The sequence below is a fragment of the Eriocheir sinensis genome, unplaced genomic scaffold (genome assembly GCF_024679095.1).
Source record: "Eriocheir sinensis breed Jianghai 21 unplaced genomic scaffold, ASM2467909v1 Scaffold78, whole genome shotgun sequence".
NCBI classification, from domain to species: Eukaryota; Metazoa; Arthropoda; class Malacostraca; order Decapoda; family Varunidae; genus Eriocheir; species Eriocheir sinensis.
Genome location: NW_026112142.1, coordinates 786778 through 904277, shown reverse-complemented (window position 1 = coordinate 904277; position 117500 = coordinate 786778). Strand labels below are relative to the sequence as shown.

General features: G+C 43.4%; 1 protein-coding gene, 1 long non-coding RNA gene and 1 pseudogene across 2 annotated transcripts; 2 read left to right on the top strand and 1 right to left on the bottom strand.

Moving 5' to 3' along the window:
* The first annotated feature begins 7849 nt into the window (after positions 1-7849).
* Positions 7850-11245, top strand: LOC126994352 (uncharacterized). Its single transcript, XR_007749044.1, has 3 exons — positions 7850-8664; positions 9950-10120; positions 11189-11245. It is a non-coding gene; the product is annotated as an uncharacterized LOC126994352 (long non-coding RNA).
* A 23029-nt stretch (positions 11246-34274) lies between these two features.
* On the top strand, positions 34275-69455 carry LOC126994360 (fat-like cadherin-related tumor suppressor homolog; annotated as a pseudogene).
* A 9315-nt stretch (positions 69456-78770) lies between these two features.
* On the bottom strand, positions 78771-113287 carry LOC126994359 (putative protein TPRXL). The gene is made up of 6 exons (XM_050853680.1): positions 113148-113287; positions 110282-110361; positions 108792-108973; positions 102261-102640; positions 101691-101812; positions 78771-78844 (listed from the first exon to the last, which is right to left on the bottom strand). The coding sequence occupies exons 3-6, from the start codon at positions 108822-108824 to the stop codon at positions 78771-78773; spliced, it is 609 nt and encodes a 202-aa protein (XP_050709637.1). The 5' UTR covers positions 108825-108973; positions 110282-110361; positions 113148-113287.
* Positions 113288-117500: the final 4213 nt, after the last annotated feature.

Sequence of the window (117500 nt, the reverse complement as noted above, 5' to 3'; positions counted from 1 at the left end):
CTCACCTGTAAACAGGTCTCAGGAACAGCTTGTCTACTATAATAATTTCATACTGCAGAAACCCAGATGGATTGTGATCTGACGTGACAAACACCTGGCACATGACAGGTCAGGTTCGAGTGAGACAAGCAGGGAGTGGAGGGAGGCAGGGAATGGAGGGAGGCAGGGAGTGGAGGAAATAGACCTCCCCATTCCCTACCTCTCTCTCTCTCTCTCTCTCTCTCTCTCTCTCTCTCTCTCTCTCTCTCTCTCTCTCTCTCTCTCTCTCTCTCTCTCGTTAATGACATTGAGGCAAAAACAAACTAAATAAATCACCGAGTTTGTATACTACAACAATGAAGGCAAGCAAGGTCTGAGTGTGTGTGTGTGTGTGTGTGTGTGTGTGTGTGTGTGTGTGTGTGTGTGTGTGTGTGTGTGTGTGTGTTGCATTTACCTTCAAACCAACTTGGACAGAGTATAATTGTACAATTTTATGAGGTAAGCGAGGATAAAGGCTATTGAAGCAATGTAGATATTTAAAGGTTTAATACAATGAAAAAGAACATGTATACAAAACAATAAATGGAACATGACACATTTACATAAAACGACGGCTTGGGTGTTCGGGTGTGTTGAGCTCGCTGCTGTTCCTGTATTGGTTCCTGTGGTCGGGCTGCCGTAGCGATTGATGATCCATGATTTCTGTCAAACCAGACAGATTCAACCCCCCATAAGGGGTCCATGTAACTCCCTGCCAGGAAGTTGTAGGCCACCGTGGTTGTGGTGTTCCTGGGTAATACGTCGTCATAGGGGGGTGTTGTGGTCGTACTGGCGGATGTGGCTGCTACTGCTGCTGTGGTTGAGGCTGGACAGGTTGCTGTAGGGCGTTCCTTTCGAAGCATTGCAGGAGAAGCGTCATGGCCTCCTTCATGAAAAGCCTCCACGATGTTTCACTCAGCCCTTTAGCCTCGATGCCCAACCAATGGCAAAAGGCTGCCCTGGAGTTGGCACTCAAGTTCAGGGCCGAGTCCAACGTGTGTGCCATGTCCGGGCTGGCGGACATTCTGGTTGCCACCTTGAGAAGGGCCTCGTCCAGACGCCTTGCAATACTCACTGACTGGAGCTGACGCATTCAGGAGCTGGTGGAAGCCGGGCTGGGGGGGCGTTCAACACCAGCACTGCAGTCACTGTCGCTGTTCTTCTCAGGTGGTTCCTCCGTCGATATAATCCTTCCAAGTTGGCGACTTTCCACTCTCACGCCGACGTGAGACTCGTCGTCGTCAGGGTTGATTTCTTCGTGTTGGGAGACAATATGATCTTCTAAGTCCTCTTGCTCATCCGCATCCATCTCCTGGGCACCATCTAGGAGGGAACAATCTTCCACTTCCTCTTGAGGCTGCAGTTGACGTGCCCTCTTCATTGTTGACAGTAGGTATGCGAGTGGCAGAAGCCGTTGCGGTGGGCAGATGGAGGCAGGAGGTGTTGAGAGAGGCTGGTCACTGGTAGTCGGATGCTGGGGCGAATGCTGAACTTCGACTGGAGCGCCGTCCTTTTATTACGATCGCTCCGCCTACAATGACCTGACTTTGTCTAGTCTCCTCCAGTCGTTGAGAGCGGTGGCGGTCCGCCCTCAGCCCAGACACAAGCAGCAGCCAGTAGGACGGGGAGGAGGCGCCAACCATGCGGCCAGTAGACCGCCACTAGATAGCCACCGTGCGGCGATTGGACGGCGTCCATTTGCCGTCCAGCCTACCACCGGTCGCCGCACAACTCGCCGTGTGGTGGGAGACCGGACGCCGACCACGGCCAATAACAAATGCAAAGTGGACGCCGAACATCGGCGACCACCTACTACCTGACGGCAACCAGACGGCGTCCGCTCGCCATCCGGTCGCCGTTCACCAGTTAACCACCATCTGTTGGCCACCGATGGCAGTCCGCTTGCTGTCTAGACGCAGTCCATTCGGCCACCGGACGGCAACCTTTTTTTCATCTTACACCACAGCATATTAACAGTACATTATCGAGATCAAGCGACAAGACATATCAGTGCGCATGTAATACTGAGCCATTGGCATCTCCCTCCTTCACACAGATCATGTGTACACAGAGCCACCACTCGTCCGTGTATCTCAGAATGCATGGTGCTTAAAGCATTCGAGAACTTTTTGTGGAGAGTGTACATCTCAGGAAGGAAAATTTAAGGGCAAACAAATATAAAACAAGGAAATAAAAAGCCCGCAAAACATCACCGAAGGGAACCAATTACCTCGCTCCAAGATACACGCGCAGACAGGCAAGGAAGGAGCAACCTCTTTATTTCTATGTACCACAACTCAGGAAGGAAAAGTTAAGGGCAAACAAATATAAATCAATGGAAAATGAAGACCGCAAAACCTCACCGAAGGAAACCAATTGCCTCGCTTCAAGATACTTCCCCAGACAGGTAAGGAAGGGCCAACCTGTCAAAATCTATGTAACCACACCGGAGGAAAGAAAAGTTAAGGGCAAACAAATTAAAAACAAGGGAAGATGAAGACCGCAAAACCTCACCGAAGGGAACCAACCACCTCGCTTCAAAGATACACCCGCAGACAGGCAAAGAAGTAGCAGAATGTTCATTTCTGTGTACATCTGAGGAAGAAAAAGTTAAGGGAAAATAAATATAAAACAAGGAAAAAAAAAGCCCGCAAACCTACTGCTCCCAAGAATGTGATTGAGAGTTCCAAAAGGTTTCTCAGGAGGGGTTGAAGAGGTGTCTTGATACTCTCCTGTCAAAGAGTTCAAGTCATTCTAGACACTCGTGTATTGCTGCTGAGTCTGTGTGTGTGTGTGTGTGTGTGTGTGTGTGTGTGTGTGTGTGTGTGTCATCTATAGGTGTTGACCGCTGCATTTCTCATTATTAGTTCTTATGAGTGAAGTAATGAATAATGACTCGAATTGTGTTATAACCGTCAACTAATTATCTCTCAGAGTGTAAAGCCATCACAGTAAGTACCTTTCATGTAGTAATAATAATGTAATTTCTTGTATAGTAGAGCGTGGACTCTCACAAACCTGCCGTAATAGTGTCAGTAAATTAGTAGTTTTTACCTCACTCGTACTAACATTCACAGCGAGGAAAAAAAGCTTCAAAGGGATCCATAATTACCGCGGCATTCTCTTTGTAAACAAGGCTAATGTGTGCTGCTCGGCGGGGGTGGGACACAAAAACCAACAGGCGTATTATTAGAAGAGCCATGAATTGTAGTATTGCATCACGCGTCGCTTTGAATAATGACAAAAAACTCTAAATACATATACGGTAAGTCTATCTTGTTGGCGGAAAAGAAAACCCTACTTCACAAAAACCTACACGCATATTATAAGAGCCAAGAATTTAGTATTGCATCACGCGCCGCTCTGAATAATGACAAAAAGATCTAAATATTACCGCGGCATCTCTTTATGAACAAGGCTAATATGTGCTACGTGGTGTGTGTTGGGAAACCAAACTCTTCAACCCTATTTAAAAAGAGACAGGAATTGTAGTATTGCATCACGCGACGCTCTGAATAATGACAAACAGAAGATCTTAGCCTATTCATCATCATTAGTAGTAGTAGTAGTAGTAGTATCCCACACACCATTTATTCTTATTATTACCATTTGTAGTGTTAGTAGTAGTAGCAGTAGTAGTAGTAGTAGTAGTAGTAGTAGTTGTAGTTGTTGTTGTAGTAGTAGTAGTAGTAGTAGTAGTAGTAGAAGTAGTAGTAGTAGTAGTAATAGTAGTAGTAGTATCATTACACACACACACACACACACACACACACACACACACACACACACACACACACACACACACACACGATAACTTGGCCCCCTCGCCTTCCCCGCCACTAACACTCACACCCTCTCCCCCAGGCGCCCTCACAACCCTGGTGCCGCTGGACAGGGAGGAACAGGCGGAGTACGAGCTGTGGGTGCGGGTGAGCGACAGCCAGCTGTCCTCCGTCACCCCGGTCTTCATCACCGTGAGCGACGTCAACGACAACCCGCCCGAGTTCCTGGAGCCGCTCTACCGCGTCACCGTCCCCGCCCGCAGCAAGACCAAGAAACGGGAGGCGCTCTTCAGGGTAAGTGGCCCCCTGCTTGAAGGCTTACACGCTCTTTATCTCTCATCATAAACAGTCTCAAAGTAAATGTGGGGAAGTATTTAGAGCCCGCATTCTTATACTTTCTCTTCTCTCATCTCAAACAGTCTCTCACGCCATTGTGGGAGTTTGAAAGTAAACGTAGGGAAGTATTTAGGTAAGTGGTCCCCTGCTTGAAGGCTTACACGCTCTTCTCTTATCATAATAGAGTCTCACCTCCGACTTCAGGAGTTTGAAAGTGAATGTGGGGGCACCGTTGCCAGATTATCGTACTCAGAGACTCGTATATACCGGTTTCTGAGCCATAGCTATTGCCAAAAAACACCAATATAATTAACCATATTAACGATAACTATATATGAAGGCAGTTGTTAGGGTCGAGGAGGCAGTTTTCTGGGTCGGAAATCGGCAAACATAGGAGGCTGAGTACGACAATCTGGCAAAAGTGAATATGGGGAAGTATTTTGGGTCCAGATTCTCACATGTTCACTTTCTTTCGTTACAAACAGTCTCCTACGCCATCTTTGGGAGTTTGAAATTGAATGTGAAGTATGGTCAGATTCTGAGTCTATATATCAATCACATAACAAAACAATCAAATCACAAGCTCCCAATCAACGTAGCTATACTTAACAAAACCCGAGATTCACAAAGCCACGAAAAACCTCTAGAAAAGACCACAGCCACAACACTATAGTCTGTTCACTTAAGTCCGACCCAAGCTGACAACATAAACCTAAGCGTGTTTGCAAGCTGAGTGCTGATTGGCCACTGCTATGGCTTCTAAGTTTTCTTTAACCTCTGTTTGTGTTTATCTCACGCAGCACTTTATGATAATCTGCACTGTGCTTACGAACACGCTTAGGCTTATGTTGTCAGCTTGGGTCAGACTTAAGCGAACAGACTATACCTGGCTGGCTACGAGGGCTCCGTTAGTTGAAGGTCCAAATTCCTAAACGTATCGGGCTCCCATTGCCACTATTTCCCAAGGCCACAGAGAAGATTAACCGGGTCTTCATGAGTGTTTTTGGAGGTCTGGTAGTTAAAGGTCCAAATTCCTAAACGCATCGGGCCACCATTACCACTATTTCCCAAGGCCACAGAAAAGTATAGCCGGGTTTTCATGAGTGTTTTTGAAGGTCTCCGGTAGTTAAAGGTCCAAATCCACCTATCCACTATCCTATCCACTCGACACAATCCTCCAAACAACTATCCCCTATTCTTTGCAAACACTCAGCTATCACCTTCTTCAACACTAAACATTCTCGGTCTATCCTTAACTCAAAATCTTAACTGGAAACTTCATATATCATCTCTTACTAAATCAGCTTCCTCTAAGCTGGGCGTTCTGTACCGTCTCCGCCAGTTCTTCTCCCCCGCACAGTTGCTATCCACTTACAGGAGCCTTGTCCGCCCTCGTATGGAGTATGCATCTCATGTGTGTGTGAGGGGGGGGCCCACTCACAAAGCTCTCCTTGACAGAGTGGAGTCAAAGGCCCTTCGTCTCATCAGCTCCCCTCCTCATACTGATAGTCTTCTACCTCTCAAATTCCGCCGCCATGTTGCCTCTCTTTCTATCTTCTATCGATGTTTTCATGCTGACTGCTCTTCTGAACTTGCTAACTGCATGCCTCCCCTCCTCCCGCGGCCCCGATCGACACGACTTTCTACTCATGCTCATCCCCATACTGTCCAAGCCCCTTATGCAAGAGTCAACCAGCATCTTCACTCTTTCATCCCTCACGCTGGTAAACTCTGGAACAATCTTCCTTCATCTGTATTTCCTCCTGCCTACGACTTGAACTCTTTCAGGAGGAGGGTATCAGGACACCTCTCCTCCCGAAATTGACCTCTCTTTTTGGACACTCCATTGACCTCTATTCAGGAGCAGTGAGTAGCGGTCTTTCTTTTTTTTTTTTTTTTGCGCCCTTGAGCTGTCTCGTTACTGTAAAAAAAAAAAAAAAATCCTAAAAGTATCGGGCTCCCATTGCCACTATTTCCCAAGGCCACAGAGAAGATTAACCGGGTTTTCATGAGTGAATTTCGAGGTTTCCGGTAGTTGAAGGTCCATATTCCTAAACGCATCGGGCTACCATTGTGACTATTTCCCAAGGCCACAGAGAAGGTTAACCGGGTTTTGATGTGTTTTTTGAAGGTCTCCGGTAGTTAAGGTCCATATTCCTAAACGCATCGGGATCCCATTGCAACTATTTCCCAAGGCCACAGAGAAGGTTAACCGGGTTTTGATGTGTTTTTTGAAGGTCTCCGGTAGTTAAGGTCCATATTCCTAAACGCATCAGGATCCCATTGCAACTATTTCCCAAGGCCACAGAGAAGGTTAACCTTGGTTTTCATGCAGCGTTGCCAACTCAACTGGAAACTTCACATCTCCTCTCTCGCTAAATCAGTTTCCTCGAGGTTGGGCGTTCTGTATCATCTCTGCCAGTTCTTTTCCCCTGCGCAGTTGCTATCCAAGTACAGGGGCCTTGTCCGCCCTCGTATGGAGTATGCATCTCACGTGTGGGGGGGCTCCACTCTCACAGCCCTTCTGGACAGAGTGGAGTCTAAGGCTCTTCGTATCATCAGCTCTCCTCCTCGTACTGGTAGTCTTCTACCTCTTAAATTCCGCCGCGATGTTGCCTCTCTTTCTATCTTCTATCGATATTTCCATGCTGACTGCTCTTCTGAACTTGCTAACTGCATGCCTCCCCCCCTCCCGCGGCCCCGTTGCACACGACTTTCTACTCATGCTCATCCCTATACTGTCCAAACCCCTTATGCAAGAGTTAACCAGCGTCTTCACTCTTTCATCCCTCACGCTGGTAAACTCTGGAACAATCTTCCTTCATCTGTATTTCCTCCTGCCTACGACTTGAACTCTTTCAAGAGAAGGGTATCTGGACACCTCTCCTCCCGAAAATGACCTCTCTTTCGGCCACCTCTTTTAATTCTTTTTTATGAGCAGCGAGTAGTGGGCTTTTTTTATATTATTGTTTCCTTTTGTGTGCCCTTGAGCTTCCTCCTTTGTTGTATAAAAAAAATTTATCGCATTGTATTTTCGTAATTTCGGACCGATAAATGTGGCAAATAGGAAAAAAAAGAGCATCAATAAATTACAGCTTTAACGCAAGCTATAATTTTATATCGGTATTTGTGCAGGTACGAGAGTTTGAGGCTTAAAAATGGTAAATACAATGTGGTGAATACGATAATCTGGCAACGCTGTTTCCATGAGTGTTTCTCCCGTTCAAGGTCCAGAAGGCATGTCAAACCATCACCGCCAGCACCAAAACAGTCCACGAAAAACCCAGCGTCGGTGTTCTCAGACGCTTCCGCCTCTCACATCAACTATTTCCAAGGGCCGAAAGGGAGATTAATCGCTATCTAATGAGTGTTTATGTGGACTCACGGCACAAAAGAATAATCAACCTACCAGAAGGGTTATGAAACTACCTCTGCAAACTCCTCAAACACCTACGAAAGCTTTATCAAATCCGTGGACTTGGGCGCCGAAATGTTTAAGAATATGGCCCCTGGCAGCTTCTACGAGAGGCTTTTCAAACAGGCAATCTGAAGCGCCCATACGTTTAAGAATACTAAAGAAACATATCCGGGCTCGAGGGAACGGAGGAAGCACAAAAGAGGTTATCAAAGGCGAGGCACGGGAGGCCCACTCTTGAAGCTCTCCTCGCTGGCCTGATGTGTCTGTGGGGTGACTAGATTGACTGTAGCGCTGCGCCTCAACCAAGGAGACTATAGAACAGGAGAGGGGGCCTCTATGGGAGACCGTGGGCGGGTGTTGGTGTATGTCGGTTGCAACAGATGGCGCAGGAGCAGCTTTGTTTACATTCAGGCGCCTCCCCCCCTCCAGACCCACCCCCAACCCCTAGAACCAATCAGCAGTGTTGCTACATGGGATCAAGCAGCAAATGTTGCTACTTTTTTTCTTCAGTCTGGTTATTTCCCATTTTAAATAAAAAAAAATAAAGGTAGATAAATATTAAAATGAACAGTAGGAACTATATATACTGTATATATTTACTAGGTAGATATAGCCTGACTGCATGTCATGAGTAATGCTATTATTGTTATATTATTATACCGCAATTATATTACTTTCTCTGCATGTGTGGTTAGATGTGTTTTATGTGTTTAACCTTTCTGTATACGTACTAGAATGAAACAAGGAATTGTAGCCCTACTGCCGTTCTTTAAAACTATGTGATCATGTTTTTTCTTCCAAACTCATTGTTTTAGCACGCACGCTGACTTCCATCAGTAATGATGATATATATACACTGAGTCATTGGTTTGTAGGGGGAAAGAGTGGGTGAATATAATTATCTCGGTCTAACTTATACTGTTTATTATACGGCTATTCGCAGCAATATCTTTCTCTGCTCCGATGGCAACGCTGCCTCGTTCAAAAATCATAACACCGCCGCGGCCGCCACGTTTACCAGCCGGAGCCTCAAATCATGTCCCTTTGTGGTGATAAAGAGGACACAGCCTGGTGTGAAGCTACATTTATTACGGAAGGATGCCAGCCGGGGTAAGTGATATATAAATAAATAATGATAATGTGGAAATTCTAATCATTTTCACGCTGACAGTTGTTCTGAACTTGCTAACTGCATGCCTCCCCTCCTCCCGCGGCAAGAGGCCGAATGGCCTACACACGGCAGCTCCAGATTCCTCCCCATTACCACCTGTCAGCCTCGTCCATGTAGCTATCCAGTCTACTCTTAAAACAAGCTATCGTCCCTGCACTCACTATGTGATTGCTGAATCAATTCCATTCCCCCACCACCCTATTACTAAACCAATGCCTGCCCATTTCCCTCCTAAATCTATACTTTTCTAATTTAAGTCAATTACTGCATGTTCTATCTTGCCAAACATCTTATGCAAAAGTTAACCAGCATCTCCACTCTTTCATCCCTTACACTGATAAACTCTGGAACAACCTTCCATTGTCCGCATTTCCTCCTGCCTATAATTTGACCTTCAAGAAGAGTGTATCAAGACTCTACTTTTGTCTGTTTGGGAGTGGCGAGTAGTGGGGCTTTTTTTTCTAGTACGCTTTGTTGCTCTTGAGCTGTCTCCTTTGTTTAAAGAAAATAATAGTTAAATAAATGGAAGTTAGCCGCCAATGCTTCCAACACATTTTGGTGCCATATCTACAAGTGGCTGGTGACTGTAAGCATCTCAGCAACCTGCATGCATATATGCCATTCCTATCATGGTGCATGGAGCAAGCTTCACATAACACTCAGACAGAGACAGTTTAATTATGGTTACATATCAGACTCAGTTTATTGCTCAGTCTATTAGATGCAGTGCTGTTAATATTGTTAGTGGTAGGATTAGTACAATTAATGTATTTATTTTAATTAATTTATCAATATTTATTTATTATATTCTTAGTGTTTGAAAATTCCAATACTAGCATTAAGATAAACAAAAATATCAGAAATATATTTACACTCATTAATTATTATTGCTTTTCTTATTATTACTTCCTTCAATGTCCTGGCACTTTGACATCTAGTGTTTTTCTGTCTAGCAGCCAAAATTGTGGTCTTTCTGAATGTGTATGTCCTAAGTCTTCATTGGTGTATCTAGCTATATAACAAAAATCTGCATCTCTCTCCCTTCTCACCCAGTTGTCCCCGTACATCCTTTCAGTATCCAAAGAATTTCAATTTACATCTTGTAATCACTCAACTAATACAGTGCAATCCTCATCTCTGTATTTTACCGTGTGGACATACTCTTTCATTCCATGTTCCACCGTCGTATGTTATTCCACATCTAACACAACCACATCCCAACAGATCCGAACACGTCCGATATCATCCAAGAGAATGTGGCAGCTGAAGGGGGAGAGGCCAAGGGTGAAGACATTTAGCCACCCCCCCTGAAGTACATGGCATCATTCAACCCTCTTGGTGAGCTGCAGGAATGTGCTTCCCATTGCAGTGCACCAGCTCCATGTACTGATTTTGGTATGAATACTTCATCTAGTGTTTGTTGATTGTTGTGTTATTAATCTAATTATGACTTCACAAAATAGACTGTGCAAGTCACTTAACACATGCCCTGCTCAACATCACTTTTAAGTTGTAGAATTCCTTCATATGGATGCTGATTTATGTATCCTGAAATGACTGGATATTGATTGTCTTAACATTTTTTTTTGTCCATGATCACTGAACCATGTTACGGTATGTCTTTGGGTGTAGATCCAGGAAATGAGTTTTTGGGAGGACGTCAGACTTTTTGCGGGTGGAAGGAGCATTAGCATTACCGATTAGCCATTCTAGGCAGTCCTGGTCCTGAAAAACTGGTGAAGTGACCTAAATCAATGGGTATAACGGCCTGGACTTTGTGCCAAAGCATTGTTTTAGCCGCAGCGCGCTTTTGAGCTAGTTTTCCTGTATCACTCAGGAACATTGGGGGGGCCTGGGCCCCCCTTTGGATCCACCAATGTAGCTATGTCTTATAATATATCTATCATTTACAGTCTGATGGTGCATCCTTCTAGGTTGTCAAGTTTTAGTAGCTACTCATGAGAAGTATTCCTTATAATAATCATTGATTTCCAGATGGTTTGCACTAAAAAAAGTGTCGTGTAACCTGCCGCAAATAATAATCAGCTGTAGTCAACCCTTGCTTTAAAGAACCAATATGGAGGAAGGGGGTGATGTTATATCCAAAAATCTTTTACATCTGAAGTATCCAACCTTTTGTGTATAATAAACTTTGTTTGTTACATGAACTTAAAAGTTCACAATTTCCATACATGATTCTTTTTCCTTGTATTTGATGATTAATCCTGACATGTATTTCCATTATCAGTAGGTAATATATAGTAACAAGACAATAATACACATTATAACAATGTATATATTATAGCCCAATGAGTGCACAAGATCATTTACCTCATCAGTGACGCCAAGTCCAGGAGTCCTTCCCTAAATTCTTTGCCCAAATTTGTGACACCAAGTATAATAACTAGTTTTAGTGACCATTTGCATCCATTTTCACTTTGATTAAAAATTGCCTCTCAACAGGTGTGAACTTGATGGGGTTGGTGGAAACTCGACTCGGCCATCAAGCTCACCACAATAGTAAAAGGAACCTCTTGTTCTCAGTGATAATTTATCCTCTTTAGTTACTATTCCATGTTGCTTTAATCACAACTAATGTGTTGGAAACATTACAGCTTAATAACATACTTCACATCTCTGCATACAAATTGAGTTCAATATTCAACTGTTACACCAGTAGGCTTCATATCTCAAAAAAAAAATGTAAAAAGGTTGAAATTTTGAATGATATATTTAAACTCTTTATTATGTTTCTATGGCTGTAGTACCGTTACGATTAGTCGAGTGATCAGCATATGGGTCTTATGTTTTTGATAGCATAGGTTCAAATTTTGCCATAGGCTGGCATTTGATAGTAACAGTAATGTCCACAGATATCTACCTGTTTCTTGTTTATCCTGTTCCACTTTAAACCATCACTGGCCAATCTTTGAAGAGGTAGCATAACCTTGAAGTGCCACTAACAAACCTTTGTCCATTCTTCTGATGTGATTTTTTTTTTTTTTTTTTTTTCCCACCTGCCTATAGCGCCGGTAGGTTTTCTTCAGGCGCCTGGCGGTCGGCCCAGGCCCGTCATGATGCAGGCTTTTTTTTTATAGTGGTGCCATTTAGTATTGGCTCATGCTGCCACCCGGAACTCATTCTTGATTCACTTGGATGGTTTAGCAGGGCTTAGGTATGACTAACATTGCGGAAACAGGGAATTTTTATATTTTTAGTGTGGCAACACATTGACAAATGTTTTAGTATGGACTGAACATCAAAGATATATATGGTAAATGGGTGCTTGTAGATCTTGACATTATATCTGTCAAGAGTCTCCAGTTGTATCCTCTCCCCCATCTCTCCTGAAAATATTACTCTTGTCAGGCAATCTAAGTGAAGCCTTCCATCGATGCTGGCGTGCAGACATAATGTCAATGCTTAGATTCACTGTCCTTATAGCACTGAAAATAATGCAATTACATGCACATATTTTATTATTTAGAATTGTGATTAATTGTGATTAAATATTTTTTCATGTATTTTCAGACATGAAAAGTGAAAATTGCTGCACACAACAGTCTGTCGTCTGCACCGGGAGGCAAGGCAGCTCAAAGCCCAGGCTGTTACAACTCCTGGGCAGTTTTTGCGCAGAGCCAGCAATTTTTTAGATCCAATAGGGATGGATTTTTTCTGAGGTCAGGTTCAACATGCTGCAAGATGCCAAGATCTAAGCCTAGTAGGAGATATGGGCTACAAGAGAGGAGGTTTGCTCTGGCCTTATACTATCAAAGTCCAAATGCTAATAGATTTCTGAGCACAGTATTTCACTTGTCTTCAGTTTCAACACTTCAATCATGACTCAGGGGTATTTCAGTACATGTTGGCTGGAGCAAACAGACTCTGACAGCCCTGCAGCAAAGAGCACAGGCTTTGTCAAAAGAAGAGAAACTTCATGGGATTTGCCATTATTTAGTATTACTCTTGTTACGCCAAGAATTTTTTTCCATATACTTTGCCAAATATTGCAAGTAATGCACCATTGTTGGGCTTGCTTGTTATAAATCAGATCTTGTTCAATTAACAAGCTTTGGGTGTCTGCCACTTTCCAGTTGTAATGCAAGGAATCATTTATCTTCCCTGGTAGATATCACACGTAATGCACCATTGTTGGTTTTGCCTGTTATAAATCAGATCTTGTTCAGTTAAAAAGCTTTAGGTGTCTGCCACTTTCCAATTGTAATGCAAGGAATCCCCTGCCAGATATCGCATGTAATGCACCATTGTTGGTTTTGCCTATTATAAATCAGATCTTGTTCAGTTCACAAGCTTTGAATATCTGCCATTGTTTATTTCAGGTGTACTGCTTGGAAGCATTTGTTCTCTTCCCTACCCAACAGTATGCAATGCTTTATTGTGGATTTTGCCTGTTATGTTTAATCTTGTTCAGGTAACAAGCTTTTGGTGTCTGCCTTACCTAATATGTCCTGCAGTGACACTTGGCTTGGTTTCATAATGTGAAATACAGCATGTAATTTCATCACACTAAGTGTCTATCATCACGTGTCTGGCATCATTAATGTGGCTTCCAGGAGTAATCTTGTTTGTATTACAGCTTGCAAATTTTTTTCTGCTTTATATGATATACATAATCACATAGGTATGATTTACAAAATGTAATGGCAGTTGATATTCTTGACTAATGACTCATAAACCTTGTGAAAAATAATGCTTTTTTGAATGGGGGGGGGGGACAGAGTGGTTTGTTTGGTTGGCCAGTTCAAGGAGTTTCATATCAAATGATTTTATTACATCCAACTTTAATGTGTGCAAAAAACATATATTTTATTACATCCAACTTTAATGTGTGCATAAGACATATATTTTATTACATCCAACTTTAATGTGTGCCTCCTGCAATAAATGCTACATGTTTACTGATGTAGCCTATGAAATACATATCACTCTCTGCCCTGTAATTTGGTGTGTCACATACTGCAGCATAACTTTCCTGCTATTTTCTTACACTATGAGTTGCCTTATTTTGTCTCATTTGCTTTTATCATATGTGCCTCCGCTGCATAGTTGTGCCTGCTGAGCTTAATATCTTCATGACCCTGACACCAGGGTCAGAGCTTGTGAGATCATACCGTGTCCTACATTCCATTTTCACCTCCAGGCTCGCCTGTCTCCCAGGACCACCAAGTTATAGGATTCCATTTAAGACAACTCATGTGTTACCTTCTTAATGTCCTCCATCATGTATTTCAGCATGTTTTATGATGCTTTGCTCTTATATTGATGTGCCTTGCAACATTTTTATACAGTTTTCATTGTATATAACGCACCATTGTTGGTTTTGCCTGTTATAAATTGGGTCATGTTCAGTTAACAATCTTTGAGTGTCTCCCATTGCTTATTTCAGTTGTAATGCTTAGAAGCTTTTGTTCTCTGCCCTGTCAAGCAGTATGCAATGCTTGCCATTATCTGGCACTTGTACAGTTAGTATGATATTTTTACTCAGCTAAGAGCATTTTGCAAAAGGTAAAGGTAAGGCTGGGGGCATACGCTGTAGCAGCACGTGGCCTCGGTGCTCATCTCTGTAACATTAGCCCATGCTCGAGCCTGTGGTGTTAGGGAACCCATTACCCTGGGACACAGGACCAGTGTGACATCCGGGTTACCACAGTTGCAAAGGCATTATATTAATTTAGCATGCATAGAATGTTGTATGCTTTGCTTGTATTAAGCACTGGATATGTTTGCTACACACACACACACACACACACATATATATATATATATATATATATATATATATATATATATATATATATATATATATATATATATATATATATATATATATATATATATATATATATATATATATATTAGCAAATGCTTTCAACATCATATTTTTCCTAAAAAAACAAATTGATATAGTGTAGATAATACCTAATAAAACATAAGAACAAATATATTTTTCTTTACCCCATTAGTAAATCATGTTACAATGAAAAAAAATAAGTGAAGGCTGGATAGGGTGCTGTGGCAGGTACTTCAAAAATAGTTAAGCTACCCCTGAAAAGTGACGTTTTTGGTGGGCTGCAATAGATGGCGCTACTTCCGCACGCCCGAGGAATTACTACATACCACTATCTCTTCGTATATAGTCTCTTTGGCCTCAACCCAGGTACTCACTCCGCCCTACACAGCCTCGAGGGACGTGCCTGGCTTGGTCGGCTTGGAGAGAGAGAGAGAGAGAGAGAGAGAGAGAGAGAGAGAGAGAGAGAGAGAGAGAGAGAGAGAGAGAGAGAGAGAGAGAAACAGTGAGACAAACACACAGACAGAAATACAAACACACACACACACACACACACACACACACACACACACACACACACACACACACACACACAAACAAAGAGAGAGAGAGAGAGAGAGAGAGAGAGAGAGAAACTACTGCCACCATGCCTCACGAGCTCATATTCCTCTTTCGATGTTTCAGAAAAGAGAATGTATTACAGAGGGTGAATTATTAATGGCGAATGATGGAAGGGTTGAATGGAAAGTGCAGCGTGGCCCAGAGTGTGTTAGACGGGAACTGTTAATAGATTTTACATGAGAAAGCGTTCCTACCACCTCCTCCAACCCCCTCCAACACCCCCCCCCCCTCCCCCTCACACCATACCACTCTCAGATTGCAACACTGAATTAGAATATCAGCTTAAATGTAGGTTTGGGATTTCGCATATAGGATTTTTTTTTATAGTGAAGGAAGCAGCTCAAGGGCGAAAAAAATATATAATAACAAATCCCGCTAAGCACTGCCACTGAATGAGAATATCCTTTTAAATGTTGGTTTGGGATTTCGCATATAGGATTTTTTTTATATAGTAAAGGAAGCAGCTCAAGGGCGAAAAATATATGAAAATAAAAAAATCCCTCCAAGCACTGCGTTTATAAAAGTAAAGAATGGTCAAAAGAAAGGTTAAAATGGAGGTTATGTTACATGCTTGCTTTTGTTTCAGTTCATGTCTTTTTTTCCAATATCTGAATCATGAGTGTTTGTCGAGGTGTCCGGGAGTTAAAGGTTCATATCCTTAAACCTATCGGGCTCCCATTGCAACTATTTCCCAAGACCACAGAGAAGATAAGCCTGGCACCTGTTTGGGAGAGGATAGGGAGAGATGTCTGGACCCTTTTTTACAGTTAAAGAAGCAGCACAAAGGAAAAAAAATTGTGGAAAAAAAGGCCGCTAATCACCGCCCTTATGAAAGAGTGCATCGGTGAGTGGACAAAAGAGAGGTCAATATCGGGCGGAGAGATGTCTTGATACTCTCGCAAGCGTTCATAAATTCACAGAGTGGCAAGAAAAAAAAATAATTGAGGAAAAAAAAGCCCGCTAATTACCGCCCTTATGAAAGAGTGCATCATCGTTTTTCTCATATAAGCATCGATAACACAGGAAAATATAGGTTCGTGTGGCTACAGAATCCATGAGTGTGTTAGCTACATCGTCGGTTTATTTATATAAGTAATGATAACACGGGAAAATATAGGTTCGTGTGGCTACAGAATCCATGAGTGTGTTAGCTACATCATCGGTTTAATTATATAAGTAATGATAGCACGGGAAAATATAGGTTCGTGTGACCACAGAATCCATGAATAAAGAAGACAAAAAAGATGAATATAAAAATCTAAAAAAATAAACAGAAACGTCTTACCTAACCAAACCCCAGACAGAGTGCGTGCATCGGAGAGTCAGTCATCTTGTGGAGCATTTGAGTATAATAATAAATCCAAGTTGGCGTGTGGCTACAAAATCCATGAGTGTGTTAATTATCTTTCACACCAGTGAAGAAAAAGAAACAAGAACTCCCAACCAAAGCACAGGCAGAGTGGGTCCATTGGAGAGTCACCTTGTGGGGCATTTGTCTAGAATTCATCCACGCCATCTCGGTACTCAAAGAACGGCGGCGGGGGACACTTGCACCGCCAAGGCGTGAACTAATTGCTCGCGAAGTGGCACGAGACGAGACTTAATTACGGGAGAGAGTGGCGTGCGGTGAGGGGGGGGGGGGGGGTGAGGTGAAGGAAAAGGAAGGGAAGGGAAGGGAGATGAGACGAAGGGAGTGGAAGTAAAGGGAGGGAAAGGAAAGGGAAGGGAAAGATGGGGAGGGGAGAGGAGATATAGTATGGTGAAGGAAAAGGAAGGGAGTTGAGGGGAAGGGAAAGGAAGGGAGGGAAGATGAGACGAAGGGAGTGGAAGTAAAGGGAGGGAAAGGAAAGGGAAGGGAAGTAAGGTGAGGTGAGAGGACGTGAGAGGGAGTGAAGAGGAAATATGATGAATGGAAATAATAAGAAAATAAATGGAAAAAAAGTTAATTATGTCGTCAAGTGGATCAATGGGGAGGGTTGTGCCGAGGCTGTTCTGACGTCACGGCGATAATCATGTTTTTTTATTCTATTTATATATATATATATATATATATATATATATATATATATATATATATATATATATATATATATATATATATATATATATATATATATATATATATATATTTTTTCACCAAGAGTGTTCTGTTACAACCTTAAGTCAGTGCTGTGTTATGATCACATTCCTTTCTTAACACAAATTGCTAAACTCTATATAGTTAGCCTTCCTCTCGCCATGCATAACACTAACAATAAATAACATAATAATAATAATAATAATAATAATAATAATAATAATAATAATAATAATAATAATAATAATAATAATAATAATAATAATAATAATAATAATAATAATAATAATAATAATAATAAAAATGATAGGTCGAATAAATCTTCACTCCACGTTTACTCATAACTCAATAATGATAACAATAATAATAATAATAATAATAATAATAATAATAATAATAATAATAATAATAATAATAATAATAATAATTGTCTATGCTGTTTGAGAGCACACCGTTATTAACAAAAATGCTAATAACACCTATAATAACAATAATAATAATAATAATAATAATAATAATAATAATAATAATAATAATAATAATAATAATGATGATGATGACTATTTTAAGATAAGTGTGTGTATGTGTGTGTGTGTGTGTGTGTGTGTGTGTGTGTGTGTGTGTGTGTGTGTTTCTTCCAGACACGGTCACGGTAATGGCCGCCGCTGTTCACATCAAAGTCTTGTCTTAATGAAGTGTCGTTGTCTGCCGCTGACACACAAAGGCTCTTCATTTTTAGGCTTAAGGAAAGGTTCATTCATCCTTACCCCTAGACTAAGTAAACTATAAGCTATGACTTGATGAGAGTAGCAGATAACTAAGGTAACACACAAAGGCCCTTCATCTTTAGGCTTAAGGAAAGGTTCATTCATCCTTACCCCTAGACTAAGTAAACTATAAGTTATGACTTGATGAGAGAAGCAGAGAACTAAGGTAACACACAAAGGCCCTTCATCTTTAGGCTTAAGGAAAGGTTCATTCATCCTTACCTCTAGATTAAGTAAACTATAAGCTACGACTTGATGAGAGAACTATGATTACATTTAAGTACATACACACACTAGCTTCAATACTGTGGGGAGTGTAGAACGTCAGCTTTTGTATCAGGAAGCTATTTGAAACGAACTAGATAGAGTGGAACCTTTCAAAACAGTGAGTAGAGTTGCCTTTTCCAAGTGCTCGGGGTGTAAGTGGTGGGGGCATTGCTCGGGATGTAAGTGGTGAGGGCATTGCTCGGGGTATGAGTCTTGAGCATAACACTTGTTGGCCACACTGTCATGTCCGTAACTGGCTGAGGTGTGTAACTGTTCCTGAAGACATGTCCTTAACCTCTGCGCCTGGTGCTGTGCCGCACTGCCTCCCCTACCACACCACACCTTGGTCAGACCACCTCCGTTAGCTTGTCCGCCTTCTGTAAATACACCTTTGCTTTCCTGTCCTCGGCGCTGTGAATGTGGTGGTGGTGGTGGTGATGGTGGTGATGGTGGTGCCGTGGTGCAGCCCGAGCCAGAGGACGCGTGGGGGGACTGGGTCACTTTCTCGCCCTCACAGATCACCGCCCACGACGACGCCTTGTTCAGGGTAAGGAGGGCACGTACGACACGGGAACCTGTGAGATGGTTTCCGTGTGCACGCTCAGCATGGGAGGCATCGCTACCTTTGTGCTACTCACGTACTTGACTGTAAAAAGACATTGATTGACGTATTTGCAAGTCCGTTATAACTAGCCGCTGCAGCGTGGCGAGGTGGGGGTGTCTCCCAGCCACGCTCCTCCACGCTGCACGCACCGCATTGCAAGTGTAAAGTCTGCAGTGATGTGATTGGCACAGGTACACAGTTTTTAGTGGGTTCGTATTTCACCATTAGCTTGAGTACTTCACCGATTGGTTCATTTTACGTTTCGTCAGTATTTTCAGTTGCCATGTCTGACTAGCCTGGCCCAGCGACCGAACTGACAACAGCCTCAAAGCGACGAGCCGGGTTTTGATCTGTCGTGGTGGCGGAGCGTCTCAGAGCATCTCAACGCGCGTGTTTCCCCCGGCCAGTGACCTAAAACAAAGTACCGCCCAGTTGTCAACATAACCCAAGGGTGTAGAAACCCATTCATAGGAGCCTCAAGAGTGTTCAAGCCCGCGCCGCACAGGGACCACCACACAGCTTCCTCGCGCCACATCGGACATCTGAGTGTCTCGTGGCCAGGCATGAACATTGAACAGCTAGCACACAAGGCTCCACGCGTCCCTTTACCGCATTGTCGGCCCCGAAGACTGTGGCGTGGTATCCTTAGCCTCCGAGGAAACACGCAATGCTGAGACACGTTCATGCCTCCCTAGTGCATATAGTAAAGAGGGACACGTAATATATCTGCGTTCCTATCTATATCAGTGCAGGACTCACGAGCTGGAAGTCAACTTGTCCTGACGGTCGCCTCTTTGTCGTGTTCCGAGTCTTCGTTGTCCAGCGAAGTTTATTGTTACTAAATATTGACGTTGTTGTGGCCAGTGAGTGCCCTGTTTTCTGCTGGACTTTCTGTAACTGCAACGTTTGTTATTAGATATACATGTGAAAGGTGATACAATCCTAATGATTAGCTCACCAACGCCACTGCACCCAAGCTTTTCTCGTTAATGGAAGCGGTAAAGGCTGAATAATCGTTCTCAGTCGTAAACGGTTTGTCTGCGGTTGTTCAACGACCATGTATAACGACGGGCTGATAAATCTGACAAAGAAGAAGAAGAAGAAGAAGAAGAAGAAGATGAAAAAAAAGGTCTGCGGGTGTTCATCAACGTGTTTACCGCCTTACTAACCTATCACAGCCACCTTTAGTACTGATAATGGTTATATAGACGAGTGGCGGCGCTGTTTGCTAATAATGGTTACGTAGACGAGTGGCGGCGCTGTTTACTAATAATGGTTACGTAGACGAGTGGCGGCGCTGTTTGCTAATAATGGTTACGCAGACGAGTGGCGGCGCTGTTTACTAATAATGGTTACGTAGACGAGTGGCGGCGCTGTTTGCTAATAATGGTTACGCAGACGAGTGGCGGCGCTGTTTACTAATAATGGTTACGTAGACGAGTGGCGGCGCTGTTTGCTAATAATGGTTACGCAGACGAGTGGCGGCGCTGTTTGCTAATAATGGTTACGCAGACGAGTGGCGGCGCTGTTTACTAATAATGGTTACGTAGACGAGTGGCGGCGCTGTTTGCTAATAATGGTTACGCAGACGAGTGGCGGCGCTGTTTCCTAATAATGGTTACGCAGACGAGTGGCGGCGCTGTTTGCTAATAATGGTTACGTAGACGAGTGGCGGCGCTGTTTGCTAATAATGGTTACGCAGACGAGTGGCGGCGCTGTTTACTAATAATGGTTACGCAGACGAGTGGCGGCGCTGTTTGCTAATAATGGTTACGCAGACGAGTGGCGGCGCTGTTTGCTAATAATGGTTATGCAGACGAGTGGCGGCGCTGTTTGCTAATAATGGTTACGCAGACGAGTGGCGGCGCTGTTTACTAATAATGGCTACGTAGACGAGTGCCGGTGTGGTGTCATCTGTCATCCGGTATCGTAAGACATCCCATCCTTAACTTCGCATCGTGGAACCCAATCTTTGCTATCACAAAGTAACTAAGTGAAGCATCAAGTGTAATAAGTACCAAGGAGGACCTAAAAAGCGATGCAAAGCGGAACAGGTCACAAGAAGAAGAAGAAGAAGAAGAAGAAGAAGAGTGAGTGTTGATATCCTAGTTATATACACACACACGTCATCATTTGCTTTCATAATAATATAAATAAACTTGGGTGGGACAGATCCCGACAAGCAGTCGACAAAAGACACGGTACCGTGTCGAAATTCATGGATGTATTCAGGATGGGATGTCTCACGATCTTGGGATGTCTCATGACACCACAGCGGCGCTGTTCACCCCGCGGGGCGCACCACACCGGCGGCGGCAGAGGACCCGTGTCAGTGTCATCGTCGGCATGGCTCGGCTCCCTGTGGTGTCACGTCGGCGCATGCAGGCGGTGTAAATTGCAAGTGTGTCTAGATGTACTTTTGTTTTACTTTTATGATTTGGTTCCGCGTCTCCGTCACTGGCGGTGTTCAGAGGGCATGTTGAACCCCCTTGTGACTGTTTTGTTTTACTTTTATGATTTGGTTCCGCGTCTCCGTCACTGGCGGTGTCCAGAGGGCATGTTGAACCCCTTGTGACTGTTTTGTTTCATAGCAGGACACGGAGCAGGTGTTCTCTGGGACGGACGCCTCCTGATGTCCTAGAAGATGTGCCCCTGACAGTTTGTGCTGCACGCATTGTGTTATAATATTTATGTTCTGTTCTGTGTTAGCCCGGGAACACGAGCCACGGGGCAGGACACACACACGCCCCCTGAGGCCGTCTGTGCATGTGCGGGGCGTTGTCGTGGCTCAGTGTTCCGTTCATCCTTCTGTTCCGTGTAGTCTTGGGGAGCATGGTGACATTATCTTGTTGTTCGTACTGCAGTAGACGTAATGACTTCGTTTTCTGGAATATGTTTGTTAGCATTAACTCAATAACACCACTAACATGTTTATTTGTAAGTCGTTTCAAACTCCACTCACTAAACCTTTCTCTGGGAAAGGAAACTTAAAATGTATGATCACATATAAAACCTATTTACCTCTTAAACATACTTGGGGTTTTGATCCTATATCTGCATGTTTTTGACGTCCATACAAAGCCGTGAGATACATTCCTTTAGGGGAGGTTGACTTAAATGATCACCAACACTCGAGCAACGTTCCCCTATAACACATCGGTTGTCCCAAGGAAGTGCAAGCAGACGGAGCATTGCCTTCACGGGCCTTGTAGCCACGTGGACCTCCCTGCTCGGTGCCGCCTCTCAGTACCTTCCCCTATTCCCCTGAAGGTGTTCGCCAGAGATGCGGACGTGGGCATGAACGGTGACCTGGACTACAGCATCAGGACCGGCAAGGGCAAGAAGGGCCGCTTCAAGATCCACCCGAAGACTGGCCAAGTGTACACCAACAAGGCCTTTCCCCCGAGCAAGACCTTCGATTTGATGGTGAGTGCTGACATGCCTTTTTTTTTACAGCTAAAGAAACAGCTCAAGGGCAACAAAAAAAGGTGTAATAAAAAAAGCCCGCTAATCGCTGCTCCTACAGAGACAAAAGTGATGAGCGGCCAAAAGAGGAGAGGTGTCTTGATACGGTCCTCTTGAAAGAATTCAAGTCAGAGGCAGGAAGAAATATAGACGAAGAAAGGCTGTTCCAGAGTTTACCAGGGTAAGGGATGAAAGAATGAAGATGCTGAACACACTTCTTCTCAGTGTGGCAGATTTTAAGGAGGCCCAAGACAGTCAGCTATTTTCAAGTTTTCATATTGTTCTCCCACCATCTCCCCTTGTAAGGCACTGATAGGTAGGCAGCATGTAGTATAATAACCAACACCAGCAAAGCCCTCAAGTAGCCCAGTCAGCCACAAACACCCAGACCTTACCTAGGCATTATAGCAGGAAATGAGCACTATCTTTGGAACATACTACAACATTGCAATACCTATCATATATCCTATTCCTACCAAACTGTGCCATACAACCTCACTGTCTGTTTATACTCCTTAGGTTTAATCGCACTCTCTACGGAGCTTACCTGGAGGGAAATTCTTCTCAACCTTCTGATCAACCATTGGAACACACTACATTGCACTACCTACCAAGCAGTGCCGCACAACCTCAGTGTCTGTTTATACTCCTCAGGTTTAATCGCACTCTTTACAAATCTTACATGGCGGAAAACTCTTCTCCTTAACCTTCACATCAACCATTGGAACAAACTACATTGCACTACCTACCAAGCAGTGCTGTACAACCTCAGTGTCTGTTTATACTCCTCTGGTTTAATCGCACTCTTTACAAATCTTACATGGCGGAAAAGTCTTCTCCTTAACCTTCTTATCAACCATTGGAACACACTACATTGCACTACCTACCACACATCCCACCAAGCAGTGCCGTACAACGTCAGTGTCTGTTTATACTCCTCAGGTTTAATTGCACTCTTTACAAATCTTACATGGCGGAAAACTCTTCTCCTCAACCTCCTCATCAACCATTGGAACACACTACATCGCACTGCCTACCACACATCCTACCAAGCAGTGCCGTACAACCTCAGTGTCCGTATATCCTCCTCGGGTTTAATCACACTATGAAGAATACATGGAGAAAAACTCTTCTCCTCAACCATATGAACACACTTCATCGCACTACCGTTTACACATCCTATCTAGCGATCCCATACAACTTCAGTATCTGTTAATGCTCCTTGGGTTTAATCACACTCTTTAAGATGCCTACATGGAGGAAAACTCTTCTCATCAACCTTCTCATCAACCATTGGAACACACTACATTGCACTAGCTATCATACATCATACAACCTCAGTGTCTGTTTATATTCCTCAGGTTTAATCGCACTCTATATGAAGCTTACGTGGAGGAAAATTCATCTCCTGGCCAGCTAGTCATCAACCTGGTGGCCACGGACCTTGATGCCTCGGACCTGGGCAAGCTGCAGTACACCATCCTGCACCAGACTTCACCAGACTTCAGAGGGAGCCTTCACCGTGGACAAAGAAGGTAGAGAGAGACATTGGTATTCTTAGACAATTTCATTTCTCACATCAACTATTTCCTAAAGGTCAAAGAGGGGATCAATCAGGTTCTAATGAGTGTTTCTTTAGGTTCATGGTACAGAAGAAGGGTCAAACTAACACCGGGGTCATAAAACTACCCCTAGAAATGCGCAAAACTCCGACGAAAGCCTTGTCAAATATGTGAACTTGGGAGACAAAATGTTTAGCAATACGGTCCTTTGAATTTGCTTGTACTATACTTTTGAACTTTAGGTTCCTGCAGTAAGATATTTCATTTGAAGGTTTGATGTATGAATGTTGTTGTTCATAGTATTAGTAGGAGTAGTCGTAGGAGGAGAAGTAGTAGTAGTCATAGTAGTAACAGTAATGGTAGCAATAAAAGGTTAAGGAGAAAAAAAAAAAAGGAAAATATGCTGCTCTTCCAGTCATATTTTATTGAAGTTTTCCCTGAGACAGCATTACAATAGCTTGTATATTTACCTACATTTTAAACCTGAAGGAACCACATCACTAGAGCATACTGTTGTGAGGCTTTGAATGAAAGATACCCTAAACTTACCCTAACCTAACAAAACGCCGACGATTACCAAACAAGTACCATATGTCTTGACTCGGAAAAATCACATATGCGTCCTTACTAATGAGACTTTCTATGTAACCCGAAATTGGCCTCTCTTTTGGCCACTCTTTACTTTTATATTTTTTTAGGAGCAGCATTTAGCGGGCTTTTTTGCTATTCTTTTCTTTTATGCTCTTCAGCTGCTTCCTTTCCTGTAAAAAAAAAAAAAAAAAGTGACATCTTTGTAATTTATACCATACATACTTCACCCCTTCCCAGGCAACCTATACACTGAGGCACCTCTGGATCGCGAGTCCCTGCCCATGCACAGCCTCAAGGTGTCTGTGATGGACGAGGGGGGCCGGGCCAGCTTCACGGCGGTGCGTGTGACGGTCCGTGACAAGAACGACAACCCACCAGTCTTCACGTTGCCGGAGTATCAGGCGAACATCAACACTGACGTGGCTCCCAGGACAACCATTCTCAAGGTGGGGAACACTGGGCAGGGAGGATTTAGGCCCCGTTCACATTGTGGCGACTCTGGACCATGACAACCGAGTGACTTTTAGGCCCCGTTCACACTGTGCCGACTCTGGACCATGACAACTGAGTGACTTTTAGGCCCCGTTCACACTGTGCCGACTCTGGACCATGACAACTGAGTGACTTTTAGGCCCCGCTCACACTGTGCCGACTCTGGACCATGACAACTGAGTGACTTTTAAGCCCCGCTCACACTGTGCCGACTCTGGACCATGACAACTGAGTGACTTTTAGGCCCCGTTCACACTGTGCCGTCTCAACATCTGGCGATCGTTCCTAGACCTCTCCATCACAGTTAGAGAGGCCAGTGACGCAGATGAGGGAGTTAACAGTGAAGAATAGTTTGAGAATACATGCAGTGGTTCCAGATTACCCTTACCTAGCTATAGATCTTGTTTATTATACTTTCTCCATGCTTGCCATCACAATTTGGGGCCAGTGACGCAGGTGAACAAGTAAACAGTGGAAAATGCTCTGAGAATACGGGCAGTGGTTCCATGTTACCCTTACCCAGCTATAGATTTCAGTTGTTATACTTTCTCCCTGCCCACCATCACAGTTAGAGAGACCAGTGACGCAGATGAAGAAGTAAACAATGAAAAATAGTCTGAGAATACGGGCAGTGGCTGCATATGTTACCCTTACCTAACTACAGATTTCAGTTGTTATACTTTCTCCCTGCCCACCATCACAGTTAGAGAGGCCAGTGACACAGATGAAGGAGTTAACAGTGAAGAATAGTTTGAGAATACATGCAGTGGTTCCAGATTACCCTTACCTAGCTATAGATCTCGTTTGTTATACTTTCTCCCTGCTCACTTCTTTAGTTAGAGAGGCCAGTGATGCAGGTGAAGGAGTTAATAGTGAAGAATAGTTTGAGAATACATGCAGTGGTTCCAGATTACCTTACCTAGCTATGGATCTCGTTTGTTATACTTTCCCCATGCTCACCATCACAGGTCAAGGCCAGTGACGCAGATGAAGGGGCAAACAGTGAAGTGAGGTACCGCATGTATGAAGCCAACAGTTCTGAGGCGCTGGAGCTCTTCTCAGTCAACCCCACCACCGGTGAGGTCACCGTGGCGCAGACCATCCACAACCGAGGTAATTCATCCACTTACTCACGGTCATGGGTGAAGAGTCACAGTCGAGTCGCCAGAGTCGAACCTGAGTCTTAATATTTCCCTAACATGTTCATTTTCCATTTCTATTTTCTCAGTCATCATTTTTCTTTGTAACAGTTTGTATTTTAGTCTTCTGAGTCTTATTATTTCTCTAACTTGTTCATTTTCTATCTCCATTCCCTCTGTGTTATCAGTTTCCTTTGCAACATTTAGTATTTCCTGCTGCCTCAAAACATTTCCTCCAACAACCTAAGGACCATATTTTTACACATTTCAGTGCCCAAGCTCACATACTTGACTAGGCTTTCGTAGGATTCCTAGGTGTTTCCATGGACACTAGTGGTAGATTGATGAAGCTTTTATAACTTGGACCTACAAAGCTACTCATTAGAATCCAATTAACCCGTCCGCTGCAATTGGCACGGATTTGGCTTTCACTGGTAGCCTGGTAGCATATACCCCCTGTGGGTTGTAGAGTGTTTGTTTCCCATGTGGTATTGGTATGCTGGATATCCCCTCCCAAGGTGCATGACTTTACATTTTTCTTCATTGAATTGTAGCAACCACTTTTTGTTCCATTCCTGTAGCTTGGTGATGTCTTCTGGTAGGAAATCTGCAGTCAAGGGGTTAACCTGGTAGGAGCGACGGGCCAAATTTGTGCCATGATATAAACCCCCTCAAAATAGATGATACATAAACTGATCACAAATGCGTTGATATATATTATGAAATGGTTTGTGTGAGAGATGATTTTTTCTCAATTTTCTCGCTAAGAGGGACCAATAAGATACATGATCCCCGCTGCTTCCCGGGTTAATCTTTCTCAGACTTTGGAAATACCTGATGTGAGAGTCAGAAGTGTATAATACTGATCTAAGGCGCCTTACACTTCCTGCTGTCTGCTAATGCTCCACCAGGCTGTGTCATCTTCGTGCACAAGTACTACATCTACCTCTCCAAAATCACACATGCTTTCTTTATATTCTTTACTGATGCGGGTCCGGAGCGTGTCTGGGTTAGGATAGATACTACAGCGAGCATTTTTATATCTTGAGCCGTCTGCTTTACTGTAAAAAAAATTGAGCTTGGATGCACAAGTGAGTAGCGGGCTTTTTTTTGTTTTTTTTTTTAGCTGTCTCCTTTACTCAAAAAAGTGTGAGTTTGGATGCACAAGTGATTATCGTATATAGAGAGACTGTTCCATTAGTTCCATAAGTAGCAGTGAACTCCCAAATGTTACAGAAAATGAGGTGTACCAGTTTTTCATCCGTGGCGAGGACAGCGGCTCCCCCCAGCACCACTCCGACGTGCCCGTCACCATCTTCCTGCTGCCCCCTCATGAGAACCCCCCGTACTGCGCCAGGAAGTATGCACAGTTCTTCATCAGGGAGGACGCCCCCATCGGTGAGCACCCACAGCTATCAGTAATATGACACACACACACACACATAAAAAAATAAGATAAAATTAAAGTCACTGGTAAAATGCATATTATTTAAGAAAATACAAGGAAGGAAACAATATGCACATCACTTGGCACACACACACACACACACACACACACACACACACACACACACACACACACACACACAGGCATTTGATAAGAGACTAATGTGGAAATTAGAAAATAGAGGAGGATTCGGAGAAAAATGACTATGGATGAAAAATTACCTGACAAACAAAGAAATGAGAACCGTGTTGAAAGGTGAGATATCAGAATGGAGAACGGTCACAAGTGACGTTCCACAAGGGTCAGTGTTAGCGAATATTATGTTTTTAATATTTATAGATGATATGCCAGAAAAAGTAAAGAGTTACAAGGGTATGTTTGCATATGACGCCAAACTGCTTAGAAAAATAAGAGATGATGATGATGATTGTAATAAACTACAGGAAGATTCCAATGAGATACATGAATGGAGTAAAAAATGGGAAATGAAGTTCAATGAAAAGAATTGTCACACAATGAAAATGGGCAAGAGTAAAAATAGAGCAAGTGGAGTGTGTAGGATGGGAGGGACAATCATCGATACAGTGAAGGAAGAAAAAGACTTAAGAATTATAATACAAGATACACTGACATCTGAGAAGCACATAAATAAGATATTCTGAGAAACATATATACCGTATTTCCCGCTGTATAAGACGCACCGACGTATAAGACACCTATAATTTGGCAAGATATATTAAAAAAAATAAAAATTCCCTGAACTTAATGTGTGTGCAGTATTACATTTGGCCACCTTACTTACAATTATGACTGAAGTACCGTATGTTGCTTTGTGTCCATCTCTGTGTTCAAAGTTGTTCCACTGTTTGTTGAAGTATTACAGTGCTCTTACCCCGAGCAGCTGTGACTTTGAAATGGTAAACAAAAGGGTTGGTTGGTAAATTCACTCACTGCACAGTGTGCAGGCGGTAACTTTCGCCGTGCTACTGAAGGAACTAATCACACGGGGTTGCTACGTTCGATGGGCCATCTTGGTCTTGATCTTGACTTTCAGGGACTGTATACCTACTTTCAAGTAGAAATAGATGTTGATTAACCCCTTAATGACGATGATGCCGCTGGCATCATCGGCTGGAGTAGGTAGGAAGACACCTACCGAACGGGCGCAAGCCACTCCCGGTGAGGTATATATAGGAGGTGAGAAGGGAGCTGAAGCCCTCCAAAGACCCTTCCCATGTCCTCACTAACCGTTTCCCTATTGTCTCACCAACACCGGAGAGTAGTTCAGCATGCTCTCTAAAGACAGATCCTCTCTTTATCCACACCACACTACATTCACATAACATATACACCTTTTCCAAAATTCAAAATTCAAAATGGCTCAATTAAGCAATGCCTCGGAGTCCCGCCTGGGGGACCTAAATTCCCAGGGAGGACTCCTTCTGGCTGCCGACCCGAGAGGTGTCTTGATAACTCCTCGAACCTCTTTCTTCTCAATTTCTGCAACATTCGCGGTCTTCGCTCTAATTTTCATTCTGTGGAACATCATCTCTCCTCCTCTAAACCTCACCTTCTCTTCCTTACCGAAACACAGGTTTCTGAGGCTACTGACAGCAATCTCTACTCTGTTCCCTCCTACTATCTCTATCCTAAATTTCAATCCAAAGCTGGATGTTGCGCCTACGTGCGCAACGACATCACTGCTCTCGTGCCCACGACCTTGACTCTTCTGAATTTTCCACCATCTGGTTAAGACTTCACTGTCATTCTATTACTAAATACATCTGTGCTGTTTATCTCTCACCTAACTCTACCAACTATGTAAAGTTCTTTGACTATTTGAATTCTAAAGTGGAGCACATCTTGACACACTCTCCTTCGCTGAAATCTCCATCCTAGGAGATTTCAATGTTCACCACCAGCTTTGGCTTTCATCCTCTTTCACTGACCATCCTGGTGAACAAGCCTACAACTTTGCTATCCTCAACGACCTAGAGCAGTTGGTCCAGCACCCTACACGTATTCCTGACCGTCTTGGAGATCGGCCCAACATTCTAGACCTCTTCCTTACCTCAAACCCTTCTGCTTATTCTGTCAAACTGTTCTCTCCGTTGGGCTCCTCCGATCACAATCTTATTTCTGCATCCTGTCCTATCGCTCCTGTACATCCTCTGGACCCACCGAAGAGGCGATGCTTCTGGCATTTTGCTTCAGCTCGGTGGGACGACCTGAGGATGTACTTTCGATTTCCCGTGGAATGATTATTGCTTCCAGGATAGAGACCCCTGTGTGTGCTCAGCGCATCACAGAGGTGATTGTCTCTGGAATGGGCATACATTCCTCGTTCTTTCTCTACTCCTCACGCTAAAAAGCCTTGGTTTAATCACGCTTGTTCTCGTGCTGTCAATGATAGAGAGGTAGCTCACAAAAGATACCAGAGCCTTCAAACTAATGCTAATTATGAACTTTACATTTCTGCCCGAAATCGTGCCAAATCTATTCTCCGACTAACCAAAACTTCTTTCATTAATAGAAAATGTCAAAACCTTGCTTTCTCTAACTCTTCCCGTGACTTCTGGCATCTAGCCAAAACCATCTCCTCCAACTTCACTTCTTCATCTTTCCCTCCACTCCTCAGTCCTGACGGCAACACTGCCGTCTCATCTATCTCTAAGGCTGAACTCTTCTCTCAAACTTTTCTAAAAACTCCACTCTGGACGATTCTGGGCATATTCCTCCTACTCATCCCCTCTGACTCCTTTATGCCTGTTATAAAGATTCTTCAAATGATGTTTTCTATGCCCCTCTGGCCTCAATCCTCAGAAGGCTTATGGACCTGATGGAGTGCCTCCTATTGTCCTTAAAACTGTGCCTCCGTGCTGTCACCCTGCCTGGTCAAACTCTTTCGCCTCTGCCTGTCAACATCTACCTTTCCTTCTTGCTGGAAGTATGCCTTCACACAGCCTGTACCTAAGAAGGGTGACCGCTCCAATCCCTCAAACTACCGTCCTATTGCTTTACTTTCTTGTCTATCTAAAGCTTTTGAATCAATCCTTAACCGTAAGATTCAAAAGCACCTTTCCACTTCTGACCTTCTATCTGATCGCCAGTATGGGTTCCGCAAGGGGCGTTCTACTGGTGATCTCCTAACCTTCTTAACTGACTCTTGGTCATCCTCTCTTAGCCGTTTCGGTGAAACTTTTGCTATTGCGCTGGACATATCAAAAGCTTTTGATAGGGTCTTGCACAAGTCTTTGCTTTCTAAAGTACCCTCCTACGGTTTCTATCCTTCTCTCTGTACCTTTATCTCCAGTTTCCTTTCTGACCGTTCTATTTCTGCCGTGGTAGACGGTCACTGTTTTTCCCCTAAATCTATTAACAGTGGTGTCCCACAGGGTTCTGTACTATCTCACTCTTTTCTGTTGTTCATTGATGATCTTCTTTCCAAAACGAACTGTCCTATCCATTCCTACGCCGATGATTCCACTCTGCATTATTCAACTTCTTTTAATAGAAGACCCACCCTTCAGGAACTTAACGACTCAAGGCTGGAGGCTGCAGAACGCTTAGCCTCAGACCTTACTATTATTTCCGATTGGGGCAAGAAGAACCTGGTGTCCTTCAACGCCTCAAAACACAGTTTCTCCACCTATCCACTCGACACAATCTTCCAAACAACTATCCCTATTCTTTGACAACACCCAGCTATCACCTTCCTCAACACTAAACATCCTCGGTCTATCCTTAACTCAAAATCTCAACTGGAAACTTCATATCTCATCTCTTACTAAATCAGCTTCCTCGAGGCTGGGCGTTCTGTACCGTCTCCGCCAGTTCTTCTCCCCTGCACAGTTGCTGTCCATATACAGGGGCCTTGTCCGCCCTCGTATGGAGTATGCATCTCATGTGTGGGGGGGCTCCACTCACACAGCTCTTCTGGAGAGAGTGGAGGCAAAGGCTCTTCGTCTCATCAGCTCTCCTCCTCATACTGATAGTCTTCTATCTCTTAAATTCCGCCGCAATGTTGCCTCTCTTTCTATCTTCTATCGATATTTCCACGCTGACTGCTCTTCTGAACTTGCTAACTGCATGCCTCCCCCTCCTGGCCCCGCTGCACTCGACTTTCTACTCATGCTCATCCCTATACTGTCCAAACCCCTTATGCAAGAGTTAACCAGCATCTTCACTCTTTCATCCCTCACGCTGGTAAACTCTGGAACAATCTTCCTTCATCTGTATTTCCTCCTGCCTACGACTTGAACTCTTTCAAGAGGAGGGTATCAGGACACCTCTCCTCCCGAAACTGACTTATCTCTCGGCCACCTCTTTGGATTCTTTTTAGGAGCAGCGAGTAGCGGGCTTTTTTTTTTTTTATTAATGTTTTCTTTTTTGTGCCCTTGAGCTGTCTCCTTTGCTGTAAAAAAAAAAAAAAAAAATCATATAGTTCTGTCAGACATGGGCAACGAGCATGACGCCAGCGCTGGAGAGTGAGAAGCTTTCCAAAATTTGAAGGGCGCGTGTAACTATAGGTCTCTCTTGATGCTGAGTGACTAACTGGCACCTCTTTTGTTCCTGCGATGTCCCCCACCACCATTCCGTGCAAAAAATAGTCTACAGTTCCTGCCTACACATCATGGCGTCTGTAGAGCAATTCTGTTCCCTCAGCCGTCCTTTTTTGGCGGAATTCCAGCTAAGGTCTGTCCAATTAATAATCTGATTTCACAGTTGAATTTTACGGATGATTCTCTACAACTTTTATTCAATGAGATTCATTCCAGAATGAATAAACTACAAAAATTTACAAAAAATATTTTTCGAGTTTCACTGCAACTTTGGCTCTCCGTAGGCATTAAATTTCCAGGTCAAAGTGGAATGGAAGTGTTGGATAGAAGTGATTTAATCGAGACTGAAGGGAGGAGGCAACTAAGAGGACACTGTAAGAAATTGTGAAGGAGGACTTGTTTGAAAGACTTAAAGAAGTTCAGTTTTCCATACAGGAGTGTGGATACATGGAATGGACTTAGCAAAGACATTGTTGAAGCAAGCAGTGTCCATAAAATGAAGGAAATTCTGGACAAATATAGAGTGGGAGACAGGACTGACTGAGATTGAGCTCTGGCCATGTATACTACAAATAAGTAAATACAAATAGGTAAATACACACACAGACACATTACAGTACTGGGAAATCATACACTCATTTCCTCAGATAACACATACTAGCACACATATCACAATCTGCACCTCATAACATTCTGGCCCCAGCTAGCCACCTTCTGTATGCTCAAAGTCTTGCCTTGTGTTGGCAGGCAATGTGATCACGTCCCTGTGGATGGCGGGGCCACAGTCAGTGCAGTACTTGATCATGGTGGACGAGGGCATGAAGGCAGCCAGTGAGGAGAGGGAGTCTGGGGAGAGTTCAGGGCCTGGTGGTGGTGCACAGGGCCCTGGACCATGAGCAGCGACGCACACATCACATCAGCGTCACCAACCGTACACTGACCACGCCGCCCACGGTGGACTACATTACCATCTCTGTGGTGGTGAGTTTATGGCAGGAAACAGCAAGTTTTGGTCTCTTGTCTGTATTGTTGATTAGGGTTTGGATTATGGGCTGAAATGAGGGTCAAAGAAAGACGTTTTAATATATTGGTCTTGAACTGATTGGGTCTTGCTCTGGCATGACCAACAGGTGATGGATGTGAATGATGGCAGAGTGCATGAAGTTTTGATCTCTTATCCTTATGGTTGATTACGGTTTGGATTTTGGGCTGAAATGACAGTCAAAGAAAGACATTTTAATTTATGGATTTTGAATTGGTTGGGTCTTGTTCTGGAATGACCAACAGGTGATGGACGTGAATGACTGCCCTCCACGCTTCTCTGAGTCCGGCTACACAGCCCTGGTGGCCGAGAACAGCGAGGTGGGCGCCACCGTCACCATCCTCACGGCCACTGATGACGATGAAGGAAACCATGGCCAGGTAAATGTTGCCTGTGTCACCATGTTATTTTCAGTCCATGAAAACATTCCCCAGAATAAATTATTAAATGTCTGCTCTGCTCTCTGCTCTTCCCTCCTCAGATCCAGTACAGCCTCGGCCCCGATGAAAGCGCTGTAGTGAAGTCAACGTTCCGCATTGATCCACACACCGGGATGCTGACCCTGGCGGCCCCGCTGGACCGCGAGACCATGGCCCAGTACTCCTTCACCGTCACACCCAAGCCTCTGTCCACCAGCACAAGAGTCACTGTACTGGTCAAGGACTACAACGACAACCCTCCAGTGTTCACCAAAGACACTTACGCCACTGCTGGTGAGGCACTACAAGGGTTTTATAGATAAATGATTGACAGGAAATTGATTTTCTCTGTAATATGTCATTGGCTGTGAAGGTTTTATATATCAACATTGCCAAATTAATTTTGTTTGACGCCAGTGCCTGAGGACACCGCCACGGGCACGGCGGTGGTGGAGCTCAGCGTGACGGACGCCGACGAGTCCGTGGCCGAACTTGACTTCTTCATCACCGGCGGCGACCCTGATGGCCAATTCCTGGTGCACGCCTCAGGGGAGGTGGGTGGGAGGGATGGTGAGACACAACAACAATGGTGACCTGCTATCAACGAAACTGTTCCTTAACGAGAGAGTCACGGTGCTGTGGTCCATATTCCAGGTGTACGTGGCCGGTGAGCTGGACCGGGAGAGGCAGGCCGAGTACACCCTCACCGTCACCGTCACCGACGGGAAGTTTACGGCCAACACGACTGTTACTGTAACAGTCATCGACATCAACGGTTTGTGACAGTATAGTCTTGCCTGAGATGATAATGGATAATGTATGGTAATAGGTCATGAATTAAGTAAGCAGTGTCTAGCACTTCTGTGACTCACACTGATGTGCTTCACGGCAGACAACGGTCCGGTGTGCAAGGAGCCAATCTACCGCCGGGAGATCTCCGAGGACGCCACCCCAGGCACCCACGTGGCCTCTGTTGTGTCCTGGGATGCCGATGAAGGCACTGCTGCCCGGAGCCGCTACATTCTCACCGGGGACAGCGCCCACCACTTCAGTATTGACCAGCTGAATGGCCACTTGGCCACAGCCACCCAGCTGGACAGAGAGGCACGGGACCACTACCACCTCACTGTAAGTATTCACACACACACACACACACACACACACACACACACACACACATAAAGAAAGGCTATCAGAAAGCTGGAAAGGATACAGAGAATTGCAACTTAAATGGTCCCAGAACTCTCAAATATGATGTATGAAGACAGATTGAAGGAGATGGACTTGACGACACTCCATGGAACAAAGAAGGGAGAGATATCTGATCATGCTGTAGGCTATAGGTTGGTAAATAAGTTTGATGAGGTGGATAGAGATGATATCTTCTTAACTGCGAGAATGCATGGGCTGAGAGGACATAGGGAGAAACTTAATAAAGGAACCTGTTTGAGTGACTTAAAACAAGTATAGTTTTCCACATAGAAGTGTTAACACCTGGAACAGTTTGCGGGGAGAAGTGGTGGAAGTGAACAGTGTCCAACAATTGAAGGGAAGGTTGGATAAATGTAGATATGGAGACGGGACTGTTAGAGCTTAGCTCGGGCCTGGTAGACTACAAATAGGTAAACACACACACACACACACACACACACACACACACACACACACACAGACACACATAGCAAGAAATTGAGAAAGGAGACTTGTTTGAAAGACATAAAGAAGTACAGTTTTCCATACTGAGGTGTGAATATATATATGAAATGGACTAAACAAAGACATTGTTGAAGCGGGCAGTGTCCAAAAAATGAAGGAAAAGTTGGACAAATATAGATTGGGAGACGGGACTATCCGAGCTTGAGTTCAGGCCCTGTACACTACAAATAGGTAAATACACACACAAACACACACTGGCCTTTCATGGCTCAATAATAATAGTAATAACAATATTAATACTAGTTGTAGCCAGGTTAGGGTAATGGTGCCTATGATGAGTCCAAAACTCCGGGTGTGACTGTCCAGGTTGTGGTGGAGGACTGGGAGCACAAGGCCTGGCAGTGTGAGGTGGTGGTGGAGGTCCTGGTGACGGACACCAACGACAACCCCCCGTCCTTCTCCCTGGCCACCCACGCCGCCACCCTGCTGGAGGACGCGCCCATCAACACCATCGTCCTCAAGATGTCTGCCACGGACCCTGACCTCGGTAAAGGCTTTGTTGTGGCAGGGGATCAGGTCTGGGTGATTCTTTTTTTTTTTTTTTTTACATCAAGGGAGGCAGCTCAAGGGCAAAAATCTCACTCCCATTTTCCTTGCTGTTCATGCCCCTCACAAAAAACACGGGTATTAGGGCTTTTATGCTGTTCTGTGAGGCTCATGATCACACATAATGATAATGAGAATAATAATTATCATAATAATTAGACTCATAGCACTCGGAGAGTGCACACCTCCGCCAAAGATCATCTTGAAAATTGGTATGGGCATCAACTGTGACCTTATGCATCATATGGAAGCATTTGTTTCGAAATTTGATGAATTTTTTTTTTTTTTTAACTCTGACCTAGGCAAACTTTTTGAGGTCAAAGGTCAAGGTCAAGGCCATCATATGAAAGCATTTGTTTTGATTTTTTTTTTAAACTGACCTGAGCAAACTTTTTGAGGTCAAGGTCAAAGGTCAAGATCAAGGCCGTTCAAGGTGCATCTTTCCATGCGCTAAAATATGAACCAAGTCTGAAGTCTATGATATCCACCACGCAGCTCATCGTCACAGTGGTTTCAAAGTGTCTTGGGCATAAGTAGGTACCAGTGAGGTGCATATTACAAAAATCTGTCATGCACAAACTAGTACCAAAAAACAGAACAAATCTATCAGAAAATACTAAGAAGTTTAGGAGTCTCTAACCCTGTAGCTGGGGATCATGTAAAAAATAAAGAGAAAAATCATCACTCATGCAAATCATTATATTATATATATCAACCCATTTGTGATCAGTTTATGCATCCTCTATTTTTGGGGTTTATATCAAGGCAAAAATTTGGCCCGTCGCTGGTACGCGGTAAAACCATAAGCTTGGCCCGTCGCTGCTACCGAGCTAATGGAGCATGCATCTACATTGGTTCTCATGTCCTAAGCCTTACTAGTTTAAGACAAGAGGATTCCAACAGAGGATCAGATTTATGCTGAAATCCATGTTTTATATTACCCAATTTACTCAAACAGGTTTTCCTAATCATCATCATCATCATCATCGTTTAAAGTCCGTTTTCACTCTTCATGAGTGGTTGGACGGTTTATGGCTCATAAATCAAGCCATTTTCAGTTTTTGGCGCGAGATTTTCTGGGTGCATGGGCCATTAGAGACACACCCAACCACTTATTTTAAATGGCGGCCCAAGCCTTTGCCTGAACGAAACAGCCAAACCCTACAAGGCAGCAGGAGCAGGGGGCTATGAAGTTTACCACCCGCTATTTCACCCGTAGCTGGAACTGGATGGCCATTGACTCTAATAAACATGAGTTCATCTGCCCTTAGAATGGTCTTTATTTGAATCCACCTGGGGGTCCAGCACACCCTCCTCACTGGTCCAAAACAAAACCAGTGGGGTTGCCGGTTTAGCCGCTGACTACCCGACCCTGCGGCTGGTTGTACTGTGTTACATGTTACCAGTAGCAGAGCACTACCTTAACTGCCCTGACCAGACAGACAGATTTTCCTAATGGTAGTCTCTATCCATAAGTCACGATTGAGAAGATATGTTTAAAGGAACCATTCCAACATGCCCTCGTTAGATTGACCATTGAGTCCTCACAATATAAAGTGTCCTGCCAACAGTAATCAACAGCAATCAGAGTTTACTTGCATGAAAAAAAATAGTTGCTTTGATGTTTATGTTTAAAAACCTTAAGGAATAATCAATTCTTCAAACTTAGTCTCACTGATATCATTTGGAAGGCCAAGTTTATTTGTATTTTAGATAATGAGTCCATCCTCCATATATTTTTGAGCCTCTGTCCCGTATATCTGCATTATGATCTCTTCTTGTACGAGAATGCTTCAAAGCAAGGCAGTGAGCTCTGTCCCCCCACAGATGTGAATGATAATGCTCCTGAGTTTGTGAGGAAACTCCTCGAAACTTCCGTGGCAGAGAACACGGCCGTGGGGACAGAAGTCCTGCGGGTCATGGCCACCTCAAGGGACATCGGCATCAATGCAGAAATCTCTTACTCCCTTCAGCACACCACGCTGGAGGAGTACCTGCACATCCACCCAAAGACTGGTACACTTGTGATCAACACCCTTTTTTTTTCTTTTTTTTCAGAGTCCAAATCATTCTGCAATATATATATCAGTAGTTTATTATAGTTCAACTCAGCCATGACGTCAGTTTGGGCAGGGTGTTCGGGGAGTTCCCTGGCCATAGCATCAAATCTTATTTACTGTATACTGAATACTTGATACACAATTTCAAATAGTATGTAGATAACACATGAGGGAGGGAGTGATGTATTTGGGATGATGCGGCAGCGCTGTGAAGAGGTTCGGGCCCCACCCAGACTGACTTCATACTGGTGTCAGACGACAGTTTGATTTCACCGCTGAAAATTGAATTAGTCTCTTTGGCTGGTGTGTGTGTGTGTGTGTGTGTGTGTGTGTGTGTGTGTGTGTTCTAATTCCCTGCAAGTCCCTCATGACCCACCACTTCCACAGGTGTGATAAGCATTGGCGCCGAGGTGGACTTTGAGCGCGTACAGCAGGTGGTGGCGACAGTAGGTGCCACCTCTGTCTGCCACGGCCTTGGTCAACCTAACAATCACTGATGTGAATGACAACTCCCCGGTGTTCACACTGCCCACCTACACCGCCACAGTCAAGGAAGACGCTCTGCAAGGCGCCAGCGTGGCGCAGGTAAGCAAGTGCCTCCTTCGTCTCATCTGACCTCCATGCATTCCCTTTCTTCCCTCCACCACACACCCTGTACCCCTCAGTTACCCTAGTCACTAAATCCTTAACTGCTAAATAGATCTGGAAGGAGTAATGCAATGAAGTGAACCCAGATGTCTTTACTTGCTGCTGGTGTTACTAAGCTTATGGAGAGAAGTAAAGATGGGAATCAAAATCGTTCTCTCTGTGTGCACCGTTTGATAGTGGGAAACTTGACATACCTGGTGCAATGTTTTAGGTCTCTTTTCCACTCACCCTGTACCCAACAGCCTCCTCAGTTACCCTAACCACTAAATCCTTAACTACTGAATAGGTCTCAGGAAGGAGGTAATACAGTGAAAGAAAGGCTGTTGCAGAGTGTACCAGTGAGCAGGATAAAAGAATGAATATCCTGTTTAAGTAGAAAATTGAACCCAGATGTCTTTACTTGCTGCTGGTGTCACTAAGCTTATGGAGAGTAGTGAAGGTGGAAATCAAAAGCATCCTTTCTGTGTGTGCCGGATGATACTGAGGAACATGATACACCTGGTGCAGCGCTTCACTTGATGGTGACATTAGTCAGCAACACTTTTTTTTTCTTTTTCTTTTTTTACATCTTTGCCTGTGGCGCCAGTAGGCTTGTTTTTGGAGGGGCCTGATGGTATGGCCCAGCTCGTTGTGGCGCAGGCCAGTGTTTATAGTGGCGCCATCTTGCATTGGCTCATGCTGCCCTCCTAGAATCTAAAGTCCGGGTTGATAGGTGGTCTTTTGGACAGCATGTGGGTAGTTTTAAGCCACTCGGCGGCGGCTGAAAAATCTCAGCTTGGTGGCACCGGGCGGGGATTGAACTCGCGTCCTCCTGAGCGCGGCGCCGTCACACTGTCAACTCACCACTGCCTCTTAGGAGTTCCGGAATAGTTTATTTTTTCCTTCCTTCTTCTTTTTCCTTCTTTCCTCTTTTTCCTTTTTCTTTTCTTCTTCATTTTCTTCATCTTCCTCTTCTTCTTTTTCTTTTTCTTTTTCTATTTCCTCTTTTTCTTCTTTTACTTCTTTTGCTTCTCCTTTCATATTCTTCTTTCTTCTCCCCCTCCTCCTCCTTCCTCTTCCTCTTCCTCCTTTTCCTTTTTCTCTTCATTTTCTCAAGTACATTCATATCCACAACTTTTCATAAGGTTATTCCTAATGTTAAAACTACTGCAGGTTCTATTTTCCTCTGCACTCTCATTAACCCATCTGCTGCGATTGGTACGAATTTGGCCTTCACTGGTAGCCTGGTAACACATACTCCCTGGTCTTTCTCTGCCTCTGTGGTGGATAGTGGAGTATTTCCCATGTGGTATTGGTGTGCTGGATATCCCTTCACTGGTAGCCTGGTAACATATGTCATGCCCCGAGAGCATATTTTTCCTTTTTCCTATTCTCCAACACGACCTCTGCGTGTATCGAAACACACGAGAAATTAATCAAGACCAGGAGAAGGTATTCGCCGGCTGCCTGGGATTGAACCCGCAACCAGCGTGACGGGAGAGCCATTCCCTACCGAGTCGGCCGAAGAGGTGCCCCCACTCGCCAAGTGGGTTATGGGAGGCTCCCTTATCAGACCTAGTCGCCGCACTACACATATACTCCCAGGTCTTTCTCTGCCTCCGTGGTCGATGGTGGAGTGTTTCCCATGTGGTATTGGTGTGCTGGATATCCCCTCCCAAGATGCAGGACTTAACATTTTTCTTCAATGAATTGTAGCAGCCACTTTTTGTTCCATCCCTGTAGCTTGGTGATGTCTTCTGGTAGGAAATCCACAGTCAAGGTGTTAGCAAACTAAAAGCGACCCACAACTACACTAATGTGACTCTACGAATGACAACTTTTTTCCCTTCACCGCAGGTCTCAGCCAGCGACGTGGACCATGGCGTGAACAGCCTCGTCCGCTACAGCATCAGGGCGGGAAACGAAGACCACTGCTTCACTATTGATGACGACACTGGCATCATCACTGTCATCAAGAAACTGGACAGGGAAAAGGTAAGTAACTAGGATCATATTTTTAGGTATAGCATTCACATGATGTAATAACTTTCCTCATCCTAATAATATTGCTGTCTGCTAGTTTCTGTCCTGTTGGCTGTATAATTCAACATGCCCTGCGACCCAAATACAGATGATAGTGGCTTTGCAGCACTCTACTCGTATCTTTCCTGGATAAACGTCTCTTCCATCTTCTTTTTTGTTACCCTCCAACACTTGATGTTATGCCCTTTTGCAATTCTGAGCTCCTTTTATCTTTGTTCTCATTGCCCTGCGACCTGAATGTAGTTGATAGTGGCTTTGCAGCGCTGTACTCCTATCTCTCCTGGCTAAATACCTCTCCCATCTTCTTTTTTTGTTACCTTCCAAGACTATTGATTTTATACCCTTTCAAAACTTTAAGCTCCTTTCTGTTGCCATTGCCCTGTGACCCAAATTCAGTTGATAGTGGCTTTGCACCTTTCTTCTCCTATCTCTCCTGGCTAAATGTCTCTTCAATCTCTTCTTTTTTGTTACTCCAAGACTTGATGTTATGCCCTTAGCAACTCACAGCTCCTTTTGTCCTTCCTGTTTTCATTGCCCTGTGACCCAATTACAGTTAATAGTGACCTTTAACCCAGTAGCAGCAGGGATCATGTTTCTTAATGGTCCCTCTAAGTGAGAAAAATGAGAAAAAATTATCACTCACACAAACCATTTCATAATATATATCAAAGCATTTGTAATCAGTTTATGTATCATCTATTTTTGGGGGTTTATATCATGGCACAAATTTAGCCCGTCGCTGCTACACGGTAAAGACACAAATTTGACCCGTCGCTGCTACCGGGTTAACCTCCCTCCTCATGCCTCCTTAGGCTAAATACCTCTCCTGTCTCTTCTTTTTTGTTACTTTTCGAGGCTTGATGTTATACCCTTATAGCTCCTTTTTTTCTGTTCTCATTGCCTTGCGACCCAAATATAGTTGATAGTGGCCTTTAACCTCCCTCCTCATACCTTCCTAGGCCAAATACCTCTTCCATCTTCTTTTGTGACCCTCCAAGACTGTTGATGTTATGCCCTTAGCAGCTTAATGGCAGCTCCTTTTTGCCTTTCATTTTTACTGGCCTTGGGTTACATATACTCCCAGTAAGAAAATAATTGTGATATCAAATCCTTTGTGTTGTTGGAAAATCAAATCAGGCATGTCAAGACAGTTCCTAAATTATCATACAAAGCTGATTTAATTGATTTTGAACTTTTTTTCTTTTTCTTCTTCTTTCCCTTCTTGTCATTATTATTATTTTTTCCTCTTGCTTCATAATTCTTTTTTCTTCTTCCTGTTCTTCTTTGTTTTTTTTTATTTCATTTCTTCTTCTTCTCCCCTTATTCTTTTCCCTTCTTTATTTTCCTTTTCTTCTTTCCTTTTCTCTTTCCTTTTCCCTTCTCTCTTCGTTTCATTTCTTCATCTTATTCCTCCTCCTCCTCCTCCTCCTCCTCCTCTTCTTCTTTTTCGTCACCTCCTCAGGTCGCAAAGTACCAGTTGACGCTGGGTGCCAGGGACTTGGGCACACCCAGCAACACTGCCATGGCTCAGGTCGTGATCCAGGTGGGCGACGTCAACGACAATGCGCCCAAGTTCACGCAAGACAACTATACCGTGGTCGTGCAGGTGAGGCGAGAAGGTAGTGGTGGCTACATAGCACATCAAGTTCAATGTACAAGATTTTCCTCCTCCAAAGCCGTACTGTTTGTCCGTCAATCTGTTGTCTCACCAGATAGTTCATCCATTTATCTTTGATCAACCTTTCACAGACATTCACTACTTCACTTGTCAAAGACAAGAGTCTTCCCAGCATCCTCGTTTGTGAATTGGCGTAATGTCTGCTCACTTCCAGTCTGCTGGGACCTTACCTTCTGCTAGAGAGCTGACTATGACACATTGGATCTTATCAGCTAATTCCTTACTGCACTCCCTTAAGACCCAGCCTGACACACCATCCGGTCCTAGTGCCTTCCTCACGTCCAGACCTTCCATTAATCCTTCCACCTCTTGTACTGAAACTTGTCTTCCTTCCAGGTACTCCATATTTTCCTCTCTTCCTTCTTGTCCATTAAAGTCACTCTCCCTTGTAAACACTGCCTGAAAAAAAAAAACTAGATTCTAGGATCAAAGGTGAGCTCAGGGGGGCAGCATGAGCCAATGCGAGATGGCACCACTATAAACACTTGCCTGCGCCACAATGGGCTGGGGCCGACCATCAGGCACCACCAAGAAAGCCTACCGGCGCCATAGGTGAAAACGTAAAAAAAAAGATAAATAAATAAGATAAAGAATAAAAAATCATAACTTCCACCATTGCTGCAGCATCCTATTACTTTTCACCGTCCACCTTAAGTTTATTTATTTCTTCTTTGTTATTCAGCTTGCTATTGACATATCTATAAAATAATTTCAGCTGTGCTTTAAACTTTTCTAGTAGCCTACATTTCTCAAGTAGTTTCTCTGTTCCTCTCTTCATTCATTTCACTTCTTTTTTTTTTACATCAAAGGATACGGCTCAAGGGCAACAAAAAGAGTACAAAAAAAAGCCAGCTACTCGCTGCTCCCACAAAACTAAAGAGTAAAGAGTAGCCAAAAGAGAGGTCAATTTCGGGTGGAGAGGTGTCTTGATACACTCTTCTTGAAAGAGGTCAAGTCATAGGCAGGAGGAAATACAGAGGAAGGAAGGCTGTTCCAGAGTTTACCAGTGAAGGGGATGAAGGAATGGAGATGCTGGTCAACTCTTGCATAAGGGGTTTGGATAGTATAGGGATGAGCATGAGTAGAAAGTCATGTGCAGCAGGGCCGTGGGAGAGGGGAAGGCATGCAGTTAGCAAGCTTAGAAGAGCAGTCAGCATGAAAAGATCGATAGAAGATAGAAAGAGAAGCAACATGGCGGTGGAATTTAAGAGGTAGAAGGCTGTCAGTAAGAGGAGGAGAGCTGATGAGACGAAGAGCCTTAGACTCCACTCTGTCCAGGAGAGCTGTGTGAGTGGAGTGGAGTTTGTATTTCAGCCAAAGGTTCTGTCTCTCCCTTTTCTCCACCTGTTCCATGCTACATCTCTTTCTCACTTTGCTTCACTTTCACTTTCACATCTTCTACTGAACCAAATTTTATTTCTAACTTCCCTCTTCCCCTTTTTGACAAGTATTGCCTTACTCCCTCATTGTAAGTCTTGAGTAAGGACAGCAGCCTTTTTGATAAGTATTGCCTTACTCCCTCACCACACCAAAGTCTCTGTTTCTGCTTCCTTCCCGGTGTACTCCAACTTACATCATTTCAGCACATCCCTTGCCATAGTTTACACTGTCAACTCCCAGGTCCTTCTTAACCCGGTAGCAGCAGGGATCATGTTTCTTAATGGTCCCTCCAAGTGAGAAAAATGAGAAAAATCACCCCTCACACAAACCATTTCATAATATATATCAAAGCATTTGTGATCAGATTATGTATCATCTATTTTGGGGGGTTTATATCATGGCACAAATTTGGCCCATCGCTGCTACATGGTAAAGCAACAAATTTGTCCAGTCGCTGCTACACGGTAAAGCCACAAATTTGGCCCATTGCTGCTACACGGTAAAGCCACAATTTCACTTCACGATATTTAACTGACGTCACCAGTGGTAGCCAATGAGATGCCGGCAGCAGCGCCCACGAACCAGTTGGCTGCTTGCCCCCGTCGGATCCAGTCCGCTCTCAGCACGGAGCCAGCCGTGCGGCTTCATGTTCCTTTTTTCTTCACTTTTCCTCATTTGCTTTGGTGCATCGGTAAGTTTATTCTTTCTTTTGAGTGTTTTTTGTGTTTTTGTGATGATTCGGGAGTGATGTCTGTACGATCCAAGGATTGTACTGGGGGTTGTTGTGAGCTCACACTCCCGTTGCAGGTTCAGCCATGGTGGACTGTGCAGTTTCAGAAGATCAGCCAAGGCGGTCTTCATCTAGTTCAGAGAGAAAACGGCCCTGCGGGGATGATGAGAGGCCTGGACACATGAGATAGAAGGGAGCCACATCCTCTAGCCTTCCGAGCTCACTGCATGACCTGCCAGCTGGTGCTCTCCCTTGCCAAGGCAGGGAGGTAAACAATGAGCCGGGCTCGTCCACGGGTGGTGACTTTTGCCGGCTTACGGTTTTGTTGAGTGATCTGGTCAACAAACTTGACAGTGGGGCCCAGCAGGTTCATGCTCCACCTTTGGGTTCTTCTGCCTTTAGTGGTTTTCATGAGCTGTCCGACTCAGAAGTGGATTGTGCGTCGCCTGTGAGCAGGCGGGATCAGCTGATCTCTCCAGACCCTGCACCTGACCCTCTTGATGACTTGGATGGCCTCAGTTCTGCACAGCCGGCTCCTACTGAGGACGACGTGGATTTTTTAAGGGCGCTGGATGATCTGGCCGGCTGCTTCAATGGTGAAGAGCCGAAGGGTGAGGCAGTGTCTGAGTGCCTGGCCTTGATTGTAAACACCAGCCTTAGATGACGCCCTAACACGGACAATGTTAAGGCAATGTGCAGTCGACTACTGGTGGTCCCCAGCAACGTGCCGAACATGACGGTACCTGGGACTAATCCTGCTATCTCCAGGGCTTTGAGTGCTGGGGGTAAGCTCCTTGACACCAGGTTGGCTCATACTAATGCCCTGCTTTTGAAAGCCTTGGTGCCCATCATTCGTTGCATCAGTGATATCAGGGTGAAGGCAGGCAAGCCTATCTCTAGTTATCTGGGTGGTTTCAATGATAGTCTTAGATTGGTTGTCTCGGCCTTCAACTACCTTAACCACCTTCGGCAGGAAGTGACCCGTATCCACGTCCATGACACAGCCTTGGCGGACTTGTGCAAGTGGGACTATGAAGTCGGGAAAGACGCCCTTTTCCCCTTTGATGTCGCCAAGAAATGTGATGAAATTCACAAGACAAAGAGGCTGGGCAGACCTTCCTTTCGTCCTTACAAGTTTGGCAGGTCGCAGGGGTACGACACCAGACAGAGCACTAAGAGGCCTTCCTTCTCCTGCGTTATTCACCTTGTTCAACACATCTGAGAATTTTTTCGGGGGGAAAATTCATTCTTGTCGATCTGGTGGAGATGGTTGACTAAGGATGAGTGGATTTTAAATGTTTTTGGAGGGTTATGTCTTAGAGTTTTACAGTCCTCCTGTACAGTGCTCACTACCTCGTCCCCTTATTTTTCCTCTTGCGGATAAAACTGCCCTGGACAGTGCCTTACTTAGTTTTTTACAGCAGAAAGTTATAGAACCTTGTGGGAATAAGGAAAGATCTTGTTTTTACTCTAATGTCTTCCCTGTTTTTAAGAAAGATGGCACAGCTAGGGTGATTTTGAACTTGAGAGATTTGAACCCTTTTGTCAAATATTTCCACTTCAAAATGGATTTTATTCGGGATGTGATTCACTTGATCCAGAAAAATTGTTACTTTATGACTGTGGACTTTAAGGATGCCTACTTTTCTTTGTCTGTGAAACCTGAGGACAAAAATGGCTCCGGTTTATGTCGAATAATCGGGATTTCCAATTCACTTGTTTGCCTCAGGGCCTTTCTTCTGCTCCTCGCATTTTTACAAAGTTACTGAAACCAGTTTTCCCACACTTGCGGAAACTTGGGATTGCAGTGTCTTGTTACATCGATGACTGCATTTTTCGTGGCTACTTCTGAGGAGGAGTTGATGGATAATGTGAGGTATGCGTTACAGCTGTTTGATGAGCTTGGCTTAACAGTTCAGGTGAAGAAATCAGTCCTAGTTTCCACTCAGGTGGTGGAGTTCCTCGGAATTGTCCTCGAGGTGACTATGACTGCTACCCTGCCACCACGGATGAAAGAGCGCATTAAGAGTCAAGGTGCGTTGTTACTCCGGGGTGACCCCAGCATTCATGACTTGGCTTCTTTTTTAGGTCTTGCCGTGGCCTCAGAGCCGGCGGTGATTTTGGCACCCTTCCAGTACAAATACTTGGAAATTGTCAGGAATGAGAATTTAGTCATTCATAAAGGTGATTACAATGCTATCATTACCTTGGATGCTCATGCCAAGGATTTGGTCTCTTGGTGGATCCACAACGTTGACTCCACATCAAGGTCACTCCTTTTTTGCCCCCCACAGCTGGAATTACAGACTGATGCTTCCCTCACAGGTTGGGGTGCTGTTTTTGAGGGTACAAGGACAGGGGGTCACTGGGCTCAGGTGGAGTTGGATCACATTAACTGTATGGAACTTAAGGCCATTCTCCTTGGGTTAAAATCTCTTTGTAGTCATTGTCACCAGACTCACATCCGCCTGAAGTCAGATAACACCACAGCTGTTGCTTGCTTAGACCGGAAGGGTAGTAAGATTATAAGCCTTAATTCTTTAGTGGAAGACATTTTTGACTGGGCCTTGTCGAGGGGCATCACATTGTCAGCCGAGTATATAAGAGGGGTTGAGAATGTTGCGGCAGACCAGGAATCTAGGATTAAGAACTTTGATACCGAATGGATGTTGAAGCCTCACATCTTTGCCTTGTTGTGTGATACCTTTTATACCCCAGACTTCGACCTTTTTGCTTCGAGAATTAATGCTCAATTACCTACTTTTGCTTCCTGGAAACCAGACACACTTGCAATGCATACTACGCTTTCACCTTTGATTGGACTAATATGGCGCCTTATGCTTTCCCTCCTTTCAGTGTCATTGCTAGGTGTTGCAAAAACTTCAGGAGGAAGGGGCGACTGTGTTAACAGTGCTACCACTTTGGCATACTCAGGTTTGGTTCCCGAAGGCACTCTTGCTGTTGGCAGACACCCTGTTCCTTTTTCCACGGGAGCCACTAATCTTCCCTCAGGATCCGGGTCGCACACATTCCCAGGCACCCAAGTTGAAAATAACAGCAATGCTACTCTCAGGCAATCCTTCAAGAACCTAGGCCTTTCGGATGAGGTTGCCGGATTTCTCCTTCAGTCATGGAGACAGGGTACGCAATGTCAGTATGGGCCACATATCAACGCTTGGGTGTCACTTTGTGTAAGCAGGGAAGTTGATCCTTTTTCGACCATCTTTAGATTTTTTGTTGGATTTCCTACTGCATGAATTTAAAAAGAGACGGGACGAAGTTACAGTACTATGAACACCATTCGTTCTGCCATTTCTTCCGTTGCCACAATAGATGATAAACCTGCGGGTCAGCATCCTTTGGTAAAGAGATTCATGAAGGCAGTTTTTCAAGTAAAACCAGCTTTCCAGTGGCATCACTGTGCCTGGGATCTGGAGTTAATTTTGACCCATATTAGGAGCCATATTGGCCACCGATGCCGACGCTGACCCCAGCAGCGCTCCCTTCACCTGGGAGGTGATCAACCAGCCTGTTGAGAGTCGTGCCTTCACCCTGGACCAGGATGGCTCACTGAGGCTGGCCACCAATAAATTGAACCACAAGGTAACGCTCAATATTTTGTAACGCATTTAATCCAGTAAAACCATCAGGTGGTCTGAGTGCTCAAGGAAGTATGCATTTTTAATTAAGCTCCACAGATAGTGAGAGTAATACATGAGTGCCATTCTTCAGTCCCTGTTTCCTCTTCTTCACTAGGTCCAGGATCAGTACGTGGTGCAGGTGCGAGTGTGGGAGAGCGGCTCGCCACCACTCCACGCCAACACCCAAGTTACCGTCAGTGTGGTGGAGGAGTCCCGCTTCCCGCCAACACTCTTCCCGCTTAAAACCGTGGTCATCAGTTTCCGCAGTGCCTTTCCCAGAGGCATCATCGGGCGGGTCACTGCACTGGACCAAGACCCCTACGACACCCTGCAGTACTATATGGCGCCCTACCCAGAGGAAGTCAGCTCCATCAAGTACTTTGACATTGACAGTGAGGACGGCACTCTGGTGGCACTGACGCCTCTTGATGCCGGTAACTACAGCGTCAACGTCAGTGTGTCGGACGGCAGGTATCACCGCACCGTGCAGGCTTCCATCGAGGTCTCCGTGGTCACTGAGGAAATGGTTGAAAATGCCGTCATCATTCGCCTGGGTCCTCTGTCCTCCGATGAATTTCTCTCCAGGTATCAGAAATATTTCCTCAAAGCTATTGCCATAGAGCTGTTGGTTCAGGAGCATTCTGTGGTCCTGGTCAGCCTGCAGCCAGCCCTCGTACACTCACACTCTTTAGATAAGATAGATTACATTCCACAACGTTCCAAGAGAGACATACAGAGGAGTCTTGACGTTCTGATAGTTGTGAGACTCTTTGAAATCTACATGACAAGAGAACATCTGCTGCTGAAGCTAAAAGAAAAACAAGTTGACATAAAAGAAAAGCTTGGCTTGCCCTTCATGGACATCATGGAGTCCCTGTGTGTGTCTGGCTCAGAGTGCGGTGGCCATGGGGACTGTATAGACGTGGTGGAAATCAACAATGATGTGGCCATGCCCTTCAACACACAGCTGTCTAGTCTGGTTGCTTCAAGATTTACCCAGAAAGTTTGCTGTGTGTGTGACCAAGGGTATGGAGGCCAGAACTGCACTACTTTAGTCAATGCCTGTGGGCACCGACCCTGTGCTGAGTATGAGGAGTGTGCGCCCACCAACACCAGCAGCCGAGGCTACACGTGCCAGTGCCCTGCCGGCAGAGCAGGACCTTCGTGCCGAATGGACCTGACAAAGTGCTGCAGCCCTGCGTGCCACTACCCACTGAGGCCTCTCTCCTTCAGGGGAAAGAGCTATGCCCAGTACAGCATAGCTCAGCAAGGTAAGAGCAGCTCACTTATGCTGAGTGCCTTCACGCGCACCAGACACCCGGTGGGAACGCTGGTCTTTGCTGCCGGGGACGTGGACTACAGCGTGCTGGAGGTGGCCGGCGGACATGTGCAGTACCGCTGGGACTGTGGCAGCGGGGAAGGGCTGGTCAGGGTGTCCACGGTGAGGGTCGACAATGATGCGTGGCACTTCATCAACCTGACCAGAGACGGCACCATATCAACACTGTGTGGACCGTGTGGACCGTGTGGACGGCGAGGTGAGTTCAGGAGCGGCGCCGGGTGCTAATGACATTCTGAACATGGATTCAAACTTCATGTATCTCGGTGCTACCCTCAGCAGTGAACCAGAGTCAGGCATGTCTTCCTATTCCCATAGCAGCCGGGGATTTGTGGGTTGCCTCGATCAGATCATTATTGACGGCACCGAGCTTCCCGTGTCAATAACAGGGACGGCCTCTGGAGGCACGGTGCTCACGCGCCTGGCCAACGTGGAGCTCCAGTGTCCAGGTGTGCTGCCCCTGGCCGGCGTGTGTGGCTCCTACCCTTGCCAGAACGCTGGGACATGCATAGAAAATGAAGGTTCTTATAAGTGTAATTGCCCTCCACGCTTTACCGGAGCACAGTGCCAGGTGGACACGGCTTCCTGCTCCTCCTCACCCTGTCTTAATGGAGGCAAATGTATTGTTGTTGTAATGTGTATATTATAATGTACATGTGTATGTATGAATGTACGTGTGGCGACACCCGGTCGGTGTCGCACAACAGGATGTCTAACAACACGTCGTGCTTTTGGCCGTGGGAAGCTGTGATGAACTGACACTAGTATCAGCAAATGATGACTTTCATCAACAGTCATCAACCGGAACCCACACCCTTCCGGACGAACTACAAGCAAATAAAACGGGCGAACAACGCGGAGAAGGGAGAGAAGACGGGTGACGGGCAGGCGAGCGGTGCTCTGCCGCCCCGCGCCCTGCAGCGGTGTGGCTGTCTCTGATTTCGTGCGTCTCGCTCACGTAAACTGTATACCTTATGTAGTACAACTGTTAATATAGTTAAAATACATTTGGTATTTGTATTAACCTGAGAGAGAGAACAAAAGCGAACTAAAGTGAACTTATAACGGCTACCGCTCGGCCACACATCACTTAACGAAAAAGGCTATTGTGTTATCTCACCTTACTACAATCAACTTGTGAAAGCAGGCAACGGTATACCGGACCTCACGTGAGATAACAGTTCGCGCCTTAATCAAAAACACAAAAAAAACAGCTAACAAAAAGGCTAACAAAAATGGTGAACAGCGGTTTACGGACCTCTCCGAAGTGTTCTATAGGTGTTATCTCTAATATAACATAACATAAAATGCATGGTGGCTGGTGGCCGCCTCGTTGTTAACCACGTAAAAAAAAAAGTAACGCTCAAAAGTTTTTAACATAAATGATGTGCAGCGTGGTTACGAGCTACTCCGAATTGTTATATCTCTCTCTCAAACGTAGCTTCAGTGACAGTGTGTGGGGGCAGTGAACGGTATCGGACACAGCAAGCATACGCTGACGTCAGCGCGCGGCTTTTCCTGCCCTAGTGAGTCGAGTCAGCACACAGCCGCACCCGAGAGCACACCCCGCCCCGCCCCGCACCTCCACACAGCCCGCGCGCCCCGCCTCGCACCTCCACACAACCAAGTTTCCTTGGAGGTGTCCAGGCATTTGTTTCTTCCTACGACACAACTCGTCGTAGGTGCGCACTTATCTTCGCCAGGCAACTCGGACCTTTGAGGGTGACTGGTGGGCGTATATTGTCTGCCCGCCGCCCCTCCCACCACCGCTACCAGACGGGGGACGGTAGACCCTGCCACCCCTGCAGCCCTGCCCTTGCCACCGGCGAGGCGAAGGACGCGAGCGTGCTGAGTAGTGGGGTATCGAGTTGCTGTCTTCGAGGTTTTTAACACATTATAGCTGACACTCATTGATACGGTTTCAGTAATTACACCACTTGTAACATTATTTCAGGTGAATTACTATTATTATGTTCACGTGTTTAGGCGTGTGGGGGCGTATCTAATCTATTAGATTTTTCAGCTGTTGATTTTTCTGGCGTGTGGATGTTTAATATTTTTCTTGAGTAACATGGTTACGCATTTTATGTATAATCATTCATTTTCTTTTCTCCTTTCTTTTGTGTGTTTTATTGCACAGTGGAGAAGTTATGTCTTGCTAAGCCTCACTCATTATTCTTTTTCCTCTTTTATTATGCATTTTAAAAGCATAGGGGAGGAGTGAGCATATACTTAGCGGTGAATGATTATTACTTTACTTATTTTTGCAGCAATATTTTTTTTCTTTTACCATTTTACTCCTCATTTTACTAGTAACTCTTTTTAATGGCAGAGAAACCTGACCAGAGGAGCATGAGGGGTGGGTAGAGATAAAGAACAGTGCCGTCAAGGATAACGGTAACTGTTCTCATGTAAGGAGTGTAGCATTCTTCAAAGGGTGCTTGCTCCTCCTACGCTGCATGTGCAACCAAGAGGTATTTACTTACCTTACTAATCCCACAATGGCTTCTGCCTCTAATTACCCACTAACAGCAACAGCAGTTAGGCCTTTCGCAGGGTAGCAAGGGAGGCAGATTATTCGGCCAGGGACTTCTTGTTTCAAAGTGAGATTGTCATGGACATTTCATTCGTGTCAAATCCGGGAGATTAAATATCTCTCAGCCGCTCGAAGGTCAATCCCGGGAACGGGCGCAGGGCCCTCATAAACAGGAGCGCGTTCACTGGACGGAAGGATTATGATGCGTTTCGGTCACTTTTTCTTGAAACATTTGGGGAAGATGGGCAATGGGCAAGGGTATAAATTTTGCTGTGGACACTGTGCAAACCAGGCCTTTTTAATAGGCAAGTGGACGCCTATAGGCTATCTACTGATTTGATCTCGTGTTTTAAACAGGGAAACTAGACAGATGGAGAAACCATTTCTGTAGCTAATGCTAGATTATTACTAGAGTTCCTTATGTACATGATTGTCCTTAAAGTTCCTCTTCGAAGGAGTGCAGTATCCCTTGACTACAGCCCCACTGGCAACCTACACGGTTTTATCAGCCAACTTTTATGGCATTTAAAATAATTTTGGGTCCTTTTTGAAGCTTCGTTTCCCGTCGACACGTTCGTCGGGGAGGGGGCCTTCGCGACCCTCTGACCTAAACCTTTTGGGTGTCACCAGCGGTAATCAAAATTCCTTGGTGTGTCTTTTTTTACCCGTGGTTTAGGCAGAAATAGTCAGATAAATTGGTGGTTGGAAATTTGAGCTTTACGATTTTTTTTTGCACAGAATGGTGCATAGTGATCGTCTCCAAAGACTAGCGCCGGCTTGAGGTTCAGCCTGACGCTGCTTTGTGTATCTTTCCACCACAAGACTATAACCTGCATCCTCGCATCTACTAATTTATGTTTGGTTCCTAAGCTTTTGCCTGCATCTTTTTCGTGCGAGAAGGGGAGTGCTTGAGTAATACTTTTCACTCTAACCCACTATTTTCTTTTATTGCTGAGTTGAAGCAAGGCAGTCAGTCTTCTTAATTCAATTGGAGCCGTAATAACCGAGGGTGTAGACTAACATAGGGATAGGTACAATTTAACCTTGAACCTCATGTGCTTCTGCTTAAAACAGACTTTTTCTCTACACTAACAGATTTAACTTGAGCAGATGCTGTCCCTAGCTTTTATCGTAACCAGCATGTGAATATCTGTAAGCTTTGGAAGTAAGCAGACAAGTCTTACTTACCCTTACTTGACATACCACTGTTACCCGTTACGGGAATTATTATTGGCGTCACAGATGTCAGTCATCCACGTTCGTTACGAGCGGAGGATAGGTGGAAATTTGTCTTTTTAATTTGATTTTTATTAATGCTGGAATTACTTTAATCAATTATGCTGGAATTGTATATTTCAATGAGATTTGTTACAACAGTGATTTCACAACTTAGTGACAGGATTTTCTTTTATAGTACTGTAGACCTGAAAAACGGAGTATTAGGAGTTAGTGGTGCTGACTGCCGATGGTTCTAAGGTTCTCCAGACTTGTCCTTGTTATCACAATGTAACTATTGGGAGACTATACGGATAACATTACCTCTTTTCACACAACCTAATCTATTGTTGTAAACCCCACCCCTCTCGAAGGCGTGCCGAGGGTAACGACACTGGCAATTAATTGTCACGCAACGGATGAGTGTTTCTCTGCGACAGTTTTGTGTTCAGGTGTGACTCGAAGGTTCAGTGTGTAGCAGATCTTCTTCAAGGATTGTTCCTTTTTCTTTTTACTATTCCAAATAGCTCCATTACCATGTATCCTAATGACAGTTTAGTCAATTTAATTTTTCTAGGATGTATCATGTAAATAATTTTTCGAGCTATTATTTTGTTTTCTCGGAATAGTACTGAGCTTCCATGTCCACGACTCTAGCCCTGTTTATCTCGCCCTGCATGTACTTTGCCCATTTCTTGTTACTTCCATGATTATTTTTAATTATCATTGGCATTTCCCGATGACGCATCGTTAGGCGGGCTCTGATTTGTATATATATATATATATATATATATATATATATATATATATATTTTTTAATGCAATAACAGGACCTCGTTTAACTAGTACACATTGTGCGACTGTAACATGGGTAGGTACACTGCTTTTAAAGGTCGGGTGAGTCGCGAGGTCGCGACTTTTAGAGAACCGAGCGATGTAATGTGTATATTATAATGTACATGTGTATGTATGACTGTACGTGTGGCGACACCCGGTCGGTGTCGCACAACAGGATGTCTAACAACACGTCGTGCTTTTGGCCGTGGGAAGCTGTGATGAACTGACACTAGGATCAGCAAATGATGACTTTCATCAACAGTCATCAACCGGAACCCACACCCTTCCGGACGAACTACAAGCAAATAAAACGGGCGAACAACGCGGAGAAGGGAGAGAAGACGGGTGACGGGCAGGCGAGCGGTGCTCTGCCGCCCCGCGCCCTGCAGCGGTGTGGCTGTCTCTGATTTCGTGCGTCTCGCTCACGTAAACTGTAAACCTTATGTAGTACAACTGTTAATATAGTTAAAATACATTTGGTATTTGTATTAACCTGAGAGAGAGAACAAAAGTGAACTAAAGTGAACTTATAACGGCTACCGCTCGGCCACACATCACTTAACGAAAAAGGCTATTGTGTTATCTCACCTTACTACAATCAACTTGTGAAAGCAGGCAACGGTATACCGGACCTCACGTGAGATAACAGTTCGCGCCTTAATCAAAAACACAAAAAAAAACAGCTAACAAAAAGGCTAACATTGTTGGCCACACCTATAAGTGTCAATGTCATCAAAACTGAGTGGAAAACGTTGTGAATATGGCATTTTCTGCAACCCAAACCCTTGTCAGAATGGCGGTCGCTGTGAGGAGGGTACCGATGGGCCTATATGCAAGTGCCAACACTTTACCAGTGCAATGTGCCAGCTGGACATTGATGAGTGTACCCGCAACCCTTGCCAGAGCGGGGGAACCTGCCTCAACTTCTTTGGTGGGTTCAAGTGCATATGTTCCTCCAATGTTACCGATGAATACTGCACAGAGGCCGTTAGGAAGCCTGAAGAGCCGTCCTCCTCCCTGAACATCACCCTGGAGGAGCTGCTGTGCATCCTGGCCGTGTTCCTGGGGTGCGTGATGGCCGTGCTGCTGCTGGGGGCCTGGCAGCGGTGGCGGTGGAGCCACAAGCGTCACCAGCAGAACAACCGCGTCAAGCTCACGGACCACCACGTGAAGAACGACCTCAAGGCGAATGACGCACCCAAAAGAAACTCCAAAATCTGCAATGTGGAGGCAGACCAGGTAAGACAGACACTGGTACATGTTAGTTTTAGCAGACTCACTTCCTTGACATCAAGTTACAGGCTGCAGTTTGAATGTTTTCAGTCCATATTTCATTTTGTGGATGTTGTTGAGCCTCTGTGTGCTACGGTGTCAGAGTCTTAGATGTTTTGTTTCTTACAGACTTTTGAGTTGTTTTCTTTTTGTTGCCTTGGTGCCACACAGCAGGGGCCGCCGCTGCCCCCCCGCCTGGCCTCCTACACCCCCAGCGGCAACGACTCCGCCATTCTCAACACCCTCAAGCACCTGGCGGACCTCTCTGCTGCGGGACACGAGAGTCTTGAGCTGGAGACACTTTCACGATGCACCCACGAGTTCCTCCACAGCCTTAAAAAGCCCGTGGTCATGCCGCCCAACCTCTCCCCTCCGCCGCCCTCCAACAGTGACTCCGACTCTCTCCACAAGTCCTGGGACCACCACAACAACCTCAACGACTCCTATGTACTTCATGCCCATCAAGGGTGAGTCAAATAGCTCTGTAAATAGAGCAATATATGGAGCAGGGGGTCCCAACCATTGTTTACCCATAACCCCATTTTCCATGCCTCCTGTCATTCATCTCCCCTCGCTGCTCAGGCTTCCACAATTACATTTTAGCGTCCACACTTTGAAAACTTATTAATAAACTTGTATGTGGTATATTAGGCAGAAGTAAATAGCTGGAATAAAAAAGCACATTATAGAACACACCTCCCTTCATACATCTCCCCTCGCTGCTCAGGCTTCCACAATTACATTTTAGCGTCCACACTTTGAAAACTTGTTAATAAACTTGTATGTGGTATATTAGGCAGAAGTAAATGGCTGGAATAAAAAAACACGTTATAGAACACACCTCCCTTCATACATCTCCCCTCGCTGCTCAGGCTTCCACAATTACATTTTAGCGTCCACACTTTGAAAACTTGTTAATAAACTTGTATGTGGTATATTAGGCCGAGGTAAATAGCAGGAATAAAAAAGGACAGAGAAGAACATATGGAGCCTCTAGTGAATTGAAGCCTAATGCAATGGATAGGATTTTACTGAGATTTATTTTCTTGGTTACCCTCTGTCTCCCAGTTGCCAATAAATGAATAAATAAATAAATAAGAAAATAGAAAATAAATAAATATTGCCCAACAGAAAAGATCAAATTAGCACACTTGGGACGATTTACACCAAGTTGAGAACCCCTGATATAGAGTTTATACATACAAACATGCATATGCATAACCTAACATAACCTCAGTACTATTAATCCAATACTGAAACTTTAATGTCAAGTCATGAGGTAAGATTTCAGCACTGCATTAACAGTACTGACTCTACTGAGGTTATTAAGACGTACAGTAAAAGTTCGCTCAGCCTGTTTGGAGGTGAGCAGCCCGGTGGTGGATGATCGATGTGCCAGACTGTTGGGTGGTACTTACATGCATGAGCAGTTAAAGGCTGCCACAGAGTATTAACTGCTTGACTGCAGATTTCCTACAAGAAGACATCACCAAGCTACAGGAATGGAACAAAAAGTGGCTGCTACAATTCAGTGAAGAAAAATGTAAAGTCATGCACCTTGGGAGGGGAAGCATATCAATACCACATGGGAAACACTCCACTATCCACCACAGAGGCAGAGAAAGACCTGGGACTATATGTTACCAAATGAAGGGATATCCAGCACACCGATACCATATGGGAAATACTCCACTATCCACCACAGAGCCAGAGAAAGACCTGGGACTATATGTTACCAAATGAAGGGATATCCAGCACACCGATACCATATGGGGAATACTCCACTATCCACCACAGAGCCAGAGAAAGACCTGGAACTATATGTTACCAAATGAAGGGATATCCAGCACACCGATACCATATGGGAGATACTCCACTATCCACCTCAGAGTCAGAGAAAGACCTGGGACTATATGTTACCAGGCTACCAATGAAGGGATATTCAGCACACCAATACCACATGGGAAACACTCCACTATCCACCACAGAGCCAGAGAAAGACCTGGGACTGTATGTTACCAGGCTACCAATGAAGGGATATCCAGCACACCAATACCACATGGGAAACACTCCACTATCCACCACAGAGGCAGAGAAAGACCTGGGACCATATGTCACCAGGCTACCAGTGAAGGGATGTATATGATACCAGGCAACCAGTGAGGGCAAAATCTGTGCCAATCGCAGCGGACAGGTTAAGACACCTCTCCACTTCAAATTGACTTCTCCTTTGGCCTCTCGTTCTGCTTTCATTTGCTAAAGCAGCGTATAGCAAGCTTTTTTGTTGCTCTTTTTGTATTTTTACCCTTGTGCTGCCTCCTTTGTAAAAAAATCCTATTGTCATCTGCTCCCTCGCTTCCAATGAGGTGCTGTACCGTGCTGAGTTCTGAGGTACTGTACAGTTTTGTATGGCAGGGTGGGAATGAATGAGTGCTGTGATGGAAGAGGAGGGGAAGGAGGGTGTAAGAGAGGTGACAGGAGAGGGAGGTACATGATTGATGGGAAGCAGCTGCCTGAATGAAGTGATTTTTGGCCTTAGGAAAGTCAGGCAAGGTTACTAAATTGCCCTTATTAATCCCTATAACCCAACTGAGAACTTATAATAAATCACCTCACAGTCTACGGCTTTCCGGAATATGTAAGTTAAGGTTTTTTTAGTCACCCTGTACAAGTGAAGCGATTTTAAGCTCTCATTAAGTCAGGCAAGGTTACTAAATTGCCCTTATTCATCCCTGTAACCCATCTGAGAACTCCTAATAAAGCACCTCATAGTCTAGGGCTTTCCAGAGAATATACCTAAGCTTTTTAATCTTACTCCATACGAGTTAAGTGAATTTGGCTTTCGTTAAGTCTGGCAAGGTTACTAAATTGCCAATATTCATCCCTATAACCCATTTGGAAACTTCTAATAAATCACCTCACAGTCTACGGCTTTCCAGAGAATATAAGCCTTTTAATCTCACCCCATACGAGTTAAGTGATTTTGGGCTTTCAATAAGTCAGGCAAGGTTACTAAATTGCCTTTATTCATCCCTATAACCCATCTGAGAATTTATAATAAATCACCTCACAGTCTACAGCTTTCCAGAGAATGTTTTTTTTTTTTTTTTTTTTTTTTTACCCCGTACAAGTGAAGTGAATTTGGCTTTCGTTAAGTCAGGCAAGGTTACTAAATTGCCTTTATTCATCCCTATAACCCATCTGAGAATTTATAATAAATCACCTCACAGTCTATACAGCTCTCTGGAGAATATAATTTGAGGGTTTATAGTCACCTCATATGAGTGAAGTAAATTTGGCTTTCAGTAATTATTAACTCAGTAGCAGCGGGGATCATGTTTTTTAATGGTCCCTCAAAGCGAGAAAAATGAGAAAAAATCATCACTCACACAAACCATTTCATAATATATATCAAAGCATTTGTGATCAGTTTATGTATCATCTATTTTGGGGGGTTTATATCATGGCACAAATTTGGCCCGTCGCTGCTACCAGGTTAATCCCTGTAACCCACCTGAAAACTTATAATAAAGCACCTCACCGTCTACAGTATTCCGGAGAATATGTTGATTTTTTTTTAGTCCCCCCCGTACAAGTGAAGTGAATTAGGCTTTTGGTAAGTCAGGCAAGGTTACTAAATTGCCCTTATTAATCCCTACAACCCATCTGAAAACTTATAATAAAGCACGTCACAGTCTATGGCTTTCCATAATATGTAAGTTAATTTTTTTTTTTTTTTTTTTAGTCATCCTGTACAAGTTAAGTGGTTTTAGGCTTTCATTAAGTCCCTTATTAATCTCTGCAACCCAACTGAGAACTTCTAATCAATCACCTCACAGTCTACGGCTTTCCAGAGAATATAAGCTTTTTAATCTTACCCCATACAAGTTAATTAAGTGATTTTAGGCTTTCATTAAGTCAGAGAAGGTTACTAAATTGCCAATATTCATCCCTGTAGCCCGTCTAAAAACTTATAATAAATCACCTCACAGTCTAGGGCTTTCCGGAGAATATGTTAACCCAGTAGCAGCAGGGATCATGTTTCTTAATGGTCCCTCTAAGCGAGAAAAATGAGAAAAAATCATCACTCACACAAACCATTTCATAATATATATCAAAGCATTTGTGACCAGTGTGTGGATCATCTATTTTGGGGGGTTTAAATCATGGTACAAATTTGGCCCATCACTGCTACACGGTAAAGCCACAAATTTGGCTCGTCACTGCTACACGGTAAAGCCACAAATTTGGCCCGTCGCTGCTACACGGTAAAGCCACAAATTTGGCCCATCACTGCTACACAGTAAAGCCACAAATTTGGCCCATCACTGCTACACGGTAAAGCCACAAATTTGGCCCGTCGCTGCTACACAGTAAAGCCACAAATTTGGCCCATCGCTGCTACATGGTAAAGCCACAAATTTGGCCCATCGCTGCTACATGGTAAAGCCACAAATTTGGCCCATCGCTGCTACACAGTAAAGCCACAAATTTGGCCCATCACTGCTACACAGTAAAGCCACAAATTTGGACCATCGCTGCTACATGGTAAAGCCACAAATTTGGCCCGTCGCTGCTACACAGTAAAGCCACAAATTTGGCCCATCACTGCTACACGGTAAAGCCACAAATTTGGCTCGTCACTGCTACACGGTAAAGCCACAAATTTGGCCCGTCGCTGCTACACGGTAAAGCCACAAATTTGGCCCATCAGTGCTACACGGTAAAGCCACAAATTTGGCCCGTCGCTGCTACACAGTAAAGCCACAAATTTGGCCCATCGCTGCTACACAGTAAAGCCACAAATTTGGCCCATCACTGCTACACGGTAAAGCCACAAATTTGGCCCGTCGCTGCTACACAGTAAAGCCACAAATTTGGCCCATCGCTGCTACATGGTAAAGCCACAAATTTGGCCCATCGCTGCTACATGGTAAAGCCACAAATTTGGCCCATCACTGCTACACAGTAAAGCCACAAATTTGGCCCATCACTGCTACACAGTAAAGCCACAAATTTGGCCCATCGCTGCTACACGGTAAAGCCACAAATTTGGCCCATCACTGCTACACAGTAAAGCCACAAATTTGGCCCATCACTGCTACACAGTAAAGCCACAAATTTGGACCATCGCTGCTACATGGTAAAGCCACAAATTTGGCCCGTCGCTGCTACACAGTAAAGCCACAAATTTGGCCCATCACTGCTACACAGTAAAGCCACAAATTTGGCCCATCACTGCTACACAGTAAAGCCACAAATTTGGCCCGTCGCTGCTACATGGTAAAGCCACAAATTTGGCCCATCACTGCTACACGGTAAAGCCACAAATTTGGCCCATCACTGCTACACAGTAAAGCCACAAATTTGGCCCATCACTGCTACACAGTAAAGCCACAAATTTGGACCATCGCTGCTACATGGTAAAGCCACAAATTTGGCCCGTCGCTGCTACACAGTAAAGCCACAAATTTGGCCCATCACTGCTACACAGTAAAGCCACAAATTTGGCCCATCACTGCTACACAGTAAAGCCACAAATTTGGCCCGTCGCTTCTACATGGTAAAGCCACAAATTTGGCCCATCACTGCTACACAGTAAAGCCACAAATTTGGCTCATCGCTGCTACACAGTAAGGCCACAAATTTGGCCCGTCGCTGCTACCAGGTTAAGTTTTTCAGTCACCCTGTACAGCTCGTTTCTATGTCCTTGGATCACTTTAGTCTCTCCTCTGTACTAATTTAAAGGAACTGTATTCTCTCTTTAATAGGGGCACCAAAATTGAGCAGTCTTATCCAGGAAGGGTCTAACCAGTGGCAAATATACAACTAGGATTACTTCTGCACTGCCAGTTGCTGATGCCCATAGAAATACAGCCCAAGACTATTTTGCATTGAGCTCTTTCAAGTGGAGAGTATCAAGACCCCTATCCACCCAAAATTGACCTCGCTTCTGGCCTCTCGTTTTTTTTTTTTTTCTTTTGTCGAAGCAGTGTACATATAGCAGGCCTTTTTGTTGCTGTTTTTGTTTTTTGACCTTGAGCTGCCTCCCCTGCTGTTTAAAAAAAAAAAATGTGTGGTTCAGGGCAGTAATACAGTTATTTGGGGGTTGAATGTCAGGGCTCACACATACCTAGAGTGAGCAAGACTTGTTTTATTTATTTGTTTTCATGATTTGGTTTCATTATTTGTTTGAACTATTTGGAAGAGCATTTTTTCATACACTTAACCCAGCAGCAGCGGGGATCATGTTTCTTAATGGTCCCTCCAAGCGAAAAAAATGAGAAAAAATTACCCCTCACACAAACCATTTCATAATATATATCAAAGCATTTGTGATCAGATTATGTATCATCTATTTTGGGAGGTTTATATCATGGCACAAATTTGGCCCGTTGCTGCTGCACAGTAAAGCCACAAATTTGGCCCGTCGCTGCTACACAGTAAAGCCACAAAGTTGGCCTGTTGCTGCTGCACAGTAAAGCCACAAATTTGGCCCGTTGCTGCTGCACAGTAAAGCCACAAATTTGGCCCGTCGCTGCTATACAGTAAAGCCACAAATTTGGCCCGTCGCTGCTACACAGTAAAGCCACAAATTTGGCCCGTCGCTGCAGCACAGTAAAGCCACAAATTTGGCCCGTCGCTGCTACCGGGTTAAAATTATCAGCATCTCCATGTTGAACTGCATCATCCATTCACGGGAACACTCGTGCAGTGCATTTAGGTCGCCCTGCAATACCAGTGTCACTGATTAGTCGTCCTATTTATGTGTCATCCGCAAACTTCCTGATGTCACTGGTTGCACTGCAGTCAAGATCATTGATGTAAATAGTAAATAGCAATGGATCTAAAACTAAACCTTGTGGGCTGCCATCAGTAACACACACCCAGTCTGATTTATCTGTGTTTACTTGAACTCTCTGCGTCTTGTCTCTTAGTCACCTCCTGATCCACCCCAAACCTTAACTCTCTGTCCCATGTGCTTTGACTTTATTTAAGTCTTTAATGCTCAACTTAAAGTGAGACACATAAACAACAACTTTTTAGTTAGTTAGTTAGTTAGTTTAGTGAGATGAGATTTACCCTTCGTGAACCCATGCTGGAAGTCAGTAATCTGATTGTATTTGTCTGGGTGGTCATGAATATTTCTAGCTGTAACACACAAATGATTTCCCTACAACTGACTTTAAACTGGTAATTAAACACAGCTTATTTATCCCCCATTGTAAATATTGGTACAACATTGGCCTTTTCCCTAGTGCCAGTACTACCCCCAATGCTGGACGACTTCATAACCATAGTGACCAGTGGTTTGGAAATGTCCAGTCCTCCACAGCAGCTCCCTTACCATTGGAAATAAGTCTTGGCAGGGTCAGTCATTTCCCTCAGGGCACAAGACTTGTTGGCCTCCCTGTGCTCTGCCTCACCAAGAGTTGTCTCTTACAGATACATCCCAGTGAGCAGGGGTGACTTGTGGGGAGTGAGTCATAGGCCCATAGAGCAAAAGTTTGCATGCACAGGGAATGAAGGTAAAAAAAAGGCCTTGATTAATTTTCCTGTTTACTAAAGTGATAGCTAGTAGTTTGACACACAGCCACTTTAGTGATGCCCAGCAGTCCTGCCAAGGTGTGCGTTACAGAAGGCATCAGCTCACCGTTCACTGTTACCTCACAGCCCTGGAGCAGTACAAGGAGCACAGGCAGCTTGATGCTTTAAGTATTTTCCCTTCTTCACTGCATGTGTTTACACATCTGCTGTGGCAACCCTTCTAAGGGAATGCTGAGCAGTAGCTGCCAAAACATATATGGAAATGTCATCATACTAATTTATATTTTCTATGTTCTGCCATGTACACTGCAACACTTCCATGCTTTCAATGGCAGCTGTGATTCTTGCCCTGAGATCGTCAGTGTTTGTCTCCAGAGATTTCTACACTCAACTTTTGATGAATCACCTAAGAAATTAAATGTCAAGTGTGATGTTGGGGAACCTCACTGCCTTAAGAGTGAGATGGCCAGGTCACCAATTTAGGAGTAATTTATTCAAAGGCTTGGGGAGAATTGGGGTCTTTTCCTTTTTTTTGTGTCTCCTCTCATTACTGGCCTGTGTTTATTTGTACTTGAGGCATTGGGTGTGCACCAAACCATGAGGACCAGAACTATATTATAACTTGCAACTTGATCCCCTTTTCCCTGTTGAGTGTTTCCTCTCCTTACTGCACTATTTTATGTGTATCTGAGGCATTGGGTGTGCGTCAGATTGTGAGGACCAGAACTTCATGTGTCCTCATTGTTCTTCAGATGTGGGCTGTGACCTGGTGACCAACCTCGGCAAGACCCACACCTCCTCGGCCCGGCAGTCTCCATTTTCAGACGATTCTTCAGGTATGACATTCTTAACCCGGTAGCAGCGGGAATCAGGTTTCTTAATGGTCCCACCAAGCGAGAAAAATGAGAAAAAATCACCCCTCACACAAACCATTTCATAATATATATCAAAGCGTTTGTGATCAGATTATGTATCATCTATTTTGGGGGTTTATATTATGGCACAAATTTGGCCCGTTGCTGCTACACTGTAAAGCCACAAATTTGGCCCATTGCTGCTACCGGGTTAATGTAGCCCTTCCAGACCCCTCTATTTTATTTCTTTATTTTTTTAGCTTTCTTCTCAATAGGCTTTTCTTTCATCATTACTTTCCTTACCATTATCATCATTACCATTATCATTATTGCCATTTTCCCATCTGTGCTCCTCTCCTATTTCATCCTAATCCCTTTCTTTATCCTCATCTCCCTTCCTTTCCCTCCCCTCCACCTTTTCTCTCCCCTCCCTCCTCCTCCCTTCCTGCTCCTCCTTCATCACTGTCCTTTCCCTCCTCTCCCTCTCCTCCTACCTCTCCATTATCTCCTTCCTTTCCCACCCTTCCTCCACTCCTCCCTCTCACTCCCCTCCTTCCTCCCCCTTCCCTAACTTAGCTACTCCTCAAAAAGTATATCTGCCGTGTTTCAGTCGTCATTTGCCATTTTAAAAATTGACCTGCCATTGATTTCTGAGAATTAAATAATAAGTAAAGAAGAATATTAACTCAGCATTGATAACTTGTGAAGATTAATGGATTTATTTTATTCAAGCCATAAAGTCAATCTTCAGCATGAGAAAGGAGAAAAAGAAATTGGTACCTTACATCTTTTGCACACACACACACACACACACACACACACACACACACACACACACACACACACACACACACACACACACACACACACACACACACACACACACACACACACACACGGCATGGGGAGAGAGATTTTTAAAACTGACTACGGAAAACTTAATGATGCAGTGGGTGACTGAAAATACAAGATACAGGAGTGATGACGAGCCAGCAAGACTGGACCTGGTGCTGACGAAGGGAGTGCACCTGTTAAATGAGTTAAGATATGTGTGTCCCACGGGAAAAAGTGATCATGTAATAATAGAGTTGGAAACCGATGAGGACGTCACTGAGGAAGATGAATCGTATAAAGGAAAAAGGAGAAACTGCAGGAAAGTGGACATAGAAAATCTGAAGAAATATTACAAAAAACTGGACTGGGAAAAGTTAAAAAGAAGAAACGAAGTGCAGGAAAATATTATATTTTCATAGAGGCATATGAGACAGGAGTCAAAAAATGTCCCATTATATAAACCAATAGAAAGAGGAAAGCAAGATTGGTTTAATGCAAGATGTGCAGGCGCAAAGAAAAAAAGGGACAGAGCGTGAAAAAGATTGAAAAGAACCAAAGGAAGAAAGAAGACTTTAAGATAGCAAGAAATGAATATGTGAAAATAAGGAGGGAGGAAGAGAAAGGATATCAACACCATTACTCCCTCTCTTCGCCTCCTATCCACCACTTCATCAGTTTTTTGTTCTTCATTCTCCAAAAAAAATTCTTCTTATCTTCCTCTGATCTTTCCTCATTCCTTTTTTTCACTTCATTTATCATTTATCATTCTTACATCCTCCGTCATATTTCTCCTCACATATATCTGTTTGTATACTTCAGAGTTGTTTAATCTCCACAACCTGTTTAGGATGGTTTCTGTTGTCATTTGGGATCTTAACTTAATCTTTAATGGCCTGTTCTTTCCTTCCTCATACCTTCCCAATCTTGTTATTTCATCTACTTCTACCTCAAACTTTTCCTCTTCTTCAGTATTCAAATTTCTCAATACACTTTTCACCTTATTCTTCTCACAACTTTCCCTCTGAGTCTTCACTGTGTTTTTCTTCTTGTACACCAAACATTACGACATTTTTTCTTATCTGCCATGTCCCTCACCATTGTTTCTGTGTGTGTGTGTGTGTGAGAGAGAGAGAGAGAGAGAGAGAGAGAGAGAGAGAGAGAGAGAGAGAGAGAGAGAGAGAGAGAGAGAGAGAGAGAGAGAGAGAGAGAGAGAGATACACACACACACAGTATGGTATATACATATATAGATATATGTATTTCAGAAAAAAATCTTTCCTTTTTAATCTGTCATGGCGGGAGTTTTGTTTGTGTGATGGCTCAGGGTTGCATCATGTGGTGCCGGCCAGGAGTGCCCATCTCCTGTACTGCACAGAGGTTCCCGGTGGCACGCTGTGCTGCTGCAGCATGGGTCACCCACTGATGGCACTAATAGCATGCCTGCTTAACACTTACTTTTGGTTAATGCACTCTAATGAAAATTATATTAAATTTCAGTCCATGTAGTATTTATTTGGTGCCTGCTTCTAATTTATGATCTGCATAAATTTGATTTTGTCCAAGGAAACACTAAAAGCCTTTCTGTGAGGGGTTTAGGTTCTTCCCCTCACAGCGAGGAGGGAAGTGTGAAGGTTTTGCAGCGTACTCTCACGACAAGACTTTACCCTCAGGAATAACAAACTTCAATTTATATCCTGGCGGGTGCAGAGAGAGGCCAGGCGTCAGGTTCCCCCGCCGTGCCCCCTCTCCCCTGCCCCCACCTCCTGGCTCGCCGGGCCCCAGCACATTTAGACTACCCTCAAGAGGCCACCACAGCTGATAGTGACCACACCAGAAGACTGTTGCATGGCCCTCAGAGCCAGGCCTCTGCCTTGCATGGGCCCTACACAAGGGCTCCCCGTGGCTTTGACAGCCAAAGGGTTTCTGAGAGGCAATGCAGCGCTGTGCCAACACTCACCCGACTGAGTTCGTGTGCTGCTTGAGATAACCAGCCACTGCTGCGAGTCGTCTGAGGCTCAGCTTTGAGTAGCACTTACCATGACAAACTATACAAGTTAACATGGTGATAGTAACGTGCTTTTTTAATATCTTAAGAACACGAGTGCTGTCGTGTTTCATCCCCGTGTAACTTTGTGATCTGTTCCTTCAGCTGCTGCTAACTGATACAGTCTTGTGTTGTGGTTGATGGCCACAGACACTCTTTCATCACACAGCCAAAAGAGCAACAAAGTAATACATAGTTAATATGAAGCTAGTGCTTTTCTTGATTTACCCAATTTTTGATTGATTTTTTGGGTTTACAACTTACAAAATGTTTCATATATATATATATATATATATATATATATATATATATATATATATATATATATATATATATATATATATATATATATATATATATATATATATATATATATATATATATATATATATATATATATATATATATATATATATATATATATATATATATATATATATATATATATATATATATATATATATATATATATGATAACTTTTGAACCTCATCTATAATAATAAATTTGCTCTGTAATTTTAAGTAAGTTTCCCAGGTTGAGAGAAGGGAGAATGCACATTGTAAATATAAGCCTCTGGGACATGACCACTCACGTGTCTTCTGTTTCCCTTGCACGCAGCACCGAGCCAGCAGAAGAAGAAAGGTACCTACCCATACTTTAGTAGTAATATAATTTCCTCCTTTTGTGTGTTTTACAAAAGTCATAAAAGTCTGCAGGAGAATTAGGCTAAATGAGGTGTTGCAACTTTAAGTGCAATAGTCTGTATTAGATTAATATTTTTTTCGCATGGTATCCCATACATCATATTCACCATCTTGTGATGCATGTGGAGAAAGCTCTTGCAGCATCATGGGTCTGGGACTGTCACGTAGAAATCTTTAAAGCACGCTGTGAATACACTGACATACACTGAAGGCTGAGGAATGTGGATCTGTCTCAACAAACCCACATGTGGCTCAGTGTCAGAAAGCTTGGTAATATATGTCTGTGTTTCCTAAAACCTAGGCTACCACTGGGATGACTATGACATGCACGGCCCACACACGCTGGTGGGCTGCGGCAGCGAGGGGGCCACGGCCGCCCCGCCAGACTTGCTGATGCTGAGCCAGGGCACCTCCCTCTTCCACGGAGACGACCCCATGGAGGGAACGCCACTGCTGCTATGTGAGACTTTTTGTGTGTTTGTGGATGTTATTTTCTTTGAGTTATAGCATCTACAATCAGGTTTAAGCAGCTTTCTTCTCCTATACTGTAATTTGTGTCATGAATATATATAAATACTGTTGGCACCAAATCTGCCCTTGTGGGGCTCCTCAGTAGTCTCTCCAAATGAAGTGATTCTCTGGTGCCTGGCAATATATATGTCAGGCCTCTCCTGATTGGCTGGGTTTATCTATGACTTATGATAATGGCCTGGCAATCACACATGCTCTCGTGCCACACATTACTATGATGTTTGTCACAGCTCACCTCTTATACAAGGTAAACAGACTTAGAACTGATTGTAGAACTCGCATAATGCTTGTCAAAATTCGGTAAAACAAAAAATAAATGAATAAATATATATGAAAATTAGTAATGTGATGCAGGCAGTGAGATGTACAGCAGAGGAGCAAGGAGGAGTGAGTGTGTGTGAGGGAAGGAGCTCACCACGGCAGGAAGAGTGAGTAGCAGCTCACCACTAATCCTGTCAACACATGACTAGTATGGTGATGTAGGATATTTGAGAGGTGCAGCAGAGGAGATAACCAAATATAAACATGTACTTCAACCTTGTCACGTGATGGATACATAATTCTTTTGGTCTTTGAGGGAGCGACTTATTGAAGCAGATCAAAGTGTCTGAGCAAGGGTTGTGATGTGCCGAGGCCCTTGAGTGGCGGCACTGTACACCGTGGGAGCCGGTGAGTAATGTAAACGTGGTAGACTGTTCCCGTAGAGTGTACCTCTCCACACCCATGGAGCGGATCACCCGTAACATTGGTTATCATGCAAGCGCTGGAAATCTTGCTGAAAACACTTTTGCTGGTGGATCTGTTGGTGCCAAATATTGCATGGGACTTACTGAGACTATGCTGTCGAACTGTTTTCATTATTACTACTACTACTACTGCTACTACTGTAGTGAAGCCAAATTGGCGAGTCTGTTGTGGTGTTGGCTCCCGCGGGTCCTTTCCTCCCTTCTGCTCTGCCACACAGTTGCAACACCTATCTTTTCCTCCCATATGTTAGCTATAGCTAGCATATATGAAAGGAAAATATAGGTGTTGGGACTGTGTGGCAGAGCAGAGAGGAGGAAAGGACCCGCGGGAGCCAACGCCAAACCAGGCTCGCCAATCTGGTTTTATTATACTCCTACTACTGCTACTACTGGTGCTACTGCTATTTCCACCAATGATATTCAAGCAGTTACTGCACTACTGGCTATCACTACTAGTTCCAGCTCCATGGTAACAATCACCATGACTGTTGACCTGACTGAGTGTGTGTTGTCCCTCCAGGCTCTGTTGCCACACCCCTGCTGAGTGAGGACACCCGGGGCGGTCCAGACGGTAACGAGGACAATGATGATGCTGGTGATAATCCCTGCAGCTTTGAGAAAATACTCCTGGCAAATAATATATCTGTTGCCTCATGCCAAGACCTGACTCTTGATCATTCATCTAAATACAACATTGTCTCGGACCTTGAAGATGACTGTCCAGAGTCAGCCCTGAAGATATCCAACGTGCCTTCTGTCGTCGAGGACGCCAACAGGCTCGGCAGCCCCAGGAGCCGCTGCCCCTTCCACCGCAGAGACTACAGCTGCATGTCAGACCTGTCCTTCCTCTCTGACTTGGAGGAGGAAGGCATTGACGACTCAATGTCTGAACTCCAGGAATTTGACTATGAGCTGCTGGATAGAGTCAGTGAGCCCCTCACACCCACACTGGTGCAGACTTCCCTCTCAGAAGTGTTTCTATAGTCTTGTGATGTGATGACAGCTGCTGCTGGACAAGGAAGCAAAAACTTTTTACCCCACCAACTCCCAGCAGTTTGTTTAACATTAAATTAAATTTGTGGGAAAGATAAAAATGAATTACATGATAGGTAGGTAGATAGATAGATAGATGGATGAATAGATAGGTAGATGTACTGAGAGAAAGAAGAAATTATTAAATATACTTTTATACAAATATATACATAACATACACATTCTGTTCATGTTTCAGACAAACTTGCATTCATGGAAAGATTACTAAAATCTAATTTAGCACAAACTAAATTCATTATTCCGTAAGGAAAAAATGGAACAGGTGTAGTTGCTTTCTATTACTGCATGAAAACCTGGAGTAACCAACAGCACTTCTATAAATTATCTAAAGTATCACAAGCAGTGTGCAACATTTTCTCAAGCCAAGCCTTCACATGTCAGGTCAGCACAATGCGTAGAAGAGAACATATTTACCAACAAGGCTGAGCCGAGTGAGTCGAGAATCACAAAGTTTTGTACAAACGAGCAAAGGACAGAGACACTGTGTTTATGAACACACATTATCTCAGGATGGTTAAGGGAAGCCACTTGTAGCCAGCCCAAAGGGGTTACAAGCTGTTGCCAAAGGTGGGGTTTCATGTTAAAGCAACAGGATGAGTGAGTGAGTGTATTGTGAGGCACAAGCCACAGAGCTGTTCCCGTGTGGACTGAAGGCTGCTGTACTGAAAGGGGAGGCACGACTAAGGCCGTCAAAAATATGCCTCGCGCCAGATAAGATAGTACAAATAGACCTCAAGATGCTGGAGAGGATGTGCATAAGCCATCATATTGTAAAATGTGTTATACCATTTTTTATACTTTAGTATGTTATCATAGCCTGAAAATGCAAGTGCACCTATTATCATTATTCCTCATGGGAATTTTAAGTTAAAGAAATTCATATACTCCACTCTGGACTATTCTGGGCATATTCCTCCTACTCATCCCCCCTCTGACTCCTTTATGCCTGTTATAAAGATTCTTCAAAATGATGTTTTCTATGCCCTCTCTGGCCTCAATCCTCAGAAGGCTTATGGACCTGATGGAGTGCCTCCTATTGTCCTTAAAAACTGTGCTTCCGTGCTGTCACCCTGCCTGGTCAAACTCTTTCGCCTCTGCCTGTCAACATCTACCTTTCCTTCTTGCTGGAAGTATGCCTTCATACACCCTGTACCTAAGAAGGGTAACCGCTCCAATCCCTCAAACTACCGTCCTATAGCTTTACTTTCTTGTCTAAAGCTTTTGAATCAATCCTTAACCGGAAAATTCAAAAGCACCTTTCCACTTCTGACCTTCTATCTGATCGCCAGTATGGGTTCCGCAAGGGGCGTTCTACTGGTGATCTCCTAGCCTTCTTAACTGACTCCTGGTCATCCTCTCTTAGCCGTTTCGGTGAAACTTTTGCTATTGCGCTGGACATATCAAAAGCTTTTGATAGGGTCTGGCACAAATCTTTGCTTTCTAAACTACCCTCCTACGGTTTCTATCCTTCTCTTTGTACCTTTATCTCCAGTTTCCTTTCTGACCGTTCTATTTCTGCCGTGGTAGACGGTCACTGTTCTTCCCCTAAATCTATAAACAGTGGTGTCCCACAGGGTTCTGTCCTATCTCCCACTCTTTTTCTGTTGTTCATTGATGATCTTCTTAAGAACATAAGAACATAAGAACATAAGAACGCAGGAGTCTGCAAGAGGCCGGTAGGCCTGTACGAGGCAGCTCCTTTGACCCTAAGCTCCCGTGTATCTAACCCCACCTAATATCGCTGTCCATGAATTTATCTAGTCTATTTTTGAATGTGACAATTGTATTGGCACTCACCACATGACTGCTAAGCCTATTCCACTCATCCACCACCCTATTAGTAAACCAATTTTTGCCTATGTCCCTGTTGAATCTGAATTTATCCAGTTTAAACCCGTTACTTCGTGTCCTACCCGGTTCTCTTACCAACAAAACCTTATGAATGTCTCCCTTATTAAAGCCCTTCATCCATTTATAAACCTCGATCATGCCTCCACGCACCCTTCGCCTTTCTAGAGAATGCAAGTTTAACTGTTTGAGTCTTTCCTCGTATGGCAAGTTTCTCAACCCCTGAATCATCTTAGTCATCCTCCTCTGCACCGATTCTAACATTTTGATATCCATTCTATAGTAGGGTGACCAGAACTGAACCGCATAGTCAAGATGAGGTCTAACTAATGCTAAATATAGTTTGAGGAAGACTTCGGGGCTTCTGTTGCTGACGCTCCTTGAAATAAATCCCAGTACCCTATTAGCTCGATTTCTAGCTTGAATGCATTGTGCCCTTGGACGGAGATCAGAGCTCACTAAGACCCCTAAATCCCTCTCGCACCCAGACCTACTTATGAGAGTGTCATTTAAGCAATAGTTATGTGAGGGGTTGTTCCTACCTACACTCAGAATACTGCACTTCCCTACATTGAACTCCATCTGCCATTTATCCGCCCAGTCATATAATCTGTTGAGTTCACCTTGGAGAATACTAGCGTCCTGATCCGACTCAATTACTCCACCGATCTTGGTATCATCTGCAAATTTACTAACATCACTACTAATTCCTGTGTCTAAGTCATTGATATAAATAATAAACAAAAGTGGACCTAATACCGAACCTTGTGGGACCCCACTCGTAACACATCCCCAGTCAGATCTTTTACCATTGATTTGCACTCTTTGCTTCCTATTGCTAAGCCACGCCTTGACCCAGTTCAAAACTTTACCCTCTACTCCGTGAGCCTGTAATTTAAGCAACAGACGTTGGTGAGGAACTTTGTCAAACGCTTTACTAAAATCAAGATAGATTACATCATAATTTTCATCTCTGTCAACCGCCTCAAATACTTTATTGTAGAAGGACAAGAGATTGGTGAGGCATGACCTACCTTTTGTGAACCCATGCTGCGAGTCGTGAATTAAGCTATGTATCTCTAAATGCTCCCGAATGTTCCTGGCTATTATGGACTCCAGCATCTTCCCTATAACCGATGTTAAGCTAATTGGGCGATAGTTTGAAGCAACTGACCTGTCCCCCTTTTTAAAAATCGGCGTCACATTAGCTACTTTCCATAGGCTCGGCACATAGCCAGTATTTACCGACATCTTAAAGATGTCGGTTAGTGGGTCTCTGATTATATTACCTAGCTCCTTTAATACCCTCGGAAATATCCCGTCAGGACCTGGCGACTTGTTCTTCTTAAGCTTATCTATCTCATCCTGAACTACTTGCCTGGTAATGATTATATCCCTCAATTTATCGCCATCCCCGCCCTCGTACACCTGAACTCTTTCCGGTATAGTCGTTCGATCCTCCTGTGTGAATACTGAAAGGAAGTAGTCGTTCAACAATGTGCTCATATTTTCGTAATTTTCTACTAGCTCCCCTGTGTTTGATTTCAGCGGTCCAATTTTCTCCCGTGTTTTGTTCTATACATCTGAAAGAAGCCCTTAGGATTACTTTTCGCCTCATTTGCTACTTTGATCTCATAGTTCTTTTTGCTATCCTGGTGTTTTCTTAACTAATCTAGATAGTTCGACGTACCGGCCCCTGAGATGTGTTTCCCCATTCTTTATTTTCTGATAAATTCCTTCTTTAACCCAATCTCGTGTTTTAGTCCACGAGTCATCCATAGGATCATTGTTTTCTTTTCTAAGTGTTCGCTGTGGTATATGCTGTTCTTGCCCCTCTACTATTACTCTAACTAAATTATTGTAAGACATTTCTACCTGGTTCTCCTGGCTCTCCAATCCGCAGTTCTGGCCCTCATGAATCCCTAAATTATCCCAGTTTACCCCTTCAAGATGTCTTCGAAGCCCCTCGTAGTTTGCTTTTCTAAAATCTGGCACTAACACTGGGTTTGGATCGCGGGTTACCGCCCAGTCTAACCTAAAACGAACCGTTCTGTGATCACTATTTCCTAACTCTCCGCCCACCTCCAACTCACGTAGCAAGTTCCCATTATTGGTTAGGACTAAGTCTAATATGTTATCTCCTCTGGTAGGCTCAGTAACTACCTGCTTAAGGAAATTATCTTGTATAACTTCAAGAAAGTCCTCGGCTTCCAGGTCACCCACTAGATCTTCCCAGTCTATATTCCTATAATTAAAGTCCCCCATTACGCAGACATTTCTACTCATACTCGCCCTGCCAATCTCCTGTAGTAATATACTCGTGTCCTGCCTGAGTTAGTTTTTCTTTCCCTTTGTAAACGTCCACCCAAACTGATTCTGAATCCATGTTAGTTTTGACTGAGTTGTTAACTAAACATTTAAGTGAGTCTTTAACATATAGCGCAACTCCACCTCCCTTTCTGCCCCTTCTGTCTTTGTGAAACATCTGATAACCCGTTATTTTAAATTCTGACCTAAAATTTCTATTAGCAAAGTCTATCCATGTCTCAGTGATCGCTATTATGTCAAAATTTTCTGAACAAGCTTCACCCCTTAGTAAGTCTATCTTGTTTCTGAGGCTCCTGCTGTTAGTATAGAAGATTCTTAGCCCGTCCTCTGTTACTCCTCTAGAATTACTTCTAAGCTGCCTGGTTATATTATGTGCTAGATGTCCCCTCCCATTTCTCCTCCCATTGCTCCCATTACTCCTCCCCCCCTCGCCTATACTAAAAAATCCCTCAGGGTACCAAGTGCTCGCTCAAGGGAGTCTGAGAGAGCCTCAACACCCTTGAACGTCAAGTGTATCCCGTCACGGGCGTAGAGGGCGTCGTTGCCAAAGAAGTGGTCCCAATTGTCGACGAACAGCCACCCATTGCGCTCGCAGTGCTCAGCAAGTCTGCTGTTCACTGCTATCGCCCTGGACAGCCATCCATCGCCAACGCCCCTCCTTGGCAGGACGCCACACACTACTGGTGACCCACCAGCGTCACGTATCCTGCCTAACAATTCTCTAAAACGCCTGAAAAGGTCCTCGCTTGGCACACGAAACGTCGTTTCCGCCACAGCTGAGAAAGACAATGGGGTTCGATCCTCGCTTGCCATACACGCCTCAATCCTGTCTGATATATGGCCCACCCTGCCCTGGGAAACACACCCTCGTCCTGTTCTTATCCTTGGAGCAAAAATACCTGTCAACATAACGAACCTGACTATCACCAACAACAAGAACCCGACGGTCGGAAGGGGGCCAGGAGGGGTGGATGAAGGGGAGGGAGAGCAGGAAGGGAGGGAGGGACCTGCTGTGAAGAACGAGGAGAAATTGTGGAAGAGGTGGAAGGTGGAAAGGGGGAGGAGGAGGAAGAGGAAGAAGGAGAAAGGGAGGGTGAGGTGGTGGAGGGAGGAATGGACGAGGAGAGGGAGGAGGAAGAGGGAAAGGGAAGGTAAGGGACAGGTGTTGGAGGGAGGGACGAGCGAGGAGGCGGAGGACAAGGAGGAGAAAGAGGAGAGGAGGAGGGGGAGAGTGGGCGGGAAGAGGGGAGAGGGGGGACGGAAGAGGAAGGCGAGGAATTTGAGGCGGAGGAGGAGGAGGGGGAGGAGGAGGAGGAGGAGGAGGAGGAGGAGGAAGGAGGAGTAGGTGAAAGGGAGAGTGAGGTGGGGGAGGGAGGGACGGACGAGGAGAGGGAGGAGGAAGAGGGGGAAGGGGAAGGTGAAGGACAGGTGTGGGAGGGAGGGACGAGCGAAGAGGCGGAGGACAAGGAGGAGGAAGAGGGAGAGGAGGAGGAGGAGGGTGGGCGGGGAGAGGGAGGGGGGACGGAGGAGGAGGGCGAGGAGGAGGAGGAGGAGGAGGAGGAAGAAGAGGAGAAGGAGGGGTGGGAAGCGGGGAGATCGGAGATGGTCGAGGAGGAGGAGGAGGAGGATGGGAGGGGCTGCTGTGTGGTTGAAGACAATACTAGAGGGGAGGAGGACGAGGAAGAAGAGGAAGAGGAAGGGGAGGAGGACGAGGAAGAAGAGGAAGAGGAAGGGGAGGAGGACGAGGAAGAAGAGGAAGAGGAAGGGGAGGAGGAGGAGGCGGGGCTTGTTGCTGCTGCACTAACCAGTAAGTGTACCTGGGCGGCGAGAGTCGTAACCCTATTCTCTAACTCTATGATCCTCTGATCATCCTTCTGAGTCTTAACGCAGAACCTACAAACGTCCTTGGAAAGAAAGTACTGATTGGCCATGAAGGCCACACCCAGAACAACGCTTGAGGGACGTCATGGTGAAGATTATGGGCGAGGCAAAACGGAAACAATTAGGCGCGTTAAGACGATAACAAAGTACGCAGCTGCGGTGAGGTCGTCAGGTCAAAAATGTGTATCTAGGAAAACAAACCACAGTTGCTGTGAGGTCGCAGACAGGTCAATACCCAGGGAAAAGGGTGTGTCTCGGGTAAAAAGGCGCGGTTATTTCTACCCACCAAGACAAAACATAGGCCAATATTAATATACTGAGAAATCACTTATGTAAAGAAGATAATAACTGTGTTCACTAGGTTTGCGCGGAAAGTGGATTATCTAGTGTTTTTGTGTGGACTTAGAAATTAACTTAGCTTGGCGCGCCTGATTCACGTAGTCCTATTATCACAGCACAGTAAAGTATCCTAATAATAGAAGGAGAAGAAAGCACAAAAGTAATATAAAAAACACAAAAGCAATATAAAACCGTGTAGCACTGGGTTGGCGTGAAAGAATGTTGAATTTAGTGTAGATGTGGGAAGCTTAATACACTTGTCCTAGGAGTAACTTTGGATCACTATCTAACTAAGTAAATACTAAATCAGAACACTTAACGGTCTGTAGTAGAAGGCAGGGTAATCCTCCTGGTTTTGTAGTCCTCCAGTACAGCAGCAGTTACACAGAAGCACAGAACGCCTCACACCGCGAAAGCAGAGGAAAACAGAGGAAAGAGCGAGTTGGCACCACACAGCAGCGGGGCAAAGTCACGTGTGAACCCAAGGAAGGTCGCGCGCTGACGAACCCAAGGAAGGTCGCGCGCTGTCCTATCCATTCCTACGCCGATGATTCCACTCTGCATTACTCAACTTCTTTTAATAGAAGACCCACCCTTCAGGAACTTAACGACTCAAGGCTGGAGGCTGCAGAACGCTTAGCCTCAGACCTTACTATTATTTCCGATTGGGGCAAGAAGAACCTGGTGTCCTTCAACGCCTCAAAAACACCTTTCTCCACCTATCCACTCGACACAATCTTCCAAACAACTATCCCCTATTCTTTGACAACACCCAGCTATCACCTTCCTCAATATTAAACATCCTCGGTCTATCCTTAACTCAAAATCTCAACTGGAAACTTCATATCTCATCTCTTACTAAATCAGCTTCCTAGAGGCTGGGCGTTCTGTACCGTCTCCGCCAGTTCTTCTCCCCTGCACAGTTGCTGTCCATATACAGGGGCCTTGTCCGCCCTCGTATGGAGTATGCATCTCATATGTGGGGGCTCACTCCACACAGCTCTTCTGGACAGAGTGGGCTAAGGCTCTTCGTCTCATCAGCTCTCCTCCTCATACTGATAGTCTTCTACCTCTTAAATTCCGCCGCAATGTTGCCTCTCTTTCTATCTTCTATCGATATTTCCACGCTGACTGCTCTTCTGAACTTGCTAACTGCATGCCTCCCCCCCTCCCGCGGCCCCGCTGCACTCGACTTTCTACTCATGCTCATCCCTATACTGTCCAAACCCCTTATGCAAGAGTTAACCAGCATCTTCACTCTTTCATCCCTCACGCTGGTAAACTCTGGAACAATCTTCCTTCATCCGTATTTCCTCCTGCCTACGACTTGAACTTTTTCAAGAGGAGGGTATCAGGACACCTCTCCTCCCGTATTTGATCTTCCTTTCGGCCACCTCTTTTGTTTCTTTTTTAGAAGCAGCGAGAAGCGGGCTTTTTTTTATTATTGTTTTCTTTTTTTGTGTGCCCTTGAGCTGCCTCCTTTGTTGTAAAAAAAAAAAAAAAAACATCCATGAATGCAAGTCCACATCAGTCACTATAGTCCGTTTCATTCCACATGTCCACTCACGAACTTAGATGTGGCACCTGCGCAGTTAGTTCATGATTGCGTGAAGATCAACTTTATATTTTCAGCGATATATTTGAATGTTTGTGTATACAAAAAACCCTCTTCTTTTTATATGAACCACCAACATGCCGATTTGCATCGATAATCTACCAAGAGTTAACCTGCATCTCCATTCTTTCATCCCCTTCACAGGTAAACTCTGGAACAGCCTTCCTTCGTCTGTATTTCCTCCTGCCTATGACCTGACCTCTTTCAAGAAGGTATCAGGACACCTCTCTTCCCGAAATTGACCTCTCTTTTGGCTACTCTTTATTTTCAACTTTTGTAGAAGCGGCGAATAGCGGGCCCTTTTTTTTACTCTGTTGCCCTTGAGCCGCATCTTTTGATATATATATATATATATATATATATATATATATATATATATATATATATATATATATATATATATATATATATATATATATATATATATAAGCACACGAAAGAACAATTTGCATATCAAATAATATAGTCTAATCATACTCAAAACGATTCATAGCCTTTCAGATACCCATATTTCATCTTATTCAGGTACATAAAGTGACATCCCACTCTGCAAGTGTCTATACATAAGGAATTTTGATGTGTTGCATGTAAACAGCATGAGTAGCCTAATATTCTAGATGGCCTAGCATCGCATTCAAGTTATTATATAATGTTTCATGTTATTTTGATTATTAATCATTATTTACATGCAGTAAATTATTAAGATATCCTTTACATGCAATTGCAGGGCCAGATGTCTTTTAATGTACCTGAAATGAGTTATCAATCGATGAATTTGAAAAAAAACATAGATCATTGGAGCATGACGTGACTTGTCTGATACAAGCTTGTCTTTTCGTGTGCTTGTGTTAGATTATCGATGCAAATGATCGAGTTGTTTTTTGTACACATAAACATTCAAATATATTATTGAAAAATAAGCTTGAATGTCTATCACAACAGTTGATTTTCATGTATTCATGAACTAGAAATGCACAGGTGCCACATCCATCATAATTCCTGCTTTGTTGGTGGACAGATGAAATGAAACGGACTATAACAGGACATACAAAGAGCAGGTTTCGGTACCGTACTGGTACTGCGTTTTTATTTCATGCAACAACTAGTTTTTTATACTTTTTTCTCCTTTCCTACGACCAATAGCTCTGTTCACAGCTTAACCACCAGCCAGTCACAACCTGCATTGATTCCCCATGCAGGACAGTAACCTCTCATGACAGTGTGACACTCAAGACTCAATGAGGAGCCTCCCAGCAGGAGCTGCTCAGAAGGCAGGTCATTACTGTGGTGCCTTGGGGACTACTGGCAGCTTGTACACATGGAAACTTTGATGTTTAATATTCCAATGTGAAAAAGTGAACACCAGAGATTTCTTTATTGGTGTGTCCCATGCGAACGCACAAAAGTTACAACCTTCCTGAGATTCTACAGTCTGCTGGAGTGAGTGAAGATTGCAAAGTCTTCTTAAAGTGAAGTGTGTAGTGTGTAGCTACAGACAAGCAATATGATGCATTGTGTCCAACAAACTCTTTAGCTAATAACTGAAGACCTTTTTACCAAGAGTTACGTATTTTTTTAATGCGTTTCTTTATTGTTACGTGTCATTTTCCCAACAAACATTTGTCATAAAGTCATACCATGCCTTTAAGGACGTGAGTGATATACAAGAAACAATCATACGTGTGAATGCGAGAAAGGCGGGACTTCTGAAGATACAAGAGACGTTTCTCTTGACACGGTTTTGTTTCTTGTGGACTAGTCATTATTGATACAGAGTAGAACAAGTGCCTATGCAAGAGACCATTATATATTGATGTAAGGTAATTCATGTTCAGATGAACCACTGAGCCACACACACACAGTGGTGGTCACCGCTAACTGAAAAGTTAGTTTCGCCAGCTGGTAATCCACTAATTAAAAAGTTAGCTTCGATTACGCTAAACCACTAAACTGGTAAAGAAATTAGTGGAAGCTAATGCTAACCACTAACTTTTTATATGGATTTAGCTTCGGATTAGTAGTTTGGCTCTAGAAAATTTTAAACCAGACCTAGTGACCCGAAATTTCAATATGTTGTAGCTTAGACATAGAGCTTTCCAGAAAAGTATAGCAAGTCAAAATCAAATCAGCTGCTGCCGGCTCCTTAACAGGGTCAGCATCCTCCTCAGACGAAACAAAAACGTCCTCACTCGGGTCATCTTCCATGACATCGATAACGATAAACAAGGCGACAATAATGGACGCGACTACAGTGACAACGTCGCAACTGAACTGAACAAAGAGCCCAACAAGCAACAACAAGAAGAGAAAGAAGCCTCCAGTTTATCCTAAACCCGTATATTTTACACAAGATTTTGTGCAAATTTAAGAATTTTTTACTTTTTCCATAACTGACACTTATATTTTTTATTATTTAAAGTTAGGTTTATTTCTTGTCAGGTGGAAAATATCAAATTTTTGTTATTAAATTCTGAGTTCAAAGAGTTGGAAATGGAAGATGCATTACCATAAAATACGAAAAAGTTTCCCTAATAATTTTCAATTACCCAATTTTAAGGCATAATTTACCCAAAAGTGGAAGCCCAGGAATTATTGCGCCATGTGGCTCAACTGATCCTGTGTCTGCCCACAAATAACAAACCTGTATGAATTTTTAGTGGATTTTAAGTTAGCTTAAGTTAACTTTCCAAAGTTAACGAAAAAGCTGATCAGCTAATGAAAACATTAGCTTTGCTAATTAGCGGTTAGTGGATTAGCGGAACCGTGCCCACTATATATATATATATATATATATATATATATATATATATATATATATATATATATATATATATATATATATATATATATATATATATATATATATATATATATATATATATATATATATATATATATATATATATATATATATATATATATATATATATATATATATATATATATATATATGTATATATTTAAGGTATATATGGGCAGGAGATTTTCTCTTATACATGTTTGGTTGAAGGTGATAGCTAACTCAGCGTTATATATCTTCTTGAGCGACGGAGAGATGCCCTTCCTAGACGTCTTAGTGAAGCAGAACGAAGACAGACTCACCACGCAAGTCTACATCAAGCCTACAAATTCAGGCAACTGTCTCAACGGCAAAAGTGAATGCCCCCAGCGCTACAAGGATTCGACCATCGCCGCCTACATACGAAGAGCAATCTCCCACTGCAGCACCTGGAAGCAAGTCGACGACGAGATACAAAGATCAACTAAAGTACTTGTCAGCAATGGATTCACTACAGCGGATATAGACAAACAAGCAAACCGCATAATAAACCGATGGTACACGACAAAAGAAGCCACTACCAAGAATGAAGACATCAACCTCTACTACAAGGCACACTTCTCCACCTGCTACAAAGAAGAGGAAAGGATTATGAAACAAATCATCAAGAAAAATGTGACCCCAACAAACAAAGAAAAAAGAATAAACCTCATAATCTACTACAAGAGCAAGAAAACAAGCCATATCCTGTTGCGGAACAGCCCTGACAAGGAACAAGACAAAGCCCAACAGTCGCATGTTGTATATAGGATCTCCTGCAACCAAGGGAACTGTGCAGCCCTTAACACATCCTATATTGGCATGACGACAGTGAAGCTAAGTAGACGCCTTACCTACCACCTAGCATCAGGAGCACCGAAGTCCCACATGAGAAAAGAACACAACAAGACCCTCACAAGAGAAATGCTAGAAAAGAACACTGAAATCATCACGACCTGCACCGATATGAGACGCCTTCCCATCCTCGAAGCTCTCTACATCAAGGAAATGGAGCCTAGCTTGAACATCCAGCACCTAGACTTACAAGCACTTCCGAGCATGAAAAGAAAATCAGCCGCTGAGGCGCTCAGCCAATCAGCGCCCGCCTAGCCTGTATAAAAGGCCAGCGCGGACGCGGTGTAGTCATTCTCACTCGAGACCTCAAGACGGACACAGCTCCACTCCTGCCACTGAAGAAGGGTCAAGGACCCGAAATCGCGATCTGGCGACAACGATGACACCATATGGAGATGTCATCTCAGTCTTATCAAAAGAGAACAAGACACTCTTAAGAAACAAGGAAAACTTACTCAAGAAGATATATAACGCTGAGTTAGCTATCACCTTCAACCAAACATATATATATATATATATATATATATATATATATATATATATATATATATATATACATATATATATATATATATATATATATATATAGATATATATATATATATATATATATATATATATATATATATATATATATATATATATATATATATATATATATATATATATATATATATATATATATATATATATATATATATATATATATATATATATATATATATATATATTATATTGCAGCCTATTACATGGTAGGCTTCTTCCAGTGGATCCTGTTGGTCGGTCCAAGGCTTCTTTCCGGTAGGTCCTGATGGTCGGCCCAGCCGTTCTGGCGCAGGCGAGTGTTTATAGTGGCGCCATCTTGCATTGGCTCATGCTGCCCTCCCAGAGCTCATCTTTGATCCTAGAATCTAGAATCTATATATATATATATATATATATATATATATATATATATATATATATATATATATATATATATATATATATATATATATATATATATATATATATATATATATATATATATATATATATATATATATATATATAAATATATATATATATATACACACACACACACACACACACACACACACACACACACACACATACACACACAAACAAGATGAAAGATTTCAAGATGTATTTTTAATAACTATTTGTGTAAATAAAGGAGTTGTGGAAAGAAATGTAATTCTTACTTTTCACCTTCCAAAAAATATTTCCTTACTGGATCTTTATGCCAAACTTTTCCACTGAAAACATGCTAACAAACCAACAAGAACTGGAGTGAACCAGGACACACACACACACACACACTGGTTACAGCGTTGTGCTTCCAGGCTTCACAGTCTGACAGGGTGGCGGTTCGAGCCTGCTCAGGCCGGATTCTTTCTGTTGACTAGGAGTGGTTACTCTCCCCCCTTGAGCAAGGAGGAGGATGAAGAAAGTTACCAGGAAGGAAAATAAGAAAGGAAAGAAATAAGAAATTAAGCTCTAAAAGAAGAAAAAAAAGATGGAGAGAGAGAGAGAGAGAGAGAGAGAGAGAGAGGGGGGGGGGTTAAAGGAAAGGAGGGAATGTGGAAGAGATTGAGAGTTACTATGTGTTTCAGACGCTATGAAACACAGTTTTTCGAATATAACATTTTAACAAAGCGTCGGACAAGGATGGTATTTTGAAAGACGATGATTAAGACCCCAACCTAATTGGCAAAAATAGGCCTAGGTGCCAAATGTGAATGATTACGGCACTTGTAGTTGTAACTTCAAGGTAAACTTCACTAAAATATACAGGCACAGGTAGCGAGGCTACGTGCCGTCATCATGTACTCTCTCTCGTTGAAGGCGTGACGTCAATGTGTCGTTTTACTATGAAGTAGCAGTAATCACTGACTCAACTGGTAGTTCTCTCTGTCCTCTCTCTCTCTCTCTCTCTCTCTCTCTCTCTCTCTCTCTCTCTCTCTCTCTCTCTACTCAACTAAAGTAGAAATGCAATGTTTTGGAGCCTTCTGATTAATGTAAAATCACTTAGGTTTAAGAATCTATGTAAATCTCTCTCTCTCTCTCTCTCTCTCTCTCTCTCTCTCTCTCTCTCTCTCTCTCTCTCTCTCTCTCTCTCACACACACACACACACACACACACACACACACACACACTAGTTCAGTCCTATACATAGTGATGATGCTCATTTGAAATTATTATATATTTGCGAAAAAAGTTTTACTCGCAGGAAATTACTTATCCTTTGCATGGAAAATACGGTCTTTGGTACAACATGCTGTAAGTATATAACATAGAGCAGTGGCTGAACTATTTTTACTGTGTGTGTGTGTGTGTGTGTGTGTGTGTGAGAGAGAGAGAGAGAGAGAGAACTGCCGGTTGAGATGATGACTACTACGTCATAGTTACAAGTCACATGGACGTCATGAATGAGAGGCACCTAGCCTCGCTACCCGTGCCTGTATATTTTAGTGAAGTTTACCTTGAAGTTACTCTTACAAGTGCCGTAATCATTCACATTTGGCACCTAAGCCTATTTTTGCCAATTAGGTCGGGGTCTTAATCATCGTCTTCCAAAATACCATCCTTGTCCGATGCTTTGTTAAAATGTTATATTCAAAAAACTGTGTTTCATAGCGCCTGAAACACATAGTAGCTACTTTAATATTTCCCTGTATGATAAGTTTTTGAGTAAGCATGGATCATTATCTAAACACTCTAAGACCTGTAATAAGGAAACCAGAATGGAGGACTTTTTGAATTCCATGCAAGTAGGGGCCAGCACTGTGCCATCTGGTGTCTCGGCGTGGTGGTGGAAATACAACACCTCTCATGTCCCTCTTTAAAATGGCTGAGAGGTTGGGCACATGCTGCAATCTTTCAGTAAAATACAAATGAAAATATAGCAAATAAGAAAGTGTTGGTCACCTTAATTGCTTTATTTTTTTGCATAATAAAAAAAATCAAGCCATTGTAGGGAAAACTTTGCAACTCCAATTGCTTCTTGACACCCTCTTATCAAGCTGATAATGGTAAAATCAGGCTTCAGCAAGGATTTCTTCTCTGCTATAATTTTGGATCTATATTTATATTTTCATACAAAATTATTTGAATTTTATTGAAATATTGTAGTAATTTTCCTCACAGCCCTTGCAGAGAAGAAAATGAGGGGTGTTGCATTTCCGTCTCCTTCCCGCCAAGGGACTGGGTACAGTTGTGACCCCGGACAAAATTCAGTTAAAAATGTCCCACATTGAAATGAAACATCAAGGTGAGGCTTGGCCAATGCCAAATAAAATATGAAACTAGCCAGGGCCGGAATATCCTATACGCCAAGTACACCATGGCGTAGGGCCCCAAGCAGTGAGGGGCCCAGAAAACCTGAGAGACCCGACCCATAATTGGGCCCCCACATAATGGAAATCCCGGAAATGCCCGTAGTCTCAGGGAGATCAATATGCTCCGTTGGACTGTTGATCGAAAAAAAAAGAAAAATAAATAAATAGATAAAATAAAATAGCGACAACTTGTTTACAAGTGTTGGCAATACAATTAAGTCAACAGCGCCGGCGGGCGGCGGGAAACCGGCAACTCGCCAGTATGGCCACAAAAAAATAATAGATCTGCATAAAAAATCATATAAGAACACTTCAATATGTTGACTATCTTGTATTAAAACCATTTTAAGATACCTATATAAAAAGTTACTAATTTTGTATAATCATTTCACTATAGAAACCAACCTATATTAAGTGCCTTATTATACATGTTATTTCTTATTTCTTTTAGTATTCAACCTTATTTCTTCCCATCTATGAATAATACTAAAAAAAAATAAGAAATAACATTATAATAAGGCGCTCAATATAGGTTGATTTATATAATGAAATGATTATATAAAATTAGTAACTTTTTATATAGATATCTTAAAATGGTTTTAATGTAAGATAGTCAACGTATTGAAATGTTCATACATGATTTTTTATGCAGATATATTAATTTTTGTAGTGTCAGGAAGGTTTTTCGTCGCGGCGCATGAAATGAGTCAGATTCAGCGAATGTTCGTCGCGAATTCTGGTCGAGCTCGAGCAAAAACTATTAAAGCTAGGAAGGCGTTCTTGGTAGCAAATGAAAGCTCTTTTAATACAGATTAATGATCAGAAAAAAGTTGGAAAGCATTAAATAAATAAAAAAGTTAAAAGCAAAAAAACTAGGACGTGTCCAAATCGCGGCAAAAGGGCCGAAAATCGAGCTATCAAAAAATCATTCAAGTTGGTCAAACTACATTGCCTAGAGGGGCTACACGCCAAAGTACAGCCTTCTAGAGGCAATAGCAAGGCCACACTAGACGAAAACGGCAAAGTGTCTGGAGTTCATCAAAATCACTCTCGACAGGGTTTACGTTTGAAGCTCTAGCGACGAAACTACTGGGAGAAGGGAAATGTTATGCACCATATTGGAAAGCCCATTGGCAGGGCTAAATCATTTGTTATATAAGTTTTTTGAAATTCTCAAAAAAAATGAGCGGGTTTCAACTTAGGGAATTTGAAAATAGGTTTATTTCCGAGTCGTTTTCTGCAAATTTATTCGATTTTTTACCCTTTCGAGTCGGTTTTCGAGCCCGGTTGCTAATTAAAATAATATAGCCCTTTCATTTTGCCGTCGATTGATATCATAAACTTTTCTGTAGCCCCAGAAATAAGGGAGTTATGGCGATTCGCACCAAAGCGGTTGATTTTCCAAAATTCACGGCTTAATGACTAGGGCGCCGCAAAATCAAGAGTAAGCCGTCCATTACTTGAGATGTCATTGACTGTAGAGATTTTTGAAGTTTCTTCCTATTTTCAGCCATTCGGGTGAAAGTCTTCAACAAGATGTACTGAAAACTCTCGAGAAAGTTACTCTATCCCTTGATGACTGCAGAGGCCAAAGTTATGACAACGCTGCAAATATGTCAGGGAAATATGCTGGTCTACGAGCAATAATTAAGGACATAAATCCATTAGCAGATTACATTCCATGTGCAGCACATTCTTTAAATATAGTTGGGATTGCCAGTGTCAACTGTTGCCTGGATGCTTGCAATTTCTTTGGACTTGTGCAGAAATTATATGCATATTCATTTGGATCAACAAAGCACTGGAATTGCCTAACAAAGGGATTGTCACCAAATGAAAATGGTAGAATTCTAACCCTAAAAACATTATCTTCCACACGTTGGCATTTCCATTCTGAATCAGTGAAAGCACTGCACTTAACTAGCATCTATGTTATGTTAATTAAATGAAATTGCAGACAATGAGGATGTAAAAGGAGATGCTCGACTTGCTGCATCAGTTTTTTGCAGAGAAAATGTGCCTTCTTGAAAATGCATTTATGTGTGTTCTTTGGAACAAGATACTCCAGCGCTTTCAGAAAGCTAGTACTCTTCTCCAAAGCACAAATATTTATATCAACATGGCTGTATCGTTGTTTCTATCACTTAAAAGTTTTGTTGCTGAGCTTTGTGAACAATTTGATGAACTGGACAATGATGCAAAAAAATCTCATGGAAAATGTTCAGCAAGTATATGTATCGGAAAAGGTACGGAAGAGAGGACGGCGGCGTCAAGCTGATGATTCTGCTGAACCTGATGCAGATCTTCAAGATGCACAAAAAGTCCCTGTACAGTTTTGTTGTCATCATTGACAAGTTACTTGCAAGTTTAGCTCAACGTCGCCAGGCTTATCACAATATATCTGACAACTTTGCCTTTATCAAGTCATTGAGGGAGAATGATACTGCACAGCTGAGAGTTGATGTATCCAGCTTGGTGAAAAAATACATCAATGACTTGGAACCCCACTGCGAGAATGAATTTGTAACATTCTCAGAATTTGTAGCCCATTTGAAGTTGGATTGTGATCCTCATGTCCTGTTAAAATACTTAAGGAAGAATCCAGTTGTAGAGTCAACATTTGCCAATGTTTCAACTGCTCTACGACTGTTCTTAACATTACCGGTCACGGTCTGTGAAGGTGAACGTTCATTTTCCAAACTGTCTTTGATCAAAAACAGATTTTGTTCAATAGTGACTCAAAAAATGACTGAATGCTTTGTCTGTTGTGTCAATTGAAAATGATGTCACCTCCTCAATGACATTTGAAACCATAATTGAACGGTTTTCACAAGAGAAATCAAGAAAACGGGCATTGGTGTAGCTGCTATAGTTACCTATGTTCATAAGTATGGTATGTATTCTGCTAATATAGAATATAAAGAAAACAAAGATGATGACAATCTGTAGTAAATATCTTGTATCATTAATTCATTATGATGGTTCAATAAAATATGAAATTGTCCAGATCGTGCCTAATTTATTCAAGGGGGAGGGGGCCCAAAAGTGTGGGTGGCGTAGGACCCAATGCAAGATTAATCCGGGCCTGAAACTTGCTACTTTCTTTATCAATTCTATGTAGGATTTTAAAGAAACAATTTATTAGGCCAGTTACTAGTAAGAATGCAATCGTTTCTGGGTTAAAGCCGGAACACTCAAGCAAGCATGATTCTCTTCACCGTTGGGATGATCTAAATTCTAGATTTACCTAGTGTGTAATTGTCATGGGACTTACCAATATTCATCATGCTGCTATTGTCTATTACAGATCAATTGGCCAATTATATATAATTATATATAATTATATATATTGGAGCAATTATATAGTCCAAGTTCCCCATTCAATACCCCGGGATCATGGTTCATCTAATTGATAACCCAATTTTTTTTATCTTCAGCAGACCCAGTACATAATGTATATTCATCATCATCATCAGTTCATCGACGCCTGCTCCTAGGAGCTCCCACCAGGGGATGGCCACGGCAGAAGAGCTTCCAACTTTATCCAGACACTCCCTCCTTGCCTGCTCAAAGTTTCTCAAAGATCTTTCCCCCCCTCCCCAATGTACTCTTGCACCCTATCCCTCCATTTCACTGGAGGTCGTCCTCTAGCATTCCCTCCCTCTATCTCACTCACATACACCCTTCTGGTCATCTTACTCTCCTACATTTGCTCCATGTGGCCAATCCACTTCAAGGTCTGTCGCTTCACTTCCACCACTCCACACTTCTTCCCTTCACCCCTGTGACACATTCCAAAATGCTCGTACACACTTTCATTACTCATTCCATCCATTCTACTCACACCACAAGCACTCATCAAATAATTCATTTCCACTGCCTGCACTCTAGACCTCTGACTTTCATTCCAGGCCCACGTTTCACTTGCATATGTGAGGGTTGGTACTATTATTGTATTTCCCAAATCCCTCTTAACTTCCATGCTCATACTTCTGCCATTCATGATTCGTCCCAAAGACCCTACCACCTTTCTTCCTTGCAATGCCCTTTCTCTTATCTCTCCCTCCATACCACCATGCTTACACATAACTGATCCAAGGTACTTAAACTCATTGACCTCCATTTCTTCACCATTCAAAACTATTTTGCATTCTTTTTCACATTTAATTCCCACTTTATATGGGCATACAAAATCTGCAACCTCACTTCTACTTCGCTCACAAACCATCACTTTACTTTTGTTGAAATTTACTTTCAGCTTTCTCCTGTTCCAGACACTATCAAAAACACTTACCACATTCTGTAGGTCACTTTCATTTTCTGCAATGAGCACCGTGTCATCAGCAAACAGTATCGAATTCAGTACCCACTTCCTTCCCTCATCGAACAGTCTTACTCCAACTTCTCCAACTTTGCCCTTCATTTCTCTAATGACACCATCCATATAAATATTGAATAACCATGGTGACATGACGCACCCTTGTCTTAAGCCCACTTTTATCTCAAAATGTTCACTTCTTTCTCCAGTAATTTTGACACATGCAGATGCATCCTCATAGAAAGACTTTATTGCACTAAACAGTTTTCCTCCCACACCATAAATCTTTAAAACATCCCACAATGCAATCCAATCGACTCTGTCATAAGCTTTTTCCAAATCCATGAAGGCAGCGTATAGTTTCTTCCCTTTTACTATTATTTTTTCTATTACCATCCTGAAGGCAAATATCTGATCCACACATCCCCTTCCCTTCCTGAACCCTCCTTGTTCTTCACAGATTTTCTCTTCTGTAAGTCTTTGCACCCTCTCTATTATGACGTTTCATATACCTTTCCGGGTATACTCAGGAAACTTATACCTCTATATCTCCCACATTCTCCTCTCCTGCCCTTCCCCTTGTAAACTGGGACAATGACGGCTTTCATCCAGTATGCTGACCCCCCCCCCCCCCCCCATGCTACTTCACATATCTTGACCATCCATTTAACAACTACATCTCCTCCACACTTCAACATTTCTGCTGTGATTCCATCAATTCCTGCTGACTTTCCATTTTTTTAATCTTTGCATTGCCTGATTTACTTCTTCATATGTTATGCTTCTTTCTTTATATACTCCTCCTCTACCTCTACTCAAAACTGCTGCTGTTACAGCTGCTGGACGTCCACCCTCAAAATTCATTAAGTTTTTGAAATATTCTCTCCATCTCTCTTTCACAGCTTCCCCGTCTTTCAACATCTTTCCATTCTTATCCATAACTTGATTTATTTTACTTGAGGAGATATTTTCTGCATCTCTTTCGTTTTATACTTCTTTCCAATATGATTTCCTGTTCCCTTTATATTTTTCACTTAGTCTTTTTCCAGTCTTCATCAACTCTCTTCTTACTTTCTTGTATTGCTTGTTTTAATTTCATTTTGCATTCTCTATGTTTCTTTTTCCTTTCCCTTTTTACTTGTTTAGCCACATTTTTTTCTTGAGTTTTCTTAAAAAGTTCCCTTTTCTCTTTTACTATCCTCCTTATCTCTTCTGTCCACCTTGAATTTCCTTTTCTTTTTCCATCTCTCACCACTTTCATCCCTAACACTTTTTTTGTTGTAGTTACCATTATTTCTTTAAGTGTTCCAAAAACTTTTTCAATATTTGTATTATCTTTTACATTTTCACATTTTTCACTTAAAGCTTCTGCCATTTCACATTTATGCTCATCTTTTATTTATTTTTCCTGTAACTTTTCTATCTTCAATATTTCCTTTATTACTTCACCTTTCTTTTCAAACACCCACTTTTCTTTCATCTTTAACTTTGCCAGCACTGCAAGATGGTCAGATCCATTGAACATTCCTCTTACTACCTTCGCATCACAAATTTCTTCTCTAAGCCTTTCATCTACTGCCACATAATCAATCAATCCTTTTTGCTCATTATCTTCTCCCCTCCTCCATGTGTATCGGTGGATATTCTTGTGCTGAAAGAAGGTGTTCAGTAGGAACATTCCCCTCTCAGCCCAGACATCCACCAGGCACTCTCCATTTTCATTCTTCCCAGGTATCCCCCATTTTCCCACCACATCCATCACACATTCATCACCCACTTTAGCATTCATATCTCCCATAATAAGTTTCCTTTCTTTCTCAAAACTCTTCAAACATGCATTCACTTCCTCCCAAAAAGCTTCCCTTTCTCTCAGTCCTTTTTTACTTTTCACATTTACTGGTGCATAAATACACACCCATGCATACTTTTCTAAACCTACTTTTCCTTTCACCCACACAATTCTTGATCCCTTCCAACCATAATCAGTCACACCATTCCACACTCTTTCAGACATCACAATAGCACATCCTTCCTTACTCCTGCCTCTATACTTCTCATCTATCCCCGTCCATACAACCCCCCCAGGCACACTTTTAGACCCTTCTTTTCTTGTATTAAATCAACTCTTTTATCACTCATTAACTACTCCATAAATGATCTCACCGTCTCGTATCCCTGGTAGCGTGATCCGGCTTAAGTTGTTATTGGAGACTGGTGTTCGGGGATAAACAAGGAAAAGAAATATACATTTATTTAAAATTAAATGAAAGTAATTGCCTTACGCAATATTCTTTGCTCAGACGATCATAACACTGGCATATTCAGCAATGGATGCAACATATGACAAACGACATGTCTTAAACATAATACTACAATATGTGCTCAGTTGTTGCCAATAATAATAACACTCGTCGTTCCACAAGCAGTGGTTTGTATCTCTCTGCTTACATCACAATCATTATGTACTCTCTTCACAAAATCCTACTACACATTCCTAAAGTATAATCTACTAGAAGTCATGGAAACACATTATTTTACCACACCCAGTGGTTTTACCTTTGCTTTACATCGCAAACAAATAATCACAATCCTGTCCCACTCACAATCCTACTTCACATCTCCTACATTATAATCTCCAGGACAATACAGTCGGTTTCCCTTAGATTATCGAATTTCTACTCACGATTAAGATCACAACAGCCATTCTCGGCTGAGTGAGTAGCAGGTCTGCTTGAGGCGAGAACCAAGCTCGGTCTACCTATATCACTGATTTCTAGGCCACATTTTTCTTTGCTTTAGGCGGACTTACATCCTTGACACGCCCTTAATTTTCTACATAACCAATGGCCAATACTTTCTGTCACACCCATCTGCTCGCTCATTATGTTGTATTGTTTTACTTTTCCTGCTATTCGTGAGTCAGTCTTAAGACACTCCCTCAGTGATTTTTCTGCTAAATTATTGGCTCATAACATGTCGCCACGACTGACGTCACGGGTCAGAGTCTTTTTCAATGGTTGTTCACACTTTCTGACCACGCCCACTATGCATCTGTTTTCTATATCTGAGTAAGGGTATCTGTTTTCCTTTACCCTCGTTGTTTCCCCTCTTTGGTACTTGATATGCTTACACTGTTATATATGTCACTTTTTTTGTTAGTGTTTGTCCTGTCAGATGTCTACACAGTTGTATACCTGCCTTTCCTCTCTGGGTATCTGTTTTCCTTTACCCTCGTTGTTTCCCCTCTTTTGTACTTGAGATGTTTACACTTATATATATATATATATATATATATATATATATATATATATATATATATATATATATATATATATATATATATATATATATATATATATATATATATATATATGTCACCCTTTTTGTTAATGTTTGTCCTGTCAGATGTTTACACAGTTGTATATCTCACTCCTCTGTTTCCGCGTCTTCTGGGTCCTGACATTACTTCCCCTTCCGGAAGATCTCGCCCCTGAGATCTCACAGGTGTTGGTGGAGAAGATATGCCTTGCAATGTCTGCAGTTGGTTCGAGTCTGGAATTAGGCGGCGTCGTGCGTAGCGTAGGACATAGGAATACCCCACGGCAGACGTCACCAGCAGAAGAACCAGGATCACGACAATGGCGAAGACAATCCACCAATGGATTACTGGTTGAAAGGGCTGATCCGGCTCGACCACATAATTTAGGGGCTGCAAGCCAGCTGTTAGCTCCAGTAGGGGGATGGACTCAGCACTGCGAAGAGAACCTTGCCGAAGCATCAATATCCCATTATCCGTCAGGCTGACAGTATGTCTGTTTACAGGATGGGTAGGGCATGTGAGTGTCAGAGTGATGGGGGAGGCAAGTGAACAGGTCCAGTAGCCAGGATCTTTTTTAAACATAGGGGGAAATGTTTTCAAGATCATTGTGTGGCAGAGGTTGATCACTGACTCATGTTTCAAGAAAGCAGCCGATTCACAAGAGGCTGCGTCACTAGCCTCATGGACGGGGCCTGTGGGAGGACAAACTAACATATGGTTATTCTTGTTACAGTGTTTTATACTAGAAAGCATAAAATATATTTTCCTATTCTCACTGAAGGCAATACATCTTGAATCAACACTATACATAAGAAAGTAAGTGCTATTCTGCACAGAAAATGGAAGGGAGTCGATTCGAAAGACATCAAAGGTGTCAATCGGATCTCCTCGCAAAGGTTTAGTGAAATAGAAATTACGAGAATCGTGCAAAGCCGTTGTCCTGGAGGACAGTTATTACATCCCTATATAGAGCTAAAAAATCAAGAACTGCAAGGCACAAAAGACCTGGAGGCCGAACCTAGGCTTCCTTTAATGTGCTGAACAACTGTTTGTCTCACATAATGGTTGGAGTTATGTATGTTTGCAGCTAAGCCTGCAGACTGAACTTTAAATCTTGTATACCTGGACTAATGTGTCTGAGTGCTAAGTCAAAATACAACAATTCTTGTAGGAGCTTTTTTCTCTTCCTAATGCCATAGTCTATACTAAAATGGCGCACAACTTGGTTCAATACATCTACAGCTGAATATAGCCTATTAAAGGCAGATTGCATGGCATGCATATTACTTAATGATGTTGAGTTTTCCATAATAAACATTTAACTATATAAAATCTTTCTCAGTTAATGACTCTAGTTCTCTATTTTTTCATGAATAGCATCAACTTGAGCCTGGGTCGCGGTACCAAATAGGTTATTAGACAAGGATCCTCCAAAAAATTATTTCCCGTTTTTTTTTTTTTTTCTATAATTCATAGAAGCATGCAGCTTGTTTTGAATAGTAGTCATCACATAGCCTAAAACTTTTCTTAGATGATGCAACAATGAACTGAATTCGTTTTCAAAATTAAAGAGTGTGTATATTTTTGCTTTTACAACTGGATACTCAGGTGACATTTGAATAACATTTCAAGTAACGAAGCAGTTAAAATCCGTGCTTTATATAATGCAGTTAAAACATCTTCTGTAAGGCTAAACGGTACTATAGTCTCTATCTGTGAGGACTATAATATAGATAGTATGTTGGTGTGAAACTTTGGCCAGCACGTGTTGGGGACTCCTGTTGTGTCATTGAGTCGTACACCGAAAGAGTCAAATCAATCTGTTGTTTATTTCGTTATATTTCCGCTCAATTATTGCATTTTTATCCTTATACATTATTCTTGTTCTATATCGTATTAGTTTTGACATTACATTAGGCAACTCTTGTACCGTCGAAGAGCGAAGGCTTTATCTATGCCGAGGTGGCTCTGAAAGTTTGGGAGTAACCTGAGAAGGTAGGGCCTGTGCATCAGCTGTTTATTGCTGTTGTAGAACGAACATTATTTAATGTGTCATGAGTAGCAGTCACCTCTCCGCTACGAGTCATTATTTTCGGTAGAAGTTTTCTCAGCGATTTCAGGGTTGAGCAATGCAAAGAATAGATCAGTGTCTGTCTCTGGATTTAAAGGGTATGCTCGCCTAATCGTTGGACATTGCTGCACGTCGATGCAATCTTCATGAAGGACTTTTACTCTATCTGTGGGGACCGTTGAAACCTTACTAGTCCTGAGGTTTATAATTTTTACCATTATATCACTGATCTTCTCTGTTACCCTGTAGGGTCCATCAAAAATAAGTTACAACTTTTAATTTGCTTTTTTCTGTGGTCTCGTTTGAGGAACACTGTATCCAACGTTGATAGTTTTGATTTTGAAGCTTTGTATTTCTTTTCTATTTCTTCTCTACCTTTTTCAATGTAAACCTGGCATCTATCATAAACTTTATTTGCAATTGCAGCCATTTCCTATTCATAGGAGTCAATATCATAAACTTTCCTTGCATTACATCCATTTCCTCTTCATGGGAGTAAATATCATAAACTTTCCTTGCAATTACAACCATTTCCTCTTTATAGGAGTAAATATCATATACTTTCCTTGCAATTACAACCATTTCCTCTTCATAGGAGTAAATATCATAAACTTTCCTTGCAATTACAACCATTTCCTCTTTATAGGAGTAAATATCATAAACTTTCCTTGCAATTACAACCATTTCCTCTTTATAGGAGTAAATATCATAAACTTTCCTTGCAATTACAACCATTTCCTCTTTATAGGAGTAAATATCATAAACTTTCCTTGCAATTACAACCATTTCCTCTTTATAGGAATAAATATCATAAACTTTCCTTGCAATTGCAGTCATTTCCTCTTTATAGGAGTAAATATCATAAACGTTCCTTGCAAATACAGCCATTTCCTCTTTATAGGAGTAAATATCATACCAGGGCTGCTGATTTTTTTTCTAACATAGTGTAGGGTACAGGAGGATCTCTAAAAATCCTCTCTCTGTCTCTCTCGATAAAATAGGGACTCCTTTATGGTGCGATAATACGCAGCATTATAGGCCAAGATGTCTATAAGTAGCATTATATCCCAAACGGACACATTTCCTAGAACATTCTCCTCAAAATGTTAACAACAGTATAATTTGCGCGCTTTATTATTCCATTCCCATTTGTATGGTAACCCGTTATTCGCGTGTCGCACAGGTAGCTTCTAATTTATCTCCTGCATCACGGAATTAACGAACTCTGAACCTTGATCTGTAACAACTGTCTGAGGAACACCGTGTACACAAACAACATCCACGTACAACGCCCTTGCCATTTCGCGGGCTTCCTTACTCTGTAAGGGTACTATAATCAAATACCTTTTAAAAACATCAACTATGGGCATTACGTATCGAACCCCATTGTCCGATACACCCATGGGACCCACAAGGTCCATGTGTATTCTTCCAAAAGGAGCGGTGACGTCTGGATATTGCCGCCAAGGAGCAGGGTGCAAGTTCCCAACTCACTTTTAAAACGACTACCATGACGCACTTCCTTACATAATTTTCTACATCCCGTTTCATTCCAGGCCAGAAAGCGAACTTTCTACACCGACATAACGTAACTTTGGTTCCTCCGTGCCCTGCAGTGGCGACGAATGAGGCAGAGTTATCGCCTTGGAAATACTTGGGGGGTAGAATCACCACCTTAGTGGCTTCTCCGTACGGACTCACTAAAACACATCATTTATTTCCCACCTGTAACTCTGACAGGGGCGGCATCTCACAGTATGCCCATCTTCAACACAATATAACATAATTTCCACCTGTACCTCTAACAGGGGCGGCATTTCACATTATGCCCATCTTCAACACAATATAACACAATTTCCACCTGTACCTCTAACAGGGGCGGCATCTCACATTATGCCTTTTTTCTCTGAGTCTTTGCTCAATTTTCATTCATGGGGCTTCCTTCTTTTAGCAAACTTATATGCTGGCTGCTCATCATGCAGCTCACTAATCTCCTGAATACTCCAGTCAAGTGTGTGGCCAATACACTCACTATTCAGGTCCATACCTATCATATATTTTATTTTCTCATTTTTCGGCGCCTGTTTCTTTTTCTGCACTAGTGCAATACCTTGCCCCTCACTATCCACGTGTTCCACGGTTTTTGTTGTTCCCCATCCACAAACATTATCGCGCGTGTCCTTATAATTCAATCTCAGTGTCCTGTTGAGCCTTCATCCTTGATAAAAAAAATATGCTACTATATTTTCCTTGCCAGGCAAATGATTGATTGTGAAACCATACTCACTCATGAAAGTCTGCCATCTAGCTATCCTGCCGTTGGAACTAGCTACCTGTAACAACCATACTAAAGGTCTGTGATCCGTGTGGATCTCAACAGGGTAACCCAGTATTAATGGGCGGTTTACGTGTAACCCATAAATTACAGTTAAAGCCTCTCGTTCAACTATACTGTACCGCTGTTCTGTCGTATTCAATTTCTCACAAAAAAAGATACAGGTCTTAGTTTATCATCATTATCCTGTTATTGCAATACTCCACCAGTATTGTAGTAGGATGCGTAGAGTGACTGTACCAAGCATTCTATCCTTAAGGGATGAGAACGCAATTTTTGTTTCATCCGTCCATATGAGTGGAGTTTTAATTATTTATTTATTTTTTTTTTTTTTTGTGTGTGTGTACCTTTCTTCCCTTTGTAAATCTTTAGAAAAGGAGCCACAATTTGTGAATAATTTGCAATAAATTTGCGATAATAATTAGTCAATCCAAGAAATGACTAAATCATGAACAGTTTGAGGGGCCGGGACGTTTTGTATGGCCTCCAGCTTGCTAGACTGAGGTCTTATTCCCTCTGAGCGGATGGCATGGCCCAGGTAATCTTCTTTGTCCTTAAAAAAGTTACACTTCTCCATCTTAAGAGTCAGTTTGGCTTTCTTTAAGCGATCCAGAATTTGTTCTAAGTTATCTGCGTGATTAGAAAATATATCGCCCAGGATAATTATGTCATCAAGGTACACCTGAACCTTGTTGCTTAATAGTCCTGTAAGGACAGTGCTTATTATTTTCTTGAAGCAGGACGGGGCTGTATTAAGGCCAAAGGGGAGGGAAGTAAATTCCCAATGTCCTGCTGGAGAAGAAAATGCCGTCTTCTCTCTGCTGATTTCATCTTGGGGGATTTGATGGTAACCCTGTTTCAAGTCTAGGCATGAAAAAAAAAACTCACTATCTCCCAATTGATTGAGTATGGTAGTTATATTAGGGAGTGGGTACCGGTCGTCCCGTAGTGTTTTATTAAGTGCCCGGAAGTCCAGGCAAAGTCGTAGTCCTCCATCTTTTTTTGGCACTGGGATAAGTGGGGCATTATAGGGTGATCGCGAAGGGCGGATCACACCCTGTTGCTGGAGCGATATAAGTTGTTCATTTACTCTGTCATGATAACTGATAGGAATGTTATATGAACGCCTGTACACTACTTCATCAGTGTTTTGCTTGATGGTGCTTAAATAAATAGGGCGTTACTGTTAATGGTTCTTGTTCTGTGGAAAACACTGTTATATATTTATCTATTAAGGACTTTAAAACCTAATTCTCTCTCTTCACTTGGGAATTTAGCGTCAACAATTTGATAGAGGCTTTTCTTCCTTACTTCAAGCTCTGCGGGCTTCAAGTCTGTTTTAGCTGTGTCAGCGGTCTGTACACTAGATACTTGTGGCAGATCAGCGTATAGCTCATGAGTGACAGGCTTCACAAATCCTAACGTTGTATTATCATATATCCTTACACTCACTTTCAATATTCAAATACGGCACAGTGACATAAGATCTTTGATTGTCAGATGAAGGGGCTAACTTAACTCTCCCTGAGCACAAGACTCTAGCCTGAGGAGTACTAACACAAGGCTCAAATAAAGCTTCACTTGCCTGTAGTTGCGTCACTAGCGTTATGTAACCTGCAACAGATGCATGCAGTTGCAAAGGTTCCGCTGCTTGGCAACGTACGGCCTTATTTTCAGTGAGACCTTCTTCATTTCCATCTACATTTAGCTAAGATCCTTCACCTCTAGATATAAGACATATTTTTCCTGGCATAATTGTATGGTTTCCCCTTCTATTATCAGTTTTAAGCTTCGTTCTTTTGTTCCTCATTTAGTTGCAATGTTTTCAAAATAATCTCGTGTTACACGACAAATCAGTACTCAACATAATATGAGTCGGCAAATCTACATCGCGTGTTATCAATAAGTCTTGGAAACTACTTTTTCCTTCCATATTAACTTGTCTTTTACCGTCATTTTCAATATGGTATCTTTGCACAGAGACAATATTCACGGGTTTCGCTTCACAGTTATTTGCTGCGAGCCCTAATTCTTTAATAAATTCATCCGTTAAAAACTCACACACGCTCCTGTTTCTAGGAGCGCTGCCACTTTTGCATATGTATTATCATGAGTAGTGCGATCTGCCTAACAAAGTTACTCTTGAGTTAAGTTAATTATAGCCTTCTTTTCATTATTTTTAAGGTCACTCCCTTGTTCGTTATAGCCTTCTTTTCCTTATATTTATGTGAGGCGGTTACTCCCTTGTTCGTTATAGCCTTCTTTTCCTTATATTTATGTGAGGCGGTTACTCCCTTGTTCGTTATAGCCTTCATCTTATTATATTAAAGGTTACTCCCTTCTTCGTTATAGCCTTCATCTTATTATATTAAAGGTTACTCCCTTGTTCGTTATAGCCTTCATCTTATTATATTAAAGGTTACTCCCTTCTTCGTTATAGCCTTCATCTTATTATATTAAAGGTTACTCCTTTCTTCGTTATAGCCTTCATCTTATTATATTAAAGGTTACTCCCTGTTTTGTTCTTCGCTCATTTTCCGTTTTTTCCACTGCAAGTGTGCATATTTATTTATTTATTTATTTATTTTCATTTGTTTATTTAATGTTATTCGTAGTAAATAACTGAGGGGGGCACTACCCTGGCCTCCTCTTCCTCTGATTCTCTTACTTCACACATTTATCCTTTTTTTTTTTTTTCATTCATGACTTTTTATCCATACCTCACACTTTTCTTAGTATTTCACATTTTTTCTAGATCATACTCTACACTTCCTACCTGGGGGACGCGGGTTAGGCCTTTACAAAGTCACTCTATGGCTGCATGTCCGCCGCGGCACACCCCGTGCTCCCCTCCATCCTGAGGTAACAATCCTAAAACAAACAAACCTGAGAGGCAGGACGCCGCCGCTGCCTGTCACCTGACACCCTCTCACTGATGAATGGATCGCGGCGCGGGTGGAAAGAGACTGCCCATCCCTCTCCACTCCGCCCGGGAAGGAACTCATGAATTCTCGGTTGAGTCGCGTGTGCTACCCATTGCACTACAGAACAACAGTGGTTGGCCAGAGTTTCCATTACCATATCGTCAAAGTCCATGTCCTCCGGAAGAACCATTAATTATATAATTAAATCGTCACTATTATTTCCGCCACTTAAAACGAGCAAAGCTTAATGAAAATAAGAGGTGTTTTCTCGTCAGAGTAAATTAAACAAAAGCACTGTAAGCACATGTCCCTATTTATCCCTATACCGCTGCCGCCAGTTTTAGACCCTTCTTTTCTTGTATTAAATCAACTCTTTTATCACTCATTAACTACTCCATAAATGATCTCACCGTCTCGTATCCCTGGTAGCGTGATCCGGCTTAAGTTGTTATTGGAGACTGGTGTTCGGGGATAAACAAGGGAAAAAGAAAATATACATTTATTTAAAATTAAATGAAAGTAATTGCCTTACGCAATATTCTTTGCTCAGACGATCATAACACTGGCATATTCAGCAATGGATGCAACATATGACAAACGACATGTCTTAAACATAATACTACAATATGTGCTCAGTTGTTGCCAATAATAATAACACTCGTCGTTCCACAAGCAGTGGTTTGTATCTCTCTGCTTACATCACAATCATTATGTACTCTCTTCACAAATCCTACTACACATTCCTATAGTACTGTATAATCTACTACAAGTCATGGAAACACATTATTTTACCACACCCAGTGGTTTTACCTTTGCTTTACATCGCAAACAAATAATCACAATCCTGTCCCACTCACAATCCTACTTCACATCTCCTACATTATAATCTCCAGGACAATACAGTCGGTTTCCCTTAGATTCTCGAATTTCTACTCACGATTAAGATCACAACAGCCATTCTCGGCTGAGTGAGTAGCAGGTCTGCTTGAGGCGAGAACCAAGCTCGGTCTACCTATATCACTGATTTCTAGGCCACATTTTTCTTTGCTTTAGGCGGACTTACATCCTTGACACGCCCTTAATTTTCTACATAACCAATGGCCAATACTTCCTGTCACACCCATCTGCTCGCTCATTATGTTGTATTGTTTTACTTTTCCTGCTATTCGTGAGTCAGTCTTAAGACACTCCCTCAGTGATTTTTCTGTTAAATTATTGGCTCATAACATGTCGCCACGACTGACGTCACGGGTCAGAGTCTTTTTCAATGGTTGTTCACACTTTCTGACCACGCCCACTGGGCATCTGTTTTCTATATCTGAGTCTGGGTATCTGTTTTCCTTTACCCTCGTTGTTTCCCCTCTTTGGTACTTGAGATGCTTACACTGTTATATATGTCACTTTTTTTGTTAGTGTTTGTCCTGTCAGATGTCTACACAGTTGTATACCTGCCTTTCCTCTCTGGGTATCTGTTTTCCTTTACCCTCGTTGTTTCCCCTCTTTTGTACTTGAGATGTTTACACTTATATATATATATGTCACCCTTTTTGTTAATGTTTGTCCTGTCAGATGTTTACACAGTTGTATATCTCACTCCTCTGTTTCCTCGTCTTCTGGGTCCTGACAACACCCTCCCACGTATCCTCTCTACCATCACTCACACCAGTTCCTCGAATATGTGTTTCACTCACTCCCAACACATCCACTCTACCATTTACAAAATTTTCAATCATCACTCTCCTCTTTTCCTCACCACCTAAACCATTCACATTTATAGACACCAGTCTCATACATTCCTTTGGAAAGAATACAAAGAGCAGCGACTAAGGTACCGGAAACTCTAAGAGAACATACTTATGAAGAAAGACTGTAGGAGAGACATCAAGAAATACAGTTTTCCATACAGAAGCACAACAACATGGAACGGACTTGACAAGGAGACTGTGTGTGCAAAAGCGATTCATGAATTTAAAGCCAAACTGGATAATAAGCGTTATGGAGACGGGACAGCACGAGCCTAGTACAGCTCTTTTCCTGTATTTTACAATTAGGTAAATACACACACACACACACACACACACACACACACACACACACACACACACACACACACACACACAACTGACCTTCTCTGTGAGTCTCTCTTTCATCTCCCCCCCCCACCCCCCCCAACCACAACTAACCTTCTCCACGAGTCTCTCTTTCACCTTCTCACAGCGGGGGTCGTGGCCTGCCAGGTCCTTGGAGCTGGTCCTCAACTGGTCCTCCACCTCGAGAAACAGTGGGCACTCATCCCTGCAGGAGCACAGTGGCAGGTCACAAATTGCTGACACTTCTGTTCCTTCCTTTCCTTCGCCTCTTCCTCTCTCTCTTTACCTGCAGTCACTTCAGTTCAGTCTCCCTTCCCTTCCTTCTTTTTTCTCTCCTCCTCTCTTCTACTCCTCTTTTTCCTCTCCCCTTCCTTCCTCTTTTTCTTCACGCCACAAGATTACATAACAATACACCTGTCTTCCCTCCCTTCCATTTATTCCTCCTTTTCCTCTCCCTTTCTTCCTCTTCTTTTTTCTCTTCAAGGCACAAAATCACATAAAACAGCCTCTCAATAATCAAGGCACAAAACTACAACACAAAAACCCAACTCTCAGAATTCCTGAAGCAGGAAAAACAACATGCCATGAAGCAATTTGTGATACAGTGGTTTGGTGCACCGGCCCCGAGAGCCTTGAAGAGGGCTCATGCTTACATCTCAGCGCTGGAACTCTCCCCCTGTGATGAGGCGCTGGAACTTTCCCCCTGTGGTGAGGTGCTGGAACTTTCCCCCTGTGGTAAGGTGCTGGAACTCTCCCCCTGTAGTAAGGTGCTGGAACTCTCCCCCTGTGGTGAGGTGCTGGAACTCTCCCCTGGTGGTAATGTGCTGGAACTCTCCCCCTGTGGTAAAGAGCTGGAACTCTCCCCCTGTGGCAAGGTGCTGGAACTCTCCCCCTGTGGTGAGGTGCTGGAACTCTCCCCTGGTGGTAATGTGCTGGAACTCTTCCCCTGTGGTAAGGAGCTGGAACTCTCCCCCTGTGGCAAGGTGCTGGAACTCTCCCCTTGTGGTAAGGTGCTGGGAGAGGTGTCTGCTCCCTGTGTGAATGAGAGAGGGAGAGAGAGAGGAACGTAAGTCAAAGGTTGGCACTGTCAGGCGCTTCCTCCTCTTACGTCATAACTTCCAGGAGGCCTGGCCAGGTATGCAGAAAAGATCATAAGTCTGTTATGAGCTGGATGCAGCTCATAAACCTTGTAAGAGGAGCTCATAAGCCATATAAGTAATGCACAATGAGCTGTGAGTAGTCATAGAGCGACGAAAGCCTGTCCAATATGACCTAACCAGCCAGATTTCAGACATTTCAGTCTATATATCTAGCTAAAAGTTCACTCACCAGCTCCTACCACTCCTTTTTATAGCTGCTAATGCGCTCTTTGGCACTGGACTGAACGTTGTACCACCGTTTTTCACCTTCGGCCCTTGTGCAGGCTGCCATGGGATGAGATGCATTGATAAGAGTGAGTCTCATCCCATGGCTGCTGCTTCACCCTTGCAGTCAGGGCAGGTGACAGAGAGCCCTTGATCATATCTTTCCTCTCTTTGGAGTCTGGGTCTAGATCTAACTATTTTTCACCTCTGTTTTTTAAGGTAAAAACAAGTATGGTAACACCAAGGAAATCGAGCAATTGGGCGGGACCGCATATCTAAATTTGTACCCTGAAAATATGGGGTTGCTATCAGAAAAATATTTAAGTAAATAGTATTAAGCAATTGTATACCTGCAGGGGTGGCTCCATGCTGGCAAGGTTTGCTGGTACTGTTCAGTTGTTGGTGTCGGTACTATAGTCTGTTTCATTCCATGTGTCCACCAACATAGCGGGAATTATGATAGATGTGACACCTTCACATTTCTACCTCGCGAATACATGAAAATCAATTGTGATAGACTAGTATCCCTAGGTTACCTCCAGTCTGGGAAAAAATTAGATGGAAAGTTTTTTCAACTGATTTCAATAGCCAAGGGGTCAACATTTACCAAAAAAAAGATAGGGCATGTAGAGGTTGGCGGAAAATTTATACAGGGGTCAAAGTTCAATGACCTATTCTAAAAATACCAATAAAGTTATTTTTATGGAAAAAGATATAGAACATGCATATCATTGGACATCTAATGCTTGAAATCTTCTGAGAAATGAATAAAAACCAGGAGCAGATGCCAGGGACTATATTTTGACCTTTTAAATGGGGTCAAAGGTCAAAATTCACAAATTTATCACTAAAATACAAATAGAATGCATGATTTTTGCAATTAAAGCTTGTCAGCTTTAATTCATATATGAGAAAACTGTTTTGAAAATGATCTAGAAGGATGGGTGTCACTACCCCCTCCCTCCCCCCCTTCTAAAGAAAAGGATCTAGAGGGATGGGTGTCACTACCCCCTCCCTCCCTCCCTTCCAAAGAAAAGGATCTAGAGGGATGGGTGTCACTACCCCTCCCTCCCCCTTCAAAGAAAGGATCTACACGGATGGGTGTCACTACCCCCTCCCTCCCTCCCTTCCAAAGAAAAGGATCTAGAGGGATGGGTGTCACTACCCCCTCCCTCCCCCCCTTCCAAAGAAAAGGATCTAGAGGGATGGGTGTCACTACCCCCTCCCTCCCCCCCTTCCAAAGAAAAGGATCTAGAGGGATGGGTGTCACTACCCCCTCCCTCCCCCCCTTCCAAAGAAAAGGATCTAGAGGGATGGGTGTCACTACCCTCCCTCCCCCTTCAAAGAAAAGGATCTATAGTGCGCGCCAGCTATTTTGGCCCGTGAAGGAGGAGCTTCACGGGAAAGCCTAGGTCATTAAGCTCTTAAAGCGTTGCCACATATCTGTCGCTCCGCCTCCAACAGGTCTAGCTCCCACCCATCTCTCTCTCTCTCTCTCTGTCCCTAATTTTAACAGATTTGGAAACGTTCTCTGTAGGTCCTCCGTAGTCCTTCTCTTTCTGGAAATACTCGTGGACGTTGAAAACAATGTCCTTTGCCTGACTACGTAAGTGAGACGAGTGATGGTTTGGATGAGCTGCCATGCTTCCTCTGTGGTGGATGGAAGTGGAATGCCGGGCTGGGCCGAGGGAACAGGGAGTGGCCAGAGGAGGAGTCAGTGAGGTCGTGACCCGACAACACTGTTGAACACTGTTGTCACGTTTTCTCCACCGTTTTATAATAACCTAAATATATAAGTAACAGTACACTGTGTAGCTCATTGCAGTTTGAATTAAAATAATATTAGTGTGTGTTTATATCTTTTGAAAAGTTTTTTTTTTTTAAATGACGCACATTAATTAAAGCCAAATACGTTCACTTGACATATGAGCATTTTTCACGGCCCTCCCTCTCACGGGCCAAATTAGCTGGCGCGCACTATAGAGGGATGGGTGTCACTACCCCCTCCCTCCCCCCCTTCCAAAGAAAAGGATCTAGAGGGATGGGTGTCACTACCCCCTCCCTCCCTCCCTTCCAAAGAAAAGGATCTAGAGGGATGGGTGTCACTACCCCCTCCCTCCCCCCCTTCCAAAGAAAAGGATCTAGAGGGATGGGTGTCACTACCCCCTCCCTCCCCCACTTCCAAGGATCTAGAGGGATGGGTGTCACTACCCCCTCCCTCCCCCCCTTCCAAGGATCTAGAGGGATGGGTGTCACTACCCCCTCCCTCCCCCCCTTCCAAAGAAAAGGATCTAGAGGGATGGGTGTCACTACCCCCTCCCTCCCTCCCTTCCAAAGAAAAGGAAGAGCAGGGGAGTGGGGGCTCTCACTGGGCGGCTAAAGGTCATTGACCTTTTTGGTACATTTTGTCCAATTTTGTTTCTCAAGAATATTGATAAAGAAAATTATAATGCTTGTTGTCGAAATGCATAGTGGGGAGGGGCGAGAATATGAACAGGCTTCAGAGCCTAACTTTGGACCTCCAAAAAGAAAATAAATGGCCAATTCCTCCGTGAATGTGTAAAGAAAAGATTGCATGAAAATTGCTGTAAATTGATCGTAGTAACATGTGGTTTGATGGCTGTCATAAACATACCAAACCAGCCTTCCAGCTGGGAAGGGCTTGTAATTGTCTTTTGTCAGGTCAGATATCACTGACCTGACCTTCCAGGAAACCCGTCTCCACCATCATAAACAGATAAGCTGTACACATATAATTTACAAACACAGTAGAATTCATGCTGAAAATGCCAATACAAAATTGAAGCCACTTCAGAAAGACTTCAGGTTAAACTTACACCAAGTATTGACAAACAAATGATTAGTTATTTCCTCTTCCTCACTTTCTTGTTCTTCTGTGTGCCATTAGAGCACAACACACTCCACATGCAGGAACACAAGGCATGTAGTGCAGCAGCATCTCACTGTTCTACACTGACCAGCCCTTCCTGGCAGTTACAACAACTTCCTTTAAGGAGGCTTTGGGGAGCAATGTCGCCAGTCAACATCTTAGGTCAGTTTGTTGTCCTTCCCTTGTTCCCATCCTCTTCCCTCAGGCGTAAGAATAGAGGTGTTGAGATTATGCCACACAGCAATCTGTAGATGGACTCTAACGGTGTGCTGGGTTGCTGCATCCACTGTAGGGGGAAGCCTATCAGGATCAAACTTGCCCATTGCAGCTTGCTTCTGAAATCTGAGGAAACGAGCTTTCTCTAAAGGAGTATCTCCACATCCACATGTCACCTGCATTGCTTTGACACCTGCATGTTTTATCTCATCATGAGAGGAATTAGTGTTCATGAATATGTTGATGACATATCTTGGAAAATTGCATTTGTAGATTGCCTCCTTTGTGTGTCCATAGATAGATGATACAGCGTCATTGCCTGACCATGCAAACTTGAATAAACGATCACTTTGGTCACTAATTCTTACTGACGATATATCATACAGGCCATCCATCTCTGAGAGTAGAAACAGATTTGTGCAATAGACGGGTCGGTGGTACACGAGAAGTATTAATATGTCGGTGTCTAGGGCAACGACAACTACAGGAGTGCTCACACTTTTGACAAGTTCAATAGCTGTCTTAACGACCAGTGTGTCACCATCACCTCGTGCATGGTGTACCTTGATGTTGTGGCGTGTCAGCTGTGCAGACAGAATCTTGATATATGCTTCTTTGTTCTCCTCATTGCCAAAAAATTGTTCCCTATCACACGATACAGTCAGTTCTGGTGTGACTCTCGAAGTATGAGATATTGTTCTGCCTGCCATTCTGCGCATGTGTTCATGATCTTTGGTTGACGGTCCCTTCCTATAGCCATCAAACACTACTGCAGCATCACTGAACCTTCCTTGAACATATCTGACATAGCTATCAGCTGTGGCTTTGATGCTTGTGCCACTCCTCCATTTCACTTGGTTAAGTAATCATCCCCCATCAACAACATGCATCCTGTTTTCCAGGTCCAAGAAAAGTTTCTCTGTTGTGTTTTTGAGCATCCTGTCAAATTTGTGCTTTTCAGGTTTCCTCATCAGATGTCGGAGAGAGGGTCAACTCAAAACTCAAAATACCTTCAGATATTGTTTTTTTGGTAACTGGATACATTTTAAACCGTTCTCTGATACCATTCTGTTCATTTTGACACCAAGATCATCAATTTATGACGTTTCATTTGCGAGATAGAAATTTGGACCTTTTAACGAAAGGTCATTGACCTTTGACCCCTGTAAAAAAAATTACCCAACCTCTACATGCCCTATCTTTTTGGGGTAAATGTTGATCCCCTTGGCTATTTAAATCAGTTGAAAAACCATTTCATCAATTTTTTTTCCCAGATTTAGTGGATATTATTCTAATTTTGGGTTACTAGACATTCAAGCTTATTTTTCAAAAATATATTTGACTGTTTATGTGTACAAAAAACAACTTAGTCATTTGCTTCGATAATTTAACACACAGTCACAGGAAAAGACAAACTTGTAGCAAACAACATGGTCACATCATGATCCAACGATCTATGGTTTTTCAAATTCATATAATTCATCTCATTTCAGGTATATCAAAAGACATCTGGCTTTGCAAGTGCAAATAAAAGGTATTTTAATAATTTACTGCATGTAAATAACAATAAATATTGAAAATAACACAAAATAATAAATTATAAATGTTGAGTGTGATGCTAGGCTATTTTGAATATCATCCATGTTATTTACATGCAACATATCATATATATATATATATATATATATATATATATATATATATATATATATATATATATATATATATATATATATATATATATATATATATATATATATATATATATATATATATATATATATATATATATATATATATATATATATATATATATATATATATATATATATATATATATATATATATATATATATATATATATATATATATATATATATATATATATATATATATATATATATATATATATATATATATATATATATATATATATATATATATATACACTTGCAGACCCAGGTATCACTTAATGTACCTGAATGAGATGAAATATGGGTATCTGAAAGGCTATAAGTCGTTTGAGTATGATCAGACTTTTCTGTTTGAAATACAAGTTGTTCTTTCGTGTGCTTGTATGGTACATTATCGATGCAAAGCAGCATGTTTGCAGTTCATATAAGACGGCTTGAGGTTTTTATGCATACACAAACATTCAAATATATCGCTGAAAATATAAAGTTGATCTTCACGCAATCACGAACTAACAATGCGCAGGTGCCACATCCACGTTCACGAGTGGACAGACAGAATGAAACGGACTATAGACTTCTTGTGACTGTTGTTTTTCAGAGCCGAGGTGGGCAGCGTCTGCCGCCAGCCAAAGTAAATCCACATATATTCTTTTCGAGGAGTAATATATTGAGAGATTCTCATCCCTGCAATTAGTACAATAGCAAAATTTCTACTTTTGACTTTAAAGTGATAACAACTTACCACCATACCCATATTATCGTGATATGAGTGTTTTTAACCAAACACTAGCGCTATTACCAGTGGAAGATACACCGCAAAGCACCTTATTATAAGTACCTCATAAATCACTTAGCTCACAGTTAGGAGTCGCCTTGTGAGTTTCTCTGCATGACTCACAAGTCTAGCTCCTAACTATGAGGAAAATTTTGAATTTATGAGTGACTTTAAGAGAAGCTTTTATGAAGTTTTCTACATACCAGCCCTGTTTCTGTCCTTCCTTTCCTTCCATCCTTCCTTACCTTCTTACTCCAGGGCTGGAGGTACGAGGCCATGTTTTGGCTCAAGTGGTGGTACAGTTTTTTTCAGGTCCAGGCTGTGGCTTGCCAGCAGCTGCACCTTCTCCATCACCTCCAAAACCTTTGCAGCGCTGCCCTGGCTCACCTGGGTTGGCTCCTGTCCCGCCAACAGCTGAGAGAGGTATCTGGGCACAGCAGCAAACACCAGCAGTGGCTGTAATAACGGCAGCAGTTGTAGCATGTAACAGTTACAAGCACTCAGCCTTGGGCATTCTGTATCATCACCAGACTTTTTTCCCCCTCTCAAAGGCTGTCCCTATACAGGGGCCTCGTCTCCCCTCGTATGGAGTACACATCTCAAGTGGGGCTCCACACAAACAGCCCTGCTGGACAGAGTGGAGTGGAGTGGAGGCTCTTCGTCTCATCAACTCCCCTCCTTTTACTGACAGTCTTCTGCCTCTTGAGTTTCATCAGTGTTGCTTCTCCTTCTATCTTCTAGCAATGTCTTCATGCTGACTGCTCTTCTGAACTTGCTAACAGCATGACCCCCCACCCCCACCCCTCTCCCATGGCCCCGCTGCACTCGACTTTCTACTCTAGCCCATCCCTCTACTGTCTGAGTCCCTAATGCAAGAGTTAACCATTATTTTCATTCTTTCATCCCTTTCCCTGGCAAACTCTGCAACAGACTTTATTCCTCTGTATTTCCTTCTGCCTACGACCTGAACCCTTTCAACAGGGAAGTATCAAGACGCCTCAAACTGAATCTGACAGTGTTCCATTACTACTAAGGTATTTTTCTCTCTGCGGACGCCGTGCTAGGCAGGCTATTTTTGTGTGTGCCCTACAGCTGCTGCCTCTACTGTACACCATAAATAAATCAAGGTGTGCCCTACAGCTGCTGCCTCTACTGTACACCATAAATAAATCAAGGTGTGCCCTACAGCTGCTGCCTCTACTGTACACCATAAATAAATCAAGGTGTGTCCTACAGCTGCTGCCTCTACTGTACACCATAAATAAATCAAGGTGTGCCCTACAGCTGCTGCCTCTACTGTACACCATAAATAAATCAAGGTGTGCCCTACAGCTGCCGCCTCTACTGTACACCATAAATAAATCAAGGTGTGCCCTACAGCTGCCGCCTCTACTGTACACCATAAATAAATCAAGGTGTGCCCTACAGCTGCTGCCTCTACTGTACACCATAAATAAATCAAGGTGTGCCCTACAGCTGCTGCCTCTACTGTACACCATAAATAAATCAAGGTCACCCCAAGAATAGGCCTTTACTGTTGTTATTTATCTTTGCCCTTGAGCTGCTTCCTTTATATAAAAAAAATGTCTTGAACACACACACACACACACACACAAAAAAGTTTTCCCCTAAAGCACAGGCACCAGGAAGTAATTAAATATGGACCACACAAAAGTAGCTCAGGTCCTGTATACTTCAACTTAGTAAATACACACACACACACACACACACATACCTATATATTTCGCTGTAGTCAGGCTCGGAGCTGGAGGAAGGCTTGGGGTGTTCCTCCTCTTGTGAAATGATGAGCATCGCCTGTGGAAGAGGAGGACAACAGTGTACCAGAAAGTAACATTTGCATTTCTTTACGTCCACCGTCACGCAAGAAGAGGTCAATACATTCATCCCCTTTTCCTGCCAGTCTAGTGTTTATTTGGGCTGTAGGTGATGACTGGACCAAGCAATAAGAAGAGGAGAAAAGGGGAATAACAGGAGGAGAAGAATGAACAGGAGGAGGAGGAAGATGAAAATAATGAGTGGGGTATAGTGTCCAGGTGTCTAGTAACTTAACCCTCACAAAAATAATGAGTGGGGTATAGTGTCCAGGTGTGTTGGTAACCTAACCCTCACAAAAATAATGAGTGGGGTATAGTGTCCAGGTGTGTTGGTAACCTAACCCTCACAAAAATAATGAGTGGGGTATAGTGTCCAGGTGTGTTGGTAACCTAACCCTCACAAAAATAATGAGTGGGGTATAGTGTCCAGGTGTGTTGGTAACCTAACCCTCACAAAAATAATGAGTGGGTACAGTGTCCAGGTGTGTTGGTAACCTAACCTCACAAAATAATGCGTGGGGTATAGTGTCCAGGTGTGTTGGTAACCTAACCCTCACAAAAATAATGAGTGGGGTATAGTGTCCAGGTGTGTTGGTAACCTAACCCTCACAAAAATAATGAGTGGGGTACAGTGTCCAGGTGTGTTGGTAACCTAACCCTCACAAAAATAATGAGTGGGGTACAGTGTCCAGGTGTGTTGGTAACCTAACCCTCACAAAAATAATGAGTGGGGTACAGTGTCCAGGTGTGTTGGTAACCTAACCCTCACAAAAATAATGAGTGGGGTATAGTGTCCAGGTGTGTCAGTAACCTAACCCTCACAAAAATAATGAGTGGGGTACAGTGTCCAGGTGTGTTGGTAACCTAACCCTCACAAAAATAATGAGTGGGGTATAGTGTCCAGGTGTGTCAGTAACCTAACCCTCACAAAAATAATGAGTGGGGTATAGTGTCCAGGAGTGTTGGCAACCTAACCCTCACAAAAATAATGAGTGGGGTACAGTGTCCAGGTGTGTTGGTAACCTAACCCTCACAAAAATAATGAGTGGGGTATAGTGTCCAGGTGTGTCAGTAACCTAACCCTCACAAAAATAATGAGTGGGGTATAGTGTCCAGGTGTGTTGGTAACCTAACCCTCACAAAAATAATGAGTGGGGTATAGTGTCCAGGAGTGTTGGTAACCTAACCCTCACAAAAATAATGAGTGGGGTATAGTGTCCAGGAGTGTTGGTAACCTAACCCTCACAAAAATAATGATTGGGGTACAGTGTCCAGGTGTTTTGGTAACCTAACCCTCACAAAAATAATGAGTGGGGTATAGTGTCCAGGTGTGTTGGTAACCTAACCCTCACAAAAATAATGAGTGGGGTATAGTGTCCAGGTGTGTTGGTAACCTAACCCTCACAAAAATAATGAGTGGGGTATAGTGTCCAGGTGTCTCAGGGCCGTATTACTAAACATTTCGTTGCCCAAGTTCACATATTTGACAAGGCTTTCGTAGGAGTTTGGGGCATTTCCAGGATTAATTGTATGGCCCTGGTGGTAGTTTTATCCTTCTTCTGTACCGTGAACCTGAAGAAACACTCATTAGAGCTGATTGACCCTCTCTTTGACCTTTAGAAATAGTTGATATGAGAAGCGAAAATGTCTTGTATTACCGACCTCAGACTCTCAGTAACCTAACCCGCACAAAATAATGAGTGAGGTATAGGTCGGTATTATAAGACACTTTCGCTTCTCACATCAGCTATTTCTAAAGGTCAAAGAGGGGGTCAGTCTGGTTCTAATGAGTGTTTCTTCAGGTTCATGGTACAGAAGAAGGGTCAAACTACCACCAGGGTCATAAAACTACTCCTGGAAATGCCCACTACTCCTGCGAAAGCCTTGTCAAATAGGTGTTATTAGGCCACGAAATGTCTTAGAATACGACCCATAGTGTCCAGGTGTCTTGCTAACCTAACCCTCACAAAAATCAAACTAGCAAAGAATGAGTGGATACATTTTGCACATACTCTACACAGCGTCGGGGAGGAGAGAGAGATCGCCAAGGAAAGGAGAGACTCGGGACGTTAAACGAAGAGGAAAGAATAAAAAGGTTAGGTTAGGTTATGAGTGGGAGTGACTCGTGTCCCGCCCAACCCAGTGCCGGAAAATTGGAAGGTTAAAGAAGAAGAAAACAGGAATAGGAACAGAAGCAAGACAGATTGAATGAAGAAAATAATAATAAAAAGCAGAAATGAGAAAGGACAAAACAAGAAGAAGGAAAACAAGGACAGGAACAGGAGCACGGCAGATTACACAAAGAAAATAATAAGAAAAAGCAGGAACGAGAAAGAAGGACAAAACAAGGAGGAGGAGGAACACAAGAGCAAGAACAGAGGAGAAAAACAAGAAGAAGAAAAAGATGCTACATACAGTTCCTCCAGCTTCCTTACTCTCTCACCTTACTCAACACGAAGAAGAAGGAGAAGAAGAAGAAGAAGAAGAAGAAGAAGAAGAAGAAGGCACTATGGGTCACATTCTCAAACATTTCAACACCCAAGCACACACACATTGACAAGGCTTTCATAGGAGTTGTGGGCATTTCCAGGGTTTGTCTTATGGCACTGGTGGCAGCTTGAGCCTTCCTCTGTACCATGAACCTAAACCACCACTCGTCAGAACCCGCCTGACCTCCTTTAAGGCCCTTGGAAGTGGTTGACGTGAGGCGGAAGTGTCTGACACCACCAAGCCATAGACAGGTCCATCAGCTTCCCCTCTCCCTACCTTGCTCAGGAGGGGCCCATGATCCGCCGGGCAGAAGTCCTTCGAGTAGCGTCCCTTCTTCTTCTTCTTTATGGTGGTGCCCTGGACCCTCTGGACATTGTGGATGTGTGCCTGCCATTGTGAGAGGAACTGCATGGCCCTCAGGGTCTGGAAGGAGAAAAAATGCGATGGCCAGGAGGAGGGAGAAGGGAATGAATAAGAGGAGGAGCAGGAGGAGTAATAGTAGGTAGTGGTAGGAACACATGAGAGAGAGGTGGTTGGGCATGTGAAGAGTGGGAGGATGGTGGGGTATTGAAGAGCTGTGGAGAGCTGTGAAGAGTGGGGGGATGGTGGGGCATTGTGGAGCTATGGGGATGGTGGGGGATGGTGGAGGAGCTGTGAAGAGTGGGGATGGTGGGGCATTGTGGAGAGCTGTGAAGAGTGGGGATGGTGGGGCATTGTGGAGAGCTGTGAAGAGTGGGGGATGGTGGGGCATTGTGGAGAGCTATGAAGAATGGGGGGATGGTGGGGCATTGTGGAGAGCTGTGAAGAGTGGGGGGATGGTGGGGCATTGTGGAGAGCTGTGAAGAGTGGGGGGATGGTGGGGCATTGTGGAGAGCTGTGAAGAATGGGGGGATGGTGGGGCATTGTGGAGAGCTGTGAAGAGTGGGGGGATGGTGGGGCATTGTGGAGAGCTGTGAAGAGTGGGGGGATGGTGGAGAGCTGTGAAGAGGAGGGGGATGGTGGGGCATTGGCAGTGTGCTGGGGAGGGTTTGGCAGCACTGGGGAGGCTGGGGCAGGGGACAGAGAGGATTGGAAGCGTATCATCTGCCGCGTGACCTCACCGGAGATTACTGGAAAGCCTGACGTGAGACAGATGATGATGATGAGGAGGAGGAGGAGGAGGAGGAGAATGAGGAGGAGGAGGAGGCCGAGGGATTAGGTTCCATATTTTTAAGTGTTTCCGAGCCCAGGCACACGGGGCTGTCATGAGAGACGTAGGCATTTCCAAGGGTACTTTCATGACCTTGGTGGTACTTTGACCCTTCCTCTGTACCACGAATATGAAAAACCACTCATGATAACCCTATTGATCTCCTTTTAGGCCTTTGGAAATAGTTGACGTGAGAAGTGGAAGAACCTGAGAATATCATCCCTTCCCTTCCCTTCTCTTCTCTTCCTTTACCTTCCCTTCCATGCCCTCACCTTCCCTGTTCTTACCTTCACTACCCTTCCCTTCCCTTCCCTTCTCTTCCTTTACCTTCCCGTCCATGCCCTCACCTTCCCTGTCCTTACCTTCCCTGTCCTTACCTTCCTTTACCTTCCCTGCCCTTCTCTTCCTTTACCTTCCCTTCCATGCCCTCACCTTCCCTGTCCTCACCTTCCTTTACCTTCACTACCCTTCCCTTCCCTGCCCTTCTCTTCCCTTCTCTTCCTTTACCTTCCCTTCCATGCCCTCACCTTCCCTGTCCTCACCTTCCTTTACCTTCACTACCCTTCCCTTCCCTTCCCTTCTTTTCCTTTACCTTCCCTTCCATGCCCTCACCTTCCCTGTCTTTACCTTCCTTTACCTTCACTACCCTTCCCTTCCCTTCCCTTCTCTTCCTTTACCTTCGCTTCCATGCCCTCACCTTCCCTGTCCTTACCTTCCTTTACCTTCACTACCCTTCCCTTCCCTGCCCTTCTCTTCCTTTACCTTCCCTTCCATGCCCTCACCTTCCCTGTCCTTACCTTCCCTTTACTTACCTACCCTTACCTTCCCTGCCCTTCTCTTCTCTTCTCTTCCTTTACCTTCCCTTCCATGCCCTCACCTTCCCTGTCCTCACCTTCCTTTACCTTCACTACCCTTCCCTTCCCTGCCCTTCTCTTCCTTTCCATGCCCTCACCTTCCCTGTCCTCACCTTCCTTTACCTTCACTACCCTTCCCTTCCTTGCCCTTCTCTTCCTTTACCTTCCCTTCCATGCCCTCACCTTCCCTGTCCTCACCTTCCTTTACCTTCACTACCCTTCCCTTCCCTTCTCTTCCTTTACCTTCCCTTCCATGCCCTCACCTTCCCTGTCCTCACCTTCCTTTACCTTCACTACCCTTCCCTTCCCTTCCCTTCTCTTCCTTTACCTTCCCTTCCATGCCCTCACCTTCCCTGTCCTCACCTTCCTTTACCTTCACCCTTCCTTCCCTGCCCTTCTCTTCCTTTCCATGCCCTCACCTTCCCTGTCCTCACCTTCCTTTACCTTCACTACCCTTCCCTTCCTTGCCCTTCCCTGCCCTTCCCTTCCCTTCCATGCCCTCACCTTCCCTGTCCTCACCTTCCTTTACCTTCACTACCCTTCCCTTCCCTGCCCTTCTCTTCCTTTACCTTCCCTTCCATGCCCTCACCTTCCCTGTCCTTACCTTCCTTTACCTTCACTAACCTACCCTTCCCTTCCCTTCTCTTCCTTTACCTTCCCTTCCATGCCCTCACCTTCCCGTACCTTCCCTTCCCTGTCCTTACCTTCCTTTACCTTCACTACCATTCCCTTCCCTCCCCTGCCCTTACCTCGTTCACTGTGGCGCCCCTGTATTGCTCCACCTGGCTCAGAATACCGACACTGTTTTTTGAGCCCAGGCCCCTCCATGGCGTCATTTTGGGGTAGACACTTCGGCATTTTCTCTGAAACAAGGAAGAGTTGGTGAGGAGGACGACATTGGAAATGCAGGCAGCAGAAAGCCTATTGGTCATTACGAGGTTGCCCGCTCTGGTGATTTAATCTGCTGGACAGCCACTTAGCACTTAGGCGTTCAATTCATTCCTGACGCTACAAAATGACAGTCGATTAGATTTTCAAAGGAGTTGATGGTGTTCCCATTTACTGCTTCTGAGGGAAGGTTGTTCCAGTGTTGGGTGACTCGGTCTGAGAGGAAACTCCTGCCGTCTGTACTGCACCGCCCAGCTTGAACATGTAGGCCGCTGCTTCCAGTTGTCAGGTTAGTTTGTGGCTCAAAAAACTTGGAGGGTCCACGTTACTGAACTTGAGGCACTTGAAAACCTGCATCACATCCCCCTGAGGGCGTCTTTTCCAGCATGAAGAGGGTGACTCACTCCTCGTATGCCTGAGCCCTCAATGGTGGAATACTGTTCATAGCACTCTTGCTAATAAATCACTGTCTGAAGGTGTGGAGGAGGAGGAGGAGGAAACATGGAAACATGGAAACATGGACTAGCAGGCAGCAGAAAGCCTGTTGGCTCATTACTAGGCTGCCTGCGTTCAGTGATTTAATCAATCCGTTTGCCACAGAAGTGGCTTGCAGGGAAGGATTAAAGCACTTGTGTACCTACTCTTGGGAACGTTCAGTTCACTCCTGTTGCAGCAAAGTGGCGATCAATGCGTTTCTTGAAGGAGTTGATGGTCTCTGCGCTAACCACTTCTGCAGGAAGGCTGTTCCAGTGGCGAACAACTCTATTCGAGAAGTAACTCCTGCCGATGTCGGTATTGCATCGCTTTGCTTGAATTGTTTTTCCGTTGTTTCTTGTTCTCAGGTTAGTTTGTAGCGTGAAGAGTTTGGAGTGATCAACGTTGCTGAGCTTGTTCAGGTACTCGAAGACTTGTATCATGTCTCCCCGCAGTCGTCTCTTTTCCAACGTGAAGAGGTTGAGTCGCTCGAGTCGTTCTTCATAGGGTTTCGTCCTCAGTGATGGTATCATCTTCGTGGCGCGGCGCTGTACTCTCTCAAGTAATTCAATGTCTTTCCTGTAATTAGGAGACCAGAATTGCACGGCGTATTCCAGGTGGGGCCTTACCAGCGAATTATACAAGGATAACATAACTCCCGGCGTCTTGTATTCGAAGTTCCTCGATATGAACCCAAGCATTGTATTGGCTTTCTTACAGGCGGACTTGCAGTGTTTTGTTTGTTTCAAGTCACTGCTGATGGTGACCCCGAGGTCTCTTTCCTCTTGCACAACATGTAGTGGTTCGCCACCCATGTGGTATATGTGGTTGCTGTTTCTGGATCCGATATGCATTACTTTACATTTGGTAGTGTTGAAGGACATCTGCCATTTTTCTGACCACCGAGTGATCTGGTCCAGGTCTCTCTGGATAATTTCGCAGTCTGCCGTCGTGAGGGCCTTCCCACCCACCTTTGTGTCGTCGGCAAATTTTGAAAGATTGGATTTTAATCCTAGTTCTAGGTCGTTGATATATATGATGAAAAGTATGGGTCCCAGCACTGACCCCTGTGGCACTCCACTTGTGACCGGGAGCCACTCGGAGGCCTGTCCGTTGAGTACAACTCGTTGTTTTCTTTCAGTGAGCCAGTCTTTGATCCACGCTGTCAGATCGTCGCCTAATCCCGCCGACTTAAGTTTCTTGAGGAGTCTTTCATGTGGCACT

What these genes read in the sequence shown, in the direction of transcription:
- LOC126994359 (XM_050853680.1), bottom strand. Translation starts at nt 108,824, where the DNA reads ATGGCCTCGTACCTCCAGCCCTGGAGTAAGAAG. An exon ending in TCCAGCCCTGGAGTAAGAAG is followed by an intron (nt 102,641 to 108,791) that starts GTAAGGAAGGAT and finishes TCATTCACACAG; the next exon opens with GGAGCAGACACCTCTCCCAG. An exon ending in GAGAGTTCCAGCGCTGAGAT is followed by an intron (nt 101,813 to 102,260) that starts GTAAGCATGAGC and finishes GTGCTCCTGCAG; the next exon opens with GGATGAGTGCCCACTGTTTC.